This window comes from Poeciliopsis prolifica, unplaced genomic scaffold, assembly GCF_027474105.1.
Source record: "Poeciliopsis prolifica strain line A6 unplaced genomic scaffold, Auburn_PproV2 SCAFFOLD021, whole genome shotgun sequence".
NCBI classification, from domain to species: Eukaryota; Metazoa; Chordata; class Actinopteri; order Cyprinodontiformes; family Poeciliidae; genus Poeciliopsis; species Poeciliopsis prolifica.
In genome coordinates, this window is record NW_026562396.1 from 595,072 (window position 1) to 719,731 (window position 124,660).

The 124,660-nt window shown below is 38.4% G+C and overlaps 3 protein-coding genes across 4 annotated transcripts; 2 read left to right on the plus strand and 1 right to left on the minus strand.

Moving 5' to 3' along the window:
- Positions 1-11,090: 11,090 nt before the first annotated feature.
- On the minus strand, positions 11,091-71,790 carry igdcc3 (immunoglobulin superfamily, DCC subclass, member 3). The gene is made up of 14 exons (XM_055045163.1): positions 71,450-71,790; positions 64,824-65,129; positions 37,532-37,676; positions 37,309-37,439; positions 36,728-36,865; positions 33,914-34,072; positions 27,786-27,951; positions 18,532-18,779; positions 16,722-16,886; positions 16,093-16,281; positions 15,061-15,165; positions 14,806-14,941; positions 14,472-14,682; positions 11,091-13,340 (listed from the first exon to the last, which is right to left on the minus strand). The coding sequence occupies exons 1-14, from the start codon at positions 71,514-71,516 to the stop codon at positions 13,215-13,217; spliced, it is 2,292 nt and encodes a 763-aa protein (XP_054901138.1). The 5' UTR covers positions 71,517-71,790; the 3' UTR covers positions 11,091-13,214.
- A 3,852-nt stretch (positions 71,791-75,642) lies between these two features.
- On the plus strand, positions 75,643-97,864 carry ano5b (anoctamin 5b). 2 transcript variants are annotated; one of them, XM_055044826.1, is made up of 21 exons: positions 75,643-75,934; positions 80,854-80,898; positions 85,582-85,646; positions 87,261-87,365; positions 88,503-88,571; positions 88,716-89,000; positions 89,132-89,251; positions 89,710-89,825; positions 89,919-90,053; positions 90,261-90,366; positions 90,679-90,739; positions 91,050-91,201; positions 91,903-91,977; positions 92,065-92,290; positions 92,378-92,556; positions 92,660-92,757; positions 93,159-93,289; positions 93,412-93,617; positions 93,710-93,888; positions 94,838-94,943; positions 95,071-97,864. In XM_055044826.1, the coding sequence occupies exons 1-21, from the start codon at positions 75,859-75,861 to the stop codon at positions 95,293-95,295; spliced, it is 2,760 nt and encodes a 919-aa protein (XP_054900801.1). In that variant the 5' UTR covers positions 75,643-75,858; the 3' UTR covers positions 95,296-97,864. The 2 variants fall into 2 exon arrangements, with proteins under 2 accessions (XP_054900801.1, XP_054900802.1); XM_055044827.1 differs by lacking the exon at positions 80,854-80,898.
- A 2,502-nt stretch (positions 97,865-100,366) lies between these two features.
- slc17a6b (solute carrier family 17 member 6b) lies at positions 100,367-113,995 on the plus strand. The gene is made up of 12 exons (XM_055044828.1): positions 100,367-100,603; positions 101,982-102,237; positions 102,880-102,998; positions 104,400-104,514; positions 105,446-105,533; positions 105,648-105,734; positions 106,055-106,197; positions 106,313-106,462; positions 107,686-107,818; positions 108,196-108,306; positions 108,943-109,070; positions 110,327-113,995. Exons 1-12 carry the CDS (start codon positions 100,542-100,544, stop codon positions 110,666-110,668), a joined length of 1,734 nt encoding a protein of 577 aa, XP_054900803.1. The 5' UTR covers positions 100,367-100,541; the 3' UTR covers positions 110,669-113,995.
- Positions 113,996-124,660: the final 10,665 nt, after the last annotated feature.

Sequence of the window (124,660 nt, forward strand, 5' to 3'; positions counted from 1 at the left end):
GTCCATCAAAATCACAACCTCTGTAAAGAGAGAGCAAAACTCAGAGAAGAAAAGATGACGATGGTGACATTCCCAGCTTGACAAGACTCAGACCAGTTAACTGGCTAAACTGGGACTTCGCAAAGGAGAAGCGGTTTATCTAAAACTGTTATTTAAAAGTAAAATGTCTCTCAGAGATATTTTGGTGTTAGGTTGAAAAATTTGTAGTAGGAAAGGAGGAATTGGTAAACATAAATGTTTCTTTTCAGTGCAATTCTGTCATCGTTTCAGCTCTAAACTTACAGTTTGGATGACTTTGAGATGTTGATTTCACCGTATCGTAAAGACCTCTGGTGCTCTCTGATATCAATTGCATTATTCACAGGTGCTGGTTGAAAGACCTTTGTTTTTTAATGACATTTGCTGTTATAAAAATAAAATTATAATACTTATCTACTCGAGCTGCAAAACTCTGTCACTTGATTTAAGTCTAAAAATTCAAATTGCGTCAATGGCTGAGTGATTTCTTCAAATATAGTTGATTGGTATGACAAAACACAACAACAAAAACTAATATGGGTAGATCTTTTCTAATTTACAGTTTATATGTGCTATTCAGCCTTTACACCACCTCTGTCAGCTCAGGGTCATCCAGAGGTCGTAGTTGTTTGCCATCAGCTCTACCAGGACTGATGGCAAACCAACACTACACTGCAATGGTGCAGTGGACCCACCAATACATCACCTGCCTTGCCTCCAGCCTCTCCAGTTTATGCTTCTGCTGCTGGCATAGCAACTGCTGGAGCCATTCCTGTCCCGGGTGTGGGCCCACACCCTGGGGTCTAATTAATACAACACACTGTGCATCCATATGGCTTCCTCAGGCAGAGAGAGGGAAGGGATAGAGAGGCACAGACACACAAGATACACTGAAAACATTCAGAGTTTGCCACATTTTTCCAAAGCAGTCAATAAGAAAATACTACCTGTCAATTTGCTCTACTTCCAACAGCTGAACTCTGATAATGGAGATAAAACAGCAAGCCAGCCTTGGCACAAAGCAAGATTAGACGCTGCAAATTCTATACATACAAATGTTTGAGACAAATAGCCTGTAAAACATATCCTCTTTTCATTTATTTTCCCATAAAAAATCAAGGCCACACATTTAAGTGATGGAACAAAGTCGTGAAAACAGATGGCAGTCCTTGAAAAGCTTTTTTTGTTGTTGTGAGAATGGATTAGTGACAGGGGTGAGCTGCTGAAGAGACTGGCCAAGACGGAGCAACAGCAGAGAAAGAAAAAGCACAGAAGAGCAGCGAGTGGGAAGGAGTGAGAGTGAGTAAATGAGTGTTTTGTCACACAGTGTCATCTAAACACACATGTTGCCATGACTGTAAAAACAAAACCTCGAGAGCTTTGGCTTTTTCCTGGAAACAAGCACAAATAAAACTGTTTCTATTTACTTTAAAACCATCACTGAAAGCCATTTAACTCGCCCAACTTCTCCACAAAACAAAAGTAATTCCCACTAAAGCTTCCTCGTTTTTTATTAAGCCCACTCCCACACGATTGAGTGATCATTGTTTAACATCTTTGCCAATGAATGTTCAAGTGGTGTAAAAATCATAGACTCCATTTGATGCAAATATTGGTATTGGCAAAGTTGTGAGACAGAAACAGCACCTGATGTCGACCCTGCAGGATGATTGACTTTCTGTATCAAAGGCAGTCAGGAATTAGAGTAAGATTTTGCAAAAAAGACAAACTGGTGATGGTGAGGAGGACGTTAGTACTGATAGGATAAACAAAGGGGCGACGTTATACAGATATTAGCCACAACAACTGGAAGATTGAGCTGACCGAGCAGCTGAGTGGAGACCAAGACGTGAATATTGTCATCCATTGAAATTTTGATGACAGTTCTGTTGATGCTGTCAATGTTGACAACTTCCATCCATGAATACGTACAGAAGATATATGTTTTATTCTACATTGGCCAATGTTGGTGCAAACAAACATAAAATTTGACTCCACTTGCACATTCCCTAAGAGCACAGACATTTAATGTGAATAAATATCACCAAGTGACCTCCACAAACAGAAAGCAATGTTAGGACCTGTGGATAAAATATTCAGCGGCACTCTGTCTAACCAGAAGCGATGTTACAGCTATGAAACCACATGGTGAACAATTTCCCAGTGTCTGGATTTCCACGCAGTGTTCAGGGCCATAAGCTTTGAAATTAGTAAGTGCTTCAGGGCTCTTTTGTGTCTGTTGAGAACATTTCTGGCCACAATTCTCAAATGTTCAATTTAGCAGGCTTCCTTCAGAGAATATCCCGCATGGTGTTCATAGATGTCAAAGATGATCACTGGGGAAATTCACATGATTTTCTTAATGATATAAACTTCTGAGTGGAAATTTAATGCCGTACCATGAAAATATGAACTCAGACGAGCAACCTCAGTGTTTATGAGTTAAACCTTAAATAGACACACACAATCTCTCCACCACTCTTTGTTTTGAAATCTTTACACTTTTGTCCATGCATTCCCACCTCCTGCATTAATCGCTTACTTCTTGAAGCTGAAGCTTGAATCCTCACACCTCCATCCTCTGCTCCCTTTGTTCCTCCCTCATCCTTTCTTTGTCCTGCTTTGCACATCAGTGTGCACACAGGGGATGCAACATTTCTCCTCCTCCCGCCTCCCCACGCTTTACCCTTAACCCTCCTTTTACCTTCTTGATGGAGCTCAGGCACATGGTATGTCTTAACTGGTGAATACTCCATCCAATCATGTGTGTGTTTGAGTGAAAGATGAAGAGAAAGGAGGCGATAAGCGTCCATCTCTGCGTGTGGGCTCCACACTTATTGCCAAAAGAAAAGGCCACCCGATTTATCTTTAAATACATATAAATATATTATAAGGTCAACCGTCCTGCCTGCATGGTCATCTGCAGCACAAAGATTCCCTCGGCACACATTGGAATCACATCAGGCCTCCTTTTCTCAGAAACAGTCACTCCATTAATGCTTCCAGTGCCACGTCTCCCGTGGCCTCAGCATGCTAATGCTCACATTCTCCATCAGTCACCCTCTACCACAGGACAGTCCGTCTTAAACCAGAGCCACAGGCAACAGCAGGGGTAGGGAGAAGTGGCAGAAATGATACTGTCATTTTCAACCACAAAAAACCCCTCGCTTGAAACACACCCACAAGTCTCTTAGTCTCTCCATAATTTACACAATGCAGTTTATTTGCAGTTTTTTCCTTGGAAGAAAGGTGTCGAAAAAATGAACACAATTGCAGAGACTTTTTAATCGTACATTTTTTTCCATTTTTGTATTATTCATCTGTTTTTGCTCAAGGACTTTTCAATGCTGAGAACAAAGAATCACAGAAAAACAGCCCTGGGATTATTAGGCCAACGCATTACCTAGTGTAATGCATTTTATGATTACATAATGCAGAAATGACACATCATATGCATAATGGACCCATGCTTTAAATAGTGCAGTTGCAGAAGAAGGTTCTTTTTGTAAATGAGGTGTTCTTTAAAGATTCTGTCTTTTAGCCATCTACTATTCTCTGTTGTTATTCTCAGAAAAAGTGTGCTCATCTCTGGGCCTTGCATTTCTTCACTCTCAGCCAGTTCTTAGTGGGTTTACATTCACAGGCAGAATCTAGTTCTACTTTATTTTTTTTTTCCACCCAGATGGTTTCACATTTGGGCCAAGCACCTTCTGATACATAAGATTTCCTAGTGGACTCTATTACAGTGAGCTGGCCAGGTCCTGCTGCAGCCAAGTGTTGCCAAACCATTTCACGTCCAGCTCTGCACTTCACAGCTGGCGTGATGTTATTTTTCTGAAATTCAGTGTCATGTCCTCTGTTCTGCTTTACAAATTATAAAATGTTAAACTCATCTGGGCAGAGAACAGTATTTCAAACTTCTAGGTTCATTCTGGCAAACTTTAGCCTGACCTTCATGACAGGTAAAACTCTTGTGCTGACATCAATACTATCACCTGTTGTAGGTCCCATGGTGTAATTTTAGGGTTTTTCAAGTCTTCTTTACTCATCTTGCATCCTGCTTTCAGGCTGAACATTCTTTGATGGCAAAACTTGGGAATCTTGGCAGTTCTTATGATCGTAGCCACCTCTTAGACTTCCCGATTTCAGATTGTTTTGGGATCTCTTTCCATCCCTTCTCATCTGGAAGGTGATGTAGCTATTCCATTATAATTGCATTGTTCTTATTGGTATGGATCCAAATATCCATTCATCCTATATATGTCAGTAGCTGTTTCTTCCTGCTGGGTTTCAGAGGGGACTTGTGCCTATCTCCAGCAGTCACACTGGACAGGTCACCAACCAATTAGATATTTAATCTGCATGAAAAGATCGTTTCTAAACCCATTCTTCCTCAGAGTTTGAATAGAACAAATCACTATCAACTTATGGTATCATGAGGCCTTGAGTGCTGCAAGCAGGCTCAATGTAATATCTATTACCGCAGAGATATCCTTGAAGTCTGACTCATCAGAGAAACTTTGATAAGCCACTTTCTCCTTTTCCTTTCCCTCTGTTGTCTGGATTGTAATCTTTTCTGTATCTCACAAAAGTACCAGACGCTGAGATGTCCCCTCCACTGAAAAGGGGACGCTTTTCACTCTGTTGCTCAAAAGGTCAACAAGTTTACGAAGTTCACATCATTCATCATTAACCTTGTAGTTAATGAGATATTTATGTTAAAAGGTGTTTGTGTTGTGACTGAATGGGGCAGTTTTCCTGTTATAATTCAGAAAGTTTGCACAAAGCTCACAGGAAAAGCTTGCAGACAGCACTTTTCTTCAGATAAATGTCTTCTCCTGCCAAACACAAAACCTTTTTTAAATAAGGCTGATCCAATTGAATTTAAAGTTCTTTTTTTTTTTTTTTTTTTTTACAATATATGTAGATTAAATGTACACAGACCACACAAACATTACCACATGCACCTTGTAATTGGCATGAAAAACATAAAACAGGAGCAGACAGGATTGTTTTTATTATAGGTGACGTGACTGGAGAGATGTCACCTGGGAAGTGCGTTCAGGCAGAGAAAATCTGTAAGTAGTAAAAAAAAAAAAAAAAAAAAAAAAAAGGAGGGAGAACCAGGAAGAAAACTGTGAACATCAGAGGTAGGCGAATCTGACAGGCTTTGGTGGCTTTGACCTCTGAACCCTCTCTCTCTTGGCTGCTCCCTGGGAGACGCTTAAAAGTGATTGGTGTGAGGAACCAGAAGACATCTGCACCCCACCTTATTGTCCTGTGGACTCTCCTGGGACATTGTGGTCTTGCTTTAAATGCTGTGGGGTCAGAGGGAACTGGGGCTCAGCCGAGCGGGTCCAGTTGGGGATAAGGTTTCACAGCTTTGGTCTCAAATTTTGTGCGTCTGGGTGTTTGTTGGTGTCCACATGAGGAAGAGCAGGGAACAATGTGCGGGTTGCGACTGTACTGATACTGATGATGAAGACGTTTCACTGCTGCTCCACAATAGCAGTCCTCCACAAAATACATTCCTTTCTCCCCATCGCCACATCGAGTTTAAAAACTGTAATGAAAAAAAAAAATCCACAAAAAGGAAGATGGTTTCTGGGTTTTAAACGTCTCAGTGGACAGTTAGGTGTGTCACCAGAGAGAACATTGTCCATGTTTAGCGATTAGATATTGTTTAGGATGCCTTCCACTGCATTGTTTTGTTTCATTTGCACTCATTTTTTCATCACTGTAAATTTGTCTCCTTCTCATTCCAGGAATGAAAACATCCAGTCTGAAAATTGACTTAATGTTTTATGGTGGTCGTACTGCATTCCATACTGGTAAAATATCCAATATTGATGGTCAGAACAAGTCAAACAAAAGGTAAACTTCTTTTGTCGCCAGATACAGAAGCAGCCGACTTACATTGGACTCTAGATTAGTCTCAAAGTGCAGTCATGCATTGAGATTTAGCGTGATTGCAAAGTCTGGCACCAAACCTCATCGACCAGCAGCTCTGGGGCTTGTGCTCGATAGTCTTTGTCTCACCAGGAGGCCATGAGTTAATGTGCCGAACAGGAGAACAGAAAGGTGGAAACAAGAGGGAGACCATAAAAGTGCATTGCATTGATCAGCTGCATCTCTGTGGACCACTAGAAGAAAGCAATCAAACACAAGTTTTTCATGCAAATTACTACATTTTCCACAAGGCACGCAAGTATACAGACGAAAGAAGACCAACACAAAGCTTTTTAATACTAGAACTAGTTTATTATCACTGATATTGTTTTTTTTCCCCTTAAATCAGTGTTGCACAATGAACCCTAAAACAATACAAACCACTAAAAATGTTTTTTTTTGTTTGTTTTTACATTTATACATACACACATACAGTACATAGAGTATATGTGGATATGTATAGAGATTTATAATTTAGAGGTGTGACACCCTGGCTTAAGGAGAGTGTAAAAACAAAACTTTATGGAAACACAGTAGAGATCCCTGACAATGCTCTGAGAACACTGGTTAAAACATTTCGTACTGACCTGAATCGAACTGTGGGTGAAAAGCAGATACTGGCAGTGACCTCAGCAGACAGACACACGACAAGACAGACCAACAAAAAAATAAAATCTGCCACGCAGACATTTCTATGTATGATGATGGGTTAAATATAAAGATTTGTCTCCTTCTCATTCCTCAGGTGAAGCTGATCAGAGAGATAAAAGTTTGACATGCACAGTGTATATTTTCTGTATTCAGTTTGGCACCATGTTTGAACCCTGCAGGACATAGTAAAAAAATAAACTGCATAGATGAAATGAATGTTTTTACTTGCAGCCACCATTAATCCCTGTACAAAGTTTAAGATTACCAAATAACCTAATCTTATTATAGGTAATCATCCATTTCCGCTAATGACTTCTTACTACTGGAGGTAGACACAACTACGTAAAAAGTTTCAATTTTACAAATTCAAAGTTAAGTTTGCAACTTTAATGATTGTGTTAACCTAATAAATTGTTGAATGCTGTATGTATAACTCTTGGTGAGTAAACCTAAGAGCAATGGGTTACATCAGATCAATTTTCCCTACTCCTGCGAGTTATGCTGACAACTTATTGACATAATCTTTTCCCTTTAGGGCATATTTGAATTCTCTCTTTCCATGTTGGATTAGCATCGTTATTCTATTGTTTTCATAGAGGCCTCAGTATTCAGAGGTTTTCACCAGGAGGCTGTTATTGACTTAAACCTTTGATTTTAAATTTAAAGGACAGGTGTTGTGTAGATGGTCACACTTGTAGAGCAAATTCTACCCAGGAGCTCTTTCCCTGTTTCTGAGGCGTGGAGAGTGGCTTTAGCTCACGTTGGTAACATCAATACAACCCAGACATTCTCCTCAAGCAAAGATGGTGTGTGTGTGTGTGTGTGTGTGTGTGTGTGTGTGTGTGTGAGGGGAAAATGAACACTAATGTGCTATTTTTTGAAGAAAAAAAGAAAAAGGCAAGAAGACTGACAGGACCTCACCCCGAGACAAACATGTGAACAGGATGCCAGATGGGAACAGGATGAGGATAAGGTGATCATCAGGCACCAACGAGGGGCAAGACAGACTCTGTCAACTGAAAAGGTCACTCAGCCTTTTTTCATCAATACACACCATTAAAACAGATTGACTGACGATGTGAGACAGGACCATCAATTAGTACCATACTGAGATCACAACATTACTTTTGCCATCATTTGGCTGAATATCACAGTGTTACCATCACAAATCCAATAAGAATTAACTAACACTTTTTTAATTGAGCTAAAATAACACATTTGCCTTCTTGTTTTTTTTTTTCTTTTTCTTTTATTCTATATTTTCCATGCAGATCTACCGTAGAGTTTACTTTGCCCACTACCTCTAAATACACTGGATCTATCTGCCTTCGTGAAGGAAGTATAAAAAAATATAATAATGCTCTCAAACATTGAAGAACAATGACTGTAAATCACCATCTGACGACAAATTACTTTAGAAAGTCTTGAAACCCAAGATAAGTTTTAAACAATGTGTGGTCTTTTGGGTAAAAAGTCTGCAAGCAGGTAAATTCATTGGATTTGTTAGCAGTTCACAATCATATCAAGGTCATTTGGCAGCAGTTTGATTAAAGTCAAGGATCTTTCAAGGAAAAGGGGTGATTGAATTGTGTGTGAGCTTTAAGATTTTTTGTTTATATATATGTATCTGATTTCACACACATCTATGACACTGAGAACAGAATTACTTACAGACGTGCATTACCAATTTAGCTAAACTAAGCCTTTCGTCTTTCCTTCTGACTTGATCTGCTTTTGTGTTCAGATGATGCACATCAGGAGAGAGATAGATGCTCAAGGAAAATGAGTTAGAGCCACATTTATCAGCTTACTCCAAGTGAAACAAACCCTGTGAACACCCAGCCCACAGTGGTCTATTTATAATGATTTAAAGATTATACATCAACTTTTCTAGTACTTGCTATGTAAAAAAATAATTAAGCTTTTAACAATTTTCTAAAGCAACTTAATTTTTTCCCTCTCTTGAATTCTAAACCTGAATATATTTTGTCTAAGACCCAAAAGACACCAGAAAGCTACATTTCAGATTACTTCAAAAAAATCTAAATTGTCATTGTGAATGTTACTGCTTGTCACATTATTTTGTATAACCTGATGCGAGGGCATGCCCCTCCTTAGACGTGCTGCAGAGGCAGATGAATACAAATATATATGAACTGACTCATTATTCTCCCAAATTGTTTCTTCTTTACTTGAATATCCAACAAAAATAGTCATACTTCACAGAAAATCATTTTGACCTGAACATATTGCAGAATTGTGGAAGAAGTCAAGTTTGAGTTATCAGAGCAAGGATCTATAATTCCTGAGCATACAATCTCTCACCAAAACTCAAGGTTTGTCAAACAAAGAGGGACAAATAATGCAAACAGACTGTAAAACAGCTTAAACGAGATTAATCTCCACTTTTTACTTAAGGTGTCAGTAAGAGTCATAGGGTCTCCTATGCTGATGGAGTAACAGCCCCAGTCAGTCTGTGATGACAGCGCCGAGCCACCCATTAAATCAGGCGAGTTCTAATGTCGTTCTGCAACATGACAGCCTGACCTATCACAGTCTAATCACGCAAACATGATCGCCGTTGAACCAAAGACCTGGTGGATCAGGCTAAATAGCATGGCACTCAGACCTGTCACATCCACAAGGGTGGGCAATTTCCTGCAGGAAGAGATTAACCTTCATTCACAATGAGGGGCGGGGAAACGAAGTACAGAAGAGAATCACACTACTCATATCCCTAGTGAAACTACTCCCAATAGAGGTTAAATAAAACACTGATTCTCACTGCAAGCAGCCTGGAGGGAAAATATCACATTGGTGGCTAATAAATACACACAGAGCAGACATTTAACTTCAACATTTGATCGACTATTTTGACAGTTTACTGCATTTTCCCCCCTAGCACATCCAATGTGATATCAACAATTAGGTACAAGAAACATATGCAAGAGCGTCCGCAGAGATTTAAGTGTACATAACTTAAAAGGCATACAGCAAGAGACGATCTATAACATTACTGAGATGGTAACCACATATACAGTACAGAAGTGCTGGTTTGCATAACATGTGAAAATGACTGCAGAGGGGGATTGGTACAACTCCACTTTCCACATTTTTGGAAAATTGTGTTAAAAGAAGAACTTTGTTGGGTTGTTTTGCATTCTGAGTTACGAGGAAAGTTTTTCTTTTTCCTTTATTTTCCCACTCTTATAAATAATCTGAATTTAGTCAAGTTAAGGTCATAAGTCAGTCTTAGCCAGAGAGGAAAATCAATAAACCAATCGTGTGGAATTGTGTGAGTTGTGTCACCCATTCGTTTTCTCACTTTTCTTGGCACAAGTACACCACAAGTGAGAGAAAATAAAGTTTAAAAAAGAAAAAAAGAAGAAGTGAAGCACATTCACATCTAGAACTAGAAATGAAGTATGAAGTGTTGACATGGTTAGTGCTTGACATAAAGGTCCTGAAAAGTTCTCCCTCCACTTGTGAGGCTGTGTATTGGTTTTGTGTTAGTCTATGTACTAAAATTCACTGCTTTACTGTTCATATTCAATAGTTTCTTTTATTAGGACCTGAGAAAAAGGCCAATAACAGTGTTGAGGTAGGTAACCGAAATGCATCTGTGATGACGGAGAGCATTGAGCTGCACAGAGAGGCCCAGTGATTGTTTAGCTACTCAACAATCTCTATATGAATGTTTCATTCAGCCATCTCTCTGTCTGAAGTCATCTGAGTCTAAAAAGGCAGGTGATCCTGAAGTGTCTGGAGGGAGACGGATGAGCAGCTGTGGTGGTTTTGGGCTGAGTTACAGTAGATGAACAAGACATGGAATATTTTTCATCTACTGAGCACCAGATGTGTAGAAGGCTACCGATTTTTTTTTTTTTAAGAAATTGCCAGGTGATATAATGCAAAAGATGAAAAAAAAAAAATAATAAAAAAACATAACCAAAAAATGCAGCAACAAATATGTATAAATGTTAGAGATACACTGCTGTCAATCTGAATTGTGAAAAATACGATTATTTTTATTTTCTTTTTTGGAAACTCATATTTGGTCTTTTTCTAAAATATCACAATCACATGTGTGTTGTTGACAAAAGCTGATAAAAATCCACATTTAGGTTCTAGTTTTGATGAGGGATCAATGCCACTCTTTATATGCTATTGATGTACACAAAAGAAAACAAGATTAGTGATGGTGGTGGATAGATTATGTTGATATATGATAACCGCCTCCTTTTTTTTCTACCTTTAAGCTAAAATAAGCTAAGTCATTTTATGGTCAGCTAAAACTACCTACAACGCCCTTAAACCTTTTCAAGTTTGATCACTTCACAACCAGATTTGTGTAGTTATTAATGGGATTTTGTGAGCTAAAACAAAACAGGGTTTTGTAGAAAGAAAGCTTCTTCTAGCAGTTCGCCTTTGTTACCAGGAACTAGTTTGTTACCAGGAACTAGTCAGAGTTGACAACATTTAGTCAGAGTTACAATAGAAATGTCTAAATTGAGAAATGTTAATGTTTTTGATCAGTTCAGTCGAAGTCTAATTATAACTCAAAATTTGTAGGAAGGGTTTGAAAACTGATGAAAAAATCTGGAGCCCAGGCACTGAATATTTATACACACCATACTTTTCAGATTTTTCAAAGCAGTGTATTATTTTTCCTCCACCCCACAAATATACACTATTTTGTCTAGTTGATTCACATAAAATCGCAATAACTTTGTTTGACAAAGTTAAAACGTTTGAATATTGTGTAAATTATTTGAGCTTGGTGTTCTGAGATGCTGCTCCTTCTTTTACGAACCAACAACATAGAGATCTAGTATAATTAGTTACATATTTGTTGTTAAACGTTGTTGCCCAGTTATACTGACTCAACTTCTCAGATTGCCAGCTGGACAAAAACGGATGGAAAAATAGATAAAAGAGTAGCATTGACCTTCTCATCTCTAGTGAATACTTGCTAAAACATTAGTCATTAAAGTGTTATCACCAGTAATTTTAGAAAAATAATTTCTTTTTTTTTAGTTATTAAATCCCCATTATCTGTCTGATAGGATTAAATAGATTAAAAACAAAACTATAGCGTATTAATACAATAGAAGAATAGAACAGAAACAGCCTTCATTGTCCCAAAAAGAGACAATAAAGATAATATACTGCTTCCTGTTTAGTTTGACAATAAATATCAGATCTTTTCCACTTCAATACTTGAGGATATAAACAGCAATGCAGTGTATCTCTAATTAACCTTTTCTTACACTCAACCTATCACTATTGACACATGTGACCTTTAAATAAAAAGGAAGATAGCTCCCAATTTAGTTCATACATATTTTTCAGCTCATTGTATACAATGTTATCCGTCTGTCATCTTGCATGAGGTACTGACACTCTACGAACATCATATTCAGCAACACGTGGGGGTGGGGGGACTTCACACAGGGAGAAAAAGAAGGGTCTTCATTATGCAATAAAAAAATAAAACAAACTACAACAACAACAGTGACAACATTAACTTTGTTATCTTGAGGTAGAACGATAATTTCAGCATTTGGAAGTGCTTTACGTTGGATGCTCTTTTGTCCGTTTTTACATCATTAAGGAGAGGAGAGACGATTGTTGACTTCTGAGGTAGAGCAGCACCTGATGTCGTAGTTATGCAACCAACTGATTCCTCCAAATCTGTCGAGTGATCATGAGCACAGGGGAAGGGAAAGTCATTACAGCTTCCCGCAACACATTCATTCCGGCTGAGGTAGGCTTATATCCACTTGTAAGGTTCACACAGCCAAGTCTAGAACCTGCATGAAGGCCAAAAACTCATAAAAAATGTTGATATTACTGAAACAAAGTCCTGAGACAGAAGATATTGAATCCCTGGAAGAAGGTTGAGGTTTTCTGAGCACGAAGGTGGAATCATTGGTGGTTAAGAGCAGGCAGCGAGTCTTTGACATCCACAGTTACACAGAGATAAGACCAACAACTTATAACTGCTTCAACAAATGGATGAGAGGGTCAGAATGCGGGTATGCATGTGCATCTCAAAGTCTGGTCTCAGAAAAATGTGAAATAGTCACAAAATCCAGAAAATCTCACTTGTATACAGCAGAACAAAGCATTTTATATATTTGGGGTCCTCCAGCTAATTGTTTTTATATAGCACTATCCAGCAGACCTTACAACACTCACTCCTTTCGGGTCTGTTTTACGAAATTTTAAGGTTATTTTAAAGAATATTTTAATGCAAAAATTGTAGCATAAATTACACCTGTGTGCACAATTTGACTGATACAATTTTGTGACTATTTCAAATTTCCCAGTGACAGTTCATATATCATCAAAAAAATACATCTTCAACAAGGACATTCAGGGGTCTCTATTTTCTGTGCTGCCAAACACCATAAAATGAATAAAACACTCCAATAAACCGTCCCAGATCCTCCAGAACCTCTTAACTTACTCATAAAAAAATTCTTTGCACAAAAGGAAAGAATACTTTGAAAAGAAACACTTGTTGACCTGAGTGAGAGAAAAGTCTAAGTGGACACTAGAAGTGTCGAATGTGAATGGGCCTTCATACATGATTAGCCTTGGTCCGGCTGAGCCGCAGCGACTGAAGACTGCTCCTGAAAGGGCGTCTCCCTCTCCTCTACAAACTCATCCAACGGTATCGTCGACAGCTGGGTGTTGTTCAGAATGTAGGAGTTTGACTAAAAAGCAAGCAAACAAGAGTTGCAAGTCAAATACTAACATGGCTGTATACTATATTCAGAAACACCACAATGATTCAGTTTAAATTTTTTTTCAGACTGTTTTACTTTAGCATATTATTTAGCTATATGATCACAATGTGATTGTGTCTCTTTTAGTTCATACATTTATTTGTAAAAGCTCAACTTTAACTCTCCGTGGACTAAAAAAAAAATCGACGAAGTGTTAAAATTAGGCTGTCCCTGATGACAGTTAAAGATTTATTTTGGCTGCTTCAGACGTTTACGACACGACAAAAAATATGCGTGTATCAGAAAGAAAATCCATGTTTTTTATGTGTCAACAGCACCGTGAACCAGTTCCATCACATGCACAAAAACACCAGACTGCTGTCAGGAATAATCATGACAGAAAAAAAGTTTCTGCAGTTGTTGGTAAATAATAAATATGTGAATTAAATGCTAACAGAGATAAAATATTTAAGAAAATAAGAATTTGGGTAAATGACAAAAAAGAAAAGTGAGAAATTTGTATGAAAACATTTACTTGGATTTATTGATCTGTGTGTGAAGTCAAATAAGTTACAGTTCATTTTCTTATATGTCAAGTTTTTCCACAAAATGTATATATGTTTAAACTTAATGTTTTTTTTTCAAAATGCTTTGTTTTGAGACTTATTACTCTAAATTAATGACTGACTGACTTTTTAAAAATGTTTCAGTATTTGGAATATATCATGATATCATTATTTCTGTGTTTTTTTTCTTGAATGGGAATTGCAGATACATGAACAAAAACAAAGTAAAGTGCCTGAGTGCCATATCATGTGGAGATCACCCTCATACTGTTGATGGCCATGGATGCATTTTTCACTATTGTAGTGAGAAATGTACTTTAGTTTATTAATAAAACAAATGAAATACATTTAAAATTTTGTGGGATTCTGTATCTGCACACTGAAACTTTGGGTCGTGTGTTTTCAGTGGAGAAATGAGTCTTCATTCAGTAGGGCTGATTCTTATTCTTACAAAAAAAGGAAAAAAAACTAAAATGTTGCAAATTCAGATTAAATATTTGTTCAAAGAACTCTACTTTAAGTCTGAGCCATAGCTCTGTTTGTCAGCACACACCATGCAGGCATCCTGTGTGCTGGGCTGAGTGAAGAGTCTCTCAAGCTCGTTGCTGTCGACCACTTTCTTCCCTGCAGCGCTGCCATTGACCTCCATCTCTCTCCTAGCAGCCCCGTTGAGCCCAGAGGCCCCCTGAGAAGAGGAAGAGGATTCCAGGACTGCGCTGTGCCCTGCCTGGGGGGTGGCCTGGACTGTCTTACACATCATTAGCCTGGAGATTGCACCAACACACACATAGATAACACACTTTACTGCTGTATGAACATTAACCCTAGAAAATGCGGGCAGGTTGCTTCCATTGTTTTCATTTATTGTAGGGGATGTTTATTCTGACCTGCCGCGGTAGCTGAACACGAGGAAGAGCACGCAGAAGACGATGCAAGTCACACCGATGTGGATTCCAATTATGATGCCGGTGGTGGAGGTTTTGCTCTGTTCGTCTTTCACGCAGTCACATGAGCCGTCCAGCACTGAAGAAACACAATACGTGTTGGTAAGGGAACGGTGAAATACAGAAATGATGGGTTAAGTTGATATATTCAGAAAGAAGACTAAGACTATGGAGGTTACACAAACAAAAATAAATCACCAGATTTTTCCAGCGCCTCACGAAGTGAAATGAATCTCGTGGTGGCATTCCCATCTCCGTGTTGGTTGTATGCCAGAAGCTTTATCTCATAAACCATAGAAGAATCTGAAGAGAGTAAAAGAGTTCATTTTTTCCCCCCAACGTTTACTCAGAATAAGATATTTTTGAGCTCTTTAGTCATGTAAATTCAGTTTCAATATTCAGTCATGTAATCCATATTGTTTTTTTCTTAAGCAGGAAAATTATTTTAAATGACAACCTCAATGAGAGATGCTAGCATCAGGAAAATAAGTCTAAAAACTGTGACTGATGATGTTTAAAGACTTTGTGAAAAATGCATGATACCACTCTGTGTGTAACGCCTTCTGCACATTTGTTCATAGTGGTTATATAATAGGACACCAAAAAGGATCCTAAAACTATTGTCACAAGAAAAGAAAGAATATGTTTCCTAATCTGTAACAAAACAGATTAGGTGGGAAACAATTAGAAAAATAGCATTATTATGGTAAAGAAATGCTTTTTTATTGTTTCTCTAAAATGGTGTGCTTTTCTCTTCTCACTTTCATCCTTCTGAGCACATTAGATTACACTGCAGTACTGTGCAGTACATTAAGTTACTGCTGGATGAGCCACGAAGGAAATGCTACACTAAAAAATAATACAACAACAATCGCCTTGGATAGAATGAGAATCAGTGCATCAGATTTCTCATTTAGCCAAGATTTAGAAAGTAGAGTGCCTAAAATGTACATAAGGCAGCCAAAGTCCCAGGAAAAGTCTTTTCAGCTTTCAAAAAGTCTCAAGAAGTGTTACATTTACTGCCTCTTTAAGTCTTATAACTTAGAATTTAAGGATGTCGAAATACATTTGCTCATCATCGAAGTATTTTCTGTGGCAAACATTAAATTGTGCCATGGTTGCTACGTTTTGGCAAATCATCTCACAACTGTAACAGCTTAAGAATATCTGAATGTAACAAAAAACAACCGCCAGTAAAGCATCATAATTTACAATTACTATCCAACTCACCGAGTTGAGTGATGTTGTACTGAGTGATGTTGCGAAGAAAGTGGATGGGACCATTGAACATTGGTGTGTGCGCTCTCCTGTAGTAGAGTCTGAAGCCTTGATGTTGGCCCAACTTGGAGGAAGATTCCCACGTTACTTGTACAACGCTGCTGTTCAACACTTTGGTGAAAAGTGAAGGAGGAGCTGGAACTGCAACGCAAAACAAAATGTCGATCAGAAGAACAGCAGCAGGTGGGAATTGGTTGAAAAAGAATTAAAAAAAAAAGTTTAGTCAACAGCATATTGAAAACTAACAAAAATGCTAAATCTATAAATAATTTGAATTTCTAACAATGAAGTTGCTTGGTCTGTTAATATTTAGAAAAATAAACCAAATGCAAGTGATCAACAATATGTCTAAAATATATTGCATTTCTATTTATCACATTTATTATCTTCTATGTTTAATAATCTCTGTAATCAGCTTTTTGATCTGATGTTAACAATTGTCAAATTAGCAGACTTCATAAATCAGGTCTAAGGTATTAAAGAAGTAATCCCAGGCTAATTGGTCCAGTCCTGCTCTCTAGCAAGCTGCAGTAAGTGATTTTAATAGTGAGAGATGAGCTTCCTCTGCAAGTCAAACTCACCCTCGCCGTGAGTGCTCTCTGCAACACTCTCTGACGGTTTGCTGGCTCCGTGGGAAGTGTAAGCCTTAACGTAGAAAGTGTAACTGGTGGAGGGCTCCAGGTCACGGATGACCTGCTGCAGTGTCACCTTACTGACCGCCTCCTCATACTCCATTTCCAGCGGGTCTGAAAGGGAGAAGATGGCGGAGAAAGAAGATGCTGTCAGAAGGAGTTGATTTTGAAAGGTTCCAATTTAGGAGATAAGCCCTGGACAAAATGAAAATGTTTTCTATTAAATGAGAGAAAATAAAAATAATGTAAAAATGCGATATATAATTATTATTATTTTTTTGTGTGATTATTGTCCACTTCCTTGATTTTACAAAGGCTCTCCTGTGAGTTAAAATGTACTCCAGCTTGGTCATGTGATCATTCGATGATGGGGTAAATTGCAGGGCCGAGTGATGAGTGGATAAACGAGGTAAACGGGAAAGGTGGACAGGTTACAGGATTTTTATTGCTTTTAATTCAGACAGACCCAGCCATAACTGCTATCTTCACCCATTCCTCAGTCTGTTGGGCCATTCGATCTGCTGGTAATTACAGCAGATCCTCGGGGTTGGTCCTCCCTGGTGCCCTTAATTACCCATCCTAGAGAAATACTGAGGTTACCATCAGATGTGAGGCTCACAGTTTTTGGACGAGTGAAAGTGTGTGTGCCAGTGTGTGAAAGAACCATACAACTCTCAGTCAAATGACAAATGTGTTTGGTGACTCAATTGCAAATGTGTATCATTTTAAGCCTGAAATCAAAATGTAATTCCATACAAACATCCATAGTAAGACACTCTCTAACAATGCATCACTCTCAACTTTAACTTTTTTCTAATGTATATCAGATAAAGTTGAGTAACATTAATGGTTGACTTTGACAAGCCTTTCAATCAATATGCACAAAATCTTTAAAGTATGACAAAATACTTGAATAATTATTGGGTTTTCCTGTTTTCATTCTGCTTCTTGAAATTTAAAGAAAGGACTGAATCGCTGACTGCCGTCAAATGTCCAATGTTCACCATCATGTGTGTCAAGGGTTGGCGCAGCGCACGTTTCCGACCTCCTGCTCTGTATCTCAAGCTCAGATCTGAATTAAAATGCCAGTTCCGAAGATCAGACCAGTGTAAGTCTCAGACACAAGCATGCAGCATAAGTTACACCCATCAGCATCCAGGACTCAAAGGATGACCTTCCAGCTTTGGCAGTACTTTCAAAGTCTTTGTCTTCACTTTGAATGCAAAAACAAAGACAGAACAAGCCAAGAAGTCTGTGGCAAGAGATGCATTTAGACTCAGTTTCATGTATATATAGTACTTTTTCTTGAAATGCCTGTGAAGAGAAGATCTCTGCTGAATCTCTCTTAAGACACATTAGATGTTCTTTGTTGTAGCCCAAGGTGCAATTACCTGCACTGTGCTGAAAAGATGCGGTAACATGGATGCTAAAGCTCATCTAGATTGGATATCAGTGCTTCCTGAATTTGTCTTAAACTACTTATAGCTCTAAATTTGAAATCAGATCACACAGTAAGTTATATCTTAGTGTAAACAGAACTGTCAGCGTGACAAAATGAGCCTAGACAAAGATAAATACAAAACAAACAAAAAAACCTGGATTTGTCTAGTTTGCGTTATTTTATTGGGAATTCTTGGTGTCAAATCTTCACGTTGTGAGTCTCGGAAAAATATTTCTTAAAAACAGCAACAAAGGCGTCTACATTTTTTAACTGGGACTTCAGGCGGGTTACATTTCTTGTCCAGTCCAGAAGCCCTACCTGATGTCTTGCGAATGTGGAGCACATAACCGATGATGTCCTGAGTGTTCTGGTCGGGCTCCTTCCAGGACACCTGAATGGTGGTGGGGGAGAGGGCCTCGGCCTGCACCTGGGTGGGCTCACCAGGCAGTCCATCCGCCCATAGCACGGTGAGCCGAGCACTGGCCTGAGTGGAGCCAGCGCTGTTCTCAGCAATGCACTGGTAGATGGCCTCATCCTCCTGGCTGAGGCTGTTGATCGTCAGGGTGCTTTGAGAGCGGCGACGGCAGCAGCGGGAGGAGGAGCGAACAGAGACAAAAAAAGATGGAAGAGATGAGTTTCTAAAACTGAAAACTAACACCAAAATGCTTTCGCAAGTATTCAACATTGTGTATAAACTGCTTTCTGTACCCGAACCAAATATTCCCACACTTGAACGTTTAGCCGTGGCACAACAAATTAATTTTCCAACACAAAGACACGTATAGTGGATGTGTCACAAAAAGCATAAAAGGTCTAATGAATGCGGGCCATACATTAAAGTTTTTCGGGTTTGTCTATCAGCTTTGCATAATTAGGCATTTAAAAAAAAAAGGTCTAGCTCAACCAGATTGAATGGAAAACATGCATGATTAACAGTTTAAGACTTTCCACTGATTACCATTTGGGTTTTGATTAGGACATTCGACCACATGATATGCTTCATTTTAAAGTTCCAAAAAACATATCGATCACTTGTCTGGTGTGTTTATTTATTTTTTTATGCTAATATGGGAGAAATTACTAATTACTAATTAGACACAATGAGGTTTGTGGATGCAAAAAACAAAAACAAACAAAAAAAAATATAAGTGGCGTATGAATATTTTCACCTTCATACATTTTTATAATTATCATTACATCACTGTACAGTATATTATTCATCCACACTGTATGTAATTATTTGCAAAACACCAACCCTTCAAAAAAATGTGAGGAATTCCCTGAGATTCCACACGTTAACTTGCAAACAATATTTCAGTGTTACAACAGCACAATCGTAGTGTTTGCTGCCTGATGGCAGCCATGACATATAAATGACGTTGGGGTACATGAGGACAAATTTCCAGGTGAGTCAGAACGCGGACCACTGAGGTGTGGACCATTTAAATCTATCATGTTGATGCAACGCCACTGAAGGCAGAAATGTCACCTAACCTTGTGGAATCACTCAGTGTTGGTGTGCATGCGTTCAAGACTTATGGCACTGTGTGTCATGTCTGCTGCGCTCTGAACAATTTGGTGGCTCCTTGCTGGGGGAAAAAATGAAAGCACTGTCATCTTGTACTGTGTTATGGGCATTTATTAGAGATTACTCTGAAACCTGTGGAACAGAGGAAATATGTTTGTGGTGGAAACTGTGATATAGCAACAAAAGAGACAAATCTCTGGCAGGAACATTGTACTTTGCATTAAACAGTGCTGTAATATAAAGTATGAATAATTACATTTACACTAATTCCAAAAGGCAAAGTAATTTTTTAAAGCTTGTTAATCTTAAATAAGTTCTGCAACAATATTTTAATAGAGTGGGTTGAGAATAATTAGTAAAACCATAGCAGATAAAATAAAAGTACAAAAATGCAATCAGAGTGAAGAATGTATATGTACTCAAGATAAACTTGTCTGGTATTATACTCAATAGAATTTTGTAAAATGTTTCTTTACAAATGATAAAAACACCAAAACTTTCTGCAGCCGTAGACAAGCTGGGGGAAAATATGAGTCACATAGTTGAAACTTTAATATGATGGGTTTTCACAACGAGACAATAATCCTAAATGTCTAGGCCCGTTTAGGACAGAATTAAGATGGCTACGCTTTTGGGATGACTGACCTCAGTCTTACTGAATGAACAAACTATGCATGTTTAAAAGGCAGCTTTGTGCCAGGAAATAAAAAAGTTTAAAACGGTCTGACAGATTCTGACAAAAACAAATGATCAAAAATCCAGCTTACTGTGTTAGAACCTGACCGGTAGGGGGTACATGATGCACCTGGTTCAGACTTTTAAAAGTCAATTAAGTGTTATGTTGCAAAATTTGTATACTGCTCATTCATTATAGCACATGAGCAATAGTTCATGTGCTACAATACACACTACAATAATTCTTATAATGGGAATATTCTATTTGTAGCTCTGAACTGGTGTACTGTTTTTGTCTATTGTTAAAACTAGCAATATCTGTTTCACAGCTCAGATATTGTGAAACTGAGTATAATTTAATAAATGTCCAAAGCTAAAAATGTCTGCATTTAAGCAAATGGACTTAAATGTATTTGCAGCATGTCTTGGGGAAAAATTCTAGGATACAGCATAAAATGTAAATGGGACATTATTTCTGTCAAGTGCACAAAGCCTCGTGCTCTGCTGAGTGAAAGCAAAGAGATTTGTGACACAAACTCCTGCGTGACAGACAGCAGAGGAATCCTCACTCATGCAAACCGCATACGTCGTCTCCTGAAACTCCCATAGGACCCAATACATCTATTTCAGGGTTTCAAAAAATGTAATTTTCCTGCATCAGTAAAACCTTTCATCTGCCTGCGCACACATGTGAATTCATGTACCTATAGATACACACACACACGCACGCCCACACACGGTTATATGCCCCCCACTCTCTACTGCACTGCTGCCACACACTGCTCTTTGTCCTCGTGGTTCTATCTCTGCTTGGTTGCCTTCCCACTCACATCGCAGATATCTTAAAGAAAACATATAAGGTAGCTTTGTATGTCATTGTGCACAGATATGCACAGCATACATTTGCTTATGTGTGGAAGTTTTAAGACAAGAACACACACACACATATTGAAACATTTTCAACACTATAGAGGTGAGGGTAACCTATGATTTCATACATTTCCTTTCTCTATTTTGAGCAGAGACTATTTTATTTATTCCTTGAAATATGGAAGAACAGACTCACAAAGCACAAGCAACGACAAGTGAAAGAGTGAGATTTGTAGAAGTCCTATTGAAATAAAGCTGATGTCAAGACCCCCCGATTGTGACATTTCAAAGAGGTTAGCAGGACTTTCTTTTTTTTTTTTTTAATAAGATTCTGCTTCTCGAGGTTCTGTTCTGCATTAAGTTTAAACAGAAAATGTGAGTGGCACATGACTTCAACCTCTCAGAGTACGTCCCTAATCTGTCATCTGCTGTTTGTAAGAGCCTGTCAAGCAAAATGTCATCTCCCTTTGATGGACGAGATTCATCCTTGGAGTGTTAAAGTGAAATTTATCAAGACGCCACCAACTTCCACCAAGAAACAGCAAGTAATTTATGGAAAGAGAAGCATGTCAGCCTGCAGGGTTAAATTTCAACACCTCCTGGATCTGGAAAATGGGGCATAAGGAAAAAAATCTCAGGACTCAATAGTGGTGTATGGTTCAGTTTCTGGGTCAGTACACAAAATTAAATCACTCCATTTCTTTTTCAAAATAGAGCTATGTGCGGCAGAATAGGCTGCGAGGTGGAACAGCCATTATTCCACCCAGTCTGCCAGGTGGATTCAATCTGTATAGTTATCAGGTCAATAAGGTCCAGCCAATCTCACCTCTGACCCTGAAGGTGGCTGTACGCCAGGCCTCAGCTTGCCAATCAACCATCATATTTGTGACAGCCTTTCATATTTGCGATGGATAGAGTGTTTGATGGCAGGCAACCTGACCAGATGCCAGAGAAGCAGGAAAAAGTAAGGAGGCCCCTCGGGAAGCACGACCGGTGCCACCGGGGCTTGATGGGCCCCCTGTGTGTGTGAAAGGAAGTGGCTGGGGGTTTCTGCTTGTTGACAAGGTACAGTAACATTCAAAAGCGTGTGACAAGCCACAGACGTGTGATCATATCCTGCTGAAGTGCAGCTCAGATGTGGTGTTAAACACTTTTTTTACTGTGACATGAACGTTTAAGCAGAAATGAACATACAACAGAAATTTGTTGGAGTACAAGTTGGTATAATCGTACGCTTGATTTGTGTCAAGAGTTTGGGTCTAGGAACGGCATCACACATGCATGTCAGAAAACTATAGCTAGTGGCAGATTGTTTATGTTATTGGGGGTAATTTAGATTATCGACATCAATGTGCTTGTCTTTACTCAAAAGGAACATGTCAAATGAAAAAGAGGGTATGTTTATACCTGTCACTTACACCAAATTCTGTATGTGCAGAGGCCATATTGGATACCAACTCAGGAATGTTGGGTAATTTACAACTTTCCCAGTTAATATTCAAACTTTGGGGACGTTGTTCTTGTATTTCTAACAGGAAATTCAGAACATTTGATTTTGTTTTTAGTGGAAAGGAAATGCACCATCATTTTAAAAAAAACTGACACTTTTGTTTGTATTTATTAAGTTCGTGTAATTAAATTGCATTGAAAATACTTGTGAAAAAGTGATAAAAAAAGCATAATAAGAGGAAGATTTTAAATATCAATTGCTTTACAGAATTCTGAAAAAATAACCAAATGAAGTAAATGTATTTATTTATACATTATAAGGGGGAAGAAAGAAAAAAAAATGTGGAAAAAAACCCAAAACAAACCACATAGCTCAAGAAAGAAAAGCAAAATAATAAAAGGCAAAACACCTCAATCATAGGCTGGAGCCCAAATGTCAATTTGTGTCACATGAACAAATTATCATATTATGAATAAAGCAAGTTGTAATACATATATATATATATATATATATATATATATATATATATATATATATATATATATATATATATATATATATATATATATTTGTTTCAAAGCTTCCTCTAAAGCTCGTTCTGATGCTCCACATTTTTTATTTCCTGATTAAGTTCTTTACATTGTTTAATTTCCAAAACTGAAACACATCTCTGTTTTACGGTTCTCATGGTTCTCTTGAGACACAACTCAGTGAAGTTCGCTTTGCAATTTAAATGATTATTCCAATCACACAGTTCACATTGACATGCAACATTAGACCCTGGATGTACACAATGTACGAGGGACAAAAGGAAGAAAGGAGAAAGAGAAGAAAGGATATGGGAGGTGTATGACTGGAATTCAGGCTTTTCGCTTGTTGTGAGCGCCCTAAACCAAGCTGTCCTGTCCTGACAAGCTGACAGCATCATTTACTCATCAGTTTGAGGTCACTTCACAGATTGACGGACGAGGCAGCGGGTCAGGGTGGAGGAGGGGCTGACAGTGGGGTTTTAGGATCTGTTGTTCAGCTGCTTAGTCTATGTTTACCCTCTGTTGTTTCCGAGCAGCGCCTCATCAAAAGGCTGTGGGGCCGTTCTGGATTCGGCGAGAGCGAAAAGGAGGAAAATATGGGGACAAAGAGAGAGCAGGAGGAAGAGGTGTGGATAGAGGGGGAAGGGGAGCAGAGCTGTCTGTGCCTTGAGAGGAGGGAAGGACCAAAGGATATGACTGATTATAGGCAGGTCAGAGGTCAAGGCCAATGCCCAGGCCTCGTCTCCTGATGTAAGGGGGCAGGAAGACATACATGGGGTGAAGAGAGAAAAAAAACAGGCAAATGTAGAAAAGACGGGAAACAAACTTTGAGGCTATTTCAATTACAAATTTCCACATCGGTGTGGAAGGCAGTTCTCTCAGAGGTCGGCCATTAATTAACTTAAAGAACATGCCGCTCACTTGGAACAAGTTACACATTAATTATTTCCTGTCATCGGTAGCAGTATTACTTTAAGATAATGCCGACTGAGCTTTCATATTATTATGCCGTCTGATGAGAGATCACAGCACGTATGTATTGGCTGATCATGTGTTGCTGCTTTGGAGACATGAGACTGAGGTAAACCCTCATATGCATAATTAGCAACGGCTTTAACAGAGGCTTTGAGAAAACATGTTTCACAGTCAGGGCTGATAATGAAAGGCCTTACAAAGCAGCATGTCTGTTTGTGCTTCGGAGTGTGTGCTGGTGCATGCGACCGAATCTTTTGAGGTGTAACAATTCACCATGAGAGCCAAGTCAACTCTTCTGTCTTGTCATTCAGCCAGCTTCACTCCCTCTGTTTCTCAGTGTGTGAATTATGCATTTAGGTGAGGAGTAAAGGGCAGCATGGTAGTGAATTTTTCTGTTTGATTATGCATGTGTGTAAAATGAATGAGGTTATGCACCACAGGCCTATTTGTGAAAATAAACGGACTTGCTTGCTTTTTGATTAATGTGCATGCAAACGTGTGAGTGAATTAAATGTACAATCGATTCCGCTTCCGATTTGCACTTGAAGGTCAGAGTCATGGGAAATGGCAACGAGGAGAAGTCTTTCTATGTGTTTGCACACAAACTCATGGTAATATGAGCCCCACAAAACCTTTCTACGGGGGTTTTTGTACTTTATATCCTCTAATCCTCCACCATCAGCCATAATGTGAGAACACAAAGACATAAATATACACGTGGAGCCGGATAACTGTGCCGCCTGCAGCTCTTGAATTTATTAACATGTCATTACTTTTGATTTGGGTACCAGTGAAGGTAACTTGTGCCTGATCTAATTTCATATTGTTTTGATTTCTAAAACATTTGACTTCAGATGAAACTCTTCAAGCTTTCCAACAATGTTGGTTAAAATTTAAATTTACAGAAGGTCCCATTGCTAGGCAGAGGAACAAATATTTTTGTATTTTTCCCTTTATACAAGTTTTTGCTGTGTGGCTAAAACTGATTGAAAACATAATTAAATGTTACTAATGAGAACACTGGTTTTCACTGACAATTATTAAACAAATAAAACCTGTAAGAATGATATGTTCAGCATTTAAACAGTTGATGTAAGCTATTGCAGAAATGCAACATCCTTCACCCATCGTTAAAAGTTTTGGTCTTTAATGGAACTTTTTGCATTTGTTTTGAACTTGAAGCTGTTCTTCAAAATGCCTTTACAAAAGTGGAAAATCAAAGCACAATACAGACCATTCACAACTATGACACAAGTCTCAATTTTAAAGACGTTGAGGCAAGTCCAAGTCGAGACAAAACCAACTTGACTCAACATTTTCTCATCCAATCACCAGCATCTAGTGCAGCTCTAACTCTGCATGTGATTCGAAAGCTGGACTGTTTGTCTTTAGGTCTAAAATACCACATTAATGTTCAAAAATTTAATCCCACCATTTTAATCTTTATTATGTCAATCATCTTTTAATCTTTAAACATTTATTTCACCATTCAAAACAAACTGATAAAGGTTGCTTCATATTATTTTGAAATTTGTTCAAATGTAATATTTTCCCCATTAATAAGAGAAGTAGGCATTCTTCTCTTATTTTTGCTCTGAGAAAAATAAATAAACATCCAATTATATTAAAAGTTGTAAATTAACTAGTCAGAAGTTTACAACGTCAAGACATCATCATCTCAACATTCACGGTTGCCTAAAGTTTTAGGAGTCTTGATATAAAGATCCACGTTTGAAGAAAATGGCAAACATTTAATATATACTGATTTCCACTGACAAGGGTTCCAATAAACATTTCGCTTGGCGTTAATTTCGGTTTGGTTCATTCAGAGTACTTCTGCAGACAACAATTTATCTCCCAGGATGGAAGTACAGTCCTCTGAACAGCTTTAAACACCTTCACATCTGCATTATTGCACCCAGCTGTGAAAAAGAATGACATTGTTTCATGTTCTTTCCACCCACTGTGTAGTTCAGTGGCACCGTCTTAAGATGCTCTTGAAGCTGCTCTGTTCTCCACACGCCTGATTGCATTTCTTGGCCAACCAGCTGAGTTTATGGGCTCATTAGCTAATGGTCGAGCTCAAGCTGAGGTCTGCCTCTGTACCCAATCACAGAGTTCAGCTTGTGATGCATGGGATTCATATTACGGCAGGTCATCGGTGACGGAGGGACGAGGAAACGAAGTGATGCTCTGACTACTCATTCCATCTTTCAGGTCTCCCCTCCTCTTTGCCCATTTATTCTTCCTACAGACTCATCGTTTCGCCCTTAAGCACTCATTCATTTCCACCCTTTTTAATTCAACATTTCAGTGAGGCTTCTCATCCATTTCTTTCCTGTTCTCTTTCTGCCTTTAGCATTCTCTTATTCCATCTGTCTTGCTAATACAGGCTAGTAGATGCAAGTAGGAGTGGGGAAATGAATGTGAGCAATGGTTTTGTCTGCTCCTTTCACTCACTGCGGCGAAGTGTAAGCATTGATTTTTTTTTCTTCTCCAGCATATTCATTCAATACATTTACTTCATTCTTCTTTCATGAAAAATAATGATGTACTTGGATAACTGTGGCCAGGGTCAACTGGGAAAATTGAACTTTGGATGTGCCTTCATCTATGAAAACATCTTGCGTCAAAAGCTCGTTTTAAAATGGGTTTTTGACCCATATTCAGCTTCTAATCATGTCACAAGAGGATGAGGGGAAGAATGAAAACAATGCACACATAAAAAGATACAAATTGCATGTGTAAAAGCAGTAAGACAGGGAACATTTGTCCACTAAATCAGAAACAACATATTTAAAAATATCTCGCAGGCATTTATCGAATTCCAGATTTCCTAACTTCACTGTGGGTTAGATGGGGACGGAGCTTGTCATTGCAGTAAGCAGATGGGGTGCAACAAGTCCAGTACAACAGGACCAAAACAGAGACAAATTGATCCAACACCCGCACGGGTAAACTGTTCACTAAGGTCAATTCAGAATTGTAAATCATCCTAAAATGCATAATTTTCTCATAAACATCTAAAAAGTGGCTTAAATTTAACTACAAAAGTCATATGCTGGTATATATTTCAGTATGGATTGGAGTCTGGTACTGGATAGTACTGATTGTTATTGTTTTTCTTCATTTACTTTTTTACCATAAAATATTATCCACCTAATTATCTTTAAGCTTGTATACATCCCTTCTCCATAAGTGAGAAATGGGAGAGGCTCCAACTCTCCTCTGACCCTGGAGCACAAAGTGGATATCACAAAAGAAGAAATCAATTAATTGCACAGCCTGTTTAGTTTTTTCCAATCCTGTGCAGTTGGTACTCTGTAACCATAGCAGTATCCAGATGGAGCCTTGAACACTCCTCACTTAGGCATAAACCTTGAGATTCGTCAAGTTGAAAGCTGTTCACGCGATTCTATAAGAAATATTTGATTTTAATCAAATTATTGGAATGTTTTTCTCAGTAAAGAACTCAACCTTTTCTTTTTACATAAAATATTTTGCTCTAATAGACCCATAAATGCAGAGAGGAATATTCTTGTACCTGTTGTTGTTCCTGAGTTTAACATGCCCCCCTGGCTCCAGAACCTGCCCGTTCTTCAGCCAGGTGAGCTGCGGCTCAGGCTCACCCTGCACTTGGCAGGTGAAGATCGCCGTGGTGCCAACCGGTCGAGCGATGGACTGCGGAGGCTGAACAAACTCTGCTGGAGCTGAAAGAGAAACAGAGAACGTAGTCAGACAACATCGCTCCTTCGACCCTACGCATCGGTGGGATGCGAACCTGCCAGATACTTAAAATATTACGATTTTAAAAACTCGGTCCTGAGGTGTCAAGATACTAATGGAAGAGAGAATAGGTGTGAGAAAAAATATAAGTGGCTAGGGTATAGGACTGAGGTGTAAACACTGCCTTAAATCTATAATTCAAGCAAGGTTCAATTACCTTGATAAGGAAAGACAAAGGATCGATGCTCTAATAGGTAAATAAAAGGACTGGAGGGAGGTAAACAAAAGAGTAAAACCTGCTTCACCACATTTCTAATTTGTTTTAAATACAGGCTTTAAATTATTCTGCTACTACTAATCTATTTTTTCAGTTATTTACATACTAAATTAAAATTTTGTTTCATTTAATTCGTTTTAATGTTTATGTATTTCTGTTGTCTCCTGCAGCCCTCAGTCTGTTCAATCATATCAAAGATTTATTAAACCTCATTATTTATGCATGAATGAACACAGAGAACATTATGCTAATTATACATTTGTGAATCAACTGCTTAGTTTGATCAGAGATCCAACAGCTTCTTCTTTTTATTAGTATTTTTTAAAAAAAGCTATATCTTTCAACAAAATGTTGCTCATAAAGCATCCTCCTACGTTCTATTACATTTGTGTTAATATGCGTGGCTAACTCATAATTTTATTTACTTTGTTTAGCGGTTTATCCAAATTAATAGCTTAAATTTGAATCTGTTGTGACAGCTTGATAAGATATATGATAAAGGAAGAAATGAAGGCAACTTTAGATATAAAGTCTGTGTTGGAGACATATGGGCTAAAGGGGTCAGAGGAGAATGGGCGGTTTGCGGTAAATTAACAGTAGCTCAAATAACCATTTGTTACAACCAGTATGTGGAATGCCATTGCTAAACGTTGGACCTTGAAGCAGATGGTTTGAGACAGTAAAGGACCACACAGACTGCCACTGCTGTCAGCAAATAACAGAAAACTGAGGATGCAAATCACACAAGCTTGTTAAAATCGGAGGATAATAGATTTGAAAAACGAGCAACATGACTGCAATTGTCTCTCCACTTTCACCTTATTTTATTTTTTTATTTTGGAAATGCAGCCCTCATATCTACATCGGCTCAGTGCAACGCAATACAAGTAAAGGTCTACCTAATAAAGTTGAATCTACACAACTATTTTCAATTATAGCTGGAACAGTTTAAATCTATAGCTGCCTTTGGCTAATAACTAGGTTACTTTGTGATAAAAACCTGGCCAGGGATGAAAACAAATACACATCTTTTTCAAATGGGTATGTTTAAGGTTTATACCCCACTGCTGACAGGATAATGTAATAATATTAAAGTGCTTTTTCATATCTTAGTGGTTTTATGCAGACGTATGGACACTGCTGGCTAACAATTTCTCTGACTGATCTAACAAGGTTTTTCCTGTGTGTCTTTGGTCCTATTAGATCATATGAGTAGCTTGGGGCTAGAGTTAAGTCTCACTGGGGTCGGGAAATAATAAAAATGGCCATGACAAGCCAAGTTTACAACATGACATATTTTGCAGAAGTTACAACAGTTGTAAACCGGGGACAGGAATGACAGCCAAATTAGTCTGGAAGAACTGCTGGCACAGAAAAAAAACAAAACATTTACCCTGGTACTCGCTAGTATATCAATGTACATGAATAAATATTCAAATGAACTCCCAGTGTGAGTCTTCACACAGCCCAGAAGCTCTGGGTTTAAAGGGAAATGTAAGTGCAGATGGATAGTTATACACATCATTACGTAAAGAATGGAGAACATTTTTTGGATTTTTTTCTGCTTTCGGCATTTTCATGACTGTTGTGCATCTTGCTTTTACTACCATGATTGCAATGTACCTTAGTAAAAACAAACAGGGATCAACAATGCTTCCTGCTGTGGTTGTGCTCAAAGTTCTGTAACAAACAAATTGGCCAAAAAAAAAAACAAAAATATTGAATTTTCTCTTACGTTAGTGAGTAAAGTAAATCCCCAGAGACAAAGACTGTTCTTTTCACTCTGCCCCTTTTTCTCTCTCCTACATTGTCAAAAACAAACAGACAAGCAAAACAAACAACACTTGTGCCATAAAAAGCCTTAAAAAACAAACTCCAAAACTACAATCTAATAACTCCATGTTGATAAGGTTTTAGATCTGTTCATTTTTATCAATTAGTCTTGAAATTTTTAACTTGCTGTTTACTTAAAAAATATATAATTTTAATGAATTCCGCTCTATAGTGTTTTGCTGGCAGGAAATCATTCAACATGCTTGTTCTTTTCTATCAAATTCTAAAAGAAAAATCACAATACCCCGAGCTCCAAATTATTATCCAATTGATATTTTCTCAGATTTACTTAAATGATCAATGCAAATGATCATTGCAAATGGTCAGTATAATTTTAGTAGGTTCCTCCACCTTGAGGTTCCAACAGCTTCAGATAACTGATTTCTGCTTTGTAAGGGGATTTTTGACGCTGCTCTCTTAATCTGATTAATTTGTCTAACAGACACTTTCCTCATTATGCCTTTATCTGTACAAACCCATCTTTGTTCTGAATCAGCCACAAATCTCTTCACAGTACAATGATAACGTTTCAGTTTTCATTAAATATCTAATGTTAAGCATCTAATATTCATATGTTGTCATACGACACTAAACTAACTGATGGTTTCCATCAGCAGAGAGATTCTTTCTCTTTTCCATATTGCTTGTAACCTGTGGTGTGCTTAATAATGTGGAACATCCTTCTTAAATAGATTTCCTTTAATTGAGCTCACCAGACAAACAAATCAACCAGCTCTCTCAAATTAATTATAGTGATTCAAAGAGCCCTGACACATAAAACCACCTATACATTTAATAGCACAACAAAATATGTCATCTTTATGATGCTTAAATCCAATTTGCATAATAATTTGAAACACAGTGTAAAATTAGGTCTATTTATTGGGATGCTAATGAGATGTTTTGGAAATGCAGACTATGTTCAAACTCAAAACTATAATGCATAAACCCATATAACTGACTCAGAGTATTTAACTATCTATGTTGGTGAGTACATAAACAACTCTGCCAGTTCAGCTTTATGAAGAAGCATCTCTTTCAATAAACTTTTGCAATAAAGGAGCAGTAAGCCAAGGGAATAGTTACATCAACATTTGGCATCAAATGACATATTGACAACAACAAAAGTATAGAAAAGGAACAAAAGAATTTCATATATATATTAATGTATTTAATATGGTTTTAGTTATTATTGTTTTCCTAGTATCTTGTTTTTTTGTCCAGATTGTTTCAAGCTCCTCTTTGGTTTTGCTCCCTGCTGTTCAGCCTTTATTCTTGTTCCTACCCTCTCACACCAAACATTATCTGATGCTTTTCCACTCCTCCAATGAAAAAGCAAATGTGCCTCTGGGCAGTGAAATAAAGAAGAAAGCTGAGAGCGTAAGATGTTTCTTTCATTTATCTCTTTGCATCCAAGCCTTAAAGTGTCTGTTTGTTTTCTCCCTTGCAGTTTTTATTTTTATTTTTAAAGCTGACAAACACGAAGGCAGAGATCACCAGGAGCACCAGATGATATTGATTTGCACCTCTAAAGGTGTGGGTCAAATCATCTGCACAAGTCATTTATCTTGATCCTGCTTTTCACTGCTGATCCCAAAAGTTTGACTCTTTGAGTCTGTTTTTGTACCTAAAAATTTATCCTGATAAAATTTCTCAAGATGTCTATTTCTTGATATGTGATGATTTTACTATTAACCTTGTCTGCATTACTCTAGTTAGATTTTTATTTATTTTTTTTACTAGTGAACTTGTGTTATAAATGGATAATTATTGTTAAGTGGCTTATTTCCACAAATTAATTGTCTAATTCCTCAAGGACTTCCAGTAAGCATTGTTGTCTCATATTAAATCATGGCAAAGACACATTTTTCTGAAGTTAACAGAACCGCTTTGTTTTCACAAATCAATGACAAAAACCAAAGAAACTGACAGATAATCAACATCTATGGCTTTCAGATGCTGTCCCCAGCTAGGCCAAAGAGTGCCTTAGAGTTGACAGGCTGATGAAATGAATTATTGATTAGGATCAATACCACGATGGGCTGAAGCAAAGTGTGGCCTATTTGATCAATTTGTGAGCAAGGTAGAGGCTGGCTGTTTCCTTCTTGGTGACAATTAATAAACAGGGCCACCATCCTTCTTCTACCTCTTACACTTTCAAGGCACAGTCTTCAGTGATGTGAACAACTAACACACACAGGGATGCTACTAAACAAAATCTTCAGGTACATAAACAGGTCAGGGCAGAAGGCTTAAGGATTTTAAAATGTTTCAAGTTTTTTTGTGTGACAATTTAAAAGCAAGCTCAGACATATCTATACAGTTCCAGTGTAGTTGTGTTTTTCACAGCGTATAGTAACAGTGTCACGTAAAGATGGCCTTGTTGCAGAGTGAAAAGGGATTGAACAAAAAATGTCTTTGCTGTCACTGTGTTAGATGCAATGCAATGAGACGGCAGCCCTCGACATTGAACAGAAATAAAACAATAAAAGAAAGAAAAAGGACAGCATGATATTAAGAATGAGAAAAATAGATCCTATTATACACTTCATCACCAAACTACACAGAAATTATAATACCGAGAAATGTTCTTTCTGTAATCATTCACAAAGCTATTAATAGGAATATTAATGGCTGCTAAAGGCAGATATTGTCTGGCTTGTTTCAAGAGCCATAGAGAAAAACATGTTTTTGATTTGAAATCTAACTACATGGCTCTTTAAATTGATAAAATATTACAATTTATGAGTAATTTGACAGCATATGTGGCTCATATTTAGAAAAATAGATTACCATTCTTTTGGAGATTGTAAAAGACATTTTAAGGGAAAAATAATAATAGGTTGCATAAGGAGAAGAATTTTAGTTTTTTCTTTCTTGGCATTGGCAGTAACAAAAATCTTTAATGCTTTTAAAAAATAAAATGTGTTTTTAAAAAATGTTATTCTTATGTTTATAGAATCCACATTTTTCTCTCTGAACTGCATCCATTCCAAGCCTTTGAGTCTAATTTGTAATCAGCCGGTGTCACGGCACTTTCTGCGCCTACAAATGAAAAGCAGTCTTTGCTCTCACTATTTATAAAAAGCCATTTGCCATAAAAGATGTAATCAGACTTACCTCCATAAATTTATTACTCTGCTTTTGATAGAATGCTCTCATTTAATGGCTAACACTATTAAAAGTTGCTCTGATCTCCATTTATTCTTTGAGTGATTAGCTTTGCAGTATAATTTAGAGAAGTGACTTGTTCATGCCATTCTGGAGATGTGATTACCGACTAAGCCCTTGTTAGTTAATGTTAATGGATTGATGGATGATGCTAAACAATTACCCAGGTAATTTATCATTTTTTGCTCTGCCATTACTAAAGATCCTGACCTTTTGAGTAATTTAGCTCCATTGAAGTTGCTCAGTAGTTTTTATTTTTTAGCTTCTGAAATTCAGAAATTCATCCTAGATGACTTGGGAACACCCAAAAAACCAAATGGCAACTTCTGCTGTACTTTGGGAGCTCATTAATTTAAAATGTTCTTGCATTTTTTTCCTTTGGGGTAGAGTTATGCAAAAACCATAAGTATGCGAGATTGAAGCCACCCACTAGCTCAGAATTTAAATTAAAGAACACCTACATGAAGCACACTTGTCACATAGGTTTCCCGTTTATCATGGTTGAGGCACTGCCTCAGCTCAAGGCAGAAAAGACTCTGCTAATGCTATGGTAATCATGCAGCTTGATTCTGAGCTGTATGGTATTCTGTGACCTCAGCTATACCTGGCCATATGTAAAAAACAGCAATAGCTAAAATGGAAAACCCTTTTTATCGAGAACTCACCTTGGACTACTAGTCGTCCTTGAGCTGTCCTGCGAACGCGTGTCCCCGGTTTGTTCGCAGCACAAACATAAACGCCAGAGTGCTGCACACCAACATCTGAGATCATCAGGTTTCCTGTTCCAAGCACCTGAATTCCCTCCACTCCGATGGGTCGGCCATCTGATCAGAGATGGTAGATAAAGGAGAGCAGTTTACAAAGACGGGAAGGCACTATGCAGGGCAGGTGTTACTCATCTCTACCTTCATGTAGTGTCAGGGATTATGAGGAGTGTGTGTATGTGTGTGAGGATTAGAGAAGGTTTAAAAGCATGAGCAAGAACGAAACAAAATGCAAGAATACAACCACCAGCTGACAGTGAAAGTGCTATTTCTGTCCCTCAAGGATGCAGCCTTCACAGCGAGTGAGGCGCAGCATTAAAATGTGGAGATAGCGCTGATGCAACAGATGCAAGGAGGAAGGTCAGTTTTTATTTGATCTCTGAGTGCAGCGGTTTCCACTTGTTAATTTTTTCATGGTTACTTTTGAACCACTGCAGGACAAAGTCCTATTTGTACCACAATTCAGGAGTATTTGGGTTTTGGTTTTACCTGGGTTTTATGTTATTATTTCCTTGTTATTCACTTTATTTAGATCTAGTCTTTTCAGCTCACCTCTTTGTATTTAGTTTTGTTTTGAATTTTTGTGCATTTGAGCTTTTATTGGTGTTCAGCTTCCTACACCTGCAGTTGTCCCTTGTCTGTTGATGGTTACACCTTTGTGGGTGTATAAACACATCTCAGTGTTTGCACTGGATTCTCCTCATGTAAATCCTTAATTCCTAGATTCTGGTTCCTTTGTGCTGCTCCTTGAGTTCTTTGTAAGTCAGAAAAAATAATATTAAACCTCTTACTTTACGAAGATTTCTGTGCCATTGTCCTTTCACCTTCCACTATTGTGACAACTTAAAATCTGTTTGACAAGTAAAGATCTACGTGTATTTATAAGGTTATGTTTTTATGCCATTTTTTAAGTGGAACGTGTGCAGATTTATATATTACTTTGATATTGTCTGAGGTTGCTCTAGATTAAATTTTCTACTGAAAATGCTTCCATTTTTACCAATGAAAATATTTCAGATGCCACTTTGGGACAAGAAACTATAGGAGCACACTTGTAATCTTCTATTTCCTCACACAAGCCATAGCTACCTTCTCTTTCTGCTCTCACTGCAATTACGCGATAAGCTCACACTTTCCCCATGCTCCCTATCTGCAGTGCCAGGCCCGACAATGACTTCAATCTACCTCTGATATTAGCTGTGAGGCCAAGGGAGCATTCTAATCCCATCGATGACTTTCTTCTGCAGCCTGTATGATCTGATGTATTAAAAGGCCAAGCGGCAAGGCTTGCTGATTGGCGCCGTGCTGGGCACGTGAACAAGAAGGAGTCGGAGAGTCAATGTGCTCTTCATTATGTTTTGCGTCAATATAGGTGAAAAAAATGACATGCTAAAATGGGATTGCTCTGTTGTAGTTCTCAAACTGTATGTTCAAATTACTTGTAGGCAAGACCAAATGTTTTACCATAACCATATTCTTTAACCCTATTGTGAATAAGTAGATGCAGCCAGGGAAAATCATCCTTGCAGTGCAGACTCGCCACACATGGGGTTCAAAATGACTTCTGTAAACTCAAGTCATGCCTGCTGAGCATCTGTGCTGAGAGAGGAGTTTAAAGAAACAGCAAGCAAATGTTGGGAGTGTTTCCTCTTTGTGTCAAAAATCCTCTGGTTGAATAGTTTTGCCGATACTGCTTTGTGGTTACAGTTACAATTTTCCCAAATGTTATGTGTCCAATTCTGCTCATCCGTACATAATTTCTACACTGTTAACTTCCTGACTGTAGTCTGGATTTGAGAAAGTCTGCTTTATTGATTTGTATCACCTAAGTACAGAAAGATCTAACGATTCATTGGACCTTTGTCTCAAGAGAAGCATTTTTGTTTTATTTGCACTGCATGTATTCCTTTTCCCCTTCCCTTTGCTTCACTTAATTACCTTCCCTCTGCCAACTACTAATTAATTTAGTGTCAGGAAAGAAAGAGCACAAGCTAGCAGGTGGTGCTGTTCAATGAATAGCAACAAACTAACTCTAGCATTAAGGAGTGACTGATGTGAAACTATCAGGTTTGTGTTGCAGCCTATCCGAGTCTCCCTCCTATAATCTAATACACACAAATCCCATCGTGTTAGCATTTCATTCTAGCAGCATTGCGTAAGGCAATACTGTCAATCTGATTACGGCTGAGTTCTTGGGAGGGGCAGCAATTTACATTTAGGATAGCAAATCAGACGGGATAATAGGTAAAAAAAAAAACAGATAGGAGGCTGAAAAATTGGCTGAGACAGACTGAGTGATAGTAAGGGTGAAAAAAACATGTGGGGAGGAGAAATTAATTGTGTCTGGCTCAGCACCTCGGTGCAATTACTCAGAGGCTCTTCTGCGCTTCGAAGAGAGGTTCAACTTCATGAGGAGATGAAGCACATGTTTATCAGTACAGAGTCAAGCATAATGTTTAGCCCTGAGGCTTAATGTTGAGTCCCATTGCCTTGTGTATACACAACAGATTTACTGTCTGAAATGTATTCTGTGTACACATATGCGTTACACGGAGCGGGGCAACCAGGGATAAACAAACCCACCAGGATGTTGCCCCTTGCGGTTCAGCTGAATTAAATGTACTTCATCTTAGCAGATAATTCCTCAAAATAAAAACATGCAGAGTGTATTGCTTCTGCAGCCTTTCCTGTGCTTTGATGAGGTATTGTTCTCACCTAATCTGCTCCAAGACACAATGGGGCGAGGATATCCCGTGGCAACGCACTCCAGGATGGCGGTCTGGTGAACAGTGAGGGTAAGATTCTCCGGGCCGACGAGAATCTTAGGCTCTTTGTAAACAGACGACTGAGAGCCTGGAAGAAAAGAGTAGAAATTGGTATGTTTTAGTTACTCTTTTGTTAAATATGCAGTCACAATAAATTTGAATGCAGAATTTTCAGCAAGCCCACATTTCCTAATCAAAAATGTTTTCATTGGTCTGGTGCAGTTATTGTTTGTAGGTGGAAAAATCACCTTCATTAAGAATAATTTAGAATATTTAGAACAAGGTTTTGAAATCTCTCTGTACTGAACGGAAGTACTTTGTGAATTTAATTACTGAAAAACATGAACTTTTCATTAATATTTATGTGTATTGAATTACAGCACCTTATCAAAGTTTTTATTTCACATTTTCTCACCTCTGCTAAAATGTCAATGCATTTCTCTAGAATTTTATGTGATGCGTTAACACAATGTACACAGAGAAAGGTGAAAAACATAGCATGTGAGAGAAAAGTCTGCAGATAATAAAAACCTGAAACAGTTAGGAGAGCCTCTGCACTGTGTTTTACTCCAGCACTGTTGTGTGCCACACAGCAGAACTTTCCGCTGTCCTCTTCACGCACGCCCGTGATTTGCAGAACACCTGTTGGTAGCAGAGTATACCTACATGAGAGAAAGAGTATAATGTCAGGTGAAGGACGTTGGTAAAACGTAACACTGTTTGAAAGACAACCTCAGGCCATGCTCTGCCCAACCTCTCATTTGTAGTGTCCACTGGGCGTCTGTCTTTTTCCCAGCTAATAACCGGCTCTGGCAGACCATGGATCTGGCACTGGAATCGAGCCACGCCAGACTCTTCAGCATGCACCGACTCTGGCTGCACATGGAAGTCTGCCATAGCTGTGGAGGATGAGGAGAGAACAAGATTTTAGGCCATACTATCATAAAACATCTTCATAGCAAGAAGCATCTGTGATTATAGAGAGGAGCATGGAGTCCAGCAACAGATGGCGTGGTCCCCATTGAGTCTCGATATCAGTATTCTGTAGTCTGAGGCTACATGAAGATGTGGAAGCAATTGCAACCATAAGTCATTGATGCCTAATGTCATGTAAATCTGAATTAACAAAACCAGCCTGAAAGAAAATGTAAAAAGTATTCAGAAAATACACAGAAAAAAGAAACAATCTATACCGAACGTTTACCAATGACAAAATATTTTCCTTTAAATTTACTGACTTTGTTGCAGGCAGCGATCTGCACTTAACGCACGGATGCAGACATATGGATTTACTATGCAGGTCAACTTAAATCCCCAGCATTCTTTCAAATCGCTTGGCAATAAAGGAAAAGATACAAATGCCATAATAACAAAACCAGTATCAATATCCCTACTGAGAGTCTCATTTAGCTGCACTTCACATATCTGCTCCCCACAGAACAAAAGCATAATCAGAATTGGAGCAAGCAGTAAACTCAATTAGAGAGAGGCCCACTCCTCTCTCTCAGTTCTCCCACCTGCTTCAGCAGGAGTGGCCTCTTTTAAATGTCAGCCATAATTAACTTGGACGAAGGATGCCTTATTTTAATGTAGTTACTGTATTACAACAGGAGCATCCAGAACCCCTTATTATATCACAACCTCTTGCTCCAACATGAAGCCTACATTAACTTATCAGCCGCAGGAAGAGAAAGCAGAAAGCATTGCTATTTAATGTCTTGTTTACTGTGTATGACCCAATCTCTTTTGTGCACTGTATTATAACAGTTTATGTTTTAACTCTAATAAGTGATATTGACATTAACTTAACTACAGCAGTGTTATGTCATTTCAATTTAGAAGTATTTGCATAAATGCTGAAGTGCAAACATAAAGGTCAGCAGTTGAAAGCAGACAAGTCAGGGAGAAACAGCTCACATAAAGTAGCACACTTTAGAGCAGAGTGGTACCAGTGGTGTAGCAAAGTCTGACTCTCTAATTATTTCATATGGCAGCTTAATGAGAAGAGTGGCATTCTGCAACACGACTTGACCTTAGGTCTTGCGATGGATGTCGGGAGCGCTAATAAAAATTAATTCAATGCAATCTTATTTATATAGCACCAACTTGTAAGATAAGTCATCTCAGGGCAGTTTAGATAGCAGGGTCAGGACCTTGCTATATGATAGAGGAAAAACACAACAATTCCCTTTTGTGTGGTGCTTGGCAACAGTGAAGAGGGAAAAAAGCCGCCCTCTTATTTCAAACAAGGAGGAAACTTTAGCAGAACCAGACTATGGGTGGGTGGCTGTCTGCCTGGAATGGCTAAGGTGAAGAGACAAAAGAGAGAGAAAAGATTTGCAAATAACTCTTTTTACTACTCACACCATCCACTGTGGACTTTTGACATAAAAGGAAGACATCTGAACAGTCTTAGAACTATTTTGTTCAAAACATTTGACACTAAATTGACTATAGTCTAATTGTTCCTGGGCAACATTTCTCAAACTTCCCTTATTTGATGTCAATTTATACATTTATTTACTATTTTAAAAAAAAGTTTATTTATTCATCTCATTCAAAGATGGTGTCTTTTTCAGTTCTGTATGATGCCAACATACTGTCCACTTCAAAGTTAGAACAAAGTAAACAGTATTGTTAGTGATAAACTATGTAATCTGTGCATCTCTAGATCTTTTAAATAAGACATGATTTTAATCAGTCTAAAATTTCCAAGGAAATCCAAAGAGTTTATGGCAAAAGGTTTTTCACAAAATACTTAGGGAAAACAGTGTTTTTGGAAGATGTAGATATTGTAATTGGATTGGCAACTCTTCACAGTGATGGGAGACCAATCCCACAAGAACCGACTCACTGACAAATGGATAGATAGATGGATGGACAAATGGTTGAGTTCAGCCATTACAATTTTAAAGAAAACAAATCCAATGCTCCAAATCATTCTTGGATCTGTCACTTTCATGAGAGTATATTGGTTTGCAGGGATCCTTCCCACAAAAAAATAAACAAATAATATATATACATATATTATTTTTTTACAAAAATTGAAAAACAAAATCGGAGCCCTGTCAATTACTGTTATTGTGTGTGTTTTTTAAAATTGTTTTTAGCAGTAAAAATTAGACCAAAAAGCACACGTCTATATTTGCACTGCGTTAAATGGTTCGTTCCTGCTTAGCTTGACGGTGATGTTTTCAGCAGCAGTCAGTAGAAGACAAGAGCGACTGTGGCAGTCACTGTGCTGCCTAGAAAAAAATAATAAAGTCAAGTTTTCAAAAAAAAAAGAGAGATAAGAGAGAGAAAAAGACAAGAGTGCCTATTTGCAACAGTTTTTCTCCAAGAGAGATGAGTAGACTGTGTCAGATTATCAACCATTCAGCATAGATAGCTTAGCTACAGACTACTGTTCGCCTCCACAGCATGCAGTGAATTAAGGAAAAGAAATACCAACATATTCATATATTTAACTTTCCCCTGTACCTTTTACCACACTTAACAACTGGTGAGCCATTGAGCAGCAGCTCTAATCTCTGATACCAACACAAACTCCTTACACCGTCCTAGTGAAAAAGGTGAGCAACACTGTATTCAATGACAACCTAGTTAGCATCGTTCCAGGGAATCAATAAGGATTTCTCTGTCTTTGCTCGTTTTACAATTACACAACAAAAACTATATATTTGTTGCTGACATACTGTAAATCCTTAGAGGAAGAAAGTGTAAAGGCAGAGAAATGCTTAGTAGGAGGTTGTTCTACAGCCAAAGCCTTTAGAAGAATGACAAGAGTTATGACCTAAAAATGCATACAAAAAAAATAATCAACTTTTAACTTTAATTGTTCCTTCTGAAGCTGGTCTAGGAGGAAATGAGCCAGACATATTAAACCTCTCCCTCAAGTTTTGTGTATTATTTTATCATAAAAACTGATTACTTTAAAACATCTATTTATTGTCCAAGCATGTTTACAAGAGTTATGAGTGTGATTATTGAAGACACATGAGCAATACCTGCTGTTAAGGGCTGTTTTTGATCAGACATTGACTGTTAATCACATTGAACAGGTCCTAAAATAAATGTGGTCATTTCTGCTATAATCAAATATGTTATTACATCTACCACTTGGAACTATGGTAAAACCTAAAAGTCATTGGCAATACATTTTGCTATATTTACAGAAGCCGTTTGTATTACTTTCTGGTTAACCCACTGCCAAACTGTGCCTGAGGCAAAGTCTGGAGGAACAGTTTGTTATTTTAACACTTCCGAAGGTGCTGATGAAAAATGGAGATACATGGGTAGGCATGCAGTCAAAGTCCTCCGGGCAAAAATACAGCTGTTTCAAAGCTATGTCTTTAACATACAGCTCTTGAAATAGCTTGTTCTTCGTTACACGTAAATGAATTATGAAACACAGTCTACTCCAAATCACATCAGTTGCTTTCTCTTTGGCATTGGACAATGTGACCTCTACAATAATTTTGGTTCATTTAAACTGATAACATCATAGTCTGAGAAACATCCCCCCGAGCATGATGCCGAAGCCGCCATGCCTGCACAGCGTTTGGGGGTCGTCTGTGGCCTCAAACAGAGCAATTTTGCTTTCATCACTCTACAAAATGTTGTGCCATTTCTCTTCAGGTTAGCCACCGTGTTGAAATAAAAGATATTTCAGTTCTAAGCTTCATTTGCACAATCATTGTGAACACATCTGTATCTATGGCTGGAAGACTTTGACTTCAACAAATTGTAATTTTCATCAATGGGATTTTTGCATGGGTATTAAAGATGATTTTAAAACAGAGGAGTGAATCACAAAAAACAGTGGTTTATATAATGTACGGTGATGTTCGAATTTCCTGAGACACTTAAACATTAAAGAACAAAAAGGGTACCACTGCCTAAAGGAGCCATCTTGTGCATCTTTGCCAAGTACTCATGGTGCACGCTGATTTGGCTCTTGTGTGTGTCCTCTGACACACACCCCTAGCGGGCCCCACCCTTGGCCCTCATGCATAAAACATGGGTTTTTTAGGAGGCCCTCACCCCCTGCAAACCTCTCACAAAATCAGACACAATTGTCAGAATCACAAAAGGGAAACATATACGGATAAATGTATACAGGAAAGGGGACTTGTTAACTGTCTGCTGTAAACCAGCTGTAAAGAAAAACAGTCTTGAATAATCTTCACTATGTTTAAGTCTTTTTATTGTTAAAGGTTAAAAACAGCCTACAAATAAAGCTCAGCTACGGCCACCGTACATAAACATATGCTAATGTAAAGAGGTGGTTTGACGAGAGCACACCATTTCAACCCCCCCCCTGCTGAAAGAGGCGCTCTCACTCATCCCAGAACCTGGCCCCACTGGACCTGTCCAGCCTTTGTTTTTTGCTCTTCCTTTGCTCTCTGTTGACAGACACTCACACATGATTAAAGAGTGTCCACTACCAGCGTGACGCCGCCGGCTGAAATGAAGCAGGTCTAATTGCCGCAATAGAGAAGAGAATGGACGTGGTGCATGCTAAAAAGAAACCCATACACAAGTGCACAGGGAGGAGATCGCTCCTTCAACATATGTTCGACAGTTTGTGACAAAAGAAGAATGATTGAGAGAATAATATGAGGAAGGGCTGCAGACAGGAAGTGAGAAGCATGGTGTTTTCAACAAGTAGCTGCACTGTAAATCAGATTTTGTCAAAAGTAAAAGGGACTGTCCCGCTGGGTGTTTCACATGAAACAAAAACATTCAGAATCAAGCAGAAATCCGCTTGAAAATCAGGCTGAAAGAAATTTCACCTGCTTATGCCTGAATATTTGCAAGTGGGAACAAAGACCTAATAACAAATGCATGTGGATGCATCCATGTTGGGTGGTGATGTGCAGGTATTGTTCAAGAATTTCAAGTTTAAACTTGACAACCAGGTCATGTTTACCCGAACCTAAAGCTGGAGGATTAAAGGCGCTTTCATATCAGCGAGTCCAATCTATTTAATGAAGAAATGCAGATTAAATGGTGATTGTTTCAATTACCCCTCTGTGAATCGGTTTGTTTTTTTGCCTAATGAGCCAATGTAATGACCTTTATTACTCAGACTCAAACACAGAGGCACTTCGGTAACATACAGATCAAATACCTGCACCGTTATCAGCAACACTCCATCCTGCGGTGGCCAAATCAGCCAAGAAGATTAGCTATTTCTTAGCTATTTTTACAGCTCTGGTGATGTTTTTCTTTCCTGTGGTGGGAATAATTCATTGATATGACAGATGCAATGATGCTATCACCTGCAGACAACGTGCTGCAGCAGGAGTCGAACCTGCAGCTAGATGTGTTATAATGTCATTGTACTCCTTCCCTTTGCCTCAAGCCACCTCCGGCGTACATCTGCGGTGCACTTGCTCACGCTCCTCACTCCACTGCCACGAGTTCTCAAGCCTGTGACATCATTAAGCACATGCTGTTCATGCAGTGGTGGTGACTGCTGCACCCACCCTCTCGCTTAGCTTTGATAAACGAATAAAACCCGAAATGAAACCAATAAATAAATAATGGAGAAGGTACAGGGTGCAATTCCAGCGTGGAGTTCCAACAACCTTAAAACAGGCATTCTTGAAGTAGCAACCCCTGCATTGTTATGCAGATATGATATTTTATTGGCAGGCTGCCCAATCGGCACCCCACCTCTTCTCCTGTCGTGCACCCAGTGCAAGACGTGAGCACCGCCGTCATCCATCTGTTGGTTTGTGGTGCGCGATGCTTATCATCCAAGGAAGGGTGGGCTTCACACACACTGACACACTCTCATTCCCCCCTTTAATGCACTGTCACCATGACACCTTCCTGCATCTAGCCTGCGTGAGCAAAAGCATCAATTTACCAGAACATCTGCCAGGGGAGCCCAAGTGGCAGATGTTTAGATGAAAACGGGGATTAGGAAGCAAACCAACTGATCACTCATGGTAAATGCACCCAAGCCAATGTACCTGTAGTAAAATTTATAGGGCATGACCTGACAGTTATTTCTAGCAGTCAACCTTTACATTTTACTCTTTGTGTTGCTTTATGGAGAGGAAAACCTCCATTTGGCTTTGGGAGAAAGACACTGGACCGCCCTTAATTAATGCACATCCTTAAAAAACCCTGTTTAGATTCCACACAGGGTCTGGACAATGATTGTATTCAAAAGTACAACTATAGTGAATGAACCTCTAAAACTTAACCAAAAATGTTTCCAAAATATCATTTGAGATGTGTAACCATCCAAAATGGCTCACAATTTCATCATCTCTACTTGTGTGTGAGCTTCCTTTACAGATGACCTTATAAAACTCAAAATTTATCACCCGTTCCAAAACATCTATTCAAAAGATCAAGTCAAATACACAACAAAGAGGACTAACACTTGAATCACAAGAACATAAAGGTAAATAACGAGGGTTTTTGTTTTGAAGATGTATGGTGGAAGTAGATTAGTCTTGTCCACTATTGGATAATTTATCACTCATGGATTGCCCTTGGTGTAGATTCTCAGTCTTCAGTAAGATACAAACAAACTGGACATTTTCTCTTGTCTCTTGAAGACATTTCAAAAAGTTTTTTATTTCTGATCATAAGAACCATACCTCATGACCTTATCTGCAGTGTTAGGGTAATTGCTCTGACTATGATTCATCAGCCTGAAAAAAAGAAGAAGTCAAGTTTCCTTTCCTTGAAGCACTTACAAATATCACCCGTGGACAACAAAGGTACAAAAACTGCGTTGAGTCCTTCTGTGATAAATCATCTAAAGTTATTTTGTTATTTTATGTTTTCAAAGGGAGTTCAACAAATCAGTCTTTAATGCCACCTATTAGGGTACAATTAAAATTATTATGGTGTAATAAAAAATTTAACCCTCCAAGTCAAACACTGGTGAAGTCGACTCTAAAGCAATGCAATCAAACAGCAGGACAAAGGCTTTTGTTTCCAGAAATGTTCACAGATAAATAAAAATCAAACTTGTTCTCTTGATCAAAGACTTCATTTCACTGTTCAACCAGCTGAACTTGAATTTTCCCTCTCTAGTAACGCAATGTTTGAAAACAATTTAATTGCCTTTTCTGCTTGCGTTGCAAGTTCGTCTGCATCAGGCATCACAGTGGCGTCATTGTCTGCGTGTCGTGTTGATCAATAGCATGGAGGTGGTGTGCTCTAAGTCAAATATATTAAGAATGATGGCTGCTTTAGGAAAGGTCTGCAGAAAATGGGTGTGGCAGCAAAGGGAAACTAATACCTACTCAAAAGATGCTTCATATGTTCAAAGGCAAAATTTACCTTATGTTGCTGTTCCTAAAAGGATTTTGGACAGATGTCCAAATGAACAGAAAAAGAAAAACGATTGTGAAACATCAAGTCTAGTCACATGAAGTGTGTTTATCACTTGATGTAGGCCTATATGTGGTCATCTATGACCTGAAGAACATTTCTAGGATTAAAGTGCTGATGCAGTTGATGGTCTACTGCAACAGTCACCAAAATGTAAAAGGACAATGACATCAAACATGTCCGGTTGCTCTTTTTTGACGTGTCCAAAAAGTCTGTTTATGCTGTCTTATGACGGAGGTATTAATGCAAGACTCTGATACACATATATGTAAAACACCTTCATATTACTACATATTGTGTTCTTCACCTATGTCTTTGTGAGGCATGATGGATGGGTTACTAGTTCACAAAACGCAGACACCAAACAATATCAACATAACAATCAAGATAATCAGGCTGTGATGCAACCTTGTAGACCTCTAGAGCAATAATACGGCCCAGCTCCTATACAATTCATTTCAATCCCCGACACTGACGTAGACATGAAACGCTTACTTAAATTATGCATTATTAGAAAATCTCCTCTCATGCTTTTCATCAATTAATCAAAATCTTTTAGAACCAAATTACGCTGGTTGCTGATGCCTAGTGCTGCCTTTTGGAATCAGACATGATGTGATTAAACAAAATGTCAGTGTTTAAAGCTCTTGCGAAGGCATGCGTAGGTGGAGCCAACACATCTATTTTAAATGTCGTACATGCATAGATATCACGGAAAACATTGTGACCATAAAGCATTTGATGTCTAAGTAAAATATAGGCTTTTCAACATAGTATCCATTACTGTCATAACAAACATTGCGAGACTGGCTGCCAAATGCCGAACAAACACTTAATCAGTATAATTATGCAGTGTAAACACAGAGGTAGCTCTCCGTGTTGCATTATCAATTTGCAGGATGCTGAGGTAGGCAGATGTAATGGCATGCTGCACAATAACATGATGGAGGGGCACATTTCTCAATGTCTGCTTTGTTTGTTTTTCACGGGAACCTCCTAACCCAGCCCATGGACCTCGGAGACAAAGCCAGGGCCTCCCCGGCTCCTCGTGCTGCCTACCACACCCCTCACTCCAGCACCGCCATCAGCTTCCTCCGTGGCACGCTACTATCCATCGTTCCTCCGGCCCCTGCTCCGCCCATTACAGCCCCCCACCTTAATGCTCCCACCATTCACAGTGGACCTAAATCTTACACTTAGCGTCCTCCACTCACTTCAGCATGCAGACCCTAATTAAAGGGAGAGCCATTAAAGCTCAACAGATGCTGAAAATTAAGGGATTATTCAAATGATTTCCAGTCACGGCTTTGTAAGATTAGGGACACGCACAGGAGAAAGAAGAGCGGATAACAGCAGGAGCGCAAAGGGAGGGAGGCAAATATGGGAGAAATAAGAACTAAAATAACAGACAATGGTGACAAAAAAAAAGAAAAACAGGATTAAAAATCACATAAGAGTTTCTTCCTGCCAACTATTTTGATATGGCTTATTTTCTAATGAAAACCGTGTTTAATAATTGTTTGAATATGCAAAGACTCAAGTAATAATTAGAGGATTTGATATGTGAGAACAACAGAAAGAAATGCATAAAAAGTCATTGCTTTGTATTGGTTCAGTACCCACTGATTGTAAAACTCACTGAAATCTTCAAACTTTTCCTCATTACAGTCGGTGATTGCTTCAATAAGCTCAGAAATCTCCTCTGCTTTCCAAACATGGGCTCAGTGTGATCCTCGCACAGCCTATCGTATGAGCCTGTTTACCTTCAGACGCAGCTGTCCCTCTTTTCAACGTGAAATTTGCATGGTCCCTGTCATTAACCGATGTGAGTCGTGCATGCTCAGAGTGCGAGTAGCACCGGCACTTTGCTCTTTCCCCTTCTTACCCTGCACAGATATACAAAACCTGGATGTCCTATTTAGTTTTCAGGAGATGTGGGTAATAACAATCCTTATAAATAATTGAAAAATGTATAAATGAACTTTTTTGTGCTATGAAAACCAACTGCAGCTCTTTCCTATAAATGTAACATCTTTGCAAGGAAATTTCCTATAAAAGAGGCCAAATATTTGACAATGACAATATTGTGTTTTTCATATTTTCATATTTTATGTGTTTGACATAATTTTCAGAAGCATTTGGAGAAAATATTCCATTGAGATGATGGGATACTAATGAGAGCAGCTGTCTTCAGAGTCTTGCCAAGTTTGTATCAAATCTGGAAGACAAAAAGAAGTCAATGTGCTTGCTATGGGCTGCTGGTGGTTCCAAATGGTTTTGATGGTAATGTTCCCAAATATCAGCAAAATTTATGACCCATCGCACTTTTTCATTTCATTTGCTAGCAAAACCAGAGCAGTAGCAACATGAAAAAGATTAATCTCTAATGTAAAAACATAAATAAAATGTAAAATGTGTCGTTACCGTCTGACATTCAATTTGACTAAAGTTGTTCTTTTTTACGTCAGTTTATCACTAAAATTGTCAACTATATGCACCATGCCAGAATAATGACAGAACGTGTCCTTAGAGGTTTTTTGAAAAGGTCACTTCTCCTCAGAAACAGGAAAAGTGAAAACAAAAACTCACAAAAAGGGAGGATTTGGGGAAAGAGACACTTCAGTGAATGAGAGTATTCTCCCATTACAGGAGCTTCAAACCCTCTACTTGAAAGAATTCGATCTCCTCTTAACTCAACCCCTTCCTTAATTTGTTCCTCTTCCAGATTACCATCTTAATAAGGACATTGAATGTGGGATAGCTCCAGAGGGATAAAGTCCTATGAAGTCCCTTGAAAGTTTCCCACTGACCTCAGCCTGAGCATTTTCTTAAAGGCACAGATTTTGGGGCTTTTTAAATATAATTTTACAAACTATGCATACAGTGCTCCAGCTCACCACATCCCGATCAAATTGATTTACAGAATGGTCACACTTGAGTTTCCAATGTAGCTGTTTTAAGGCAAACTTAGTTTTTTTGTTTCCAACAGGTTTCTTGGTTAAGCTTAGAAAATGGTGATATGTATTACCATCAGGGAAAGGCCAAAAAAACAAAAAAACACAAAGCTGGAAATTCTTTCGTCATTGTGAACCAGACTTTACTGTAACTTGTCTCCTGTATTTTTAATTATTATTTTTATGTATTGATCTTTACAGAACATCAATGAATATACTGAAATATACTGACCTTTTTACTGAGCCAATTTGAGAAAAGCTCTAATGCAGTTCACAATGTAAAATATAAGAACTTTTCAAAGAGAATTTGAAAGTTTTTCTCTGCACCTACTTGTGGGAATTATCAAAAATGTTCTTAAACAGAGTAAATCTTTCAATAGCAGGGCACCATGGCCACTTCTCAAATATAATAGTGCTCCAAGAACAGCTCTGATCTGTTGAGGCATGGTCACTAGACGCCTGACGGTGAGCTGTGTTTGCAGATGATTATGTCAGTCTTGCAAGTTGTGAGCAGGGACGTCTGTGGAGCTGGATTGTTTGCACTTTTTATCCCATAGTTGCTTGATTGGATTAAGATCTGAAGAATCTTCAGGTGAAGTCAACACTTCAAAGTTTTTTGTGTTCTTCAAACCTTTCTTGAGCCATTTTTGTCTTGTGGCTGGCCTTCATTTTTAGCTTGGGATTTGCAGGGGAATCTCACTAGATTCAGGCACATTTTCAGGCACAGATAATAAAAGGAAAAAAGAAAAACTGGATAAATGTAGAGCAGAAGCTATTCTTAGTGGGTCAGCTTTTGGTTCTCTAAAGGCTGATGATTTCCCACCTTTTTTCTTTAACTTCCCTGACAGCTGAGAATAAATGTTTTAAGTTAATGAAATTCATTTCTCTCGAGCATTTCAGGGAGCAGCAAGCTATTGTTAAGTGTGCTCAAATTCATAAGCCGTGGAGGAATACAGTCACATTCCCTTTCTCATAAATGCATTCGAGCTCACACTGAACAATGCTTATGATGACAGCATCCTTTTTTGTCAGTTCTGGAAATATGCTCTGAAAACCATTATTCTCCAGGCACTTATTGCCAAAAGTAATGTACCTTAAAAAGCTGTAGACACTTTTCCTTCCCTCAATTTATTGTTGCAGGAAAGGAGGCTTCTCAATGCCAATTCTCTATTTGCCCAGAGGCCACAAACCTAATTAATATCACCAATACATCTGCATTCGATGATCTCCTTTAGAATTCAAATGAGATCCCTCTTCCATCATCAACCACTGTGCGAGAGCTCACGCTCGCAAGAATTATGTCGGCTAGTGCGCCGAGTTCTCACTGCGGTAAATTAAAACATACACCTTGCTGTTGGTTTGTGTTTAGGAGTTTGCGATATTTTAAGACATTTAGGTTCAATAACATTTATATTCAAATGGAAATGCCATTAAATTCCTCTTTAGGCAGTCTACGCCCCCTGTTTTGTGAGGCCAGAAATGAGTGAGGCCCTCAGACAGACGTGGCACTGAATAACAACCTGGATGGACATTTGGCATCACAATTCTCCTCAGCCTGACACTCATTACTTCCCCCTCATTAGAGGACAACTGTTGGTTAGGGAGGCCACTTTGAGGAGAGTGTGATGGATTGCTGCTGAGAAGCCTGTTTTTTAAATTGCCATCACTGTTTCTTGATCAGAGATCGCTGGTGGAGAGAATACGAGTTCAGAGGAATTAATATACCATGTTTTGTGAAAATGTTTTTTTTTTTTTTTTTTTTTTTTCTGGGAGTGCAACATGCAGTGTTATCTGTCCATCTGACCGTGACTTTGAGGGGGGTTGGTCTGATCCCAGGGGTAGATGGATGACCCTGCATCTGGCACTCCCACGGGAAATCTAAAAGAAGCAGGGCGGAACCAGCCCATGCGCTCCACTGCGTCTCACAGCGTCCTTTTAAACAGGGCTCCCCCAAACGACTGGAGCAACTGCGTAAATCTCACGCCTCCGTCGCCCCCCGACCAAAAGGCACAACAACAGAAGCCCAAAGAAGAGGCAGGTCTGCCGGACCTAAGAGGTGTAGCTCCAGCTTCGCATTTATCTCTCTCACTGCCTGGGCTGATTTACAAATTCTCACATCACAGCTTCCAAGAACGTGAGCCCGTCAACAACCGCTACAAACAAATCTGTCATGAGAGTTGCAACGGGGATCCAAACTCCAAAGCTGTCTGTTTATCACAAATCTACATCCTTTGGGGTTGCTGATGTGGGCAGTACTTTTTGCAGTAAACACCACATGCAGTTTTTGCGAGAGGTCTAGTTTGAAGCCACATCTACTTAAAACAAGAAGCAATAATTTAAGTCTTTTAAAAGAATAAAATATGAAAGTTTTTAAATTCCAACTTCTAAATAAAACTACGGAACAATTAATCAAAAAAGACTTGCTTTTCACAATTGTTCTTGCTTGTTTTGAGTATTAAAATTATACATGTTAGCCTACTTCTTAATATTCCTGAAAAAATTATACTTTAAAGAAACATCTCAATTTCAACAACAAGTAGCTTTTGTCTGGGAGTAATATTAACGTTCTGGAACAGCCCAGTCATAGTCTCAACTTGAATTTGATGGAGTCTGTGGAGGGAGTTAAGATGGGGGTGATGGAAACCAGGCTTTCCAATCTCAGAGACCTGAAGGTCGCTATAGAACTGCCCTTTGGTGAAAGACAGTGGGTCCATTGTTTTATATTTTAGTATTAACTTGTGACCTGCAGGGTGACCTGACCTCTCACGTCCTGAATGATTGGCAGCAGTACCTTTGAACCCAACATGAATAAAGTGGATATTAAAAAATTATGTTTTTGGATCTTTTTTTGCTCAATGTATCCTGCCAATGAATGAACTTGTTTTTTTTTCCATCATTGATTCTCTATCTATTCTGCAAGGACGCTAAGGTTGTTCATCTTTGCTTCAGGTAAGATCAAAGAATGGAAATACTGGGGAATGAGTCAGTAAAACAATGATATGCAAGGTCACTATAACATTACTAAGCTTTGAACAAGGTCAAAGATATGTACTTATTGCAGTGGTTCTCAAACTTTATATTCAAAGACCCACATCTACTTTTCTAGATAACATTAGTTCTGGAAAACTAGTAAGAAGGAAATATCTTCTATTTACTTTACTTACAGCCTCCAAAAAAACAGTACATTATGCCTGCAACTGTTTGTCTTTCACCAGCTGTTCTTATTTCATTGCACGGTCTATAATAGTTTTGTGTACTACAGTACACAAAACTATTAAAAAGCATTTTAATAGTGCTAAAAAGCATTATTAGCCTCCCAGTAATAATGCTTTTTGTGTTTAAACAGCCAATTATATTCTGCCACCCCCATGCATTAAATTTTATTTAGAAATCTGAAATGATATTCAAAGTACACTTCACCTGAATGATTTATCATTTATATCTAATAAACTACTTGTTTCGGCACACACAGCTGCAGTGTACTTGGTTGAAAACAAACCTTGCCTAAGGCAGGAGTTTGCAGAAACAGCAGGCTACTGTTAGCTCCTCTTCTCCATGGTTTGATATAACTTATTGATAATTCAGTTTATGACAGTTTTCTCTGAAGTTCCAACTGTATGCAAACAAAATTTACTTTCTTCTGATAAATACATGAAGCTCCTTGCTTTGAACATTCTAAATATTGATGTACTTTAGCAGTGGGAGAACTAGAAGTTTATATTATTTAAACTCTAATATGTCTCAACATTTTGTTCTGCATAAGAGACATCAATGAAAAGAAAACAACAACAATGCATTTTGATAAATGTACTTAGAAACAGAAGTTATTCCAGCCTTTCCCCAGATCTCAAACATTGAAAACGTGTCCCACTCCACTTAAAAAATCTCATTCAACATGTAGATCAGAATGATCACATTTCAATATCTAGATAGACTTGTTGTTTGGTCCAGATCAGAGAGATTTGCGATCACATTTTCTGTGATAGACACAGAACTGTCAGTTTTTCTTTTGATCAGCTCAATAACATGATTATAAATGACAAAAATGAATAAGAAATGCTTAACATGCACAGATGTAGTATCCATATCACAAGCTTGCATCAGAAACCAGATCCAGCCCCACTTGAAAGACGGCGATGCACAGAAATAGAATTAAAGTGGTCCAAAGCTTCAAACACCATATGGCAGAGGAGAATGACAATGGTGATGGAGCAACACAGTGTGCCGGGGTTATCCATTAAAGATCTCTAAGTCGAACATTTGTGTGCACAAGCCACTGAAAGGGAGCGGCTCAGTCATTTCTGAGAAATTATCCTTGTTACTTGGACACGGGACCTGTGACACACACTCACTTCCACTGAAACTCTTATTCTCTCATGATAGCTTATGTAAAGAAAGGGTGAACAGGCATGCTATCCCTTAGTCACATGTACAGAAATTAGTCTCTCTCTCTCTGTGCTTCTACTACACACACACACTCACACACACACACTCACACACACAGAGTCCCTCTCAGCCGTCCCTGCGCCATCATCCCAACTGACAGCAGTAATGAGTTTCTTCTCTACGTAAGCCAACTGGCTCCCACTCAGGGGAATTTTTCAGCCTGAACTGTGGCCATTAATCACAATCTCGACCAACACGGTGCCATAACGTGTGTGGCAAACAGAGATGTGTTTGAAGGTTGATGGGGGGCACAAATGTAGAAGCGGCAAAGGAGGAGCTGCTGATTGTGTTGAAGACAGAGAGAATGGCTGATTACGAAGGTGAAGGAGGAAATATTACAATTTTTATGTTGGGAAATGTTCGTCTTTAAACTGATGAACATTAGCTCAACTATTTGGGGAGATAATATTCTGTAGCATCAGTCATAATTAATCAGCTAAGAAAATTACTAAGGACATTTGCATGTAAAAAAAAACAAGAAAAATGTGTGCAGAAGATGGAAACTTATTAGAAAATGTTATGGAAGATACTGGGAAGGCAATAAAATATACACAAAATAATTTAAGGGAAACTGCAAATGGCCTCAGCCCATCAAAAACATGTACCGTTTAATATAACAACCATGAGAACAGCTGCCCTTAATGTGTAGCAAATTGCCACCAGTTCATTTTGCGATATGGGGATGCTGTCGCCAGCACATCCTCTTATCGCAGCAGCTGGATATTCAGAGTTTCCAATCCATTCCTTACATTTTTGTTATCGCTTTTAGCTTCCCTTTTTGTCGCCACTGACATTGTCAGCGGACTACGATGTTCGAGGATCACCCAGCCCCCAGCTTGCCTCCAAACCTGCTAATCCGGCTGAATTCATGGTAATATCCAATCAGTAACCTCCCTATCTTCTTTTGTCCACGCGCACTTATGGGTCTTCAGCCACTCCCACCGCACGGAGCTGAGCTCTCACCAAATCACGGGAAAACCCCCCAAAAAAACTTAACTCGGAGCCAAGAGAGGGGAGGCAGGAGCAGGTCATTATCATTCAATGTTACCAGACTTCGAGTAAGATGTGATAGATCTTTGTCTTTCCTGCCAACTGTACAATCAAGACATGTTTATGAGCTTATTTGTTCCATTAGAAAATTAAACATGTTTTTGCAGAAATTGCGTAAACAAAGAAAACACCTGGATTTGCATTTTGTGGTGACAAATCCAAGGCTAGAGCATGGGAACATTAATATAAATGTCCCAATTTATATTAATGGGAACATTAATATAATGTTCTTATGACAGTTTTCTATGCCTAAACAGACCAAAGATTGTCCCAAAATATAAAAATGTGATAAGAAAAATAATTAAGTCCTTTTTACGAGTATCAAGTACTATATTTGTTCATTTGACATTTGAACAGATGTATATTTGAAGTTCATATTTGCTGAATTATCAATCTAAATAGGATGTAACATGCTTTTTAAAAGTCCTTAGATGTTAAATAAAAAACACAACCTGAAGTTTAAAAACTTCCTGCTACTCAGATTCTGACATACTGATATGAATAGCAGGCATCTTATACCATTAATATCCATGATTAAAAATGACTCAAAATAGCAAAAATTAAAGGTTATGTATCCTTTTTGTAAAACTAAGTAAGATGCTTAATTTTACACTCATTAAATCCTGCTTTTAGCATGCACCAGATGTGTCATCATGGGCAGAGTTGAGCCATGGATTAATTTTTTAAAAAAGGTTTATGTCTGAAATCGGAACAAAACTTTGAGTGGCATGTTTTTGATGTACCACAGAAGTAAAAAGTAAATAAGATGACACTGTAGTTAGGCAATTTAGTAAAGGGCTGTTTCACTAATTTCAATCAGTTTAAATTCAAAATCTTATGAAAACTACAAGTCATCAAACATGGATTAAAGTACGTCAAAGCATTCGTTCAGAAGTTGTTTGAATTTGTCCAACCTCTCTTTCTACATGCAAAGGACAAGAGGTATGAAAATAAACTTGCACATCATCATAAACACACAACCCCAGAGAGAAACAGGCTGATGGCAGCATTATGCTGTGGAAATGTTTTCTTCAACAAAGTCACAGAAGTGAATCAGAGTCGATGCAAACAGAATCATTAATTTAGAGAAGTGATCCACAATCACAAGTGAATCAAATACTTTAATTTTATGGCGTTTTCTTATTTGTTTGTTTTTTCTCATTTTAATTAACCTGAATTGTGTGAATATTTCAAAATAACCAACTAGAAAATAGTTATGCATCTATAATGTGGTAACAAAAAGGATGTATGGGATATAAAATGATGCCCACTAATGTGAAAACACATTGGCAACCTGTAGCTCCCACTCTCCAACCTTCGGGTTCATCTGCTCGGCCTCCTCTCACGGTGGATGGGAGGGGCTCTACCGTAAGCTGTCAGACATAAGCACATATCACTGGCTCGTCCAGCCCAGCATCAACCAGCTAACCCTCTAAAGCTGTCTCCCCACTCACAAATAATGCCCGTGCTGGAAAATGGACAGGGCTATTACGCTACAAGCATCATGTTTCATCTTTTCACGCTACGGCAATGAAGCAGTCTACCTTACGACTCACTAACCCATGACATAAAACTACTTCTGTAAAGGAAAAAAAAAATAGAGACAGATTCATAAAAATGATTAAAGGCACCAGCTGGAAAGGTGATACAAATTTCCGACCTGCAAAGAAAAAATAAACATCTCATCTTTTGATGCTCACTGACAGAGAACTACTTGACTGCAGATGGAGCCTGAGATTGCTCCTCTAGTAGTGGATGAATTTAAATGGTTTTAGTTAGGACTTCACAGAGAAGTAAAGACCTTTACCACAAATCCAAAGTGCAGACTCAGCACACACTGTGCAGTTGCTTTTTGTACAAGCTGCTAGCAGTCGGTCAGCGTACGTACAGCCACTGAGCACATACCCCTGTCGGGGTTTTTATATGATCTTAAGTATTTATAATGCACACAGAGATGAATTACAACTCTGGGGTCTGGAGAGCAGCATTCTGGCATTTTCACACGACAGAGGCAGACTCCTTGGAGCTAAGTGGGCACATCCACTCTTTGCATCCTTCTTCTTGTCAAACGCTGACCCTGAAAGCAAAGCTGTCGGGGTGAGGAGGTCATGCTGCGGTATTGAGATGGAATGTTACTCCATGGCTCAAGGTCCACGCTCCAGAGCTGGAGAAAGCTGGAGATCACTGGAGACCCCAACATGTTCTATCTCGATATTTAACATCCAATCTTTCTGTACAGTTAGTTTTTAATCCCTGATTAATGTTAATGTGGTTTATGGATCTGTTTGCTATTTTCAAATTGGCTTGTATTTATTATGCTATCAGGAAAACATGTAATTGAAATACTATTTTAGAATCTTGTGATGTAATCATATTTTCCTTTCTCTTTTCTTCCTTCTGATTCAAAAAATCCTCATCATTGTTTATTAGCTTTAGCCTCGCAGCTGTTAAAATGATCTTGATCGTTGGCAGTGAAGGCCCATCCATCAAGCCAAACATGTTATTGGGATGGAGAATTTTCATGTAAAACATTCAAAGTGTTTGTTTAAAATGTCCACCTCCACCTTTTTGCCATTGTTCTACATCTGTTAGAATTTGCACAAAGTAAGAGTGAAAAAATTTTCACTAGGAGTCAATAAGCTTCAACTGTCCTCATTATGTTCCCATTTTGCCCAAACAACATTCCCCCTGGATCTCGGTGTGCTTTTCAAAGAGGTAAAACACACTTCTTCTCCAGCATATAAATTATAAAACAAAAAAACACAACAAAGTGGATTGAAATTCAGGCCTCTGGGGCTCTGTGTTTCTCCTGCCTTCCTGACTCTTAGAAGTAGCAGAGTTACAGACAGCATACAGGTTGTCAGGGAGAAACTGGCCATCCTCAATATCTTTCATCCTGTGCCATGCAGCAGTAACCTCCTCTAATTGGCTCCTGTGGAATTTATTTTATCCCCAGTGACCGACTCCAAACATGCAGCAGCCTGACAGGCTTTTGACCCCAAACATTTCAGGATTTTGGTGACAAATCTGGAAGAAATAAAGGAGAGTAAAAACTTTGGATTTCAGAGTTTATGTTCTTAAGCCAGATCTCCAATTTTGCCGTCAGACTATATGGTCACTAATAACTCACACATTCAATAACTAATTATTTTCTAACATTAACACTTCGATAAAATTCAAGTGATTTTAAAAATACTTATGTTGCTCATAAAAAGCAGTAGAAATTGAGCTATTCCTGCTTGAGCAGAAATTATACTTTTTCGGTCTGCAGTCAGAGCAAGAATAAAGAGATGATGTGTGCAGTCACCAATTCCTGTCACTGTGGATCAAATCACTGCATTTTTGCAGAACATAATCACTCCAATTGTGAGAAGCGAGAAGATTTTTAGCCTTGGATTTTTGGCACTCGCAAAAAAATGACTGGAAAGATAAAATATTTTGCCGTTTTGGAAGAACAGTGAAGCCAGAAGTAAATGTGCGCACCTTTTGAATTACTTTTAGTTTGGACAATGTGCTTATGTTTCTCTTGTCCCTTTCAATGGATTGCTGTGTTGTTTGTTTAGGAGACATGGGGGCTGGAGCTGTGATGCAGCAGCAGGTTTGGGCCACTTTGTTTTACAGCCAGAGCCAAGGTCACTGCCACTGCCCTGGGGCCAACACACGGTGGGGGGTGGGTCTCCTCTGGGGATAGAGGAGGAGGTGCACCATTGGAGGAGGGGAAGAATAATGTTAGGAGATGCAAAAGAAGCGGGCTATTCTGCACTAGTGCACACAAAAAGGTCAAAGTTTCCCAGATAACCCCCAGCCCCCACCACCAACCACCCAACCCCCAGTGGGACCTCTGACCTCTGTGAAACAAAGGAGGGGGTCTGTGTGAGAGCCAGGGTGCGAAGGGAGACACACCCACCCAGAGTCAGCAGTGACAAAAGGGGCCTCAGCCGCTGCTAGCTGAGTCAGCCAGGACAACAAATGCTGAGGCCACCGCCACAAAGCAGAACCACCACAGGCTGAACACACAGCCCCTGCCCGTTCCCAGCCACTTCACCACCCCAAGCTGCACAATGAGAGCTGCGCCGAGGCGAGAGGTACCCCCAAAACACACAAACATGCATGCAGCTGAGTGGGGGAAGAGATGGCAGAGGCCCAAAGCTGCTGCCTGCCCATCACTGTGTAGCCTTTTGTCTCAGTCTCTTTTGCTTATTGGCAGAAAGATTTCCTGATCCCCGTTTAAATATCATGGAGAACTGGACTGAGAGGCCCTGTGGCATGCGTTTGTGTGTGCATGTGACTGTGTTTGGGAAAAAAAAAAAACATCTACCAGTGGCTTCACCTCTCTGCCCCTTTTCACATTTTCACACATACAAAACAAAATTCACACCAACGAGCGGACAGGAAGAGGGAGTTTTGGGTCTTTTATTGGTGGACGCCGCAAAACCTGTAAAGTGTTTTAACTGCGCAGTCTGGCCATAAAGCCTCTGTTAAGTGTAGTGAAGCGCGATGACGGGGCAGAGGCAAGAGCCAGCCGAGTCAAGCCTGCAGTCACTGGAACACCAACATACACACCGAGGACAAAAGACCACAACTATTGCTTGTTTCGTTAGCTGAAAGGTCTAATGATGAAAGGCATGTTGGTTTGTTTAACTTGAACCTAAACTTCACATTAGCACACTGCGTGTTGGTTCAAATCTGAGGATGTAGTTTTAATGAGGACAGGCCAAAGGAAAAAAAAAAAAAAAAACTCATTTGGACTCAAGTCTGCCTCGGTTAACCTTTGGTCCGGACTCTGCTCCGTCTCCTTTCACCTCTCACCTCTATTACTCTGGAATTCCTCCCTTGAGCCCTAAAAGGAGGCAGAAGGAATTTTTGGCCCCCTATTCATTTGTTTGTTTGAGGATTGCTAGGGTGGTCTGGAGACCAACAGAGACATTAACAACAGATTCACACACAACCAGCAGAAAAACACAAAAAACTGAATGGTAGGTTAACAGAGGGCTGATCTTGATTTTTTTTTACGACTCAATATTTGTTTTATTTTATTTAACTTACAAGGATACAGAAAGTGTATGCAGTAAACTTTTACAATATCCAAACGTTAAAACTGTGTATGTTTTTTTTTTTTGTTTTTTTAACTTTATCCAGCTGAAAAAAAAAAAAAAAAAAAAACTGATGAGATTCAAAATGAGTGTCCAGGTTTGGACAAACAAGTGCTAAGAACAGCAGTGTTTACACAAATACCCAAGATAAAGCCACTTAGACATTTTATGACACCAACAAGAAAGTAACTTGATTGTTATTCTTCATTCAAAATATAAGACTGATTTGGATATTAAAAAGCGATTATAGGTAAACAGTGTTAATGATCGGCTGCATTCTAGATACATTTTAGAAAAGCGGCTGCTAAGAAAGCGCTCACAGTTGGGGGAAAAAAAAGAAAGGTCAAAGTATGTGAATGTCAGCAGTCTGCATATCAAGCACTGACTGATTTCTTTCCTGGTGCACAAAATCCATGTCAGGGTTTCCCTTTGGAAAGATCAACTTGAGTTTACAAGAACTATTTGTCATCATACAGCCAAGAGAATACACTCATACTGTATATGGAAACAATGTATAGCAATTAATGCATGCATTTAGAAAGTTATATACTTACATCACCCTTTTTTCCATCTATCTCCTCAATAGCTTTGTTTGCTATTTAAGGCTATTTAAGGCTATTTACACGAGGGTATATTTTTAGAGCACAATACCCATTCTCCTCCACACAGCAGCTCAACTGTCTCTCTTTGAAGGAGGTAACAGAGTACTGGAATATATTTCTTCTGTGCGGAGGGGAAGTCTTGCTGGCACTCTTTCAGCAAATAAGCAACCCATGTGTACCTGTATCGGCATAATCTTGTTGATTATGCTGATGATGTATGGGAAATAAGTTGACTGGAATTCATGCAAATCAATTCAAGTCAGAACAGCTCCCTTTTTGTTATCCAGTGTGCAGCAATATTACTTTTCTAATAAAACATCAATAGTGATGAATGCTTTTCATTTTAATATTTGATTAGCAATTAACTGCATAAAGTGACTGAAATTGTAATTAGCTTAGAAAATCTCTCTGAAGCCCTGCTTTAAATTTCATCCTATTCTAGTCTGCCACATGAAGACATATGGCAGTCTAAGACAATAAGACTGCAGTCTGCGATCCCTCTGTGATTTTCCACAGCTCCAAGGTCAATGATGTGTCATCCTCAAGAATAATTGAGATTCACAGAGCTTCTTTCCCACAGGAGAGTTAGACAACTTTGAGCATCCGTCAATGAAAATATCAAGAACTGTCACAAAGGGTTCAGAGCAGCACTTTACTCAGCTTCTTGACAATGAAATAACCCCCAGAGGACAAAATGTATCCTTACAGAAAATAGAATTTCCATTGCTCTAAACTTGATACCATTCAAAACCGTAGTCTTCAAATTAAAAAGTTTAGCCTGAAAATAAGCCGTTATGGAGAATACAATGAAATAACTGCTTGGTATATGCCTCATTTTCTGGAACATGGCTCAGCATTGCTATGGTAAAGACGCAACAACCTGGGTTAGTTGTTAGCTAAGTGCAGAAATGGAGGATTTCAGTCCTTTATCCCATCCATCCACTTGTCCATCCAACCACCAATCAACCCATCCATTGTCTTTTGGGTTTTTTTGCAAGGCAACAAGTCCAGGACACAAGTCTAGACTGTCCTCTTTAAAGGTAGCCCTGTAAAGTTTATTATGATGTAGTGCAACACATTTTTAGACAAGTGGCAATGTGTAGTCCACTCAGTGAGTCCAAGTCGGCTTTTGTATCCTATTTTGTAAGTGGATATGACTAAAGAAAATCTCTAGAGATGCATCCACAGGCATTACCGTGATCATATGTTCCAGTAACTTCTCTCAACGTGGAGCAGACACATAGAGGATACATAGAATGGCTTATTGAGAGCTTTGTCATTTATCCTAGTAATTCCTTCACTGGCTCAGTGTCCACATTACTACAGACAAAGTGTCTTATGTCCTATTCTTGTCACACTCCATCCTCCTATCACTTAAAACCAAGACAACAAGATACTGATAAACAAAATGAAGGACAGTGAAAAGCTGAAATTATTCAATTTAAATGAGCTGCAGCGTAGAAAGCAGAGTCCATGCCAGATATCAAGGATTAAAATATAGAAAGGACTTACTACAAGTGACCATCCCAAAGTCATATTTTCACTACCTCTCAATTTACCTGCCTTTGTTTTCCTTCAATCTGTTCTACAACACACCAAAGATTAAAAAAAAGAAACTAAGCTAAATAAAATTGAGTTGGTCACGATCCTGTGTGTCATTATTATCAGTCATCCATACATTAGTTTGGGGTGGACTGCTGTAGACGGCACCTTCATTTACCAAGCTTTTTTTAGCATTTCACAAAAAGCAATAAAAACATCTTTGTGCATTTGGTGGCAGCATTTTGTGACTTCTTCTACAGAAGAGCTTTCATGCTCTGCCCCATGGTACAAAACAAAAAATATCCATTAAAGAAAAAGCTTTCATAAATCCATCTGAGTCACAGACAGGCTGATGGAGCACTGACTTCATCATGGCGGACCATTGTGAGTCAAAATCAGCACGCATACCAGACCCATGCGAGGTACAGGGCAACCATAAACCGTGTCCATGAGGACGGAGATCCTGTGATGCTTACATGACAGGAATACCAATGAGAGGAGAGATGAGAGAAAGGAAAATGAAACAAAGATGGTATTTTTAACTGTAGAAAAATTGAAAGACTTCTGCTTAAAAAAAAAAAACAAAAACAATATATTGCAGGCATTACTTCATGCATGCCTAAGCATAATCCAAACCATGTGAGAATAAAGAAGAAAAACACATTACATTCAAGAAAACAGCCATTCATTTTCAGATGTCATTACTATATTTGGTTAATTAATATGACAGGAGAGAAAATTTGCTTCTTTGTGAGCAGCAAAGGTAGTAAACAGGGGGTTGAGGTTATCAGATTGAGGGTAGACTTCAACAGGCTGGGAGAAAAAGAGAGATAAAAGGAGATGGCAGGGATGTTGTTCCAGTAATCTTCGAGGCAGGATACTGTGAAAGCGGTCAGAGAGAGATAGATGGAGCTCACCACAAAACAAGTCCTGCCACGTAATCTGACATCAGTGCCACACAAATCACTCTCACTTTCTACTCAGGATAAACCATTCAAAGAGCTTTAAGAAGTCAGATGTGACGTCCTTGAGTGCTATCGGGCCTGGAAGCACCCTCTATTAAAAGGTACACCTTACCCGACTCAAATACGATACTTATTGGTCACTTATTTCAATCTCCATGGCTTGCAGGGTCTTTATTTAATCCATAAAAGCCACGTTGATGAAACCACCTTCATTATCTCAATGCAATGTGTCTAATTAAAAAATGTTGACACTATGGATTCAGTAAAATGTCTACAAAAAAATAAGACATCTAGCTAAGTGATGCTTTTCTTCTGCTACGGTAAGCTGTCATGTTGCGTTGCCTGGTGACGTAGTTTTTGCTATGGGGGAGGGAGGGACATCGGCCGGGTCCTCTGTATGGGCCTTGTCATTCATGTGAATGATAAAGAGCTTCCTGAAGCCGAGTTAAGGAGGAAGTAATAGAGGAAGTGAGGAAGATGGGGGGGAAACACACAGCAAGAGGAATCCGCCATAAAAGAGATAACCTTTGAATGGACAAAAAAAAAAAAAAGAGTTTCTCAGACCGACTACTGATTTATATGGGCAGCAGGGAGTCTGTCCAACACCAGCCACCAACAGTGAACCTCCACAAATGGTTGTCAAGCAAATGAAAAGTGAAATTTAAAGCGGGTGATGGTGTGAAGGGTCCGACGGAGGCTTTATTCACTGGGTGTGCTTTATAGGGGCTTTGGTAAATTGCACCACACACCGCATCACCGTGATACAAGTCAGAGCTTTGTTCTGGGAGGAAGTAAAACACAGCAAATAGCCCTCAAAAAGACAAGACCAAATACATTAAAGCATGCTTGTCTTTCAGAAGAAACACTTGTCAAACATATTTCTTTTTTCATTTTAAAATAAGGAAGAAAAAAACAACACAAAGCTCATGCAACATTCTAAAACAAGGACCTGCAATTTTACAATCCAGCACATTTGAGCATGATCAACTTGGTTACATAAATACAAATCAGAACAGGTGCAAGTATGAAACAGAGTGAGGAGCAGTTGAGCACCGAGGGATGAGCAAAATTGCATTTTTTTTAAAGCAAAGAGTCGAAGGAAAAAGACAATCAGTGAAAACTCTGCAGCAATGTTGTCTCTGCTTATTATAGATGAGCTTTACAATTAAGCTCCATAAGGAATCCAGAGACAGCTATAAGAACCTAAAGGGGTTTGTAAAGCATCACAACTTAGAGACAGAAGAGTGAATTACTGGAAGACGAATATAAAATTCTGGCTTGTGATTGGTTAAACTATAGGTAAACAATTTGGTCATTCTATGCTTTGACTCAAGAACGGGTATCAGTCCAAAATATCAGGGGTGAATAGTCAGAATGTGAGTTCCACTAATCCTCCACCAAACAATACAAGTCAAAGACAAAAAAAGAAAGAAAAAATAACAAAAACTATAAAAGAAGAAATCAACATGAATTCGAAGATGTTGAAATTTTTTCCTGGAGAGAGATTATTACTCTATCCAGCACTTAATTAACACCTCCAACCATTTAATTATAAAAAAACAACCTTTTTTTTATATTACTTTTAAAGATTAAACATGTGCTGCAATTTCAAGATAAATTACAACACCTTAAAATAATGTCTGATTATCACACCATTGACATAAAACTCAATCACTGGCCGAGGACGTTGATGTCTCACTGGGTGACTGCATCAGAAAATCTCTACTTTATTATCATGTTTTAGTCCATTTTTCAACTACTAGCAAAATTGGTGAAGATCTAATTCCATCATGGGAAACACATTTTAGTACCACTGGTAAGGATGCGTAAAACACAAGTAATATTACATTTCCTCACAATAAAAAAATAAATAACTTGACTACAATTAATTAGTATTATGAAACTGTAATTTTAGAAAAATCCCTCCTCGCTCTATTCTTGATTAGTAACATCACAGCAATGAAAGATTAATTTCTTTTGAGATTTTCTTTTTGTACAACTGAAGCAGGGCATAATTTTACTTTACTATTTAAAAAGCATAACCATTGCCTGTAACTTGCTGACGCACAAAACGTACTGCATGTTTTCTACAACCAATTGATCTGACTCATGTTGCCTAATATACTTTTTCTTTCTTTTTAAAAGAAAAAAAAAGACTTCAAAATGTATGTCTTAAAGGTTACACATTGTTTGGCAGGAACCGACCGTTGTGGTAAAGTGACTTTTCCCTCTCTGTTAGAGACATCCATGCTAACCTCTGTACCCCACAAAGCTGGAAAGCTGATTTGGCCACAGTGGCACAGCAGCATTCTGTCTACACATGGTCTAGGAATCAACAGGCTTCTGTGAGCTTTTATCCATTTTTGTCTCAGAGAACACAGCCTTAACTTGGCACAGTATGGAAGACTGCATTATCACTTTAAGCTGCTGTGGCTTGTGGATCCCTAATGCCTTTGATTTCAAGTGGGATGAGAACTTCATGCTGCGATATGACAGACAAACCAGGCGGACCGAGCGTCAGATTGTCTTACAATGACCTCACAGAAATGAGGTAAAGACGAACCATGGCAACAAAAGCTTTGAACTTAATGAGGATCTTGAATATTTTCTAATAAGGACTTTGGTTGTTAGGTTGGTGAAAATGCATCTTGATGCCTGTACCAGTGAGTGGGTTGCTAAGTTGCTCCAGCTTATTTTGCTCTTCCAAAGCAGTCTGGAGAGCCTCAGCGTGAGTTCTTGTTAATGCTTCAGTCAGAGGCTTGCATTTCAAAGCAGCACCAGCATCAGAAAGTTCATTAAACGCAATGATTTATATTAACAATTACACAGCTACACATATAAAAAAAAAATTTACGTGCACAGCAGTACTCAAGTTAACTGGGACTGGTCTAACGTGACGATACTTGAGACAACTTCTATTTTTTTAGCGGAACTGTACAGAAAGGCGATGGCATGGCATTTAGCTGTTTCCACAAATGAACAAAATAAGCCACACAAAACACACACTCTCACACAGACAAAGCTACTTACTGGCTGCCTGAATTCGGGCCTTCCGGCTCACCACTCGCCCAAAAGAGTTCTGGGCCATGCACTCATAGTCGCCTTCATCAGACGAGCCGTCAGGCTTGGTCTTTTGGAAGTGGACGATCAAAAGTGAGCCGTTGATGAAGGTGGTATGATGGCGGTCCTGAGCCAGGAGCAGGCCATTGCGCCTCCACTGCGTGGTGATGGGTGGTATGCCGTCCACCTGGCAGTGGAGCATCAGCGGCTGCTCCTGAACAGCAGTGATGTCGCTGGGCTCCAGCTTGAAAGAGAGTTCAGCTCCCAAAACTGCACCTGAAGAGACATGGACACGCAAAAACAAGTGCTGTAAATGTACTGTATGACCTGAATACAAACAATTGACAAAGAAACTGCAATAATCAAACAACATTTTTGCAAAATATAGCCACAAACTAACAGTAACATAACTGATATTTTTGTATCATATAATTTCAGTTTTATGTCATGCAGCGTTTTCTGATTTTCCAGAGTTCTTTCCACTAGCATGATATCAGGATGATATGAAGTCACAAGACTACTGCTGAAAATATCATCCATGTAAGGTCACAAAAAATAAGCCATACAAAACATGACATGACGGAAGTGAAAGTTCTTCATATACTCTGAAGCTTAATGAAATAAAATTACATATGAAATATTTTTGTGGTGCAAAATATTGGGTGGTGCAGATGTTAGCAACAAGGTCTGGGGTTCAAATCTGAGCTGGGGTCTTTCTACATGGAGTTTGCATGTTCTCGATATTCATGTGTGGGACCGTTAACATAATTGCTCTTTCTATATTGTCCTTATATGTTAGAGTGTGTGTGCATGGCTGTCGGTCCTGTGTGTGTGGGTAGCGCTGAGATGGACTGACGTCCTGTCCATGGTGTACCCCGCCTTCTATCCAATGACCTCTGGAGATGAGCACTATCCCCCCGTGACAGACAAGCAGGTGTTGATAATGACTGGATAAAATATTGTCTGGCTAAGGTAGGAATGTTGCCTCCACTTGTTGCCGCCACTGAGCAACAGGGCACTTAACCAGAGTAGTACTGTCATTTACCTTTGAAAATTGATTTTCTGAGTTTATATTGTTTATATTGAAATTATATTGTACCCCAAGTCTAAAGTTTATCAACAAAATTTAATACATTTTAACAGTGTTTGACAAAGGTTGACAAAATCATATTCAAATATATTGAGAGATGTTTATTGTTCTAAATGCTCACATATAAGCTTTTCTTTAAAAGTTAGAATTTGCCAGATAAATCGTGCTAAAAGCTTGTGATTCTTCTTTGAAATGCTTTATGCTATTTTTGCACACATTGCCAGCATCTAATCCTTATCGCTCTGCACCATGTTCCTGAACTCTCCCATCAACTTTGAACTGCACAAACTGCTGCTCGCACACTGCTTGCTGCTAACACAAGGTGCCACCCTCATTGCAACTTCCCAGTCTTGTACATTTAATTGCAATGACAATTTAAGTCCATAATAACATGAGGGACATGTTTTTGCGTATTTGTGGATGTAAACAGCATGGCATGACTCAGTTCTGTAAAAACGCAGCTCAGTAGGCCGTCTTGGCATCATGTTTCAGCTACTGATGGACTAAGTACCGTCAGGCTCTGCCCCAGGCCCTGGAATCTGGTGGGACGGGCTACGGGAGGGCAGAGGAAGGGGGGGCTAGGCACCGGGGTCAAAATAGAGAACCTCCGGCCAGATCCACTAACATTCCAAAAGAAAAGTGCTTCCCCTCAGGAGCAGGCAACCTTTTCACTGACACGCCCCACTGTGAAGAGCACATGTCAGAAATATTGCTAAGAGAGAGAGAAAAAAAACTTCCCTCATGATTGCTCTGTGTCCTTTCTAGATGTGGTCCTTTCCTTCCCTCTTTTTTCCACTCAGAGAGCACGGTAAGTAAAATGGCCATGAGACTACAGAGACATCAGTGAGCAACAAGGGGGTGTTGTTAGAGAAGTATTTAACCCTTGGTTGGCCTGATTCTGGACTCAGAGGTCCAGAAAGCAAAGAAGGCTGTCAGGCAATTACAAACAGAAGCCGCACATGTGGCAAATTGTTTTTCCCAAGCGATGAGGACTGTTACCGATGCAGAACACTTCCAGATACAATGTAGTTCTTGGTGTTTCTTTGATAGCAATAAATTAAAAGACAGACAGCAGATGATGTTACAGCAGCAAAGAGAAAAACAATGTTGCTGTTTAACCATGCCATTCATTAGAAGCACATAAAAGGCTTTTAATGATTTTCTTTTCAACTCAACTCTGAGTATATTCCATTAACGGGGGAAATGTGACTACACTGTCTTTCCTGATGAATAAAGCATGTTGCCCGAGTGACCGACTAATGCAAATATGAGCTCAGGGTGGCTTGAAGGTCACAAACAGCAGTGGGAGAAAATGTCAGAGAAAATATTTCTGAGCACAACAGCTAATTATAACCCAGATCCAGTGAGATAAGGAAACAATAAAAAGGTTACGGTCATCTGTGCATCATGCGCATCCAGGGATTGTGAGAAGGGGGGAGTGTGCAGACGGAGATCTAGTGCACAGCTGTAGAGATGCAAGTTTGAAGCTGCATTCTTGGTACATAAGGACAAATATATCAATACATATACAATACATTTTATTTAATGCAGAAATGTCAGATTACCAGACAAAAACACATGAGAGAAAGATCGACTCGGTATGTTTCAGGGTGGAGCCTACCAACTACTACGGAGAAATAAGTGTTGAGATTTGACACATAGATTTAAAGCTACACTCAGAGGAAGAAAGACATGAATTTACAAGCATGTGAAGTTATCAGACAGGGAGCCGAACTGAGAGATCAAAATACTCCACAGGTTTCTGACAGGATGCAGTGTCAGGATACCTTACCACCTGATGCAAGCAACAATAAAGCTTTGAGATATTTATACCACGCTTTGAACTTAGAGGTAAGATGTATAGAATTGTGTTCATTCAATCCTCCTTTAATTTGAAATCTCTTTTAAAGTTTGAGGGTTTTCCAAAAGACTGAAAAATCGGCACATATTTATCTGTTAATGTAAAAACATGAAATGAAAGCAGCATATGGATCGGGCATTAACTTTGGATATCTTGGTTTGTTTTTTTCTTTAACAGTTTGAAAATTAAAATCAATAAAAATGTTGATTTTTAAAATGTTGATGTTAATATCAACATTTTTATTAAATTACACTAAAACTAAATGTGGATGGAAAGGGGTTAGAATTAATTAAATCAATCAAGATGCTAAAAATCAATTTTTGCTCTTTATGTCTTTGTTTAGGCAGGATAGGTTTGCATAATTTGGGTTTTGGAGACCAGGTGGATCTTTATGTAATGTTTGGAGGAGTGGGTTGAACAAAATTAGAAATGGATGTAATTTATGTTCAAAACAATGCATGATTTGTGTAGTTTTCTAACTAATAAACTCATTGAGACTGAGTCATTCTTTGTCTTTGACCCATATGAGAACAAATACTGCAAAGTCATTACAGCTATTTTTTAAATAAAAAAATAAGTAAAATAGGGGGGATCTGTAGAGATGTAATTTTGTTTCTTTTCTTTGTGAATTTTCATCTATAAACTGCTCTTAATTGCATTAAAGAAGAAACACAGAATTATTGTTGCTATTAAAATAAGAAAAATACCACCTCTACTAAAGTTAAATCAGCATTTCTGTCTTCGGTAGGACTTCTGATTTAGGTTCAAGTTCATGAATCAAACCACAAATAACATTCAGCTTTAAAGAAGCTAATAAAATGAGCCACATAACAACTCAATTTCTTCTATACAAAGTCAATCATTTATGGCTAAAGGGCTGTGTTTATACTTTTTTCTGCAGGGGAGCTATACATGTTATATTGATACTTACATTCTCAGTATTGGCTCCCGCTTGATAAATAATTAATCAATACTCTGATGTTCTTCCCATCTGAAGCCACATGCTATTTAAATTGTTCTCACTGTGACTCTGTTATTCTGGTAGATACTCAGAGATGATTGTTCCAAAGATAATTTAATATCATAATGCAACATGGGGGTGCGGAGGAATAAAGTTAATGATCTGGAGATAAAGTAGGGCAGCTGCTTCACTGTTTACTTCCCAACCATTTATGCTCTGCAGAGTCGGTTATATAACAGCAAGAAATCTAACAGTTATAAACTAATGCCCCAGTCACAGCTTTTAGATGACTCCAATTTTCAAGCAGTTAAGGTCACTTGAGGTTACTTTATATTTACATATGACTTTACAATTAAAAAATTAGATAATTTTGGTTCCAAACAAATACAGAAAAAAATGTATTCTTGCTGTCGTCTCCAACTGTCTAGATTATTTTAATGCTCCTAGTATCTATTTTAAGGTTTCAGCTTATTCAACGTTATCCTAGACAGTTGAACTAGGAAGACAGAGAACATTATAATCTGTTTGTAACTGTGTTGCCTTTTATTTACTCTTAGTTGTAGGATAGATGTTTTTACCTTTTGAAGATTTAAGATTGTACAACTATTTAACATATATCATGGTATTTTTGTGGTGTGTTTGACTAATTGATGTTCCTTTTCATGTTTTTTTTTTTTTTTTGCACAGTAGTTTAAGCTGCATGGATTTGTATGAGCAGTCCATCAGTACTAAAGAATCACTTATTTCCTACCTATATACTGGCATACTAAATTTGCATTCATTCAATATATTGTCCTACCAAATAGCACTTTTAAGCAGTTCTTTGACAGCAACACGGATATAGCAATGACAGTGATGATTTGATCTGTTGCAGGCCAGATGATGGTTTCTCTGCTTTTCCTTTTTTTTTTCTACAATTCTGTTAAATTGAATCATTTCAAAGAAAAACAATGCTTTCTGGATGGTTAATGATGCCGCTATCAGAGGGTTATTGAATGACACATTCCTAAAATGTGATTCTGATTATGGCTACGCAATGTTTTGAATCCCAGTCATCATAGCTACATCAGTGTTTGGAGTATTGCAAGTGCAAAACACTAGTCTCAGGCATAATTGATGGACACATTCTTCATATAGATCATTTATGTCTTGCATACAAATGACAGATTTGGACATTTGCATGGGCTCTCATCTCCCTGCTCTCAGCAGAGTCAGTCTAACACTTGAACAATAGTCAACTAAAAGATGCAGCAGTAAGGATTATAAATACTTGAAAGACTTACACTTGGAAAACATTACTTGGGAACCCCGTTAGCAGGGAGAGTAATTGATACACGGGGATGTCAGAAAAACAATGAGGAGTGAAGAGTAAATATCATCATTATTATCTTAATTAAACAATATCAATACATTTAAATCTTCTGTCCAGCCTTAATTTCAGGATTAACATGCTTTTAGGAAGATGGAAGGAAGATGAAACAATTATGAGCTTCGGTGAGTCATGAGAAATTATTACAACAGCAATTTCTAAAACACTTCCATAAGTAAGCAGTCACTGACTGAAACTTTTCATCATGAGATCATTTTAATGATTTTCTGCCTTTTTGTTCCGACGTTTTATCCCAAGCAGATGGAAGGAAGATATAAATGATAATGCTTCTTTCTCCCTTATCAACACTGCTTAAAATGCCATAAAACCTCCTTTATCTCAGCCTAATCTACTCTCTGCAGCAGACGAGCACTTGAAAGAGCTTCATTTCTTCAACGCGCTGAGCAGATTGGAGATGCATCCATCACAGAGCCGAGTGTGTGTTTCTGACAGTTTTTGTTCCCAGTCCTCGGAGCGAGCGAACATGTTATGAACCAGTAGCCTCTATGATTCCAGCGGGGCCCTTTGTGGGTCCCTGTGTGGTATGCTTTGCAAATACTCAATACACTCTCCAGCCTTTTGAATTAGGGGCCCCCACATAGAGAGAGAAAGTGACTGTCATAGCGAACAAAGGGATGGAGGAGAAAATTTGAAAGGGAGTAGAGAGACAGCCTTGACATTTAATCTGTACAAATATTCTCCCCAGCAGGCAATAACCGCAGTCTTTTAATCTGTTCTCTGAGCAATAACCACTGTCATTTCACCCAGCCACAGGGTGGTGTGCTCTAATGACTGACCGGTCAATAAATCCATCTACTTTTGAAGTCCCCTGATATGAAACAAAACCCTGCTCAGAAATCACAGCTTTGAAGTTTTAAGGAGAGACAAATGTGCCATAAGTGATATTTCTTGTTGCACTGATTTTGGAGAATCGGCAACTAAGGCATAAATAAATATAACATAGAAGCACATGTTCGAAACTCAAGCATGCATCAGTCAGTTTTTCCACCAAAACAAGGAGCTGAATGCATTAATAGTCTCAATTTCAATAATTTCAAAGAAATTAGCATGACAAGTTCTGCAAAATTCACAAAGCTGGTAAAACAAACAAAAAACAGTCAAGCAAATCAGGCTTCAGCTCTGAGATTTATACGGAAATGTTCAGATTGTGTACAACAGGACAGCAGTCAAGTTCAGGGTTACACTGCGTGCAAAACACGCTTCTCACAGCTTCCAGCGTGCATTACGCTGGTAGCAAAAAGGTGATTACATCCGACCAAAAACACCCTGTTCCAATGCGGTGTGTGTGTCTTACCGATGAAAGCATTTAGAAGGATTCCCAAAGAGCACGAAACAGGGCACTGGCGCCGTGTGGATGCCATTTAAACACAGAGAAATACTCCGGCACTCGTGAAAATACACAGCGCTGAATGTTGGCGAAGCAGCGGGTTTGCAAAACAAAAACAAAATCAAAACGCAAATCAAACATCCAGACGCGGCTGCGAGATATTCCAATCAACCAATCTGCTGCTCAGTGGCTCACTGGGATCCAAGACGCTCTCGCCATTTTAAGCATCTATGAAGAGTCTGTCAGCATCCCACAGCCTGTTTCCTCCTCACACACTCTGCTGTATCCTACACGCTGCCTCTGTGCTGGCTGTGTGTGTTTCTCTTTCTGCATGCTTTCCCTCTCTCTCTCTTTCCCCCCCCTCTCTCTCTCTGAAACACACACACACACACACACACTGAATCTGTATCTGCTCTCGGAACAAAAGAGCCGACTGCTGAATGTTTCGCTCTCAACGCTTGCTGCAGAAACAGCGTGATTTCTTCATCTCGGAGAGCCCACTGCGAATAAAAGGGCCCGCGTTGCTGCTGCGGGCTCGTATTTACATAGGCAAACGGTGGAAATAATGAGGATGAGCATGTTAAAAAAAATAATAAAATAAAATAAATAAATACCCTAATAATAATAATAGTAATAAAAATTAAAAATACAAAATTAAAGTGACATCACTATCCACATACACATCCTTGCTGGATGTTAAGGAACAATAATGACAACAACAGACTGTAGCAGATTGTTTATTTATTGAATGAATGAATGAATGAATAAATAAATAAATAAATAAATAAATAAATAAATAAATAAATAAATAAATAAATAAATAAATTTGTAACATTTGTTAAGCTTCGACCTAAAGTGTGCAGACGTAAAATAAAATGCACCAGGCGCTTTCACATTGCATTTAAAGCCGACGGTTCAGCGCATGTGAACCTGACATGATAAATAGAGCGCGAGGACCTCTGGCACTCCGCTATAACAAAAGCAGAGGTCGTTCACCTGCACTCTACTACCACCTACTGGAGAGATGACGCATCTCAGGTCTTAATTAAAAAAAAAAGGACAATGGCTTCATGTTATGTAATACAATGAGCATCACACTCTATTTAATCTTTAATCGCCATAGATGTAAATATACTTCCTGTATATTTACATCTACGCCTCGCCCAGCTGCTTTGCTGTTCACAATGTTTTCTGTGACACGGAGGACTTTCTTTAGATTGAATGTCATTCAATGCTTTGGGGAGACTGCAGAATCAGCAGTAAAACAGAACCAATAAAAGGAAAAACACACCTAAATCTGACTTATCACAATGTTGTTAGATTTTAAAAAAATTAGACATGCAGTAGGAAGAAGTTTTCACGACCAAAAGTTCATGTGATGATACGATTTTTGTTGTTAGATGTTTCTGTAATTTCCTGGAACACAACTGAAACACGTCATTCATTAGTGTGACAGACTTTTTCATCTGATTTAAGTATATATATATATATATATCTATATATATATCTATATATATATATATATATATATAGATATATATAATATATATATATATATATATTATTTTTTTTTTACAAAAGCTCTTTGTATAAACTGTTCTACAGATTAGAGATTCAAAAGCTTAACCAGGAATATTTTCCTAGCCACTCCTAATGTCTTTGCTTTAATGACCTAGTCACCTTGACCTATAAAATGTGACATTTGTTATGTTTTCTCTCCACCTTATTGAACTATAAACATTTATGTGATGACCCACCAGAGGAAGCCCTCCAGAATGAGCCATCTAACCCTATGTGAAATAATTAAGAAGGGACCCACCTCAATTACAAGACAGTGTTGCTTACACGCAGATAATTAGTTTTACCAGTGATGCCTTAGGGTATCTACTGTTTCGCTTTGCAGGGGGTCTTTTATGCATATTGAGTCATTTACATGTGGTGTTCATCAAAAATTTAAACAGATTTAAAGGGAAGGGCCTTTCATTTCTATTTTTGCCTTCTTTGCATCTTTACTTGTGTTCCTATACTAATTGCAGTAAAAATTACTGAGTAACAGCAGGATGTCACATGCTTTTCGCAAGCATATTATTATTCCGGACGTTAGGGATTTGTGGCTTCCATTAAGGTTATTTTTTCTTATCAGCTATAAACAGCAACTGGGATTTGCATATTAACACCCAATGGACATCATAGTGTTTGTTTATGTTATGTTCACATCATTCACGGAGAGCAATGATGTCCGTGGGTCAATTTGACTCTGGGAGTTTTTAATCATGCAATAATGTCAAATCAAAAAATTCTTCCAAAACATCTTTTTATCTGATTATTAACCCCATTGCAATCAATATTTGTGCAATGATGTTTTTTTTGTTTTTTTTTTCTATGAAATTAAGGAACAATGATGACAATTTACTCATTTGGACATGAAAAATGGAATTTAATGTTTTTTTGTCCACTGGAAAAAACCCAGACACACAAAAAACAATAATTTCCTTGAAATTGATCTTTAAGGAATTTTCTTATTTTACTTCTTTTTTTTTTCTCTCTCCAATGGGTGATCTTTATAATTGAACTTGAGACACATATGCTGTTCAGGGTCAAATTGACCTGCTGATTAAAATCAAGATAAATGAGTCACAGAGAGAGTGTTTATGTTTTCCTCCACTTTTGCAGAGTGTCACTCAGTGTGGGTGGAGTTTATCCACGTGAACAGAAAAGATTCCCGTCAAAAGTTGCATGAACACCTGCTTTCTTACAGTTTCCAAGTGAAGGAAAGAAAATAGTGAGAGATGGGTTCGTGTGCGTCCACATACGCATGTATGGGTGTGGTGTGTTTGTGTGTGTGTGGTGAAATATGGTTCATAACTGCAAGGAAACATATAGAATTGGGCATTTTTTAAAATATTTTTTTGCACTTAAACTTGACTGCAGAGTCAAATTAACCCGAAAAGTATCAATGTAAAAAGTAGACGCAGGGGGTTGTGCAAATGTGTAAAATGAATAAATTTTCAATTTCTATGTAGAGTGCACCTATTAAGACAAAAAGTTTCATGCAAAAAAAAAAAATACTTCCAACTGTATTAAAAAAAATATCAGAATGTGGTGAGAATGTAGATGATTTGTTTTTCTGGAAGAATGATTGTTAAAGGAGACAACAATTTCAAAGACTGAATGACAAACGTAATTATTTTTCGTAATTTCACATCTAGAGCAGGAATCCTCAAATCCAGGTCGTTTTCCTGCTGGTTTGTCTCTGCTTCAACACACTTTAGTCAAATAATAATGAGATGCAATTTTTTTCAGTCGAGACATTGAGAGCTGCCATCCTTCTAGATGTATTCTGTCTTCAACGCTCCTGAATCAGATGAACTGAGTGTCATCAGGGACCTGTGGAGGGATCTGCTGATGAGGGTCTTCAGCCGGCTGATTCTGGTGTGATGGGGCAGATATTTTCAAGGACTGGGCTGGGGTACGCCTGGTCCAGTGCTTCGTCCACATTTATTTCTTGTCCTACTGAGCCACTGTAACACTGTATTGTGGCCGAATGAAAAAGAATGTTTATTGTTTCCCTCAGATGACTATTTACCTATATGGTCTACTGCATTTATTAAATGTAGTGGAGCAGGGTGGAGCAGTATTGAACTTGGATTTGTATCTGAATTTGACAGAAGCTGCTTGGAATAACTTAGATTTGATGCATGTTTGCATCATCTCATGAAGACCCCTCAGTTAAACTGATGTCAAGTGTCCTTTTTGTCTTTGAAGTACAAATTCATGTCCCACGATTTCCTTTTCCGAATGTTTTTTAGGGTACCTACAGAAAACAACACCTCAGCTTGATTTAGATAGAAATGGCCCCTAGATGGCGGAATTGTGATGGAAACTTCTCATGATTAAAGCGTCCAGGTGAGCGCCTCGGTAATTTCAGAAAAAACAAATCAATATAAAAGCAAACAAACCTCTTTTAAAATAATAACAATAATAATAATATTATTATTATAGAGAAAGCTGGCATACCTTCTGACACACAAATGAACAGTTTAAAATAGGAAGAATCGTAACAATAATTGTAAGCAAAAAAATATTTGCCGACGGAAAAAGAGGGCACCGCCACTCCCCTTTATGCGCGCCTGCTCTGTGCGCGCGCACGTGAGCTCAGCAGGGTACAGTTTCAGTGACAGTCGAGTCATTACGTGATTATAACTCACCGATCTCCCATCGATCTGCTCGAGCCGTCCAGCGTCTGACCGATGCCTGCTCCTTGCGCGGCGGGTTCTCCATCGACGCGAGGGGAGACGGCGGCGGCGGCGTCCTCACCGCCTTCCCTGCGCTCCTGAAGAGGTGCAGACGCCTCTACAATCACACGGTTGGCCGCTATGAGGCGACTAACGGGAAAGGCGAAGGAGGAAACTTTGATCGAGCTGCAGAGCGCCTCGGATTCTCAGCTCACAGGTGATTTAAGCTCGTCGTTATGAGCAACATCTTCGAGTTTGAGTTTTCAAAACGGGATTATTTGTGAATCATGCGTTCACCTTTTGAGCTGCAGCAGCACGCTGCAGTGGTAGTTATCCTCAACCCACTGAAATAAGAACACTGTGGCGAATGGGATACCACAACCACAGATCCACAAGTATATTTTCATGATCTCGTGTTAAACCACTTTTAGATGTTGTGTAAAATATATGTCAGAAATTAGTTAGTGATGGGTGGAGGACAATGGCAGACCTGTCCATTGTGCATTGAAGATGTTCGGTAAAAACTGCGGTCGCTTCATTACTCCATCAATAATCACTGATGGACCTGCTTGATCGCAGGGTTTTTTTTTTTCTTAAAATGCAGAAAAGGGTAATAATCAGAAATGAGAAAAGTGAGTGGATAAATGTTTGTTTTCTTATCTGTTCTGCGTAATTGGCTCCTCTGAGATAGTCTGGCTTCACTGACTCTGAGTTTTGCTACAGTTTGTGGTTTTACATTAGGTTCATTAGAAAACACTTTGTCCCAGAGCGTTTGCATGGGGTTATCTTTGTGCAATTAAATTACACAATTTCTGAGGATTTCTCAAAGTAAAAAAAAAGACAAAAAGAAAAACAGACACAAAGAAGTTACCACTAGTGTGACGATGTAGAGATTAAGCAGAAACTGATTACATGTAATCTGTGTCTTTGGTCAGAGAAGAGATGAGGTGACTGATTTCTGTTCTGTCGTAAACAATGGGGAAGTCATTACGTTTGTAATAATTCAGTGCATGCATCTGCAGGAAAGTGTGAACAGAACTGATGTTGAAGACAAAAGAATTGTACTCAAAGGCCTGCTGCTCTATAAAATTCTTTATAATAATGTAAAACCTACAAATACAGATCGCTGGCATTGCAGATTAGATTGATAAACAGCATCAAATATTGAAACACTGAATATGCCAATCGTGATTTATATCTTATGTTATAAAATCTCATGAGTCTTATTCATCCTTTAAAGTCTTCAAATAAACAAGTCTTATGCTTAATGCTGGTTGATCAAACTCCACCAAGGGTAAGAAGTAAGTAGTAAGGATGCTGCTTACAATATTAGCTAAAATTAATACTCAAGATTTCTGATGTGATTAAAAGATTCTTTTTAATTTGTATTCATTACAATGCACTGTAAGTTCTCTTAATTTTACATACCCTGTTCTGATTTTCTAGATATTATGAATAATAAGAATTTGTTCACTGAGTGAAAACCACTGAATATTAAACAGTTGTTTTCTTTCTATTTCTAAGGCATAACAGCAACAGAAACAACTCAAATGTTTGCATAGCCTAGTTTTTACCATCATGGATTGGTCTCTTTTTTTTGCTTTTGACACTTTTTGTAGAGGGTAAACTTTTAAATCTTTAGTTCATTTCAAGTTATGTGAATACTGTTTTGCATACAGTGCAACAAGACTGGTGCAAAAAGTGGCGCTTCATGTCTCTGGCATATTAACGGCTTCTCTCTGGAGGCGTATTCATGCAGTTTTCATTCATTTTTTCAGACACTGAGTTTTACCAGGATGTGCAAATGTATGATCAGAACTGTATTCATGTTAAAAATGTAAGGATTTATTGAGTTCTTCACATATAACCTCAGCAAAGCGTAATCTTTATCACCATTTGGCCACGCTGTTTTTTAAAACAATTATTTACAATTTAAACCCTAGGGTCCTTTGTGGTATTTTTTTTTTCTTATTTTGAGATATTTAAAAATATATATTTTGTAGAAAATTTAAATTACAGTTTAATGAACAGGAAATAAAATCTCCTGTTAAAAGAAAACAAATTGTCCACTAGTTTATTTACTTCTATGGTTCCTTGCCATACTGGAACCATTTTGATTACAGATCCAAAATAATCAGGTTAATGCCATCCTGCATTTGCTTCAAAATTTCAGTAGTTATCTACGTAAATGAGCTCTGCATGGAAGATCATCATGGAAAAGGAAAAACAAACACTCCTGTTGAATCACTCAGAGTTCACCAGGCATAATGAACTCTACACCCAATATTTTGTGTTTTAATTTTCAACCACCTACTGGTGTAATTGCTTGTGGAGGCAGACTTTTAATTATACGTGGGTGAGTTGTGAGTTAAACTATTCTTGGTCTGCGGAGGCTTTGCTCAGGCTCTTATCAGGGACATGTCAAAGGCCCCTGTCTGTCTTTATGTGGTGTTTGAGGAGTGCTGCCTTGTTCACAGCTGTCCAAACAGTGACTAGACAGCCTCTGCTACATACTTGTAACATATTGTGCTGACTAGTGTGCACTTAATTAACATGGGCATTATTTCCCTAAACCTTAAATAGGCGAATGCACTGTTTAACTTGATGTTCCCTACATTTCCATTTTAATAAACTTAAACACTATCAGTTTTATTACAGCAGCCAGGAAGTAAGATACATTAAGTAGCTCTTCTCTTACTGGTAATTCTATAGATTTTTTTTAAGACTTGCATTCATTGGCAGCGATCTCATTTTACTGTCTTTCACATAGCCAGTGAAGTCATCTTGTTGTCAGAGGTGAAGCAGAGCAAAAGGAGTCGCTATGGAAACAGGCTTTGTAATTGCGTTATCCGGTCAGAGAGATCCGCAAAACAAGATGAGACAGCAAAAGATTTCCCTTCTGCAAAAGACGATCCCAATCGAAAGGTTTGGATTCTGGACTTAGGTAGTAGACAAATACAGTAATTCATCAAATGTTTTCCGGTTTCTATTTTTTTTAAATAGAGAAAATATTGTCTGCATGAAAAGCATATATATATGTAAAGAAAACTTACTCAGTACTTGTTTATAGTTCTTTTTGCATAAGTTGCTGACATGCAGAGGTCAGCTCCTCTGTGTTTTAGGGTCAGATGTATCATTCTCCTTTTGAGAATACTGCATGGATTCTCCAGGGGGTTTATGCCAGACAATTTCACTAAATTTAGCTCCTCGGACAGTAGTCCACAGCTTGTGACTCTTCTATAAACATTTCAATGGACTTTACATTATTTGTAACCATTTGTCTGACACTTTTTCTTCCACTCAACTTTCTATGAACATGCTTAAATACAAATCAATGACCTTTTGTTGGTTAGCGTGTCATCTAAACAATGTCGGTGACTGCCTGCTTTTCAACTGTCAAGTAAGCGAAGCCCCACATGATATTTTTCGGACACAGCATGATCATTACACACTATTTGTTTTAAGATGTAATTTTCTAAGGACCTAATCACTGAATAAATTGCCCTTTCAATAGCATTCATATTCATTTAGATGCAATTGTAGAATTTATCTTAGATTCAATTGTAGATCAGAATTTACGCACATGTGCCTTTCTACCTTTACTTGTTTACTTTGCACTCATTTTCATAGAACAGGAATAAAATCAATCATGTGAAAGACATGTAGATAATTATCGTTATTAAGATATCAATTAATTTGAAAGCAAACACATTTTTGGTGCATAGTAGCTCTTCAAAAATGTTTCAGGATTCAGTTGCAGGTTAAAAGACACAAAGGTTGTTCTTATTTTTGCCTTTAATTTCAGTCGTGTTATTTAAGCGTTCTGTGTCACAGCACAGGTTTTGCAAAGAATGTTTTTATTATAATCCTTTTTCTTCAGTCTTCCCGCTTACCTGACTCATGTTTTGGATCTAGTATTATGTTTTATATAAGTTACACTGCGATATCTGAAGGTGACATACAATCCTAACCAGTCTTGGCCTCCTATGCTTCAGAATAAAATCAGGAAGTTATTTTTTTCTTTGGGACAACAATATCCTATTGATACGAGAGGAAGTTAGTATTTTTAGGGGGGCTAATCAGGAAAACACGAACAGTAAGACTTTTTCTTTTTTCTTCTTTTGCTACTTTATCAAAGTTTTATCTGGTCTTTGTGATCACAATCTGTTTTGTTTCCTATTTACTGTCAGAAAATGTGAATTTACAATGTGAAAGTCCATTTCAAAACATATTTCAAACTTCAAAACATGGAGCGTTATTTATAAGAAGCTACTTCTCGACTTGAGCAGTTTATCAAATTTTCCTTTAGTACTTTGTAAGCTGCAGGCTTAGCAGGAAATGTGCTGTGTGAGATAGAGATGACGTCTTGTCAGAGAAGACGTAGGGCTGGATGTAGATTCAGGATGTTGTGGCTTCTCTTTGACACAGGGCACTGCATATCTCCTGCACTATCAGGATTCACTGCTTGCCATAAGTGTTTATATATAAACGTTGCTGTTTGAATATAAACACTTATGACTTTATGGTCATTTTGGTTTTCTAATTTTTGAAAGTGTTGAGAGATTTTCACACTTGCACAAATCAGTTGTGAGATCATTTTTTGTTTTGTACCTTGTTCTTACAATATGCTGAACAAAATAATTTGCTCATTAATACTTCATTTTCTGCACTTCGTACTCTTTGAGACGATTTGGCATTAATCAAACATTTGCTAAGAGTGAAGTTGCAAAATTTGACATTTCTCCTCTTGAGAAGTGTCTCATGTTGTTGTAACCTATTGCTGTGTTTAGTTACACCTCATATTTTTGGAGCGCAAAGAAACACAACTCTTGAAAACCAGAAAAACAAATGATGTGTTGGTTTGAGTGAAAGGATCCTGCAAGCAGTACGTTCCTACACAGCCTGTCTGAGTCATAGTGAAAATCTGTTGTCTTGATACCCACTCAGAAGTACACAGCAAACGGAAGTGTGTATTTGATCATCTTTTGATCAAATACAGTGCTTTTACTCGCATGTAGTAAATTGCCAAAGTGGAGCTGCACTGCTTGTGTTTGTCTGTCTCGCCTTTTTAAGTAAAAAGGCTACATTTTCCAGTTTAATTCTAGTCTCTAACCATTTTCTATCTGTCCTTTGAAGATGGCCCTGCTGTTCTGACTGCATTCAGGATAAACTTACACTCAGGTATGGGCAGATCAGAGGCTTCATGTCATGCCTTGCTGTCTGTTCTTTTGTCATCATATAGCGCCGTGTCTCTTGTCACAAGCTGCTCTCACATCTTTGGACTATCATCTTTGGTCGACCTTATTACTGTTCTCCGATGCACAAGTGCGTTGCTGTTTTCAGGTCATGGAGATACAAACGTCGGCATGTCTGTCTGTCTGCTTGTAGTCAACTTTCATCATTCAGCTTCTGGTTGTATCCCTCTTCTGGTTGCACAGACAACCAGAAGAGGGGACGTGTTCATGGCTTTAGCACCGTTCCTGCAGTGGTGCATGCAATGATTTTCTACAGTAAGAAGATCGCAAGTGTGTCGTAATGAGGGTAACACGATTGACATGACTTGTTTAAATGCAGTTCTTGCTCCTGCATCTTGCTCTGCAATTTCATACAGATGGGTGTTACCAGTGCGAAACAGATGACAGTGAATGTGATAGTTTCTTGTTTGCTTGAGTAAGTGGGTGGCTGACAGATTTTTTTTTTCTTGTTATACATCTTTTTGTAACAAAAATAGCAAAACAAGGAAAACAACACACACAGAGAGATGCTGGCTGTCTTTCAGAATATTCATTTCAGTGACTCAGGAGGTGCTACACCGAGACAGGACTGCAGTTCTGACATTATGCATGCTGAAATGTAAAATTATACAGCGAAGAACTGCTGAAATGTAAAATTATACAGCGAAGAACTGCTTGGGTTCACATATGCTGCAAAGCACGGAACTTTGTTCTGAGAGGGATGATGGAAATACTTGTGTGGAGCACTGCCAAGCCAATCAGCTCATTCTTGTTGTAATTTATTTCTTGGCACAAGTCACTTCCTCCTCTGAAAGTGTCTTCCACTGAACTCTGTTCATTTAGAGTATTGCTGATACTGATGATACTCTCCCAGGTACTTTGGTGGTTAAAATGACTCATGTCACAAAATGCACCAAACTTTGAATAGAAGATCAAGAGTATTTTTTATAGCATAATTCAAATCAAGTCCCTTATGCTGAGTTTTATTAATTTAAAGACCCTAAATGTATGTCAACTGTAGGCTTACAAGACTTATATGAGTAAATTGTTGCACATAAACAAAATAGACAATTTTAGAAAAAAAAAAAAAAGCAACACCAGAAACATTTGAATCCATCCCAAAAGTTGAAGCCAATGATAACAGGAAGAAGAAACAGCAAAAATCTGAGAACGACTGACCGGAAAACAGGATATTTATACTGATGAATGATTACAACTAATATGAGGTGGAGGATGTTATCAGCAAGCAAGGAACGGGTAATTGATAGCAGAGGCAAATGAGAGTCTTCTAAATAATAAAATGAAATAATATAAAATAGATCAGAGAAGCTGAACACAAACTACAAAATGAAAAAATCAGAAAGATTTTTCTATTTTTTCTATTTTTCTACTGTTACAGCCCCTGGCCTCTTGGATCTGTGCAGGGTTTTGTTATGCAGGTTCAGCTGTGATGGCTCATCTCCTGATTGGCTACCTGGAAGCTGCAGGAACTACACCCATTGGACCAGAAGGGAACTGCAAGCCACCAGATGTTAATGAGACTCACCTGGTTCTATAAAAGGCTCCTGGAATCATTTCCGCAGGGGGGGACAGCTTGTAGGAGGAGGTTTTGCTCCGCTGTTCCCCACCTTTGATTTGTGATTGTCTTTGACAATTTTGTGAATATTTTGGTTGTTTGTTCTGCTACAGCAGGTTGACTTTGATTTGGGTGACAACACAAGCCAGACACTTGTACTTAGGAGGCTTGCTGCTCCTTTCGTATGTTTGTTTTTTTTTCATTTTCCTTTTGGTTTATTTGAATTGCTATGGACTGACTTGTTTGGGCACTTTGATTTACTTCGCACTTACCCTTTTTTTATGCTGTCAGCTCTTTCTTTTGTTTTAATTGGATTATGTGGTATTCTGTCTTGTTTTTGTGATAACTTTGTTTCTTTTTGTAATAAATCATCTTTTTATTTATCCCTCCTATTCTCTGGACATTTTTTTATGCCCTGAACCCCTAGACCAATAGGGGCGTAACATCTACAGAGAAATCCATAGATCCCAAACTTTTCTTGACTTTAACGATTGAATGAAATAATATAATTATCTGTGATCTGAGAGATCCTCTCAGATCTCGAAAGACTGAGTGGCAAACTCGAACTGCACCAAATGAACATCAATTTGTTTATGTCGGTATTGACTTTTACAAGGGATTTATTATACTGCAGATCTCATCATGACCCTGATGTGGTTCAATTTACATATAAACATGAAACATATTGATCTGAAAAGTCAGGGATCGTGCCACAGATGTTTGCTTCCATTTAAGAAAGCTAGAGTTACATTATCTTTGTTTATCTTGATGATGTTGTTTTGCTATTGCAATTTTTAACATATAGGTTTAATTAACATTGTTAATTGACTTTTTTAAAATTCATTTATTGTTTTTGTCCATAACATTTTGGGACACATTGGGATCCTTGTTTCTATGCACATCCTCTGACCACCACTAGCATGCAAGGCAAGAAGTGTCATGCCCAAGGACTCAACAACCCAGACAGACAGAACAGGGGGTTGAACCGGCAACCCACCAGTTACAGAACAAACTCCAACCACCAGAGCCTCTGTCACCCTACCACTTTGTGGTTGAGTTGCTCTCTTTACCAATTCCTGCCAGGTTATTATAATATCTCTTACAGATGACAGTCATATATTCTGTAGCAAGGACATTTTATTACCTCAATATATTACAGCAAAACCTTAGATAAGTTAAAAGGTACTTTTAAATAGTATTTGTTATAATTTTGTCAACTAATTTAATTTCACAGAATGCTAAGTATCACTCAGATGAAGGGGCTATTGATTTTAGAGGGCTGGCAGTCTGATATTGGATGAATTCAAAGGGGATCTTCTGTAAATAGACAAATGGCCCATTAAGATCACCTAGTAAAACGTGGGTTAGAAAATGAAGTACAGGAAAGTTAAATTTAAAATGTAACTTTTTGAAGAAAAGCATGAGAAGGATAACTAACTTTGGTGTAGTTGTCTGAAGTTTCCAGTTATTTGTACCTCTTTAGATTTAAACTGGCCTTTTGCTCCTGTTTGCTCAAGCCGGCCTCTGATCGCTGCCAGTGTAGTTGGAGGGAGGCCAAAATACTGAGACAAAAAAGGAACAAGGAAAATTGTTGCTTGGAAATAAGTAAGATTGAGGCAAAGGGCCAATCACTCTTCCCACGAGTTTCATGAAGTGATGTAGGCTTTTTGAATCTTCAGAGAGACTCTAACTCATACCCCTTCCTTTCTAGTGAGGCTCAAGACCTTAAGTTGAACTTCCATGACCGCTTTTGTCTCATTGGCTCAGGCTACTGCTTGTCAAATGAAAGTTGGCAGCCTGTGCAGCTGTCTCGGAGCAGCAGGAGCCTTTAGACCTACGTGTTTTTCCAGACTTTGTTTCGTTCAAGGGGAGGTCAGTCTCGTGGTGCGGCAGCAGCAGCCTCAGCCGCCAGCTCCTCCCTCGCTCCAGTGTCTTCATGCAGCCTCCCCCACAGGAAGCATTGCTTTTCCCACCATTCGGGAATAAAAGGAGAGCGGGCAGAGCAGTGCTTCATGAGCACATTTCCAGTGCCATACTCAGCCACGCAGGGAGAGGGAGGAATGCAGTGTGTCAGTGTACAAAATATGCGTGTGTGTGCGCTCTGGTCTTTGTGCTACTCATTGCTCTTGATGCTGAGTGCTTGCTAAAATAGTAAAGGTCTGTTGAAAACTGATAAATTGTTATTGGTTTGTTGTTAAATTTAGGTTGTCTAAGCTGGATCTGGATTATTACACTGGCTTTGTGTGAACATCATTCTTCTGCAGCACATCCCATATCCTAAAAGGATATAATTCAAGCGCGCACTGGCTCAGTTTAATTACTACGGTTTTAGGCTGAGGGGAGAAGGTTATCATTTTGGAAATCATCGTTCTCTTTCTTTGTGTTTAGAAAAACTGGGTGGTTGTTTTTGAAATCAATTCTTGGATTTCATCATGTTACTTCCTGTGCAATTTTGTAAACAATGCAAAAACTTCCCCACATAGTTTCCATTTGACCAAGTATTGTTCCAGCCGACAAGATGTTAATATCACATCTGATAATGAAATACAGCAAGACGATATGCAAACAGCATTTGTGTAAACAAATGAACAAGTGAAATCCAAAATTAGCTTAAACCCCACAGCCATTAAGCAATAAAAGAGACGCCTGCTCGCTGGTGGAGGTAAGTATCATCTAAAGCCCTTGAAAAGATGTTTGGAAAGTCTGAAAATAAACTAATCTTTTAGAGCACTAACATGTTCTCACACTTATTCTTGTTGATCAAAATTTCAATGGAAAATTTAATCAGCTGTAATAAAATTAAGAAGTTTTTTTTTAAAATGCCAGCTCAGTTGCTACCAACAATTGCTGTAAAACAGATGAAAGGCCTATTTCATTTATACTTACTATACTTTTTAAAGTTGATTAATATCTCAGGAGTTTGAATTATTATCTATGACATCCTATTTCTTTATTGTGTAAGGAAAATTGTCATGCGAACTTCACTGCAAACCTCCACACTGATTGAACTTACTTTGTCCAGATTAGTATTATTTGTTTGCTTTTGTTTTGCAGATGACAGCAGCGGTAACGGGGTCAATGCATTATGTGAAGGAGGCCCACTGCCTGGGCATTCAGAGGTAAGTTCTGATCCATTTGAAGGCCCAGTTGGAATGAAAAGCATTTTCAGTGAATTAAAAGTAGCTGGACCGTTCAGTACATCTTCTTCATACAGTGGCTCCTCTGTTCTGTCGACACCTATAAACAATTTGTATCTAAGCATCTTAAAGCTAATTAAAACATTTAATTAGCTAATTAAAACATTTAATTAGCTTTAAGCAGGAAACTGGAACATTTTTTTCTTTTTGAAACAACAGCAATTCCCTTTTTCTGGGCTGAAAGCAATAATAACATGTGAAACTCTTTCCACTCTTACTATCTTGCTAACAAAATGCTTATATCATACGTTTTGCAATTCAGTGAATTCACATATTTTTCAGTGTTTGAAATTCCACTATTAGTCCAAATTTAGACTTTAATGCGCTGCAAATTCAACATCTATGAATGGATTTAAAATATCCCCTTCTCTTGGGTCACAAAGTAATTGACAGAGTTTTCTGCATATCTGTGAAATTTCCTTTCTGCTGATGGCTCTTTTTGACTTTTGACTGACGTTGAGTCACTTTTAATTGCTGAGTCACAAGACTTTGTGAGTCTCAAAGAGCTCCTTTCATGACTTCATCAGCGAGAGAGGAATAAACTTCAGCTGCTCGAACTGGAGATCCGTACTCGTTGCTTTGGTTTTCAGTGATATGTGAGGACATCCAGTCGACTGAGGGAGCTTTCTTGAATAAAGCTAATAACTCAGCTCAGACGTTAGAATTAAGTATTCAATATTGGATATTTAATGTGAACGTTATTATGGCTACTAACCATAGCAGCACCCTGGTTATAAGGAAGTCTGTTAGTGGATGTCAGGATGTGATAAACAAGCAGGGTGGAGTTCAGCTAACGGCTCCATGAGCTGCTTTTGGCCGTAAAGTACAAGAAATCTATTATTAACTTGTCACGGTCAACAGGACTCATTTCTTAAGCAGTGGTGCTAATTTTACAGTCCTTCTCTCAAAATAATTCATTTGAACTTTTTTTTTACATATATACATATAAATATAGAAATCAGTCTGAGACTTTTACTTTTTTAATTTGCAGTGAACTCTGCACTACTGACTCTTCTATCAATAAGACATGTGTTCACTATAAACAGCTGTAATGAAAGTGGTTTAGTGACTTTTAGTAATAGTGCTTACTCTTGTGAAATTCAAAAGTCACTCAAGTTTAAAGTAAAGGCCATACTAAGTTAAAAATCTTAAAATCCTCCTTTGCAAGTATTTTTTAGTTACTAAAAAGGAATATCAGTTTAAATCAACAGAGAATATATTAGGCATTCAATCATCTTAAAGTTTAAAATTGTACATTTTGCTATGTAAGTAGATTTAGCCGCATTAAATGTGTTTTTTGCTCCACCAAGTTATTTTTGTGTAATGACAGACTGGAACTGGACAGCTTCCTGTTTGATGTGGCACTTTATACATCGGAGTTCAATCCCAGCAGGAAAACGCAAAATAATATTCCCTTCTATTGGTCTCTTACACATACTGTATTCAGAAGGTTAAATCCTGTTGTGCAAACAGATTATTTTTTGTCAGATTATTCATGGCAGTATATTTTGTGTTCCGTCATTGTTTCTCTTTCAGACAGAGAGGCTTCAGCCAAACAGAGACACGGTGTTCTTCAGGGATGGCGTTCGCAGAATAGACTTTGTTTTGTCTTATGTAGATGATAAAGATGAGAGGAAGCAGGTACGTTTGAAAATGTTTCAATAACTTGACAACTCAGCAAATATTCAGTGCTGCCACTTACTAACTGCAACACAGCCAACATTATTACACAATCAAATGCCAGAGGAGAAGTGCGGATGCTCGAAAGAGGAAGTAAGGTCCTGGATTTTTTCTGAAGACATGTGATAGATATGATGAACTGTTGTTTTAAATTATATATCTATAAAAACAACTATGATAGGGCAAGTATTATTCTTCCTTTAAGGGAGGAAACATATTACAGCTAATCATAATAAAAGTCTGGTTGTTTCATAGGCTTGTTGTTGAAAGACAATAGCAAAAATCCCAAAAAATGTTTGTGGCATTGTTTCTTTATTGAAGCCAAAGCCCTGACAATATCTATACTAGTTATCTTGTATCTAATCCTAAGCTTAGGTAAAAAAAATGTATATATAATTCAGAAACAATAACAACAAAAAGATCTACTGTGACATAGACCATTGTGTTTGTATTTCCTGTATCTTGTTTTTGGTGCCCTCAAGTGGCCAAAGTAGCTGAGGTGTGAAACAGAGAAAAAAAGGTTAATGAAATGCATGAGTACACGAGGCTGTATGAAAACTGGTTACAAGTTTAAGATTTAAAAAAAAAAAAAAATTTAAGTTTGTTGACACTACAATGTATTGAGGCATTTGCTAAATTTTATTTCAAAGGAGACAAATCTGATTCTCTCCCCTAAAGTAGTTCTTTCAAAATTTACGTTAGATCTCTGCTGCTTTTTCATTTTAATTCTCAGTTCAGGCCCTGATTAATTAGAGGAAACTTTTATTACTTTGAGAACAAGTAGAAACTCAAGAAATCTTTTAATAATGAAAAAGCTCCTTAACCAAACAGATCAATCAGTGGTCTGGACACAAATAACTGTTTCTCTTGAAATCCATTTTGCATGCACAAGAGGTTTGGCAAACAACATCTGCAAATTTTCTCAATGTCTGTCACTCTGTCAGCACCTCACTGCCCTGACTACTACAGTTACACTACATTTTCATTTTGACAAGCAAGTAGGCTTATTTGCAGTGGATGCTGATGTAAACCTTATTTTAATTTCTCTTATTTGGTGGAGTATGTTGGAAATTAGTGAGCTCTTATGTTTACTTTCAGGAAAGGAGGAAGGAATTTGAGGCCAACCTTCTAAAAGAAGGTCTTGAGCTGGAGACAGAAGACAAATCTGTAAGGAGTCTCAACTGTTAAGTGCCAGCGCCATCTAGTGTATATTTTTTGTGGTGCATAAAAATGAACTGAAACCTTCTTAAAGGGATTGTTCAGTGTCCGGCACATATTGCTGGTGATGCGTTCAAATTATTTCTCTGTCAGGAGGCGAAAGACCACAAGACATACTTTTTAAAGATCCACGCGCCGTGGGAAGTGCTCGCCACATACGCGGATGTCCTGAACATCAAAGTTCCCTTCAAAGAGAGCGACATGCAGCACGGTCAGGACGTCCATCTGGACTGGCTGTCCTGCCCTTTCCGCCTGCCCGACCACATCATGCACCCCCAGACGGACCACTTCACCTACCCCTTTGACAAGAATAAGGTGGACTTCTTCCTCATCAATGACAAAGAAACTTTCTTCCCTCCATCCACAAGAAACAGAATTGTAAGTATAAGACATTCATGCTGGTCTGATTTGATTGAGTTTTTACGCTGAATAATTTGTGAAGATGTTTGTGTATTTAAAAACTATATTAAAATTTCTAAGCTTTCGCAAAATATCTTCCTTGCTATCAGGTGTTTTACATCCTGGCTCGTGTTCCATACTACAGAGAGGGTCAAAAGGACAGAGAGAAGACGGGCATCAAGCGATTACTCAACAACGGGACATATACAGCAGCCTTTCCCCTTCACGATGTAAGGCTGATTATTTCAAACTGAAGGGTTGCGTAGATGCTGGGAATTTATTTGTTGAGTTTCTTTGCTCCATCTTTTCTATCCAGTTTTGCTTTTGCTGCCGCTTCTTTAGAACTGCTGAGATTTTGTTTTATTTATTTAAAACAGATTTAATGTCTCTGGATCTGACTCTTTAGAATATATTTAAAATCGAATATAATTAACATTATATTCATTTATGAATTAAAATGATCAGAAATGCATTCGGAAAAGGCTATTTTAAGGATGTGTATACTTATGCAACCAGGTTTTTGCAGCATTTTTGCACACCCCTCCCCTACTTTGTGTAGTGGTTGTTCAGCTTGGATACTTGGTAACGAAACCAAAAAAACAAACCATTTCCATCAAGAATGCAACAATCGCATCCTTAGTTTACTGGAAGATGATCATAATTGTGTTAATGTCCCTCTGGTTTTCAGTGTCGCTACTGGAAAAAGGCAAGAAATGCAGAGTGTGAGAGCGAACGCTTCAACTTGTACCAGCACTGGGCAAGGTTTCTCTGCTTTTACAAAGAGCAGCCTCTGAACCTGATCAAGTAATCGATTTTCACACGAGATTTTACACATGCCTACTTGTTATGTATTTATATATTTATTTTTTCATTTTCTTGTATGTTTGTTTCTTACAGGAAGTATTATGGAGAAAAGATCGGGATCTATTTTGCTTGGCTGGGCTTCTACACTGAGATGCTGTTCTTTGCAGCCGTCATGGGTGTTATATGTTTCACCTATGGAGCGCTCAGCTACGGCAACAACAAATCAAGGTCAATACATCCTCGGGACAGAAAACCAAATCCAGTTTATATTTGTTGGGCTGTTTTGCCTGAGCTGATTATAGATACTTTTGCCCACTTTTTACAGAAATGTCACCACACATTCCCTTCCTTCAAATGATTAAGTTCGTACAGTATGAATAAATCCTATGTCATCTTGTTCTAAAAGAGGGAAATGCGTTTTCTTCTTGCTTTTAGTGAAGAAATCTGTGATGCCGAGATCGGCGGCAGCATATTGATGTGTCCTCTCTGTGACAAAAAGTGTCCTTTCTGGAAGCTCAACTCCACCTGTTTCTCGTCCTGGGTAAATATTTTTGATAGAAACAATAAAGTTTGCAGTACTGCGTTAAATACAAATGACATCAAAATGCAGTTGGGGAGTTTTCAGTTGAATTTAAGCTGCCAACATGGTTTTATGTTTTATTATTGTCCTCATGAAATAATGTCTTATCAAATATATTCATTTAAAACGGGTTTAGACTGAGCACAGTTAATGACACCATCTTGATCGAATCACCAGCGACCTGCTGAGTAGACAGTATGTCTCAGTATTTGTGCCGAAAATCCTCTGCTTCTCTCTGGACCATTTTTTTTTTTTTGTCATTCTATCTTCCAGCAATCCCATCTGTTTGACAACGAGGGAACCGTATTCTTTGCCATATTTATGGGGATCTGGGGTGAGTGTCCAGAGATCCAGCAAACTCCCCCCCATTGTTTTACAGTTTGAACCTTTTCACACTAAGAGATTTAACCTTTTAACCAAACTGCTCCAGAAACACCTGCCAGCACAATTATGTTATTCTCCAGGAACCGGGCAGCACCTCATGTCAATTAAAATCCGACACAAGCGACATTCTGCAGCTTGAAAAAAACGACTTATTTCAGAAAAAATGGATACAGATTACATTATAATGTATCAATAAGTTGTTTTTAAAAATATATATATTTATCAATGTTGATGTATTTTTCTATAAACCTTTTTGGCAGTAACTCTGTTCCTGGAGTTTTGGAAGCGGCGTCAGGCCCGACTCGAGTACGAATGGGATCTGGTGGATTTTGAGGAGGAGCAGCAGCAGCTTCAAATCCGCCCAGAGTTCGAGATCAAATGCACAAACAGGAGACGAAACAAGATCACTCAAGTGAGTGATACCATCATTTCAACAACATATAAAAACCTATGTTTTGCTAATATACATATATAACAGTGTCGATAAAAGCTATCGATACTTTTTAAAACCATACATCTGAATAAAGCCGTAAAAGTTCTAAAATAAATGGGTTAAATTTGGTCCATATTAGGTTTTAATGTAAAAAATTATCGATCTAAAATTCTTTTTAGACATTTATTAGAGACATAGATGTGATTTTGAGCTACAGGTCTCTGATTAGAAGTTTAGACAGATGCATCAAATTTAAAAATGTGCAAGGCTTGGAAAAAAGGTTGGTAATAATGGAAAAATGCCAAAAAGCAAAACCTCAAAATCAGAGAGAGCTTTACTAAACTCATTCCAGCAGTTTTTGAGTTGTAATGTTCCAATGACATCAATATACTCTGCTTTGTTTTTTTTTTTGTGGGGTAAATTTGAGAAATGGTGGTGGTGCATGTAAGGTATGAGACAAATATTTCTGTTTGTGTAGCTATTCAACCTGACCTACAACCCGACCTAACAATAACTGTGTCCAGTTATTGTTAGATTTCAAATATAAAATATAAATAAAAAAAAGTTTCATAATTATAAGAAATATCTGCTAATTTTAGCTGGGAAGCCCTTAAACATCGTTTGGATGCATTTCCTCCTAATAACACTCAACAGGAAGTAAATTAGAACTCATCTTTCAGGAAATGGAGCCATATCTTCCCGTCACGACCAAGTGTGCACGTTTCTGCTTCTCTGGAGCCACCGTCATATTCTGGGTAACTGAAAAAAATATATATAAATCCACATCTTCTTTGTTGCCACATTCTGGTAGCTCTTCCACATGTGCATGTCTCTCTCCGCAGATTTCTATGATTGTAGCCTGTATCATTGGGGTGATAGCCTACAGGCTGGCTGTCTATGCCGCCTTTGCAAGCATCATTAAGGATCCAATGAGAAAGATCCAGTTGGTGGGGAGATTCATCACTCCGCAGCTCGCGACATCCGTCACTGCTTCCTGCATTAATTTTGTCATAATCATGATTCTGAACTTCTTTTACGAAAAAGTGGCCATCTGGATCACTGACATGGGTAAAGAGATTAAACCGATTTAAGGCAGAGTCCAACATGCCAGACTTCTTTTTTTTTTTGCTGAAAATTTCATTTGCTTTGCTGCAGAAATCCCCAAAACTCACCTGGAATACGAGAACCGGCTGACGATAAAGATGTTTCTGTTCCAGTTTGTCAATTACTACTCGTCCTGCTTCTACGTGGCCTTCTTCAAAGGGAAGTTTGTGGGCTATCCCGGCAAGTACTCCTACATGTTTGGGAATTTGACCAAACTGAGGAACGAAGAGGTGAGGTATCTCATTCATTGCGGATCATCTTTTCACGTGCCTTTTCACGTCTGGCGGAGGACACGGAGGGTTTCGTGTGGAATAAAGAGTCTCCTTGTCCCAGTGTGATCCTGGTGGCTGTCTGATTGAGCTGACCACGCAGCTGGTGATCGTCATGGCTGGGAAGCAGGTGTGGGGGAACATTCAGGAGGCTCTGCTCCCGTGAGTCCATCGGATCTTTTCAGCCTCATTTTCAGTTTTTCACAAACAAAATAGATATTTTCAACAATTACCATTGTCATTAACATTTACATGGAGCAATTTTTAAATAAATAAAAAAAGATTTTTTTTAAAGAAATTGGATTTATATTTTAACACTAAACACAAGTTAGCATTTCTACAATCTCTCCACTGAGAGAATCACTTTTGAAGGAAATAAACAAGAAACAAGTTGCATTTTCTCCTAGCAGGGTCAAAATATTCTATTTCCGTCATATTTTGGAGGCTAAGAATAGATACACAGAGTATATACACAAATTTAGCTTTCCGTTTATATCAGAATGAAATTGCCACCTGAGTTGGTATTCATTTTATTTGTATTTGTCTTTGTGGCTTGTTGACAGGTTGATGCGTAACTGGTGGAGCAGCAGAAAGGGACGACACAACCCGGAGAACCATTACAGCCGCTGGGAGCAGGACTACGTCCTGCTGAACTTTAGCCAGATTGGCCTGTTCTACGAGTACCTCGAGATGGGTGAGAGACAAATAGATAAAGACAAATGCAGCACATACAAGTGATGCCACTTGAAATAACTTTCTAATTGTTTTGCTGCACCATTTTTTCTCTTTTCATGGCCCCTCTTCATGTCTTCCCAGTGATCCAGTTTGGCTTCATCACTTTGTTTGTGGCCTCCTTCCCCTTGGCTCCCCTACTTGCCCTGTGTAACAACATCCTTGAAATCAGAGTGGACGCCTGGAAGTTCACCACCCAGTTCAGGCGACCAGTGGCATCCAAAGCCCGAAACATCGGAGCGTGGCAGGAGATCCTCAATTCAGTGGCGATTTTATCTGTTGTCACCAATGTACGTCTATGTTTCTACATTTTCTTGAGTTGCTTTTTATAGTTTTAAACACCATCTATTAAGAAGATTTCCCGTTCACTTTTTTCCCCCAGGCTTTTATCATGGCTTTTACCTCAGACATGATCCCCCGGATGGTATACCTGTATGCCTACAGTAAAGATGCCACCATGAGCGGCTATATCAATAACAGCCTGTCAGTGTACAACATTTCGCAGATACATCCAGACAACATGCCTGAGGACAATTGGCATAACTCCACTACCACATGCAGGTACATTTTTAAAAGTGCCAAAACTGAGACTTCGTTCATTTAATCCTTCTTTGTTTGAATCGTGTGAATTCAGATACTTTCCTATGTCACAGAGGTTTTTAGTGTTTTATTTTTGTAGAGAAAAGAAAATAATGTTGAGGGATTTCTGTAAATCTTTGATTTTAAAATCCTTTTTCGGTTCACTTCCTGCTCTGTGATTTACTTCTCATGTCGTAAAGAGATGAATGGGTTTTTTGTTGCACAATTTCATCTCCAATGCAAGGTATGGAAGAAACTGTGAGCATTAGCCCAAACTACTGCAGGGGATCATTTTTACTTTCAGAGATTGTGTTTGTCTGGACAATCATAGTGCGGTTCGTGGATTTCATCTGTGCCACTGCTGCTCTCTGCAAGGACATTTTATTTCATTCTTTTATAATTGGTTGTCAGAGAGCAATACATTGCAAATGTACTTTTACCTACTAATCGGACTTTTTCACCTTCTGACCACAAACGTCCAACATTTTACTGGCATTTTATTTGGAAGATCAGCAGACAGTAGCCCATTCTTTTGAAGTAGAATGCAAATTATTCATGGTTTTTAGATTTCTTTATTAATAAACGCTACGGTACTTTAGCATGTGTTTGTATTCAGTTACTCTAGTGCAACAAGCAGGCTTCAGTAGTCACAATTAGTGACAAGAGTTTTCTTGGATGTCATTTGAAATCAGCAGAGCGACATCATGCTGTAGGAATGTCGCTCAGCAGACATGAAGATGACCTAAAGTTGTAGCCAGAGCCATAAGAATTTTAGGTTTTTAGATTTTTTGTTGATGCAAAATTTTGAAATCACATGTGAAAGGAATCTTTAAATGTTTGCAAGCATTTTTCTGGCTCATAGACTTTTAAAAACTTTAAGGTGTAACAATATTTTTGTGATGTCTTTGTGTTTTTTTTTTGTAATTTGTAGATATCGAGACTACCGTTACCCTCCAGGCCATGAGAGGCAGTATACCCACACTATGCAGTTCTGGCACATCTTGGCAGCCAAAATGGCCTTCATTATTATCATGGAAGTAAGACAACGCAGCTCTGTTCCAAACTTAAGCTCTCAAAACCAATATCTGGCCAATATGTAAATCTCTGCCTCTTGTTTTTTGTTTGTTTGTTTGTTTGTTTGTTTGTTTGTTTGTTTTTCTACAGCATGTGGTCTTTGTGGTGAAGTTCTTTGTCGCCTGGCTGATACCAGATGTCCCGTCAGATGTGAAGGCGCGAATTAAACGGGAACGTTACCTGATCCAGGAGTACCTCCACAAGTACGAAGTGGAGAGACTGAAGCTCCAGTTGAGCGCCAGCTTCATCACAGCACCTCTTTCGGAAACATCCCTGACACCGGACAAACATGAAGTGGTCTCTGAGTGTTCATAACCTGCATGCAACACTTCAAATGCTCCAAGCCTAGAAAAAACTTGTCAGTTTTCTTGCAAGGGCTTCCATCTTCAAACAGAAAATTTTTTTTCAACATAAATGGGCCTTAGCACCTTTAAGTTGTGCTCATATGTTGGAATCCACTAAACGAGGCATTCCGTAAAAAATAAAACCTGGAATCAGTTTTTATTATGATTACTGTATTTTCCGGACTATGAGTTGCACCATATTCCATAGTTTGGCTGGTCCTGTGTCTTACAGTCAGGAGCGAGTTATGCAGGTTTTTTCCCCTCTTCATGATGCATTTTTTTGACTGATGCATTAAATATTAAATCATACTGCTGGACATGACCCAAGAATTAAACATTCCCTTCTGCAGCCTGAGGAAATGTAATCATGGCCTGAAAAGAAGACAGCTAGAGCTGTGTTCTGGATAGCATCTAGATAGAAATGTCTATCTATCGGTGTTACCTTTCAAAACTACTGGAATAACTACTTGTGAACAGTTTATAGAGACATCCTGGCAATTACCAGCACAGAGACGCCCTGCTAGCTGCCAAAGAGATGAATAAAAATGATTTTCCAGAAGGGGCTTCTAGGTCTTACCACTTCAATGAACCCAACCGCCTATCACTCCGGATTTACCGCATTCGTCTGCTCTCTGCCCCGCTGTGCACTTCACTGGCTGTGCTGAGTCATTCCTGACCCCCTGATTTAACACGCAGTTTCAGAAACTGCCAGCAAACTTCCAAGACAAAGTTGATTGTTTCTGTGAGCTTGTTGAAAAGCAACTGAACACTTAAGCACTTATTTAGACATATCGTTTGGACAAGGTCCCCCTTATGTTTAACAATTACTAAATAAACGTGACTTATAATTCAATGCGTCTTACATGTTTTCACCCTCTTCTTGTGTCATTACATTCCAGAGCTATGTATAGTCCGGAAAATATGGTAAAGACAAATTTTTATATATTTTTTTATGCCATACAACATTTTGGAAAAAGTAAAAGAATCAGGAGTGAAATAAAGCAAACCTTATATCTGCAGCTTCTTCCTTTCTCTATGAAATCCTCTTAAACTTTCCAAGTTTGCGAGCTAATAACGCCTACGTGCTGTGATGAAGCTTAATGTGATCTTTGACATGCAAATTAAAGCGTAAATACTTTTTAAAATCAGATTATAGTTTTCCAAATGTTATTTTCTGCAATGTAACGTGAAGGACTTATTTAGACTTATTTTATTTATTAGATAAAGGTATGTTTTTGTTAAAGGTGATGTGATTGGAATATTATATATTGAAACTACTAATGTAGAAAACACAAATATTTGATTATTTCAGAGTGGAAACAAAGTAAAAAAGTTTTTTTTTTTTTCTGTGTTTCCTTTTAAACTAGTAGCTACATAATGTTCACCTGCTCTGATTTGCACTTGTAATATTTTAGTTGTACAGTTTTGGTTTGTTATGATGTTATGGAGTATTATGTTTAGTGAAAACCTCCTGAGAGCATAGCTTTGAAAAACCAAGTACCTCCTATTCACAGCAGCGATTCTAACAATCAGAAGTAAAGGATTTTATTCTCACAGTTCAGCAGCTGCAGACTTGTATCATACCTTTCACTTTTGTTATCAGTTTGTTACGGGACCTCTTACACAAAAACAAAACATTTTTGCAGATTTAATTTTGTTTTCAATGAATTAATTTCAATTCTTTAATTAGTTTCTCAGTGTGTATAAAATATACATACAGAACATCTCAGATTTTAATTTTGCATGTAGAAAGGAACAGTTGCATGATTAACTTTAAAGAGTTTAATTTCTGAAAAAATATTTAATTTTTTTGTGTAAGATTGCTCTAAATTCACCTCGTGTTTTCTTTGTAAATAATTTCAAGTCACACCATCAAGCCTTTTCTGAAGTAAAGGTACAAAGCAATATATTTTATTGACTTGGTTTTGCCCTGCAACCTGAAAAGTTACTAAGTGAAATTCTTTTACCTTTCCCAGCAGATTAGTTGGTGTTGTTAAAGCCTTCATAGTTCTATTAATTGCCTTTAAGCAGTGTTTTTAATCTACATTTCTTATAAAAAATAAAATAAATGAACAGCCTCTTATTACGTGTCAGGGACCAGCCAAGATTAAACTGCTGTGCAGATTTTAATGCAGTTTACATTTCTCTAAAATAAAATACCTTTGTATGTATTCATTTTTTTTTATATGAATCTTACTTGTGGGCCTTTAATTTTTTGTTATCATAAGATCATCCTCGGCATATTTAGAAATAAGCCTATTTTTATTTATTTTTTTATCTCAAGATTAAATCCAGTCTAGTGTTAGTTATGCAGAACTAAAGTGTGTGGAGTTGATCATGCATGTTGCATGGTGGTTTCCCCATCAAATGCCTTAAACACATAAGTTGTTTTTATATGTTTTTAATTAAACATTTCTTAAGTGCATTCATGTTGTTCGTTGTCTCCTATTTACTATGTTTTTGCACTTGTCAGTGCAACGTGTTTCTGTTTTAGTTCGCTGTAACTTATTAAACAGGAATATAATCTCTTCCAGAGGTCATTTGGCGTTTTCTGTGTGCTCAAATAAACTTTTCAAGGTAATTCCTTTTTTTCTATCAAAAAATGAATTTTATAGACAAGTTTATAAAATTATCAGAACCTCAGTTTGTCTCAGTTTATCATAAATTATATTTTGCACCACTGGCTGCATGGAGGTTGAGGAAAATTGCATTTTCAGCAGAATTATTTAGGCACAAACTGCAAATTGAAACTATGAACCTCAAAGGCCAGGATCAATTGGAAAGTATGTTTGACTGGATTTTTTTTTTCTAAAGTTCCTTGAGATGGCATGCATTGTACATTAACAGAGATTCTACATCCAAATGAATAGATGCATTTAAAAAAAACAACTTTTGTGGTTTTATTGGAAAATTGTCAGACAGGAAAGTACGTTGTGAGAGAGAAGGAGAAGACATGCAGCAAGGATTATCAGGCCAGGACTCAAACCCATGACAGCCATGCTAAAGACTGAGGTCTCTGTACACAGGTCACACACTCTACCTCCGTACCACCACAGCATCAATGGGATCTAATTTTGTGTGATTGGTTCAGGTCTGTTTAATTTGTGAAGTGTAACTGCACAAAAATGTACTATTATAATAAAATTATTTCAAGTTCACTGGATACTCTTTGAGCAAAATAAAGTTTTTCTATAAATCGTAATTTCTATTATTGGAAATGTTTTGATTTCCTCATGTTTTAAAGTTGGACAAAAGCCCTCCATCTCTTTAAGCCAATTTTCCATCAGATAATCTCAGTGCAGGAATTGACTGGAATATGTTATTTGGGTTATTTTAGAAATCATAATATATCCAACAGCTGTTCATTTTTGATTTATGAACACATTTACAAAGGGTAATGGAAGACCCATGTCTTCACGGTGCCTTGATCAACAACAAATCACTTCATTTGTGACTATTTTATAACTGTATAAAATATCACAACATATTTTGGAACTGGGTCAAGGTTTAACACAACTAACAAAGTTTCCTTGTCGTTGTTTTCACTGCCAGGAGCAAGGAAATGTTTCTTGCTTGAATTAAAGTTTATGTCCAGCTGAAACTGATGATGCTACAAAATGGTAAAGACTGACATCCAATTTGGCTGTCACACAATGATTTGACAAAGATTTCAGATACTCAGAGAAGTTGTATTTAAAAAAATAAAAAATCATGAGCATTTTCCCCAGGGGCTAAATAGAACAAACTACTGTCAAATTATTTACAGGAAACGCACCTACTAGAGTCATGATAGGTGAGAGTGAACATGGTATTTCAATAGTAATCTGACAATAATTTTTAAAAATATAATGTCAGAAAAGCAGGTACTCAAAGCTTCTCCTTTCGGCCACCAGGTGGCAACCAATAACCACAAATGAGAAGAAAAGCAAGCTTTGATTTGTTATTTGCTGTAATTACTAATTATCAGTATTTCCTTCCTAAAATGACACTTTATTTATTTATTTATTTATTTATTTATTTATTTATTTATTTATTTATTTATAAATGCAAAACGTTTTTATGCCTGTATTATTGTTGTAAAATTATAATTAGCAACACCTTGAATTTCCAAGGAGACATGGAGGATGACGATGCTTCCAAAGTGAAGTTCATTTTCCCCGCTGAAGACGTGATAGTCAGGGACAATGAGAATAGCAGAAATAATTAATGAATTATTGATGGATTCCTGCGCTGGAGACAGGAGCTTGTTGAAGGGGGAAAGGGGGGAGGGGGGAGTGACGGGGGGGGGGGAGGGGTTGATAGTGGCGGTTCAGTTCATCTGGTTACCATAGCACCGCCCTCGAGGGAGCTGCAGCTTTCATTTTTAGGGTTACTGTCCTTAATTCTTTTTTTTTTCTTTAATAAAATTGGATATTGTCTGCATCCTCAGCTGCAGTCTGCATGTTAAATCAGGATGTAAGGCAACAGAAACACTATATATAGCTACACACACACACACACACCCACACCCCCCCCCCACACACACACAGATATATATATATATATATATATATATCTGTGTGTGTATAATATGTATGTATAATATGGTGAGCAGCTGTCCAGCGCGGAGCTGCTGTCGCTGACCTCGGTGCTGAACACGACGTCAGATGAACCTGCTCTCATCACAGGAGACACCATCCAGCCTCCCTCCCTCTTTTAATGCTTCTGTTCAAACGCTCCGTTTTCTTATGTGGCTTTTTTAATATATAGCAGTTTTCCCATGCGGTAGATGATTCGCTTTGTTTAGTTTTTTTTAAATTATTATTTATGATCATTTTTTGAACTCACATTGCTCTCTCGCACGCCACTGGCTCTCACTTTCGCTCGTCTTTTTGGCGGCGATGGCACTTTGTGCGGCTCCTGCACTCCGGGCGGGAGGAGAGCTGCTGGCGGATGAAGGCGCGCACCTCGTTTGAATTCCTCTCTTTGTCAAAAGGTGTTTTCGTCACGGGTTGTTTTTTTTTTTTTTTTTTTTTTTTTTTTTTTTTATTGTTGTTGTTAAACTCGCCGACTGGATCGTCTCCTCCCTGGGCTCAGACTCCCTCCACCCTCGTTTTGTCGCTTTCCTGCCGCCCGCCGCGGCAGTCGGCCATCCGCTGCTGTAACATGATGCCGAGACAGTAAAATTATTCTTATTATTATTTTTAAAAAAAAACAGTCAACACACAAAAACTGGACATGGAGTCCATGAAGACAGGGGTCAAGGAATTTGCGGGGAAGACCCTGAGTCAGATGTACAGGTAGGGGCTTTTACATTGAAATGCACGTTAAATTGCTGTATTTTGTTTTCACAACGCTGCATCGCTGTGGATGCATGGGTCAACTTAATGTTCTTAAAGGTGCTTACAGAGATGGCTGGTCACGCCTCTGTAAGTGAGAATAAAATTATGTAAACTCGTGTGCGCGCGCCTGTGCGTGTGCGCGATGTTTACAGAGCGCGGATGCCTCCGGATGAAGCGGCCTTTACATGAGGCTGGTTGGCAGATTGGTGAAACGGGGCGCAAGGATTTTCTTGATATTCGCTGACCATTTCCGAGTCATTACGATCCTGCGTCCACCGAGCATGTCAGAATCATCCATTCCAACGAGTTTTTAAAAATATCCTTATGGTTTGTTTTTGTTGTTGCTTTTTGTTGTTTTGTTGTTGTTGTTTTAACAAGCCAGGAATTAAAACTTGTCATTCGTGTCCAGTCGAGTTTCTTTAGACTTAAAGCTACATTTATGCCTTCTGAATGTGTGGTCAGTTTTAGACACACATCTGAAGTTAAATAAATCTGAATTTCGTTGTGCTCAGGTGATGCCACACCAAGGCCTCCCCAATTCTCGTTTCTTTTCGATGTTCTGGTTCTTTTATAGAGCAGCTTCGGTCGTACAAATCCACAGAGGATTTGAAGAGGGAGTGTGCGCAGCTGTATCGTTCATCCTGTCGCAATAGGCATTTTGCGCGTATAAATGTGTAAAATGAACGTGCTTTTGCCGAAAGGAAGCGTGAAGTTGGGGGTGGTGGGGGGGAGGAGTTTGAGGAAAGCCCACAGACGCGCGTCTGCAGGCTGCTGCTGCTGCTGCTGTGTCTCTGAATACTAATGAGCGTGAAAGTGTAAGGCTGCTGCAATGCGGTACAGTCAGGGACATTTTGATCCATTTTGAACCTGCAGGCCAAACTTAGTTGTTCCGATTCTCTGCCCTTAGATTTATTTCTCTTATCGTTTTTATTTTGAGTGGATGCGGATGAGGCAATTTGACGTTGTAGGCTACGTGATTCTGGTATTTCTTCTATCTTTCAATCCTCAACTTGATAGCATCTTTTTTTTTTCAATGGCACAGAAGAGAACAGCGTGTACTGTAAAACACTGTCGCTCCAGAGGCCTCATCGGCCATTTGAGTCATTGAATTTCACATTAAATCACGTGAACTCTTTGGGTGCATGGCACCTAAAGCATCAGTCTACTGTAAAAGAAAACATGAGGAAAAACGATGTCTCTGAAAAAAAAAATTATAAAAAAAATTTTCTCAAAATCTAAGGTGATCTTGTGTTAAATGATTTCAAACGCCATCACCATCTCTTCATAAGGGATGTTTTTGTGAGTCGGGACTCAGCCTTCGCCCGACTGTCCGCAGGGTGATAGAAAGGAGGCAGAAGACCGGGGAGGTGATCGAGCTGACGGAGGACGGGCGGCCTCGGGAGGCCGCGGAGAAAAAACCCCCGCTGTGCGACTGCACGTGCTTCGGCTTGCCGCGCCGCTACATCATCGCCATCATGAGCGGCTTGGGCTTCTGCATCTCCTTCGGCATCCGATGCAACCTGGGCGTGGCCATCGTGAGCATGGTCAATAACAGCACCGTCCACCAGAACGGCAAGATCATCATCAAGGAGGTGCGTGACGACGACAGACGCACGCTTTTACGCACGACAGGAAGGAGAGTTGGAGAGAAGGGGGAATTCTGACTGAACATCCATGAGATGATGTGATTTGTTTTTGTTCAGGAAAAATAAAGGAGAAAGCAGGCAGAGTGCGTTTCCCCCAACGGGAGTCAAAAAGGCCTTTTACTGCAACATGAGTCAACTGAATAATCCACTCAATGATTCAAGTTGCTTATTGTCACCATGGACTAAAATATGTCAACTTTAAAATGAATATAAAACGAAGGAGATCATAACAATCAGAATTTTTCATATGAGAACATAGAATTATTTTTTCTGAAACCTCTCACTGGTGAACAGCAAAACCATAAATGCTTAGTTTCAAATATATATTTTTTAATGTGTTTTGCACTCAAGTCTAACAATTATTCGATCGCTAAAACACAAAACTGCTTCATTTTGTTGTACTCGTCATAAGTCAGTATCTTATGTTTCGTTTAGTGTTGTTATGCTTTTCTAATCATAATCGGATCGTTGCAGCCTGCATCAACATCTCATGAAGTGAGGGAAATCTGCAAAGTCACTTCTGCATCATGGTCATTTTTTTTTTCTTTTCAGCTGATTCAATTTTTACATTTTCCCCCCCCTCACCAGAAAGCTAAGTTCAACTGGGACCCGGAGACAGTGGGAATGATCCACGGGTCTTTTTTCTGGGGCTACATCGTGACGCAAATCCCGGGAGGATACATTTCCTCGAGGCTGGCAGCAAATAGGTTGGCGGCACCGATCATTTTTCAGAAATATTAGAAGAATGACAACTCTCATTTTGTTTAAATGCAATTAAATATAACACGATTGTATTGTAGCCTATGTATTTTTACATTTTTTTAAAGTGACACAAAACCATCTCTATTCTCCTCGTTTGCATTTCATGAATTATATTCCGAATGGTTGATATTATTTAACCACAGACTAAATCGATGCATGCAGGAAAATAGAGATTAACTCCAAGAAGCAGCAGACAGTAGGGCCGGCGGCCCTGCAGCTCCTGGTGTCAAGGCTCCGCGCCACCTGTTAATGAGCTCCCTGGGGAGACCCGGGTCTAATCTGTCGCTCTCTCGGGGTGCGGATACCAGACTCGGTACTGCTTGCCAAAGGCTTTTATTCCCCCGCCAACGTCTCGCTCATTGTAATTACGCATGACTTACTTACCACAGAGACACCCAGCAGTGGGCCCGTTACCATGACACTGCAAATAGTCTATAAATATATATAAAGAGGAAGTTTTAAAGAAAATGTTTTTGGCTTTTGAAAATAGCGTACGACGCTAGTCTATTGGATATTTGGGAAATATCGTGTCAACCAATGAGTCAGTGCGTAGGAAATGATTCTGATTTTCAGTACAAGCCCTCTGATAGTGACATCTTCCTGTGACCCGATTGGCGGGTCTGTAACCCCGCTTGATTGACGCGTGCGGTTTAATCTAATCAGTTGGTCTCGTGCCCCCACAGGCCCGCCCCCCTCCACGTAAAGCCGAGTGCGGTGGGAGAACGTGCCAGAAGTGACAAATGCGCGGTTTCAGTGGCCTTGGCTCGGATATAAATAGTCCAACCTTTCCAAAGAAAAGTAGACGTACATTGGTCGTTTTTAGTGTAATTTTCTCAATTTTAGAGTCACACACACACACACAAAAAGAGACTAGAGAAACCATTCTGTCCGTTTCTTTTGCAAGATATCACACAGTATCCTGGAAATCAAACCCCCCTCCCCACCCTATTGCTATCAAACGACATTACTATGTTTTTCTTTTTAACTGTGCAAAAGTGAGAGTGGTTACCAAGCGACTGTGAGACCGGTGTGAGAGCGCAGCAGGTTTTATTATTTATTTCTATGACGACGCTTAAAGAGGATGCGTACAGCTGTCGTCATCAAATACCAACATGATCTGCACTAAATATTTTTTAACATAAGGAAATAAGTGTGAATACAAATGCTTTACTGTTTTGTTAAAAAAAATAAAATAAAAATAAAATAAAAATACGCTATATAATTTATTTGATCAAATCCTTTCTTAGTTAAATAATGCAAGCTAAAAACCCACCATGAAGCATTACGGTAATAACCACAGTGCTAAAATGCCATTATTCTTAATGTTTTTCTCTTAACATTTACAGGGTATTTGGTGCAGCTATTGTCCTCACCTCCATTCTCAACATGTTCATCCCCTCTGCTGCTCGAGTCCACTATGGGTGTGTAATTTTTGTCAGAATATTGCAAGGACTCGTTGAGGTAAGATCATCTAAATGTCTTCCACCTCCTCGTTTTGACTGGAAATAACCTAAAACATATTTCATTGTTTTAAAATGCAGCTATGATATGTTTCAATTCAATCCACCAGCTAAACAGTACAGGGGACTGATTGCAGCACACTTTCTGGATATGTAGCCAGAGGAAATTTGAGATGAGCTTTATTGATCTGATCCACTACAGTTTGTTTTTGTAGGACATTCAAGCTCTGGTTCCTCTTATGTCATGCACTGTATCCTGGATACGCAGCATCAGCAGCGTGCCCCCCACCTGCACCGTAGCGATAGATTAGAGGGAAAATTCAGATTTAAGTCGTATCACTCCCTTGACTGTATTTTGTAAAAGAAAAATAAGCAGATAAATTTGCCTGTTGTGTGCATTTCCATCAACTAAATGTAGAAAAGCCCTCATTGTTTTGCAGTTTACAAAAAAGGAGAAAGGGAAATACATTTTGATATATTTTATTTAGTCCTTTAAAGACAGACTGCTTTATACACTGATCTGCAAAAACAAGAAAGAACATGCAGACTGTAATTTCCACAATTTTTTCCAATTAGCAGCTGACAAACATTTGACATCCAGATACCTGCTTTGCTCTATAAGCAGCTCATCAGGTGCTCAGTTTGTTCATGGTTATAGCAGGGACAGGGGGTGCTAATTTATGTTAGTCATTGTGCTAAATAAGTGTTTGTTCAGCTTCATGCATGGGTAGGGCTTTCCAGGATAGACTGCAAGGGAACCTCAGACTCAACGATTATGCAACACACTGCAAATATCATGTACTGTAATGTATATTTACAATACACAATTGTATCTAAAGAAGTGAATATAAATAGCTTGTGATTTAAAATGAAGCTGGTGCCTTTGTATGAATGCACTGCGTTAATAGTGACCCTCGTTGTGGTGTGTTCAGGGAGTGACTTACCCAGCCTGTCATGGCATTTGGAGCAAGTGGGCTCCACCACTAGAAAGGAGTCGTCTGGCTACCCTCTCATTTTGTGGTAAACAGATATTTTCCTTAATAAACACACTCCTGAACTGCACATCTGTATCTGTTATAATGCTCACATGCCTAATCGTAAATGTGTTGATGGTCTTGTGTTGCTGTTTGCTAGGCTCTTATGCTGGTGCTGTGATAGCGATGCCTCTGGCTGGAATCCTGGTCCAGTACACTGGATGGTCCTCAGTGTTTTATGTCTATGGCAAGTAGATGGATGAATGGACGTGCTCTGCTCACATTTAGGTGGAAGTGTTTCTAAGCTCTAGACTCTGACAGTTAAAGAGTCCAGTGAAAGTCAAACAGATTTATCCAGGCAGACTGAGTATTGATTTCCCTCCCCGTTGTTTTGGTTTGTCAATAAACAGCCCCCCGTCTTTCCCTCCAGACTGGATACAGTTAGCTCTCCTGTCTGGGTTTTTTTTTTTTTTTCGGTTGACGCGTCCTCCAAATATTTGAGGTCAAGATGATCTGCTGTAATTAATCTCTGATTAACCAAATATTTTAAATGCGTTTCTCCTGCAGGATGCTTCGGCATCTTCTGGTACATGTTCTGGATCCTCGTGTCTTACGAGAGCCCTGCTGACCACCCTTCCATCACTGATGAAGAGCGTGTCTACATAGAAGAGAGCATTGGAGAGAGTGCCAAGCTGATGGGTCCATCAGAGGTAAGAGGGCATCAACAGGAAATCAAAACTGCACGTAAAAATGACTTACTGATTTTATTTCTTTCTCAGCTGTCCGTTTCTATTTGCAAACCAATCAATTTTTAATGATTTCTAGAAATTCAAGACCCCTTGGAGGAAGTTCTTCACCTCTATGCCTGTCTATGCAATCATTGTGGCAAACTTCTGCAGGAGCTGGACCTTCTACCTGCTGCTCATCAGTCAGCCTGCATACTTTGAGGAAGTGTTCGGCTTTGAGATAAGCAAGGTGGGCCATCTTGCATAAACGTAAAGCATAACTAATCACCAGGTAAATCATGCTTCAGCTAATGTTGGTAGTGGAGATGCTCTTTGATATGAAGATATGCACATGATTTCACAACATATATATATATATATATATATATATATATATATATATATATATATATATATATATATATAATATATATATATATATATATATATATATATATCTTTGAACAACACAGGCTATTTTTTTATTATTCAAGAAATGGTAATTTAAGTAACAGAAGTAAATAAGACAAACACAGGGTGTAATTGCATTAATTACTAATTAATATTTACTGTTAATTAATAAGGAGAAATGCAACAAGTTTAACTTGGTGTACAAAGGGCGAATATTGCAATTTCTTTATTTTACAATATCCCTGGCAGCCCACTCAGCATTTTGTTTTTACATAAACAATCAAATGACTTTGATATAGATGACATAGAATGAGAAATTTTTTGAATTTGCATATTGGGGGGAAAAAGCTTTCCCCCTATGGAGCATCTTTCAAGGTTTTAATCTTTAGACACAGGCTACCCGAAAAAAAAAAAAATCCCTAATTTATGGTAAAATGTCAGTAGCTGTGATGGCCAGAATTTTACCTATAAATATGGATTTAACCGTATTTATAAAACAGTCCCCCTACAGTTCAGTATTGATTTTAGTTTCTCTCTTTCTTTGGTTATGTTTTATCTTAACATTTAAGAGGCCTGATAGGCCTGAAAAAATGTCTCCAAACTCAAGCAGAATGTGTATTGAAAGACACATTTTAAAAAGAGAAATCTATAAATGATTAACAAAAGAACCTCCTGGGTTCTGTGTGAGTTCTTAGCTTTTCCCAAAACCTTAAAATTTATACATTCAGATCCTGCAACCATGTTATTGAAGTGTGACAGAAAACGTGTGGAAAAAGCAGCTGACGTCTAACAAGACTTGGAACTAGAGGTGATTAAATCATTTTGCAAACTCCCACAAGCAGATACCAACAACATGTTCTTTAACCATCAATGTTAGTTATTATTAGATATTTTTTATTTAGTTTGTTTTTATTCTTTTTGCAATGGCAACAACAAAAGAGAAATGGTTATTTGTATTCAATGCTTTAAATGCTTGAGTGCAGATTTAATCTGAATTTCAAAGTTGTTTTTGTTCTGTCTTGATAGGGGCAGTAGGTGATTAAACGTTTTCCTTGTTCTCAGGTGGGCATACTCTCTGCCCTTCCTCACTTGGTGATGACCATCATCGTGCCCATTGGCGGTCAGCTGGCCGACTACCTGCGCAGCAGGAACATCTTGACAACAACCACTGTCAGGAAAATAATGAACTGTGGAGGTGAGAAAGCTGAACCGCGGATGAATGAAAACAAAAAAAAATCATTTCCACACTTCTCTTGCTCAGCCACAGGGTGTTACTTTCACAGTTGTTGTTTTTTTCACCGTTTTTTTCCCTGCTTTGCCAGATGGATTTTAGAGATAAGTTTGTTTGTATTTTTGTAAAATCTATCTGCACAATACTTCAAGCTCTGAGGCTGACTCACTCCGTGAGTGTGGGTCACTGTGCATTGATTTCATATCTGTCAGCAATGTAATTGAGTGCAGCGCATGTATCGTGCTTAATTCAATTGGCACCGTGATGACCAGCAAGCGGCCTCCGGGCTTTTTGTGTACTTTGTGTGCACACGTGTGACCCGCTGTCTCTCTTCCTGCTAGGATTTGGCATGGAGGCCACGTTGCTGCTGGTGGTGGGGTATTCCCACAGCAAAGGGGTGGCAATTTCCTTCCTTGTGCTGGCAGTGGGCTTTAGTGGATTTGCCATATCAGGTTTGTGATATGTTCCTAAATGTGTTGCAAAAGACAAACTATGACACAATGCTCAGTTTTGATAAAATCGCCTTATTTGTTGTGCTTACTCATATTCTAGACTTAAAAGTATCAATATTTTGTTGAATAAACTCACATTTTTATCTATATACGTACATCAGATTGCAACTTGTAGTGGTATTCTTTTTACAGTCCAGTCATTCAACAGATCTCAAAGCTCATGTTTTTGTTCAGTACAAAGGAAGCAAAGGATCCAGAGGTCTGTGTGCAAAATCAGTTTCGTTCCTCTTGCTCTCAAGCTTTCTGCCAGAGTCTTTAATAATTCAGTGCGAGCTGTCTCGGGGGGATACGCCAGGCAGGCAGCGTGCAGCAGCTCGGGAGGACACTTACTCATTCAGCCAGTCATTGTGGGGGAGGGAGGAGGACGTGTTGAGAGTCGTTGCCTATTTCTGCAACAAGGTGGTCTGCATTTGTGCTGCTTTTATCTTCAGCTTTACTCAGTGCATTCTGTCACACTATCTCCCTAAATATAGCAGCTAAATATGACTAACTGAACTTGTTTCCTAAACAAAAAAACAAAAAAAAGATAAATGGGTCTGCAGTGTTTTAATTTCATGTTATATTTAATACCACCAGGCTTTAATGTGAACCATCTGGACATCGCTCCTCGTTATGCCAGTATCCTGATGGGCATCTCTAATGGTGTTGGTACCTTGTCTGGGATGGTGTGTCCTCTAATTGTTGGTGCTATGACAAAGAACAAGGTAAATCTCTAGTCTCTGACTGTGAACATAACAAACATCCCTGATTACATTCGGTTTTTAAAAAAATCCTGAACGATTCTTGACGCACCAGAAAGAAATAATTACATTCCTATGCTTATTGTTATCAATTGTTTAAACAGGAAAAGGACTCGCCACACAGCAATGTGGTGAGTCCTCGCTTAGACATTACATGAAATAAAACTTCACCTGCAGAAGAAACTTGTAGTTCAACTTATGAACTGCAAGCCAGCTAACAAGCTTTCAGCCTGTTCTACTCAAACCAGTTCCAAAGTGGAGTTTTGTCATCTTAAAGGAGATGCATTTTAAAAATGTTGATATTAACGATTTGCAGTAATTTACATAGAAATATATAGTTTACAGATAAAACCATGCTGGCTGTTACAAATACCATAAAACAAAACAAAACAGAATGTGTGAAGAGTAATTGAACAGGAAAACCATCTGATGAAAAATAAATATGAAGTAAGGTCTTCCATTAATTTATTTATTAATTTAACTAATGTTTTTATTTTACAGTTTTTGTTAGATTTTTTTTTTACTCCAAGTAATATAAACATCTGGTGAGGCCCAGAGTCTTGATTTGAATCAGATAGAGAATCTATAGGAACTGCAAAAAATTGGGGTTATGGCAAGGAGGCATTCCAACTTCTGAAATATGGAGATTATCACCAAAACTTAATCTTCAAAAATCCATTAGCCTTATTTTTAATGAAAACAGTTTGGGTGCCGAAATGCATTTCAAGATATTTCCATTGATCATTGACAAGGTTACAAGAAAGTTTGTAGAAAAACAAACATAAATAAATAATAACTTTTTTATTTTATTTTTATACTTCTCAACTGTATCACTGCATATCAGGAAATTTTTTGGTAATGAATAATCTTCTAATAATATTTATTTATTCATTTTTAATTATTGTTGAGCATTAAATTTCCATGCTGTGGGGATCAATAAAGTTTTATTATTATTATTACTATTATTATTATTGAAAACTGTGTCACTTGAATAAATGGGGGGTAATGATTTTTTTAAGTAATATCTTCTTTTTGCCAGCACATGGTCACAAGAGGAAATTTTGTTGTTTCAATAAGAACTGAATAAGTTATTAATATAAATAGCAAATAACTGTCTTATTCATTTGACTGAAGAACAGAATAAAATGTCTGTCTTATTCTGGTTGCATCCTCAGTATTTTCATGTTAATAAATATGATATTTTCCTTTCTTTGCTTCAGACTCGAGAAGAGTGGCAGTACGTTTTCCTGATAGCCTCCCTGGTGCACTATGGAGGAGTGGTCTTCTACGGGCTCTTTGCCTCTGGAGAAAAACAGCCATGGGCCGACCCGGAACTCACTAGTGAGGAAAAATGTGGCTTCATTGATGAAGATGAGCTGGCGGAGGAGACTGGTGACATCACCCAGAGTTACGGAGCTTTTGGGGGTGCAGCCAAAACGTACGGAGCGACCACACAGGTGAATGGAGGCTGGGCAACCGGCTGGGAGAAGACGGAGGAGTACGTTCAAGAGGAAGCACAGGAAGGAGGCTATGGATACAGGCAGGAAGAAGGGTATTCTTAGGCCAAACACAAGTGTTACATGAGTTGACTTTGTTTCCCGAGTTTCCTGAGTACACATCTGTTTTAGTCCTAAGAATATCAACAAATGAGAAGCAAGAAAAGCTACAATCTATTGTCTTATTGTTTGCACAGAAAAACCCTAAAAAATTATCAATTCAGTGTAAAAATTACTAATATATAATATATATATATATTTAAGGAGAATAATACAACATTTGATGACTAGAGGTGTAGCACATATCAATTTGGCAGTATGTAAATGTACTATTATGCATATTAATAATAGATATTTATTTGGAGTGCAGTTGTGTGTAAACCTGTACATCTTCATCCCAGCAGTTGAGGCTTTCTGACCACACTGAAGCCTGCACACTGGTCAGCTGAACATTCAGTGAGCAACATCCAAGAAGCCAGCCGCCTCAGTGTAGAGATATGTTAATACATAGCACTGTAAACAGGAATTAAACTCTCTGTTGTTATAGATTGTGCTGTATCTCTTCTGAAAAGCGTGTCCTTGCAGTGCACCAATGTGATTTATTTTCCCATCACTGGCTTTTGGATGTGAATGACCTATAGATTAGAGATTCAACAAGTGACAAAATGATTTTGATTAATGTTTTGGTAAAACAAGAGGTTACTGAAATGTTTTTACTTGTTGTCAATTTGCTAACTGAGCACATCTGCAGTTTCCGGTTTGATTTCTGCAAACCATTCTTACTGCTTTATTGCAGCAATTATTCTGCCGAACCACATCGAGTTGAACTAATGCATTCTTAAAAGAGTTGTTTCAAATGAAACCTAGGAGATAGAAATATTAAAGAGTAAATATATATGAGTTTGAGGATTAAATATGCACCACATGGGACCAAGATGTCAAAGGTCAAACTTGGCCTTAAAATGGGTTTGTGCAATGAAAAGGTAAAAGAAATGACCAAAATCAGTATGGAAATATTGATATCACAGGCCCAAAAACCTCAAGATGTTTATTACAAATGAAATATAATATTTCCAGCAGAGCAAAGTAAATATGCATACAGTTGTTGAGGAAGTAGGGAACTTTGAATGCATGTTGTTAGGGTTCATACTGAAATACAGCAGGACACCAGAGTCTAAAACTTAATGAAACCATAATATTAAACATTCATAACATTCAGGGTAATTTCTCTTTTTTATATTTAAGTATTTATATTTCAATAAATTAAGGTAAATGAGTTTCATTAGCTATAGAACTATTCCATATATTCTTTACAATATAAGGAATTAAATTAGATTAAAAAATGGTTTAAATCTCATGCAATGTAATTTTGCATGTTATTCATCATACAGTTGGAGACCAGTTGGCACAAATCTAAATATTCAGATTTTTTCCATAAGTTTTCCCCTTTTCCATCTTGTTGAAGGGAAACAAATGTTGGATGAGTTAATATCTTAAGATTAATACAGAAGTTATGAACATTCCTAAATAAGTATTTGGTATTTGTTTACATTTAAGCTTAAGACATTTTACCAGAATGAAATATTTTTTATTTATAGAATGGATATACAGTTGAAGTAGCAATCACTGCTATGTAAAATTTTGTTATTTTCTTAAACTTCTGTTCTTTCTTTTTTTTTCACTATTGAATGGAAGTAAGAATGGACATTTTATGCTTCACTGACAGTTGTAAAACTATTGCCTTTATGTTTGGAAATCTGCAGAGAAGGTTTCTACAGAGCCCTCCAGGTGGCAGGAGTCGGTATGAAAACATCCATCTATTCTGTCTCCTAAGATTCAACAGATGTGGGAAATATTTTTCTGCAGTGTAGGAAGTTGAGGCTAAATTGTTTCTTCCAAGCTCAATAACTTTGTGTTTGTCAAACACAAACACAAAGGCAGAGAAGTGATGTTATGTGCTGGAAGACATCACAAAGAACAAAGAATGAACTCGAACCAGAAATTATACGTCAGACCAAAAATTATACATGCAAGTGTGTTTCCATACATAAACCTCTGATTACAATTTACAAGTCTTGAACATCCTTTGCGTTTCTCAATGCTGGAGTTTAGATTACTTTAATTTTCTGTGTATGTCTACTCCTCCACTCTGCTCTGTTGCACATTGGCAATCCACAGCCTTCAGATTACTAAACAGAGAGAACATTTTAAGAGCTTTTTCTTTGTCTCTGTCCAGGTGCCATATTTTTTTCCCTGGAAAGAACAAACGACATGCATTACATTCACCTTTTATTTTGTTACTACGTTTTCACTGACAACATCTGAATGGGGCCTACCTGATTTATATTTGTGACTTGTTTGTGAAGACCTCTTGTCAGCACAATGTAGATGTGTGTGGATGTGTATTTATGCATGGAACAACGTGAAATTTGTACATATTTGTATGTCCATTGTCTCTGTTTCTTTTTAAACTTGTCTTTGTCTCAGAAACTGTTACTGATGCTTCGATTTCTTTGCACAATTAACCAAAGGTATATAAAAAAAACAAAAGAAAACAACAAAATGAAGCTTTATTTCAGCTGAACGTCTAATGTTTCAAGGTAGAACAGAAACTCAATAATGAGGCTCCACTACAGTTAGCCAGTAGTGTGCAGGTGATACCAAACACCCCTCAGTGTACAAAGCAATAAATTCATAGTAACAGCTCTGATCACTAGTCACACACAGTTTTGATTTTGCATATTTTTTATGCATTTCTTTAGAAGTCGTGGTTTTAAATGTAGAAAACAAACACTTGTAAAGAAAATCTATGTGTATAAATATTTAGTAATAGAGTCCAACACTAACCGCTTTGATGAGAAAAAGTCAATGCGTTTGTGAACGGGCTGCTCACCAGATGAGAATGATAACAAAGAGCTCCACCTGAGAGGTGGACGCTCTTCTTCTTGTTTCTGATTTTTTGCTTTGGTGTCGTCCACACTGAATGTGTTGCTGTGCTGCTGTTCTTCCTCTCTGTTTCACTCTATCTCTCTCTCGTTCTCTTCCAGCTTCTTTCTCTCTCTGCTCACCTCCCCGATTTTCCTCTGCATTTAGTTTGATTAGTGTCTTTGATTCAGTAGACGGACTCTCCCTCCATCAAACCCCATGTGTATCCCTTCCCTTGTGCAGCATTTCACCGTCACTATGTTCACTGACATTGCAGCTGAAGTCTAAACATGCGATTTTTGACAAAAATGACAAATGTGCAACATGAAATAGTGAGAAGTTTCCTGTTTTTGTGCCTCAAAGTTACTGGGTGATTATATGCTTCTGTTGGTGTGTAAATTGAGAGGTTTGTAGATGTCAAAATGAAATAATCTTTTTCCTTTTTTGATATAAAAAAAGTAAACAAAACTGTGTTTGCTTGGAGTATCTGTGTCAACAAGTGCAGTAAGTGCAGCTGCTTTGTGATCTATGTTTAAGTTTATATTATGATCATGTTTAGACAACCCACTTATTTACACATCGGCAATTATAGAGTTACAATATGAATGATTTGGACTGCAAATCCAATATTCGCTTTCCACTTTAATGTATTCTTTTCCTGAGGGAACTGTCTACCTCCTTAGCTACTAAATATTTCAGTGCAAAATGGAGTCAATGAAAAACCCAGTTAGCACCACTGCAAGAAGCTTCATTACACAGAACAATTAGTCAAAGCGTATTACCTTGATTAAACATTGGTCGTTTTCTGTGTTTTTAGTTTATGATGGCCATAAATGCCCTAAAACCAAAGGTAATGCGTAGTAATTTCATAAAATGTGTTCCTACTGTATTTCTGTATTTCAACTGCTTGGCAACACCTATAATACGATAAAACAATAATCACCCCTCTTATTGAGTAAAATGATGTGAAAATATCATTAGGTGAGGATCTCTGTCAGTCTGAGCAAATCCAGCGGCTACAGGAAGTGCACAGTTAATGGCTGCCCTCCTTCTCCGTCTGTGAAATCAATAGGGTCGGTCCCCAGTGTTCTGCTGGACCTATTGACCACTCCAAGTTCTTAATGGAGATGAGAGGAAGGGGGAGCACTTATTGAGCTATTTGGATGTGTTGTGATTTGTGATCTGGCAGCAAACTATGCCTACAAATCTCACACATGTTGTGGACAATCAGAAATATCACATCAAAAGAATCCTTTAAACTGAGCATGGATACAAATATGCAGTTTTACATTATTTTGATGGAAATGCATATTGAACACGACTAAAGTTAGCCAGATTAATCAGGTACTGTTCAGGTACTGCTGGAGTTGTTTCATCTGATTAATGAGATGAATTTATTTAAATTGGGAGTAATAAGTGCAGAAAGGAAATATTTCTGTCACTCTCCAGCTTGTTTTGAAGGGACCCAAAGGTGTTTACAGTCAAGAAAGATATACAGTCCCTCTAGTGCATCCTGCTCCAACACTCCTTAATCAAACTCCTGATTACCTTCTTGGCATGTCAGCAAGTTTTGTGACAGTGTGGTCACTAACCATTTATTTGATTCAGGTGTGTTGCAGCAGAGATGCATCCAAATGTCGTAGGACAGTGGCGTTTGAGAACTGGGGTCCAACTCCCAGGTCTAGCGAGATTTGAGTCCAATCCATGGTCGTCTCCTTTTACTAGGATATGTCCAAAAAATCTGTAAAAGAAGATTTCCAGATCCAACACCACTTTAACTGACTACTGATAACATGAAGGTGCAGTGGTTCTCTTCCTATCAGCACACTAACTTAAAAATAGAGACAAACACCATAAGTTACACATTTAATCACCTTGGTGAAAAGGGGAGGGCAAGGTACTTTTATTGTTCAAAAGACTTTTTTGATTTGGATCCTGGAAAAGATGTTTGTAAAAAAAAAAGAAAAAAAGAAAAAAAAGCAGTTTATTAGATGAAGGTTGTGGCAAAATGTGGCTCAAGAACTCAGATATCAATAATGCAAAACCACAGAAAACATTGTATCTTACCCTGGGGGAGAAAAATCTTACCTTGGATGAAGTGTTGAATGGCCCAAGAAACAAGAATAACGATCTGGCTCTCGATAGATATGAGATCTTGTGTTTCCTATTGATATGAAGCTGCATTAGCTTTAGATGTTTTACCATCGACATGCATCTCTTCAAACATTGTATTTCTACCACATTTGTCATTAACCACTGGATGCATTACATAAAGCTCAACCTTAGTGACCTGTTGCAGGATAAACTTGTTTTAATAAGTTTATCCTGCAACTTACTAAAACAAGTTGCCAGATAAACAACCATTACAGTTAATGGTGCTCAGACTGTTGAGCACCATTATCTGTAATTTATGTGTTTAAAAAGACAGAAATTACAAATGTAATTTGAATTCTCACATCCAGCGCTTAAGGAATATAATTCAGGCCACAGGCACTATCAACACTGACACCAAACAACTTGGCAGCAGCTATGTAAACCCCCAAGGTGACTCAGAGATCAGATTGATGCACATCTGAACCACATAATATTAAAAACATGCTCCTTATGTCTGTGTTAGGCTTTATGTGTGTACACATGTGTGTGCTTTATTGTGTTTCCTGTCTCAGTTCACTGCATGAGTTAATTTGACAAGCTCAATAAACGTGTCACCACTCAGTCCTAAACTGTTTTCCCACAGTCAACCAGCCTTAACCGTCATGCTGTCCCATTACATTTGGGTGGAGGCAACCCATAAATGTTTGTGGCCATCGATTCACCAATAAATGATGTTAAAACACACAACAGAAATGTTTTTGGGGAGACAACCTATGTGATGAAACCGAGACTCTATATGATTAAAAATTTGGCATGTGGGCGTGTTTGTCCCGAACCGAGAGAACGAGTTAACATATGTTGAGCCATTTTAATGATTGTTCAAGAGAGGATAGGGGCAGGTGCTGTTTTGGCCTCAAGGGATTTGGAGAATGAGAAGGGAAGGAGGGGATTTAGGAAAGTGGAACCTGATGCCAAAATCACCCTTTAATGGCAGGAGGCGGGGGTCCACGACGTCATGCTCAACCTCCTGAGGCCCAGAGTAGCTCATAAATAAAGCTCTGATTTGCACGCCGTCATTCCAGCGACTCTAAGCAGGTTGCAAGAAGATGACAAACATTTCTCTTGATTACATGTCAAATTCGGATGAGAGTAGTTTGCTCCTTTTCACAGCTCCTAAAACCCTCTGGGGTTGCTAATGCAATCTTTCTACTTCTCGCTGAAAAGAGAGTTTTACTGTTTATGTTTAAGATCTCTCATGCAACTAATACGGTGCTGTTTGGTCACACACATCCGCATGTGAGCTGTCCAAAGTGCTCAAAGGAATGACGTCGTAACACCATCCCAGGCGTGTTCTGAGAGTTACACAGAGACGTGGAGAATCCAGACAGAACTCAACATGCCACCACAAGATTGAAACCTTGAGAACATTCCTATCTAGAAAAAGCACTTCTAGGCTCATTCAGGATAACCATTACCCCCGCTCTGGATCAGTGACGATTGGTTGAAAAAAAGAGAGACATGTTCCTCCTCCCGTATGAGACAGGAAACACAATAGGCTGCACATCCCAGCCTCCAGTGCTGTAGCCATACAGGTGGTATATATTTAGCAAGCCCCCAAAACCAAACCCTCTCTCCCACCACCTCCTTCATCTGTTCTGCTCATGTGATTCCGACCATCATGTCAGGAAATGCGTCATCGGTTCGTCAAAGGGGAGCCTCTGGGGCCACGCACTCTAATATTAGGATTAGGATCGTTTGTTTTTCACAAACACCAACGTTCTTGTTTGCTTTCATAGATTTCTCTTGTTTTTGTTTTATTGTTACACATAACAAATAGAGAAAAAAGTGGCAGAGTTTCACCAATTTCACCACAAAAACCTTGAATAAATTGTTAAGTCAGAAAAGCTGTTGTGTTATGACCCTGAGCAAGTTGTTCCTGAGGCAGAATTTAAAAAAGTGTGAAAACAGTATGCACTGTGAGTAATTACCGAGCATGGCACAACCATCTATTAGGTCGAGGGGAAAATATGTTTTCTATGAAATTCATTTTGTTACTTACATATCTTTATTTGATATAAAAATATGTGTGATATTCTGAAACACTTAAGGGTGATTAAAAGGAAATCAAAATGAAAGGAAATCTGTAAATGAATTTTATGAACTGTGTATAACAATGTGTCTGTTGAAACGGCTTTATTTTTATTCACAATGTGCAGACAAGCAGTGGTATGTTTTGAGAAAAATAAAACAAACAACAAAAAAAAAACAGAATAAAATCATTAAAGACATGAGGATGTGGGATTGTTTTCTTCGACTGGGTTATTGGAGCTGATGTCCCTAGACTAAGGTATGTTTCTGTGCACATGTGTCCTTGCAGGTTTTATTCAGCCTTTCCTCTCAGTGCTCTATCACCAGATGGGCGCTCACATTAGATGTGTGGTGTGGGGGGAGAGGGGTATTTCCCAAAGCCCGAGCATCAGACCTCCTTTTGTCCTCTTTCCTGCCACCGATGGCTTCACAGTGGGGTGGCGAGCGCACTCCAAATCTCATTAAAAAGTGAGAGATGGGGCGGGAGGAGGGGGGGTGGCAGGGCTGTTAATGTATAATATTTTTTTCTTAAGCTAAAACCTGTGGCAAAAACGCATAACCTGAAACAGATTTTGCATGACAGAGTGGTGAGGATTAAAAAAATATAAAATAAATTAAACAAACCACTCTCCTTCCTGAGATGATTTATTGATCTGAATTAATGTCATCGCTTTGTGTCCGCCTGATTTCATTAGACACAGAGGTGAGACACATCTGATAGAGTGGTCTCCAAGCAGGGGGATAATATGAGAAAGACACTATCACAGCACAACCCTTTTGTTGTACATTTAGAGTGGGCTCTTTGCACACGGCCTTATCAGTGTGAGATAAACCTGTTTTCCATCGCTGTTACTCGTGTTAAACAGCAACAACCCCGATAAAAACACCCAATAAACAATCTCAATTCTCAGAGCAAGTCTCTTATTATCTCCATGTTAAACAATTAGCTGTAATTGCCACTATGAATGACCTCCTTTGTGCAACTTGAAATTTACCCATTTACCCATCAGGGCTCAAAATTGCTTTAAAATTGCAGCCGATTACGGCTCATCGCCTGCAGAAACCATGAACTTGCTTGACGATTTAAGGAGAAAAAAAAAATGTTGCACTGATACAGCCACTTGTCTCCTCTAGCAGTCAGTTTCAGCAAGAACTTGACAACGCTCATTTACGCCATTCCTAGAGCTTCACGTTTTCTGTTGTTAAAGGGGTAAAATGTTAGGCGCCTCTAAGAGTTGAGGCGGTGAGGGTAGACACTGGGACCAGGGTGAGGGAGGAATAAAAGGGCGAGGCAGCAAACAAATGGAGTAAAACACAACTGAGACACTGCTTTTGATATTTGCCTGCAGTCATAGGGGAAAATGTAAAGATTTCCAGTGTAAATCAGAAATTGCTTGAGTTTTTTTTTTTTTTTTAACAATTAGAATGATAAAAATAGGGGTAGTAATAATTTGCAAAGCCAAAAATAAAAAAATAAAAAATCTCAAAGGGATTTTTAAATTTAAGCGAGGAACGTATTGAGAAACCCTCAATGGAGAAAGTGCAGCAACATTTAAGACTCATTCTGAACATCTTGCCTGCATATATAGAAATATCTACTTCCTGAAGATCTTTCACAGACAAAAATATCAATAAGATGTCAAGATAACACATTTGGGACATCAGAATGAAGGGAAGCTTGCAACAGGAGTCACGTGACAAGGATAAGATAAAGTCATGAGCTTTCTTTCATCACATCTCCTTTATTTGTTATCTGATGGCTCTTTCCCCCTCCTTCCCTCACACTCCTCCTACTCTGTCACTGCTGCATGGTGACTCAGACTCTGCAGAGATGCTACATCTCAATGATGCGCTGCATGAGTCACCCACTGGTCGGATACTGTCTGTCTCATATGGACTTTTGACAGTCATGCAAACACAAACACTGCACAGGCACAAATTTGTGATTATAACCTATGATCCATTTTTCACACGCTCTTGCATATTTGCTGCTCCAGACAAGGAGAAGTCATGATCACTGAACAAAATGCTTGTTTTTGATCGCCATGCTACATAAACATTTTTAATGGTCTTCTCTTCACATGCCTCTGCTAATCTTTTTAGCGTCCGCTGCACTGCTACGAATGCACAATCACTGCAAATCTGACAGTCCTCTGCCGCTCACAGGAGGAAGACCTTTACTCATCCTCTTACTGTTTCTGTCAGTCTGTCTCCCTTCTCCTCAATCAGACTGCTGGTAGATATGGTACTGAAATGTTTTAAACCATTTATGCACTTAACATACACACACACACACACCCCTACACACGCACACACACACACACACACACACACACACACACACACACACACACACACACACACACACACACACACACAGCTAAACAAACACTCACAAAAATGCAGTCTAGCTATTTACAATTGAGGTTTCACCAAATCAGTCAAGCCTGACAACTCTCAGCCAACATGAAATGAAAACAAGAAATGAAGGTGTTTTTTAAGTTCATGGCAAGAAATTACCTATTTTATAATACTTCATTCAGATACTGACGTAATTCATCCAATTCATTGCACAACATTTCAGTGTTTGAAATCCATGATGACATTTTGAGTTAATTGATGCTCCCTGACGTTATGAACAAGGGTTCTGACCCATTTTACAGATGATAGCAGCACACCAGTTACTAACATAACATTTTCAGAAATACTGAAAACCACTGAACATTGCCTGCTTAGTGCAATTGTTAGTTACTAAAGTCATTTGTTTTGTCTTGTTTTTAGTCTGCTGTGTTTTTTTCCACAACAGACAAAAGTTAGAAATGCATTTCATTTCTAAAATAAATTGCTAAATAATTGAAGCTTCACAAAACCATGACAAAAGAGAAGTGATGAAACAAATTAAAGTCTGTTTTTTATCTAAACATAAAAAATACTAAATACCTCAACATTTCTTCATTAATTAATGTATTTGTTGCGACTGAAGCTTTCTTGATGGTGAAGATTCTGCACATGTAGATAGATTACAAATTGAGACATCTCTGTGTCTTTTACATCTATCTGTATGTCCTTGAACATTTCAGATTTTTTTCTGTCTTTTGTCCAACATTTCAGTTCAGAGATTAGTTTCTATGGAGACTGGGATGTAAGCGTAAAAAGGAAAAGAGAAAAAAGAGAAATGTGGTTGTCAGGAGACAGTCTACGGCTATGAGGTTGATGCTGAAATCAGGAAGGGTGCAGGGTGCTTTTTAATTTTTTATTTATAGGTCTTACAGCCTCAAAGTGATGGGGAACAAAATACATCAACCAATTCACCCTACAAATGTTAGCAACTCAGAAGGAAAACATTAAGGTATCAATTTCTCAAACTCTCCAGATCAGCCTTTGCCCATCACTGCACAAGAGAGTGAGTGACAGTTTGATTTCTCTGGTGTTGACAGGGGTTAAGAAACTCGCTGCCGATAATACAGACCTTTCAGGCACTCCATCACTTGATAATCACATTACTCTGGTACTCCATTGCTTCCTCTCGCTCCTGCTAATCTTTTTAGCGTCCAAGTGATTGGGATCGCAGCGACAGAGAGAAATGACAGCGAGTCACCTGCTGTGGAGCTGAGTCCTCTCAGCCCTCTTCATGCCTTACGAAAGGTTTGGAAATCTATTGACTCTGAAAGTACCTTCTGATTTTAGATCTGTTCTTTTTTTTTCTTTTTTTTTGTTAGGTTTAGTGTTCAATCGATTCCAGCTGTTAATTATTGTAATTTATTAATTATTTTAATCTTTATCTAATCAAAATCAAACTGACCCTACCCCTCTCTATGATTTTATCATTTAAAGATGGCTCCCCATTTCCTTTCTTGTAAAAACAGGATTTCAGAGTGAGTTACTGTGCTGCCCTCTAGTGCCCTCTATTGGACACACCACAAAAGTCACTAAATGTTTGTTTATTCAGTTATTGATGAACAAAACAAAAAACATTATGACTTTGTTATGTCATAATGAGACTTAACAAAGATAAGCCACATTATATTTGAATTTTTGCTTTGCTAGACTAAAATGTAAAGTAATTACCGGGCTGGGTCAACATAAGAGGCTTGGCTTGACAGGTAGTTTAATTAAAAAAGGTTTGCCCCGAAGCTCCTGGCACAGCAGTCTGAGTTGAGGAAACCAGAATTCATTTGTCATTACTGCGGCTGACAGACATATTGTTTAATAGCCTTTTATATGAGCACCTCTGCGACACTCAGACCTCGACAGGCTGTGGCTGAGACAGATTTTGTTCCATAGCAGGATCATAACAAAGAAGATTGAAATCAAATAAAATTTAATGTAGAATAGGGTATTTCTTATACAATGAAGTATATTTTTGCACATATTTGCACATTTCTGTACCCCTGTTTTCAGTGAAATCTTCTTGTTTCTTTCCGTGTTTTTATTTTTTTTTTACGTCAAACATCAAAATAATCTTCAGGTGAGTCTAAAGACAAAAAGTGGACAAATCATCTTAAGAAAATTGTAAAAGTGTTGTTAAAATTGTGTTCGATTATTTCGCAGCATGTCATTCTATAAAATTGCTCCTCCTTAACATAGCAACCATTCATCGGAGCCGGACATCACATATTTTTCAAAGGAAACTTATTTCTACAGTTTGGCTTTTAGCCAGTTTTAGTATTCACTTATATAACTAGTTTCAATTTAAGGTTATTGCATGGAATTGCATTACACTTTTAGTTGATATCAAACAATTTTAATTGATATATTTATGTTACTTTTTTTATGAATAATTAAAATTTTACACCAGTTGCTCAGTTTAATTTTTCTCCTTTTTTTGGTTTCCTTCTTTTATTTCTTTCGATTGTATTTATGATTGTTTTGATAATTTATTCATTTATTTTCTGCCATCTTAATTTTAACACTGAATATTTTGGAATACATGCTTTCTAAATTTTACCAAAATTTGTCCTTATTATCACAAAACAATTTCATTCCTTGAGTTCTTCTAACAGCTAATTGCACACTTTTATTTTATTGTCTATTTTTAGCCTTGTTTAACTTGTTACTTCTTCTTTCTTCTTGTATTTGTTCTATCGAAAAAGAAAACTGGTTGACCCAAAAAGTGCTATAGAAATGTATTTATTTGTTTATTTATTGATTCATTTATTTCTCAGAAAAATACATGCTCTGTGTTCAGCATTCACATTCAAACTTGGTGAAAAATGATCTTGATGGCATGTTGCATGTATTTGGAAATTAGAGCCTCAAACAGACACAAAAACACGCAAACAGGACGACACACAAATGCACACACAAGCCCCATAAAAACTGGTCACTTTTACTGAAACACATAATTCTACATCAAAATAAGATCTGCGTTCGTCTGACAGGATGATAAAACACTTGTGAGCCTCTAATAAGCATGTCCCCATCTGATGAGCCCCAGGTCCTCTTGACCCTGGGGACCAATTTGAGTGGTACACAGCACATGGTGCTCTTCTGAATGATCAACCGTAACCCACCACACCCCATCCCATCGCCCCCGCACCAGGGGAGGAGAGGGATGTGGACAAGATGAAGGCGGATTTAGGGTTTTGTTGCCTTGGTAACCCAAGATGCCATCTGTCATGCATGTGACGATCATGTAGCTGAGACATTGTTTTAATTCACCCATATTCTCAGGGCCAGACAGACCTTCTGGTAAAACACATTCACTGCTCACCTGCAGTCTTTTCCTGACAACCATAAGGATGCAGAATAAAATGTGTTTCAGGCTCGATTTTACAACATTGGCTGCGGTCCAGGTCCTGGGGGATCATTTATTAGCCAGTCTGAGTCATTGTTAAAATTACTTTAACGGGCCTTTAAAACATCATCAGTATGGCTACCATACCAAACCTGTTTCAAAGGCAGAGAAAGCCTTTGAAACCAGAAACAGGATGTGATTCATGCTGGACATGTTTACTGTCTTTCTGTAAACAACAGGAGACAAGGGAGAGCCGGTGGTTTGGCATAAACAAGCAAATTATTTCATGAATTTTAAGCATTAATCTGAGAGTAATGCACTGGTACTTTTATTAATATTCACACAAGTGTTGCACAAAGGAATACTATGGAAAAGTAAGGGAAGGTCAGAGAGGAGGTGTGCAGAGGGAGGAGGTGGGGAGTGTCTCACTGAGGTAGAAACATAAGGGACATATCCTCAGGGAGAAGCTGCAAATGAACCAGTAACCACACCTGGGACGGGCAGCAACAGCGGATGAATATATTGAGTTTAGTTTGTGGGCTGCCTCCCATCTGATTGATTGTTATTGTCTCCCACATGAGACACTGTCATAATGATATTGGAAACATCTTCAGAGTACAAAACAGAAGGTGGCAGCATCTCAGCCCACTTTACCATCTGAAGCCAAACCAGCTGTGTAAAATGTGAAAAGTGTGAGATGTCTATACACCAAACTTATTATTGTGGCCTAATAATTCAGCTTTTGTCTTTTCAGGAAACTTGCACTCAGACGATACTTGGGCTGCCACAGATTTTAGTCTTACTTGAATGTATCAATGTTGGAGCCGGAGCTTCTTTGTTGAAGAAAGTCCCTGCTTCTTCAACTCAGTTTCTAGTCGCAACTAGAAACTCAATTAATTCACTGTCAACACTGACACCAATGTCCCAGAGCTTTGCAGTTGATTGACTTAAGACGTGGGCCATTACAAATAAAAAGATCCAGGAGCCACTCTTGAAACAATTACAAGCACCATTGAAAGATAATTAACCATTCTTAAAGGTCAGACTCATTCTGATCATCCAACCTTTGGCCCTTCCATTTCTGATAATGGCAGAAGTAGAGAATAAAATGCATCACTAAAAGTCCTGAAAATAATGTCTGTGGTGAGTATGTGTAATCATCTCTCTAATAACGTATGTGTTTGCTCTCACATTGAATGTCTCTTGCATAAATA

What these genes read in the sequence shown, in the direction of transcription:
- igdcc3 (XM_055045163.1), bottom strand. Translation starts at nt 71,516, where the DNA reads ATGGCATCCACACGGCGCCAGTGCCCTGTTTCGTGCTCTTTGGGAATC. An exon ending in CCTTCTAAATGCTTTCATCG is followed by an intron (nt 65,130 to 71,449) that starts GTAAGACACACA and finishes ATGTCTCTTCAG; the next exon opens with GTGCAGTTTTGGGAGCTGAA. An exon ending in GGCTCTCCTAACTGTTTCAG is followed by an intron (nt 36,866 to 37,308) that starts GTTTTTATTATC and finishes CTTTTCTTCCAG; the next exon opens with GCTCTCAGTCGTCTGTTTAC.
- ano5b (XM_055044826.1), top strand. Translation starts at nt 75,859, where the DNA reads ATGAGGCGACTAACGGGAAAGGCGAAGGAGGAAACTTTGATCGAGCTG. An exon ending in TGGAGACAGAAGACAAATCT is followed by an intron (nt 88,572 to 88,715) that starts GTAAGGAGTCTC and finishes TTTCTCTGTCAG; the next exon opens with GAGGCGAAAGACCACAAGAC. An exon ending in CATCTGGATCACTGACATGG is followed by an intron (nt 92,291 to 92,377) that starts GTAAAGAGATTA and finishes GCTTTGCTGCAG; the next exon opens with AAATCCCCAAAACTCACCTG.
- slc17a6b (XM_055044828.1), top strand. Translation starts at nt 100,542, where the DNA reads ATGGAGTCCATGAAGACAGGGGTCAAGGAATTTGCGGGGAAGACCCTG. An exon ending in ACCCTGAGTCAGATGTACAG is followed by an intron (nt 100,604 to 101,981) that starts GTAGGGGCTTTT and finishes GACTGTCCGCAG; the next exon opens with GGTGATAGAAAGGAGGCAGA. An exon ending in TCGGCTTTGAGATAAGCAAG is followed by an intron (nt 106,463 to 107,685) that starts GTGGGCCATCTT and finishes CCTTGTTCTCAG; the next exon opens with GTGGGCATACTCTCTGCCCT.